The sequence below is a fragment of the Microplitis mediator genome, chromosome 11 (assembly GCF_029852145.1).
Source record: "Microplitis mediator isolate UGA2020A chromosome 11, iyMicMedi2.1, whole genome shotgun sequence".
NCBI classification, from domain to species: domain Eukaryota; kingdom Metazoa; phylum Arthropoda; class Insecta; order Hymenoptera; family Braconidae; genus Microplitis; species Microplitis mediator.
In genome coordinates, this window is record NC_079979.1 from 19615345 (window position 1) to 19759523 (window position 144179).

General features: G+C 31.7%; 6 protein-coding genes and 1 long non-coding RNA gene across 9 annotated transcripts; 3 read left to right on the top strand and 4 right to left on the bottom strand.

The window, feature by feature from the left end:
* Positions 1-9872: 9872 nt before the first annotated feature.
* Positions 9873-10607, bottom strand: LOC130677994 (uncharacterized). The gene is made up of 3 exons (XR_008991741.1): positions 10577-10607; positions 10063-10435; positions 9873-9995 (listed from the first exon to the last, which is right to left on the bottom strand). It is a non-coding gene; the product is annotated as an uncharacterized LOC130677994 (long non-coding RNA).
* Positions 10608-27942: 17335 nt separating this feature from the next.
* On the top strand, positions 27943-43152 carry LOC130677959 (homeobox protein Hmx-like). Its single transcript, XM_057484900.1, has 3 exons — positions 27943-30024; positions 39325-39641; positions 41976-43152. Exons 1-3 carry the CDS (start codon positions 29426-29428, stop codon positions 42791-42793), a joined length of 1734 nt encoding a protein of 577 aa, XP_057340883.1. The 5' UTR covers positions 27943-29425; the 3' UTR covers positions 42794-43152.
* Positions 43153-56560: 13408 nt separating this feature from the next.
* Positions 56561-58014, bottom strand: LOC130677984 (peroxiredoxin-2-like). The gene is made up of 3 exons (XM_057484927.1): positions 57723-58014; positions 57196-57419; positions 56561-57094 (listed from the first exon to the last, which is right to left on the bottom strand). Exons 1-3 carry the CDS (start codon positions 57765-57767, stop codon positions 56638-56640), a joined length of 726 nt encoding a protein of 241 aa, XP_057340910.1. The 5' UTR covers positions 57768-58014; the 3' UTR covers positions 56561-56637.
* A 2450-nt stretch (positions 58015-60464) lies between these two features.
* Positions 60465-65799, top strand: LOC130677955 (DNA-directed RNA polymerase II subunit RPB2). The gene is made up of 3 exons (XM_057484897.1): positions 60465-60623; positions 61437-64659; positions 65400-65799. The coding sequence occupies exons 1-3, from the start codon at positions 60608-60610 to the stop codon at positions 65683-65685; spliced, it is 3525 nt and encodes a 1174-aa protein (XP_057340880.1). The 5' UTR covers positions 60465-60607; the 3' UTR covers positions 65686-65799.
* Positions 65800-66514: 715 nt separating this feature from the next.
* Positions 66515-71883, bottom strand: LOC130677964 (probable serine/threonine-protein kinase DDB_G0277165). Its single transcript, XM_057484906.1, has 5 exons — positions 71593-71883; positions 70291-70365; positions 68675-69044; positions 68088-68593; positions 66515-67776 (listed from the first exon to the last, which is right to left on the bottom strand). Exons 3-5 carry the CDS (start codon positions 68877-68879, stop codon positions 67174-67176), a joined length of 1314 nt encoding a protein of 437 aa, XP_057340889.1. The 5' UTR covers positions 68880-69044; positions 70291-70365; positions 71593-71883; the 3' UTR covers positions 66515-67173.
* A 3475-nt stretch (positions 71884-75358) lies between these two features.
* LOC130677965 (octopamine receptor beta-2R-like) lies at positions 75359-114406 on the bottom strand. Of its 3 annotated transcripts, none has more exons than XM_057484909.1 (3): positions 113808-114406; positions 83677-85243; positions 75359-82595 (listed from the first exon to the last, which is right to left on the bottom strand). In XM_057484909.1, exons 2-3 carry the CDS (start codon positions 84916-84918, stop codon positions 82590-82592), a joined length of 1248 nt encoding a protein of 415 aa, XP_057340892.1. In that variant the 5' UTR covers positions 84919-85243; positions 113808-114406; the 3' UTR covers positions 75359-82589. The 3 variants fall into 3 exon arrangements, with proteins under 3 accessions (XP_057340892.1, XP_057340890.1, XP_057340891.1); XM_057484907.1 differs by having other exon boundaries at positions 83708-85243; positions 113808-114403; XM_057484908.1 differs by lacking the exon at positions 113808-114406 and adding an exon at positions 113650-113775 and having other exon boundaries at positions 83708-85243.
* Positions 114407-120085: 5679 nt separating this feature from the next.
* On the top strand, positions 120086-123164 carry LOC130677963 (facilitated trehalose transporter Tret1-like). Its single transcript, XM_057484905.1, has 5 exons — positions 120086-120548; positions 120733-120983; positions 121717-122115; positions 122177-122453; positions 122608-123164. The coding sequence occupies exons 1-5, from the start codon at positions 120464-120466 to the stop codon at positions 123012-123014; spliced, it is 1419 nt and encodes a 472-aa protein (XP_057340888.1). The 5' UTR covers positions 120086-120463; the 3' UTR covers positions 123015-123164.
* Positions 123165-144179: the final 21015 nt, after the last annotated feature.

Consider the following 144179-nt stretch of genomic DNA (forward strand, 5'->3'; position numbering starts at 1 on the left):
ATAATATCTTTTGAGTTTAATTTCCATGAATTTCAATAGAAATTAACGAGCAGTTAATTGATTAAAGTCAATCCATTGTGAATTTAATCCGAAACGTACACACAGCTCGGATTATCATTCTATCCTGCTATTCAATAAAAAAAAAAAAAATCCCAGGTCCAGCGCTTTCATGCTGTCAGTTTTTTATTATTTTATTTTTTTTTTTAAATTAATTAATACGTATATTGTTTTTATTCAAAATTAAATTCAATAAATTTTAATCATTTAATAATTCATCGCAAATTTATTCCTCCATTTTTATTCATTACGTCATAAAAAAATTTATTCTTTCGCGAATCCTATCACAGTAATAATTTTATATACACGAAGAAAAAAAATTTCATCAAATTTATTCGATCACGAAATAAAAAAAATTTCATACGGGGCAAAATGAGCCACCTAAAAAATCTTTTAAATTCCTCCTCATAGGAGAGGGTGGGGCAGAGCAGCCTCCCTAGGCCAATTATTACTTTTTGTGGCTTTCAACCATAATTTCCCTTTACTTTTGTCCTATTTCGAACAAATTTATGGACATTTTGCCAAAATTCAGAAAAAAAAATTTTTTTTTGTGGGGCAGAGAGGCCCCCCTTCAAAAAATGATAAAAAAATTTTTTTTTTCGTTTTTTTTTTTAAATTGTTTTCATCATTAAGAATGTATTTCTTTCTCTTGACAACTATTTTTGGTTTTATATTACTCGAAAAAAATTTTTTAAGGTGTAATAAATCGTTCACTCTCGATTACCTTAATTACTAACTGTTATTTAATAAAAAAAAAAACAATTCTGTAGTTTTACTTTATATATAAAAAATTTTATTTTTATATATTTTTAGTGACCAAATTTACCTCTTACATCGAGAAACTGCCGAAAAATATGAAAAAATAATTTTTTCGGAAGTTTCGGCTGGTCCATTTTGCCCCAGATGTTATGCGTAGGGCTAGAAATGTGGAATTATAATAATTTTTTTTTAATTTGACGATAAAAATATGAAAAAATCACTTTTTCGAAATTTTGGGCTTGTTCATTTTGCCCCAAATGTCATGCGTAGGGGTAAAAATGCGCAAACATATCGGATTTATAGTAATTAGTCAAAAAAAAAAATTTTTTTTGATAAAAATTTCAGGGGGGCCGCTCTGCCCCACCCTCTCCTATATAATTTTTTTTTATAACAAAGTATTTAGAAATCAAATTTTGTAGCACTCAAAATTTAAAAAATTTCACGTGGCACAAATTGCCCCTTGACGGGAATGTTGCCTCTACTAATCCATCAAATGACACCTAATACAGAGTAACACTTTCGCTAGTAATTGTAATTCTCCTCTAGAAATCAGCGAGGCGTTAGATGGCCAATTCCCTAGTTAACCAACACCATTATGTACTCAAGAGGTCTCGAGTACTGTTGGATTATATACAGTCTAGTATATATTTATGTTATATATCTATATATAATCGATGATAAATGCCGACGGATATCGAGAGGCACTCGTTCCTGGTCGGTGGGCCCGCTGGGAAACCACTTGGCGCTCGTTGGCTTCTATTAGGGTGCGACCGAACACCACCAGTATGGTCCATTTAGACTGATGCACATATATATCAAGAGAAAGTTGATAGCTTTTTTTTTGCCAGAGCTATCAACTAAGACTACTCTTATTAAACTCTTGTTTCCTCTCTCCATCAATCTATCAGGGGTATTTGTGTAAAGCTCGACATGTGGAATCACCCAGGCAAGACCACCGACCACGAAAAGTCGACAGACAACTCCATCTATCTATCTGTCTATCCAAACCTGCCAGCAATATTCCAACTGGGAGTACGACTTTTGTATAGGATAGTTTTTTTTTATTTCTAATGGGACATCCCCGAGGGTGTTACACACATATCCCAGTGTCTTTATGTCCGCTTCGTTTGAGCAATAATCACAGCATCTCTCTCTACGAAATAACGCATCGCACAAAGCCCCTATATTGGCGAGTATATAAAACAACCACTCCCACATCATCATCATCGTCAGCGGCTCTACTCCACTACTCTAGATCACGTTCAATCGATCAATTTTCTTGCCACCCTTTGAGTCTACTACATTTAAATGTCAAAACATTTTGTGACTTTAATCTACAGGGATAACACTCCCTTTTATTTCCAATTATACATTTAGACATATTTACATACATTTTTTTAAGAACCCGGGGCAATATGAGACAGCATATTTTTTAGATAAAAATTTTTTTTATTTTTTGGAAAAATATGCTTACGCTGTAAAAAATTGGGAGCGAATTCGAAGTAATGAGGATTTTATTTCAGTCGGAGTTTTAAAAAAAATTACTCTGCATTCGGAGTAAATAAGAAGATATTTTTTTTTCAGCGGAGCGATTTCAGAGTGATGTAGATTTTACTTCAATCCGCATTTCGATTTGGAGTTGTCATATTTAAATAAACAGCATTTACTCCACATTCACTCTACTAATTTTTTACAGTGTAGTCAATTTCTACACAGAAAAAACAGATATCTTGAGTCAAGAAAATATTTTTGAAGACAAACGTTTTCGGGAACCAAGTCAAGATTTTCTTGAGCCAAGAGAATTCGTCTTGGTTGGAGAAGATTTCTACTTTATCTGAGAAAATTTAGGTCTCCAAAAAAATTTTTTTGAATCAAGAATATTTACCTTCAGTCGAGAATTTTTTTTTTGTGTGTAGAAAAAAATGAGTCAAATTGATCAATGCGACAACGTAAAAATTTTTAATAACTTTTTTTGTTAATTAAAAAAAAAAAAATTAACTCGAAAATTTATTGGGCTGAATCAGCAACTGACAAATAGCTCAAATTATTAAATAATAACTCTATAAAAAAAATTTGTATCATTAAAAATTACAAACTTCGGCGGTTATAACTAAAGCGAAAAAAAAACTAATTGATTAAATTTGACAACAGCCAGAAAAGTTATTTCAATTTATTCGAAAGTTATTCCAATTTACGACACTTCCAAGTCCCCTCTGTCAAATGGGCTAAATATCAACTTCTATTATGTCCACATCGACATAAGTATACAACAATGCAGAATAAGACGATGAAAATAATAAAAAAAGTAAAACGTGATGGCTAGTAGAGGTGAGACGCGGAGTTTGCCTCGGGCGGTGGTCGTTTTCACGGGCAAGTAGCCGGTGGAGTGGATGGATAACTTGGGCATTGTGTGACGAGCGATGCCCTCAAGCAAGAGTAAATGATTGTCGTGGAAGCGGATACGGGATAGAATGGGAGGTAAGGGTGATGGGGGCTTTGTTGTTTAGAATAACCGAAGGGCTCATTGAGAGCTCTCTTACTTTTCCCCTTTCCCTTATTGCTCTTTCTCTTTTACTCTTTCATTGTGCCTGTAAATGTATACACATAGACTCGGTACTCTTGCATCACCAGTCGAGTATTCACAGTGAGCTTTAGACTCAACACTCAACACCAGAATCTAGAAATTTTCTGTAAACTATTACAACTGCTACTACTACTACTACTATTTTTACTATGAGTGAATACTACTCCAAGCTGCACATCTACTGCGTGTGCTGCCTGCTGACTCCAGTTCATTCCGGCTGACTGCCCATCACTCTCTTCACTTATTACCACTCTTCCTTTCTATTATACTTTTTATCTCTTACTTTACTTATTTTACTCCCACCGTATAAATAACTATTATCGATAATTACAAGTACCCCTGCCACGTGACTCTTCTCATTATCATAGCGTTTAATTTTTTTATTCTTTCAAGTGTCGAGTTACGAAGCGACTAATTTTCTTATTATCCACGGAAAAAAAGTATTTTCTATTGTAATATTTTACTTCCACCCCCTTCTCACATCTGGAAAATTGCGGAATATTTTCTGATTTAGTAAATAGAAAATTAACAAAAATCGTTTCAAAAAGTACTAATTTCGAAATTATTTAAAATGTCATAATTTTCTGGTTTTCTTTGATCCATAGGCTCAGAAAAGGGCTAGTGGATTGAAACCAGGCCCTCGAGTGATGCAATGGGACCTACTTCATGAGAATTCATGTCATATTTATTTTTCCTTTCTGATAAATTCAAATTCCTTTTCATAAATTTTGCCATTACTGGGTTTTGAAATTTCCCGGGCCGAAAAAATGAACTTTAACCTCTATGCTGCGCTTATTTCCGTTTTCGCACTATAGAGGTTTAAACAAGGTTCTATTTTTCGACTGGGGTTGTCAGCGGAAAGGATCAGAAGTGTCTTAAAAGTCCTATCAGTTTCAAAATTAAAAAAAAAATCAATAATTATTATTGTTTGAGTAATGTTGAATGTTGAATGAAATAAATATATATAATTGGATGTAATCGTAACTTTTTAGCATGTAAACTGAGATCGCAGTTGGTTTCGTCGATTCGCGAAGTCCCACAAGTCATCACCAGGTGTGCACTTTCAAGCGCACTAGTGAGATAAAGAAAAAAATAGTTTAAATAAAGTACATGCTACTTGAGAGCTAATGAGGGGTCCGAAACATCTGGTAAGTGAGTTTGTATATCATATATATAACATACACACTAATAAATATAATAAAAATTATTGTACGGTAATACAATAATCATCTGAACGAAAGCCAACGGGTGGCCATTAAATCATTTATTTTTTCCATCCATCCCCCAAAATATTTTTGTAATTAAAAAAAAATAAAGAGGTTTTAAATTCAAAGGATTCATTAAATAACGTTATTTATTTTATTTATTTAAATGCGTTATTTAATTTAATAATCCGGTGTATTAATGCAAGCCAATTAAAATAAATAATAGTAAATAAAAAAAATTTATTATCATTGAGAATTAGTTAAGCTGCCTGATGATGGGAAAAAATTTATGAATAATTATATAAAAAAAAAAATATATAAATTTATATTTTTGAATTTATAAACAAACGGGCAGGGAAGAGAAAAAAAATTACAAAGTAAAATGAAGGAAGAAAATAAAAAAAAATTTAATGGAAACTCATTGTAAAACATCACGTGATAAACCGTCTGTCTTGGTATACTTGTCATTCTATCGCTGTGATGGCTGGGCAAATGAAAGAAAGAAAAGCACGAGAGAATGAAAGAAAAAGACGTGAATAATCAGAGGTGTTAAACAAAACTAAAAAAGCAAAGATAATAATAACAGAAAAAAAGGAAGTGGTACTAAGATTTTTTTTAATATTTATATAGATATATATGTGTAGTATACATGTATATAAAAAAATATATACACATTATGGAGGAGACAAAACAGCGGTGGAGCTTTTTCTCGCCGGCGAAGAATCGAAACCCGAGACTTTGAGTTATACACTCGATAAAGCTATTAGCATTTAGACGAGCTGTCGACGTTCTCATCCAACTGCTCATTTTCTTTCTCACTCACTCGATCCCACATATATATATATATAGATGTATACCTATAGGTTATAGAGTAGGTACTTTGTTGTTTTTTCTCTTATTATCTGCACGTATACTAAAACTCATAGTAAATTCAACGCGTTACTTTTACTCCTTCCCCTTTGTTAGCTCGCGTACACTTTTGCCCTCTCGCAAAATGTATGTTGAGAAATTTCGCCTGAAATGCATACCGATGTATCACCATGCCGTTACGGAAAATTCCCACCCCTGTGATACCTATACGTGCGGTAAAACTCGGTACATATGACAATACTCTGTATATATATGTGTACATTTGCGAACGTGTCAGATGTATATGACGTTACATGTTTATCCTTTTTTCTTGCGGGAAATAAAAGCTTTCGCTAGTCAGAAATTTTTGCCATTTAATTTATTCATAAATTGCTATTAGCTCGAAAAATCTGCCAACCTCAAGAAGAGGTACTGCCATTTATTTATTTTTTCAGAATTTCTTCATTGGGAGGCGGAATTTTTTTCAAATGAAATTTCACGTGTAATTTTTTAAAAAATGTTTCAAGTAAAATTAGAAAACCGTAAATCGAAAACAGATAAAAAAAAAATTTGATTATTTTTAATATTTCGAGTAAAATATTTCTCATATTATTTATACCAGTAATTAAATAAATAAAATATCTTTTACATTTTATCAAAGCAAAAATACATTAAAAATGTTTTTTTCCATTTATGGTTGACAAAAAAATTTATATAAAAACGAGTGCAATTTAAAATCTATGGCATTTTACACACCTACAAATAAACTGACGTGCACACTCCCCGAAAACGGGTCCAACTGTACCTAGACATTCACACCAAAGAGATTCTATTCCTATTAAAGCCATCTCTTCAACACTCTGTCGAGTGGCGTGTACATACATATTTATATATATATATATATATGCTACAGAGACTAGCGTTGCCGTGGTAACCCACAGGGCACAACTCGTATCCTCTCATTCTCATTCTCCGAGTAGCATAAACGTATCTATCTCTGTGACACACACTCAGCGCACACCCATCAGCAGCAAACCCGAGAGTAGAGCACACACCTAGAGGATAGATAAAGAGGACGCTTATATCCGCATACTCATCCGTACAAGCTTCCCTCTTGGGTTGCGTGCCCACAGACAGCTCAAGCCCGAACCAAAATCTAGCTCGGTCTCTCTGTCTCTAGCTCTGTACGCTCTCATCGTTAGGTGCACACCAAGTAAAGAGAAATATACCCGGTATATCTATACAGCGACAGAGCAGACCGTAGTAAAAGTAGTGGGAGTTGAAACAACCCTCTATAATAGCCGGGGCGGCGCCTACCCCCACGCAAAAAATTTATAAAAAATATATAAAAAAATTTATAAAAAAATATATATACAAATATATAAAAATTATATATCAAAAATATAAATTTTATATATTCAGATTCGCCCGGTGGATATATATTGCAATTTATATATTTAGTTTATAAAAAATATATAATTATTAAGAAATAAAAAATAAATAAATCAAAATTTATAAAATTTTTATAAAATAAATTTATAAATTATAGGATATAAAAAATATATAAATGTAAATTTATAAAATTATTATAAAAATAAATTTATAAATTATAGGCTATAAAAAATATATAAACGTAAATCTATAAAATTGTTATAAAAATAAAGTTATAAATTAAAGGATATAAAAAATATATAAACGGAAATTTATGAAATTTTTATAAGCAAAAAGTTATATTATTGAAAATACAGAAAACATACTAATTAAAAGTTTATAAATTATTATAAAATAACATAGCTATAGTTTATAAATAATTATAGAATATAATAATTTTACTAATATATTTAATACATTTTCTTTTTTTCAAATACACATATTTCTAATTTCTAATAAACAAAAATGATATAAACTGAAAATTTTGACACTCTTTTTTATTTCTAATGTACACGAAAAGCAAAAACCTGTTGCAGTAACAGGACACAATCCTGCCGTAGCTACAGGTCAATCTTGTTGCAGTAAGATGGATTTTTCGATTGTAGCAACAAGACTAACTGTTCGTAAAAATAAGACTGTTTCGTAAATGCTGCATACTCTGCATGTCGATAAAATATAATTTAATGAAGCTGTTCGGGCTGAAGATGGAGTTTGATAATATTACAGCAAAATTAAAAGAAAATAACGAATGTTGTTTCATCAAATTTTTTATTTCTTTAAAAAACTCATCTGAACCAATAATATTGAAAATATGTGATTAAAATAATAAATTATTTTATTTAAATGCTTTAAATAAAATTTTAGTACAATAACTTAGTATTTTTATCACTTACTTTCGATATAATCGGCTTAGATAATTTAAAAAAAAAATTAAAACTTAATAAAACAACAGTAATCATAGTGTCTAAATTACATTAATTAAGAAGAAAATGATGAAAACCAAATTTTACACCGTTAAAACTTAATTTTTTTTTCTTGTTTTTCTATCTGTTGATTATTTTTAATTGCTCTGTCACATTATCAAATAACATCTTTAGCCCAAACAGCTCCATGTGACTCTGATCCACACGCAAAGTATGCAGCACTTACAAGACAATCTTCATTTTTCAAACGGACCGTCTCGTTGCTGCAATCGGAAAAGGCTTCTTACTGCAACAAGATTGCCCTTTGACTACAACAGGACTATCTTGTTGCTGTAACAGGACAATTTTATGAGAGCAACACGGCTTTTTTTGCTGTAACAACAGTTTTTTTTCGTGTATACCTATTAGTAAGCATTTAATAAAAAAAGATTTTTTTTTTTCCTACAGAAAATTATAGATAAAGTATTTTGTAAGAATACATAATGTAATATAATTATTAATATTAGCTTTCATCATCACAATCAGTATTGCTTTTATAATAGATATAAGATTGTTAAAAAATAGATCATTAATAAAATAATCAACACAAATAAAGTCGTCTAAAAATTTTGAACACAAAATTAAACGAAATTTATTCTCCTGGATTATTTTCTTGATTGTCGTCTTGGGCCGGAAGTAATGGATCCACTTCATGTTTTTTACGTAATTTGGATAGAGCTGTATTTATTGCAGAACCCAGAAGGCTTTCTTTATACGCATTAGGCCATTGCTTGCTCACAGTATCTAGGTAAAAATAAATGTATGGATCGTTAGATAACAACTCAACAACATTTTATAGGTGACTATCTTTGATTTTTTTTTGGTTTTTTATCTGTTATTTTATCTCCTTTGTCGATTTGGAAAAATGAATTAAAATACTAAAACATTTGTAGTTCTTATTATAATAAAGATATTCTACCATAAAGAAAGGCCATTTCTTGGTATTTTAATGTATTTTTTTAATAAAATTTGAAAATTAATAAAAAATATATTTCGATATTTTTTGTAATATGTTAAAATATTTCCATTCTTTTTGGCAAAATAAATAATATTTCAATCAATTGAGATAAATGCCTAAAAATTTCCAGAGATATTTTAAACATACAAACGATCATATCCAAAAGTTAAATAAAATCAGAAAAGCACCTACAAAATTTCGTTTAAAATTCCTATGGAATGAGCTATACGTTTAAGATTATATCACAGAGAAGAATAAATATTAATTAAAAAATGATTAGTTACTTTTTTGTAATAATTAATAACTACAATCTTTATGAGTAATAATTATTTTCAATCAATCATGATGAATGATAAGAATAATTTATCATTTTCAATTAGTAATGAGAAAAAAAACATTTCTTAATAAAAATAATAAATATTTACAAAATATATTAGCAATAAATTGAATACAATTAAAATGCAAATATATATTGAAATAATATTTTACTTAAATGATATTTTAATTATTATAAAGTTATGTAAAGGAACTGAGGAATAAAAAAATAACTCATTAGAGCTTGATATAAACAAATAAATGGAAGTAGTATAGGGCACAACTGGCGAGACATATCAAGTTTATAAATTATTTTCAAGTCTGAGTAATCATGTGTTCTGCTTATTATTTCAAAATTCGATATAAATCGATTGGTAAATTAAGAGTTAGAATAAATTATTATTGGTAAATTTGACCCTGTTATACTAGTGACATTTATATAATTACTTACATCTAATTGCGTCCATTATCTTGGGATCTAAACGCTGATAGCGAGGTAAATTAGCATTTGGTTTATTTTTTGCTACTCCTCCTTTATAATTACTTTGTAGTAATACTTCTTTTGAAAATAATTCGAAGACCAAAGCACATCCCATTACTTGAAAAGACTTTTTTTGCTTTATGCCTTGCCACATGTCTTTTCTAATCATAACTCCGCTACCTTCTATGCCTATTTCCATCTATAATAATACATAATTATTTTCAACGTCATCAAAAATTTAATCAATTAATAAAATATGTTACCATAGTGTCTTTTGATGATTTATTAGTAGCAGAACTGGCCCCTGAGCAACTTGGTTGGTTTCCACTTTGTCCGACTAGTACTTTAATTTGATTATTGCAACTTTGAAAAAAATCCATTACGTTTTTCATTGCTACAATTAACAAAGGTACATTTGATAATATATAAATTTATATTATAGTTTTATTTCATAATCGTACCTTCGGTGAAATCCTTTTTAGTTACATACTGTGTTGTATTAGTAGTGGGCTCATCTGTCAAATCAACTACTTTTGTTAGAGTCACATTAGAACCTGAAGTTTTTGATGGTGTTTTTGGAACCTAAAAAATTTTAATGAGCTTATTGTTTTTAGATCTTGAAATATAATAATTATTCACCAGAGTTAAAAATAATTCTCAATGTATTTTATAAAATATTAAATCATCACATACTTCAATCACTTCAGGAAAACCAGACCCAGTGTCTTTTTTTGAATTACTGGTCTCAGAGACATCACATTTCTTTTTTGTAAAATCCAATTTTCGTTTTTTAGGTTGATGTTTTTCAAAATCATCAATTTCAGTAGTCTTACCCTAAAAATTATTACATGTAATCATTAGTTGATTTTTAAAAAAAAAACATGGCTTGTTTGCTACAATCGAAATATGATTCTTCAATTTACTGACAACGTTCAAATTATTAGAATGACTAAGTGTTGAAGCTGAATCATGTACCTCAGGTCCATGATTGCCATCTGGGTTAATATTATCTGAAGAACTATTGTTGCTTGGAGTTGATGGTCTTTGCTCTTGTTGACTTTTTTGGCTATCGGAATCAGCGATTTCTACAAGAATATCCTATACGTAGCAAAAGTAAAAAAAATCAATGTATAATACAAGTTATTATTGAAAATAATTAAATACAAATAATCACAGATATGTGGACAATAATACTGGATAATAATATTCACTGGATGTTGAATTTTTTCATTCATTGTACCATGTTTCGTATATTTATTTAGACGACTGAGATTCTAAATAACGTAGTACTTACTGTGTCATTACCATCCGAATCCTCCGTACTACCCGTTAATGTAGCTGAATGAAGTACACGTTTTGGTGATGTTAAGCCACCAATTACTTGCAGCCGCTTATTTAGCACAATCATTGAACCTTATGGTTGAAAATATAATCAATTAATGAAGAAAGTTATTTAGTTAATATTCAACAAACATTTACACTCACTTGATACTGCCAAAACTCGTGCATTATAACAGTTCCAACCTCCAAGTGGTTCTTTCTTGGTGTCATGCCATTCCACTACATATACATGAGTTGGATCAACTTCATCAGCCATAAATTGATCATAATTAAAATCCTTAATGTGGTCAATATCAATTCCAAGAGTAACTTTTCCATCATCCGGACCACCTACCCATTTTACCAGTGCCAAAATCTTTGTTTGTTTTCTATACAAATGAAATAAACAATACCCATAACAGTTAAATAAATAATCTTATTTATATTTCTTAAAATATTTAAAGTTAAAAAAAATGTTGAAATAATAATTATGTACGTTATTTATTGTATCAAGCACGTGGACAATGCCTACTGAAATTTAAGTTTATGTTTTGTGATAAATAATTCGAAGGATTTTTGATCAAAAATTTTTATATTTTATAATTTTTATAAATAAACAATAGTAATAGTACTTACTTAGTTTTACTTGTCATTTTGTAATAATTACACTAAAATAAACTTTTTCTTTGTAATACTGCACGATATATAGTTCTGTAGTACGAACGGTTAAGTATTCGTAATGTATCCCGGCAACAAAGGCACCACCATGATATACTTTTTGGCGGGAAAATAAAAATATTTGATATTTTTTTTTTATTTTTTTCCACTGAGTACGAGATCATAAAATTAAAATGCCACATTTTATTGAGATTCGTTAAATTTTTTCATAAATTAATAAAAAAAATTTTATGTAAAATATATTAACACAATATATATAAATCATTAGTTTGAATGATATATACACTCTGTTGGTACGGTGTACCGACATGAAAACTCGCATATCTGTTATGATAGAAACAGAGTTTCCGTTTATACATTTTAGTTAAAGTATTCCAACCTCTTCTTCATATTTAGAACGCGATATTAGAACTTTTAAAATTATTATTATAAACTAATACTTTATTCATGTATTTATTTTCTTATAGCTGTAAAACTACATTTTTTTTATAAAAATTTTGTATTCAATATATTTCTTTTTTTTTTTATTATTTATTTTTAAAACTCAAATTAAACTAAAAAATGATGAGTCACAAAAAAAGGGGGCCGTATAAAACGTATATATTTGATAATAGCGCAAAAGTTCCAAAAAGAACACTAAATGGCTGGAAATCAAAAAATAAAACCTTGTTACCGTCTTCTAAGTAAGTATAATTTTATAAAGTATTTTTGGTGGAAAATCTTAATTAATAATAAATTACTTGTCACAGTAATTGCGACCAGTGTAACGAACACAATGCAGAGTCCTGTAATTTTCAATCAACTAACGTAATAAGTTATACGTTTTCGTAAATATTAAATTTGTCTAAATAGTTTTTAATAAATTAATATTAAGTATTTAAAACATTATAAGTGCATCTAAGATTCTATACTTTAAACAAATATATAAGTAATTTAAAAATATGTTTTTTATAGCCAGATAAATCAGTTGTAATATCAGAATCAAGTTCAAAAATTTCTGCTCAGCTGACATCGCCAATATCAGAACACAGTTACAATAATAATTCAGTTGATCATACACAGGAGTTAATTGTCGAAAGAGATAGTTGCAGTTTTGAACAATCTGTAAGACATTTTATGTCCGATAACAATAATTTTTTTAATGCCAATTCATAAACATTCAGCAAGTGAGATTTTTTAGTTTTTTTGATTTTCGAATATTTTATTATTTGTGATAAAAAAAGTATCCACTTATAATTTTAGCCATTTATTTTCTATAATACCGAAGTTAATGATTAAAAAACAAAAAAAAAAATACGACTTAACTATTCACTACTTTGACTACAATAAACATATTCTAACATTGAGGTGTTGATAAAAAAAATTTTTGTTTTGTAAAAAAAAAAATCAAAAATTAAAAAAAAATATTTTTTATTGATGTTTCGCCTTTTTTTTTGTCAAGAATTTAGATTTTGTTAAAATAGGACACCTTTGTTTTTTATAAAAAAAAAATCAAATAATTATACGTCTAAAATTAAATGATTCGAGCTTTTCGAAAAATGTAATATGAATAATTTTTCATTAAAATTCAGGAAATCGTGCAATTTTTGTATAACTATATGGTAATAATGGGCAGGAAAAAATTTATAGTCCAACCTGATTTTACAAAATTTAATTAAATTATTTTTAGAATAAAGTTCAATAGAAGTATATAAAAGTTTTTCCCGGGTATCATCTTAGATTATATCAGTACCAATAAAATTTATATGATTTCGAAACAAAAAAAATACTGCAAAAAAACAATATTTTTCAATTTGAAGTTATTTGAATTCCGTCTTTTTAACAGGCTTGAAAAATTAGTTTTCAGACGTAGAACTTTGCGAATTTTTTCGAAAAAGTCCCACTTATTCCATTGCAAGTAAATTCACATTTTTGGCAAAAAAAGGTTAAAATAATCTTACAATGTTTTTTTGAATTGAAAAAATTTTTTTCAAAAAGCAAATTCAAAAACAAAAAAATGACCCTTTTTGATGTTAGACTAATTTTGTGCAAGTCAAAGTTATGAATATTTTAATCTATTTTTTTTATAAATTGTCATCATTGCCATCAATCGACAAAAAGGGCTGAAATTTGGGAAGTGGATACTTATCTCCAGATTTATAATAATGTATCCGAAAATTTTAAATATCTTACAGGCTCACTTAGAATGCGTTGTTGAATTGACCTGGAATGAGCCATAATTTACTAATGTTTTTTATTTTAGTTAGATGACTCTAATGACGATTATTGTAAATATGAATCAACTGATAATGAACAAAGCGACGAGGCAGATGAAAGTGATGAGGAAGTCAACGCTGAAAAATGCATTGAGACGGATAATGTTAATCGAAACGCAAACGAGTCTGTCCATAATTCAAGTCCCAATAAACTTCAGATTCCACGAGAAGTCCTTATTCGAACACTTATGGTTCTTGCAATTAAACTACACCATAATCTTGATAATGTAGTAGCTAAGCATATGACAAGCTTAATTGATGCGATGTGCCAAACTTCACGAGGCTATGACTCATTACATTATTTCAAACGTATTATAAACGCCTATTCTTTTCCAATACAAATTCATCATTGTTGCCCCGTGTGTGGTATGTATGTAGGAATTGAGATACAATCAGATCAAAGTAACGATGTTCAAAACGCATGTGATAATGAAGAAGAAAGCCAATCACATCATATTGACAACAATATTTTACAATGTGATAATTGTAATGAGGTTATTAATGTCAAAAATAATAGAATGGCTGGTAACTTCTTCCTTTATTTATCATTAACTGATCAATTGAGGGTATTCTGCACGCAGCATCACGATGATTTATATTATCCTAGAAATAGAATAAAACAATGCTCTTACGCAATAGAAGATATATTCGATGGAAAGCTTTATAAGGCTAAATATTCTGAAGAAACTCTTGAAAATATGATGAGCATTAATTTCAGTGTTGATGGAACTCCTGTCTTTAAGTCTTCTCATACTTCTGTCACGCCGATTTTATGTACAGTTAACGAGCTTCATCCTCAACAGCGTACACAACATATTATGCTTGTTAGTGTTTTTATAGGATCATCGAAACCTAAAATGAATGAATATTTAAAACCGTTCGTCGAAGAGACTAAATCATTATACACGAATGGTTTTGAATATGAATTCAAAGGAAAAAAATATCATAAGCGGTGCAGAATTTTGCTAGGAGTGTGTGATTCAGTTGAGCGTCCAAATCTAAGATGTTCAACGTTATTTCGAGGTGCATATGGTTGTGGCTTATGCAAGCATGAAGGACAAGAAATCGCTAAAGGCCGTGGTCACGTTCGAGTATATCCAATTGATGAGGAAGGAAACGCATTCGGAGAAGGCTTGCGAAATCATAATGAAACATTATTACATGCTGAAAAAAAAGAAAAAGGTATTAAATGTTTATCAATATTATGCGACATTCCAGACTATGATATAATTGATAACTTGCAAGTCGATTGGATGCATTGTGTTGCTCTAGGAGTATGCAGACAGTTTCTAAAATTGTGGTTTGACTCAACTTTTCATGATAGAGACTTTTACTTAGGTCTTCATATCGATGAAATTGATGAGCTGTTGGTATCGTTCAAGCCGTCAATGGATATATCAAGGACACCAAGAAAAATATCCGATAGATTGCACTTCAAAGCTCATGAGCTTGTTATTTGGCTCCTTTTCTATAGTTTGCCAATTTTAAAAGCATTTTTACCGGGTAAATATGTAGACCATTGGAGCTTACTGGTTGAAGCTATCTCTATATTATGTAAAACTTCAATTTTCGAGACTGAAGTTTATTATGCTCGTCAATGCATATTCAAATTTGTGTATGATGTACCAAATTTGTACGGAATTGAGCATGTATCGTTTAATGTTCATTTATTAACGCATTTACCCGACAGCGTTCTAAAATGGGGCCCGCTATGGTCATACAGTGCGTTTTGTTATGAAAACTTTCATCAGCAAATTAAAAAATATATTAAAAGCTCGAACGCTGCAGATTTACAAATTTTTGAATTCTTTCGATCTAAATGCGCTATGGATGAACTATTCAAGTTATATGGCAATGATTTATCACCACAACAACGAAAATTACTAAATGAATTGATTAAAAATAAGGAACGTCCAAAACCGTCGACAATCGTTGGAAATGTGGGTTTATTGGGTAAAGTTTCGATAGAACGTAATTTACCTACAACTCAATTCCTAGCTCTTCAGCGTATTAATGTTAATATTGATGAAGGTAGTCCGGTACAATACTACCATCGTATAGTTATAAATAAAGAGATTATTCACAGTAAAGTTTACACAAAAGTTCGTAAACGCAATAGTTACACTGTACTTCTTTCAAATAATACAGTTTTTGAAATCGAAATTTTTATGCTAGTGAAAGTGCAAAATAATGAAGTTTGTTATGCGTTAGGACAATATTTTGAACGGACAACTAATACATACTACCGAAATGTACAACTGAACCACTTAATATTTACCAAACCCTGCCTGACATTGACAGCAGTTAAAGCCGAAATGATACAACAGAAAGTCACTATTTTTCCGATGCCACATGATGTAGTATTTGTTGCTTGTATACAACCAAATAAATTTGAAATGCTCACCTGATACTTAAATGCTATAATAACTAACTTTTCGAAATAAGTTATCATATTTTCATGTGAATCCATTTTTCAATGTATTAATAAACATTTTTTATTTTCAAAAAAGCTCTTCAAAATTTAATACATATCTTTTTTTCAAACAGAAAGCCAATAAAAACCGTTAATATATTTTTTATAAACTGTAATTTATAAATTTATTTTTACAATAATTTTATAAATTTACATTTATATATTTTTTATAAACTGCAATTTATAAATTTATTTTTATAATAATTTTATAAATTTACATTTATATATTTTTTATATCCTATAATTTATAAAAATTTTATAAATTTTGATTTATTTATTTTTTATTTCTTAATAATTATATATTTTTTATAAACTTTATATATAAATTGCAATATATATCCACCGGGCGAATCTGAATACATAAAATTTATATTTTTGATATATAATTTTTATATATTTGTATATATATTTTTTTATAAATTTTTTTATATATTTTTTATAAATTTTTTGCGTGGGGGTACACCCAACCCTAATAGCCCTATCTCACCCTCCACACTACTCGTTTTCTCTCATCCTCATTTCATATATATCCCTCCTTGACTACTGCTGCTGCCATCCTCCGCCGAAACTCGTTCCGTGTGCTCCCCCCTCTCCTTCCTCCCTTTCCCCTTGGAACTCCCAACCCCTCCGTCTTCTCGTTCATCGCCAAAACACCCATGCAATCTCATTTCCTACCCCTTCGTACCTCTTTAACCATCACCAAACGTTCCTCACCGCGGCCTCTGTTGTTTATTTGATGCCTTTTCACTCTCTATTAGTCTCTACCGCGCTTATACATTTTCTGATTAGCCGGATGTCGCGCTTTACCCACTCTACAGGCTATTTCTACCTCGCTATATATATGTGTATGTATATCCATTGTATTATATACAGAACCGAGGGATGAGCTTTTCCTCATAGTGTCGTCACGGGAGGTGATCATTCCTGGCGACATTAACTCTCATCGCGGATGCCAAAGAGGTGGCTGTAGTTACCAGAGGGAGCACTCAAAGTGGAGGGACATGATGGAATCGAAAGAGAAAAAGGGTGAGTGGTGGTGATGGAAAAAGGAGAGGCTCCACTATACCCATTTCCCAAGCAACCATTTTTCGCTCCTTTGAACCGAGGCGAGGATCGATCGAATTCTCTACAGTACCACTGTCACCGATTCCAGCCAACGGGTTTACGGTCCCCGATCTATACCGACGCGAAATAAAAAAAAGCCACTCGTATTGTCACCGTGCGGGTGTCTCGTCTACAATCTACGCTCCTCCTTGCCCGAATATACTGATATGTCTTTTGATTCACCCACGTACATACATATGTATATATACTTCTGCTCTTCCTCTTTTTCCAACAGGTTTATCTTTGTCTTTTGTACTCGACTCTCGACTCTCGACTCCTGTTGTGATGCTTATTTATCTCTCGCTTCTTTTCAGTTGCTTTTATAGGGTAGAATGGGTAGATCTATTTCTCTTTTAGTCTGTTATGTTGACACCCAACTACCAGGACGATAGTATAGAGCCAAGTACTGAGAGAAGAGTAGAGAGTTTTATGCCTGTGGGTTATATATATTTTCATTCTTTCTTTACTTTTTCTTTTTTTTTTTTCATACAATGCTAAAAGCGCTTCCGTTATAGTTGTATAGATATCGCGCTTATTAGCTGGCAACCTATTAAATTCATGTATAAAAAGTCCTAGAGTGCATTGTTGATCATGATACACACAAGTGTATGTGTGGATCAACTGAGTGTTAGCTATTCAAGTGATAGGGTAATAAATATGTGTATATATACCATAGAGATGCTGATCATAGCCTGGAGAGCTTAAGATTCAATGGATTATTAGTGTTTCGGTATAACTTGCAACATACAGAAAAAAATAATTTCTTAGCTCAAAAAATTTTTTTCACACCCCAAGAAAATTTTCCTTTCCAATTCATAAAATTTAATACGACAAATAAAAATATTCTTGAGGCGAAAAAATTTTTGTCGAGAAATTCCTTTTTTCTGAGTAAGAAAGTTTTTAATTTCCAATTAAAATGTAAAAAATTTCTTAGGGCAAGTAAAAATTTTTGCACCAAGAAATACTTTTTTTTTATGTACATATATATGAATACATGATCGTGATGACGATGATGATGGTTAGATTGTATACGATAATTATTTCCTCCCGCTTGAGTATACACGTTGAATGTCAAAATAGACAACGTGAAACCCTCTTCATGCTTGCTCGGGTGAGCATCAGCTGCATGCTGGCTTTTTATTTTATTTTATTTATTTTTTTTTTCTTGAGTTTATTAGGTTTTTTGCTTTTTATTTTTTTTTATTGTTGGGAGTAATGAAAGGAGGGAATAAAGAATTAATTAGCGAGTTTTGTTGAGGGGTAATTAGCATTGCGCTTTATTGTTGGTGTTTTGTTGATGATATTCACACATTCTTTTGTGTGATATCGTTTTTTTTTATTTTGTTTACTTTTACTTTTTTTTGTGGAGTTGCTGGGGGTGCTGTTTGGATACGTTGTAATGGAGCGCGGTTACAACCAATCAATGAAAAATTATTTATACTTTTCTGCGGGATTGGACGATGTTTTAATTTTTTGTAAATTGGAATTTTTATTTAATATTTGACAATTAATTATTTTTTAATTAAAAAATACAGGAGTGAGATAAGAAATTTTTGAAAATTTTAATTTTATTAATTTAAAAAAAATTAAAATTTTTTGCGACTGAATGAAAATAAAAATATTTTTTATTGCAAAATCTCTAAACGGTAAATTGTAACGAGTGAATTTTTAAAAATAATATTCGTATCAGATACAAATAAATTGGACCGCAAATTGGCTTCTGATAAGAATTTTAATGACAAAAATAAATTATTTTATTTTATTTTAAACTTTTAGTAAAATATATCATTCAATCTCTCGTTTGAAAAAAATAAAAATAAAATTTTTATATTAATAAATATAAAAAACATATGTCGCTTTTATTTTACTCTAGGGTAAATGACTAAAAATATCTAATGACCGATCAGTAGATTGTTGTAAGTTTTTAATATCGACCCGCAGTTAAAAAACAATTAAAAATTTTTAATTGCTTCCTAGTATATAAATAATTAAAAAAACTCCGATTCAAAAATAAAACAAATAAAAAATTTAATTTCACTAGAATCTCGATTATTAATTTCCGAAATTGTAAAATAAATTAATTAAAAATATGAAGCGAGTGATCTGCTCGAGTAGAGAGTCAGACATTTGTATTTTCACGTGCGGTTTAATTTCGCCGTAGGTATATAGTACTAGATAAAAAGCTATACTTTACTTCTTTCATCTTTACTGTTAAAATTTTTTCTCTAACCCACATATATATAGTTTCATATTTTAAATTCTCATATGTTGACACCAAGAAATCCCATCTTACATTTCTTTCATTTCTTCGCGCTCTTTCTTTATACCCACATGTTTATAAGTATATACCAACATACATAAATATATACGTGTATAAGCATAAAATTTTCCCGCTGTTGGTAGCCAGTAAACAGTAGCAGCATCAACAGTGGCAAGTAAACCAGAGGCTTTCTCACCGAGCAAGTAATGACTATGAGCTAGCGCGGCGGACTCCATTTTCAGCTAGCAAGGGATAGTCGTTCTCGTTACTCGCTCGGTTTGCTGGGAACAGACCCAAACGAAAATCCTACACGCAAGACAGGATAAGCTTAGGGAGAGCTGCCTACTATCTAGATGATGGAAATAAAAACTCTTACTAATAAAAGAAAACTAACAAATAGTTACATATATATAGTCCATACACATTAGGGTGGTCCTTATTTTGGACATTTTTGAATTTTTATGCTCCCAGAGGCTTATGTGGTTCGAAATAAATAAAAAAAAATATCCTCAAAGTTTCAGGTCTCTATCTCAATTTTAACCCGTGCCGCACAGCGATGTAAGTTTCCCATTTAAATAACACGGGGTTTTTGGCATTGAACGATTGAATTTTTATTCCGGCTAAAGTAATTGTTCGAAAAATTTGAAACTCTGTAGACTTTATCCTCATATTAGCAGCTACTCCTCAGAATTTTTACAGATTTTCAACTACTATAATTTTGGGGGTACAGCATGATGAAAAGAAACAAAAAAAAAATTTTTTTATTTCTATCTAAAATTTTTATTAAAAAACATATCAAATCACCCTGCATCCTTTTCATAAGTTCTTCCTTTTTTTCATTCTCACACCCAAGTGGGTGAACGGCATATCTTTGTTGCACTAATACAGTAATCAGGAGCATTTTTTTTCAATTACAACAGAAAAAATTCCCTTAAAGTTTAAGCTCTTAATTCTAACGGGAAGAGTTACCGCAAAATTTTTTTTGTGATTTTTTCAAGAAATATTTTTGTTTATGTTATTTGACAATGTGTCTTTTTCAAAAATACATAATGCATTCAATTGATATCTGAGATCGGTATATCAATGCCACTAATCATATTATGTCTCAGTTTAACAGTTGATAAATATTATCAATAAATTAAATTTCTTTCAATATTTGCTTAAATAAGTTGGTCACCTTCAAGTTTATTATTTGTTTTAAGCAATAAATAATAAACAAAAGGTGGATAGTTTTGTGCATTATAATATCAAAATAATTATTTGTTTAAAATTTCCTAACTATAATGAATTATTAATAAAATAGATTTCTTTTATAAATAAATATAATAAACTTAAAAAATCACAAAAACAAAATTTGCGACACGTGGTTCTGTTGGAATTAAGAGCTCAAACTTTAAGGGAATTTTTTTCTGCCGTCATTGAAACCGTTTGTGAGGTAATCGTAATAAATTTAAAAAATCCTTTTAACGAACACTTTACTGCACACTAATGCAAAGTTCCTGATTACTGTATTAGTGCAACAAAGATATACCGTTCACCCACTTAGGTGTGAGAATGAAAAAAAGTAAGAACTTCTGATAAGGATGCAGACTGATTTGATATGTTATTTGAAAAAAATTTTAGCTAAAAATAAAAAAAATAATTTTTTTCTTTTTTTTCATCATGCTGGACCCCCAAAATTATAGTAGCTGAAAATCTGTAAAAATTCTGAGGAGTAGCTGCTAATATGAGGATAAAGTCTACAGAGTTTCAAATTTTTCGAACAATTACTTTAGCCGGAATAAAAATTCAATCGTTCAATGCCAAAAACCCCGTGTTATTTAAATGGGAAACTTACATCGCTGTGCGGCACGGGTTAAAATTGAGATAGAAACCTGAAACTTTGAGGATATTTTTTTTTATTTATTTCGAACCACATAAGCCTCTGGGAGCATAAAAATTCAAAAATGTCCAAAATAAGGACCACCCTAATACACATGGAAAGAAAATTGTGGAAAATTACAGTTACAGTTTCAAATATCAGCAGAGTCCCTTTAGTTCAAAACTAATAATTTCATTATTTCTGAGACATTACAGTTTCATATGATATTTTTCAGTCCTTAATAGCAACCAGGTTTTCAATTTTCAAATTTTGTAGTAGAAATTCCCGAGTCAAAAAACAAATTCGGATTTAAGTCTCAAAGTTCTCAATGAAGTTTTCGAAAATTAATTTAGAAATTTAAGATTAACAACAGTATAGAAAGTTATCCTAGTTTAGACCTCAAAGTAGTACCCGAGTCGAAATATTAAACGTAAAGTGAACGTTTTTAACGTTTTGAAAGTAAGTTGAACGATTGTTTTGTATTTTGGTTCATAAAAAATTGGTAATTTCATAAGTTATGATTTTAGTTTAATGATAACATTAATTAATTTATTTCAATATTTGTAATCACAATTTTCATAACCTCGATATCATAATATATGAACAGGTATAAATATATAGTGTTAAAGATAGAAGTATGAAACTGAAAAAATTTTTTTTTCAAAATACGAATTTTTTATTTAAGAGCTAGAAAGGCGGACGACAAAATTTTAGGGAATTGACGTGATTATAATCCAAGAGTACAAAATCGATGAAAAAAATTTTTCGGTATGCTTATGTTTTCTTATTGTAAGTCTAAATAGGTTTTAGTTACGTTTTCGATTTATGATACTCCAATCTACGTTTTGAATAAGTTGAAAGCTGTCCAATTAAGTTTTTAATGTCCAAAACGTTCAATTTACGTCTAATATTTCGACTCGGGTAGTTACGACCCATTTTACCACTTTGAGGACTAAACTGGAGTAACATAATCTGGATTTAGAGCCTCAAAATACTCAAAACATACAGGAATAATTTTATCTACATTTGAGCCTCAAAAGTCTCATTCGACGTATTCTCTCCCCTTCTTTTTCTATCTAAAATTTTTCAAAGTCCAAAATATAACTTTTCATTCGTTGAGGATTTTGAGGCCTTAGTTATAATAAAAAATCGATAAATCATTTGCATTTAGACCTCGTTGTTTTCATTGAGAATTTTGAGTACTAAAGTAGAGTCACTTTCTAGGCGGCAAATAAAACATCAAAGGAATCGAGGCTTTTGAGGACTAAACTAGAATTTGTGTTTTTACTCGGGAACTGTAATATTTGGTATTTATAATTGTAATTACTTTATTACACGACGTAGACTATAATACTTAAAGTTTTTCATACGAGGGCCCTGTTTTTGCATTAAAAACTGTAGTTTTTTAATTTTTACTCCGAATTTTTGAATGAAATCGACCTCTATAAATTTTTTTAATCCACTCACGGGCAACATGGACCCCTAAAAATTCCTTAAAAAAATTTCGGAGACCCATTTTACCCTACACTTGTTTTTTTTATGACTAGTGAAAAAAATTCACACTGAATATATTTTCCCCCTCCCTTTCCTGATGCGGGAGATTTTTTTTGGTACTTATAAAATAATTAAAACATAATTTCTACAAGATAACACGATAATTTTGGAAAAGATATTGACAAATTGTTGGTACAATAAAGTATGAGGAGTGAAAGACAGTAGATCGTCAGCACGTTTAGACAACAAACGATTAACGACAGTGAAGCCTGAAGGAGGAGTGGAATACAATGGCGATGAGCTTGGGAAATTTAAGGGAGATGTTGATGCTAAAGATTACATATATATATATATATATATATGATAAGACAGAAGAGGAAGAATAGAACAGGAGGAAAGTAAAGGACGGAAGATAAAATATGTACAGTTGTTTTTAGTGCCGGTGTGTGTGAGAAATAAGTAGAGGGAGTAATAAAGAGGCTGCTATAATATCAAGAAGTAGAAAGCGGTAATACGGCTTTAATGCCTTACATTATAAGCTTCGTACCGAGCAACTAATTACTCGACGCCGTTGAGACTAAACGCGAATTAAAAAACGGCTGTCTGAGTTTGTCGCGGGAATGTTTCCTCCAATAGCCACAGGAGAAAAAAAAATAGTCAACTTTTTGTCATCTCTCTTTTATCCTCTTATATTTTATACCCGCAGTCGTTCTCCGTCACCTCGCGTAAATTTTCTCTCGACTCTTTTGGCGCATAAGCTCTGACGAAAATAAAATATAAAAAATTTTTTAACTCGAGAGAAGAAAAAAAAAGCAAACAGGAAAACAACAGGAAGAAAAAATAAAAATTTAATATGTATATGTATGAAGTAAAAATAATAAAAATATTAAAGTGAAACATTGGATCTTACGAGAGAGGAAAATAAGCCCTCGGCTCTACTCATTTCTCGTTAATTAAAATGTAAGCCAGCACTTATCTCGTGAAACGTCTCAATCTAGATTCACTTTAATGTATTTTTCTTATTAACGTAATTTTATAATTACTCGGGACTCGAGACAATATTCATTTAAGCTCTTATTTATTAAACAAACTATTTATTATCCAACATCTTTTTTAATTCATCATTTTAATTATTTTAAAATGTCGTATAATTTTAGTCCCACTGCAAATGTCAACTTTACGTTTTTTTATTCATTCCTTTATAAAATAATTATGAATCTACTGAATTCATCCCTTTGTTGCCTTATACAATAATATATTATGAATATTATATGAAAATAGAAAAAATTTGTAATTACATTACATTAATTATTAATATTAAATTCAAAACTTTAGTATCATAATTCAAAAAATTCTAATTTGTTAATTACTTAAAAATTTTTCTAATTCATTTATCTCACGAGTTAAAAATTTGACTGTGATTCGGAAATCTACGAATGATATAGACAACAATATGTTATCTATATAAAAATTTTTTTCAATTTTTTTTGGCTCAGTAGCTTTTGAAATTGATGCGGAAATTTACATTCAAGTTTTTTATGTCCGCCATTTTTATTTTATTGAATAAAAAAATTTTTTGAAAAATTTATATCAATAATATGTAAACCATAAGCTTTTATTTGATATCCCACACGTCATTTTTAAAAAAAAATTTTTCAAATAAATTCCACAGCAAAATTGATTTTTTCTTTTACGAAAATCCGATTGCAGCTAAATTTGGAAAACTAATACCCGTGTGCCAAATTTCAAAAATTGACCTGCACTAAAAACGCGTACATTTATCCCATAAAAAAAATTTCTTGTTACATAATTAAAAATAATTTAAAAATTGAAAACCGCTTTTCTCGTTACACCGGCGATTTAACGATTTCTGTTTATTTATCCTCATTCTTTTCGACCTATAATCGATTGTCGATTCTCAGTGGGCGTCCAGTCGGCATTTTTGAACTCACGCTCGAGAATAAGTCCCTATATATTTACATTACATCTATTATTAAATGAAAACAACAAAGTCTGCTTATAAAAAATAGGATCGGGCGCAAAGGAGAACAAAGTCCACGAAAGAATAAAATATAAATATTGCGCGTGGATCGGTCGTTTGTTCTGCACACGTAAGAATATATAACCGAGTGTAGTAATGTATACAGGGCAAAAAAACCAGAGGAGCCGAGTGGGTCCACTAATAAATGTATGTATGGGTAGTTTGGCTCTGGACGTTGCGGCATAATAGGGTACCCCCCGCGGTAGCTTACCTGCATCATCGACTAATCACATCGGATAATAGACAACAATACCAAAGCCCGTGAAAAGTGAAGCATACTCACCACTTACGTCTCAAGAGAGGAGAATATAATCCTCTTACGCACCGCGCGCCAGACACAAAGTAAAATCTTTTATCTTCTTTACTCTCTTTTTTAACCGATCTTCCGAAAATATATATATATATATATATATATATATATCGCTTCTATGCTGTTCTCTCATAGATTTCATAGACATATATGCATTATATGTATATGTTAAACTGTGGCACACACGGACGTAAAATATCGAGATAGCCGGCGATATAACAAAAAGAAAAGTAAAAAATAAAAAGGCCAGAGTGAGAAGAGAAGACGATGGTGAAAAGAAAAAAATAGTTTGCAGTAGCACGCCAAACGAAAACGATCGTCGAGCATTGTTATAAAATCCAGAAGCTCTTGAGCGGGTGCTAAATTGACCCAAATCTTGTGCAACGATCTCTGGCCGTCGGGCCTCACAAATAAAATTTAAAAACCTTAAATCGTTTTTCTTACATTACATTAGTTCCGTAAAATGTATTTTTAAAACTGCGCTTTATTGCATGTGCCGCTAAAAATTCCTCGCTAAAAGCTTCGCCCATAATTACCCGGTATTTTCTGCTCTGCATTAGTTTCTGTTGCCTCCAATTTCCCGTCATTATTGAGGGTCACGAATTTTTGGTTTTTCCTCAGAAAAATAATTTCTCAAAGTGAGAGCGTGTAACTGGAGGATCGATATGGAGGCTTAAAGGCGCGGCAGATTGCCCGGGTAGTTACTGATGCTCGTGTTCTAGTGTACTCAGTAGTATTAATATATATGTATATAAAGACGTTGATGTAGATGTCGGAAAATAAATGTGTAGGTGCGTAGTGGATCGAGGAAACCGCGTAAAAATCGACGCTTGGTTGCTCGAGAATTCCCAACACGGCTATTTAGAATGCCCGCGTGTAAGCATCTACTTAGCCCAATGGTTGCCTGGGCTGTTGATGGCGAGAGCGTGCCGGGGGATCACTATAAAATCGAGGGCCGGGCTTCTTGTTTGTGTCTGACGCTTTTGCATAGAGTATATATCTGTGTAGCTATAAAATAACTACCCCATTGTACAAAACACTCGCCCAGAATAGCATCAGAATAGTCATACTTATAAGTATACATATACACACATGAGACTCACACCGGCAAACATATGTATGGATTGCCAGCGGATAATGTGTGTCTCGGCGTGGTGCATAATGCATATCGAGAAAACGACACGATGCGACACAGTGGTGTGCTGGTAGAGCCACAGTAATATAGAGAATTTTAACTCTAGGAGTAGAGTATGAATTGGTGAGCAGATCGCTGCAGGCTGCCGTAAGTATCGGGGCGTTGAATATACACACAGTGGTATAGTGGCTGGCAATGCTGCTGAGGATGATGGTAATGGTGAGTGGCCTGCGGGAGAGCAGAGAAGAGAAGAGAAGAGAAGAGAACCGGTAGATTAGGTGGGTATATCGCGCGTCGGTAGAGCCACCAGTTAGAGATTGAAGGGGGTACGGTGGGACAAAGGGGCTGCTGGGCGGTAGGGCGGCAGGCAATGTAGAGTAAGAGAAGACTAGGCTATACCAGAAGCTGAATGTACGATGAGTTGAGACCATTGGTGGCGTATGATGGTGGAGTGCTAAGCCGAGAGGGACACTAAATGCCAGGAACTCGTGTAACGAGCCGACAGAGCGAGAGGGAGGAATAGTGCGGTGTGTATATAAAACGCGCATGTGGGGTGTGTGTATACGAGGGATGTTGGCGGCAGCATCAGCGGCAGCATCAGCATCAGCAGTACCAGTAGCTAACAGTAGCTAGTTGTAGTTGTTGTAAAGGTAGTTCTGGCTGTATAAGTAGTGGTAGTAGCAGTAATAGCCGAGCAGTAGTAGTGGTAGTGGCTGTAGAGACAGGGGATGCCGGCTATAAAGGCTAATTGGTTAAAAGCTCACCGCCGCTGCAGGCTTAAATCAAGATCTTGGAGTGTTATAATGGATAAGTAACACGGCGTGGCACGGGACGGGCCCGCGTACTCACTCGCTCGCTTACTCCCTGGGTTTCCGTTATTCTCTTCTCCATATTATCTATCCCTACCCACATTACCTACCGTATACGTACTGTGTATCTTTCGAGTTAAGGACCACGAGTAGTCACGCCGGATTGGTTGACGCTGAAAGCTACCCCTAACGTTTTGTAGCAAGTACAGGCCATCGATCGTGCCTCCACCCTATGAGAAATCGTGAGTGCCGTCCCCTTGGAGCCGAAACTCCGCCCTGTCACCCTCGAGGCAAACTTCCAAAGTCATTCCATTTCGCTCGCACACGTTGCTCTGAAGGGGATGATGTGCTGCTATCAGGGTGTCTTTGTTTCCCAGCTACTGTTGGCTCTTTCACCGCGCGACAGCCGTTAAAATCTACCCCCGCGAGTTTTAGTGGCTCTCGCTGTCTCTCTCGCCCCTTCGGTTTATTCCCGCTAGCGCTCACACGAATGTATAAGTGAGTGTGTATGCAAGTATACGAGGTTGATGCGCTGTGATGGTGTCTGTGAATTCGGAGGGATGACGGCAGTAGTCTCTCTGTTGCGGGAACCGCCGCCCCGTGACTCGCGCCACCGATGCCAGTAGATAAAACCGACGCCTGTATTAATGTATGTTGTGTTAGTTGGGTTGGTGGTTGGGTTATTCTTGTGTTGTTGATATGCTGAATATTTGTGTGTTGTGTGTGATGTGTTGAGCTCATCTCTCCTACACTCGGCTCTTGAATTGGTGTAGATTTAAATGTATTTGTGTGCGCCGCCCCGTGTGTGCCCGTGTGACCTGCGGTTTTCTCCGGTGTTTTCTGTCCTTAGTTTTAGTACAGTAACCATCCGCAGACCGTCACAATCAGCCCCCGCTCACCTCGCACTCACTACTGATACTCTCTACTAATTCATCGACTGTGTATCATCACATTGACTTCTGTTTGGGGTGTATCAATTAGATTCTGTGATTACTTAAATTATTTATAGATTACCCTGTGGTGCCGGTCGGCCAAATAAATTTTTGAAATCCCTATTTAATTTTGCCATTAAAGGTCCACTGAGTGATCTCCTTTGAGAAGTGCTTGTGGGTAAATCCGAGAGCTAATTACCGTTAGCGCCGATAATTGGGAGTTAAGCGAGCGGCTATTGAGGATTTTTGATTAATTCGGTGTTAGGTGGTGTCAATAACTACTGTGCCGGGACGACTAGAGTGGTTGTACACGGGGTGGATAACTGGAGGAAGGAAGGAAGATCGGTTTAAAGCTAGAAAGAGATGGAGATTAATTGATGGTGGGCACGAGTGGGGAGTGAGTACCACGGAGGGGTTGGCCCACCTCAAGTGTCTTGTCTCGTATCATCTTCTTGTTCGGGTATCGCTTACGAATGAACCGCGATCGAGTGATCGGGCGTTTGAATCGCGACGACTATCACCGTCGCCAACGTTCTCGTCGTCGTCGACGAATTGTCGTTCCTCTTATTAACGACCATTGTTGCCGGCTGTTGCATAATAGTGATAGAAATATGATTGTCAGATGTAGTTGTGTGACGAGACGGTGAAAACTGTTTTGTTGACAGTGACTCGAGTGTGCCTGGACTAAATTTTAATAATGGGTGGGTTGTTTATTACTGATGGTAGTAGAAAAAAAACACGGTGTTCGAAGTGCCGAGCTATTGAATGTGAATTAAACAAGTGTTAGCTTAAACTACAAGTCTAAATAAAATTGTGATTATTTTATAATTTTTTCAGCAAATGTTGCCTGGTTAAATGATTTTTTAAAATAAATATTGTGATCGTAAATGTGCATCTGTAGTCTAAACTATTTATAGTATAGTAAATATATATATATATATATACATATATGTATATTGACATATTTGTAGATTTTGTTAATAAGTAGCCACAAAAATTGTACGACGCGTGTTGTTCCCGTCGGCTTGTGCCGGGAGGAGGCTGAACGTCATTGAGACGAAGAAAGGTGAAGACGCAGGAGAGGAGACGGCTGCATCTGCAGCCGATAATTTGGAGGTGGCGGTTGAGACGACGGGGGAGGCGGAGGAGGACATGTCGGCAGAGACCGAAATAGAAGTATCGGTCGTCTCCGAGGAAGATTTGGAAGCCTCGCGTGGCAGCAGTTCGTCACCACAGCACTCCGAAATGTTGCTGCAGGATAAACAAACCCGCCATGGCTGCAACATTCCCAGTCATCCTTTCAGCTTCGACGTCGGCAAGGCTGCCTTGAGGCCGGCATGCAATGCTCACTACACGTCTTTCAGTATATCGAGTATTTTAGGCCGCTCGGAATCGCCGTCGGCCAACGCCACGGCTGCTGTTAGCATCGTCAACCGTTCGTCGTCCGACGCGGAACGCGGGTCTCCACCAGCAGCTACCACCTCGCAAAAACTAGTCACCTCGTGTGGTTCATCACCCACCGAAAGGATACTGTCACCCACTTCATTGATACTCACTGGCAGCGGTGGTTCTGGCAGCGCTAGATCAATAGTCAGCCAGAGCACCACCGAAACACGTAATAGTAATCCTGCCACTGGATTATCATGGAGTTCCGGTCCAACAACGAGTCCGCCGAGTTTTCCGGCTTCTGGAGATCACACTAATCCGCTAATGGGTCATCAGGCGTCTGCGAATCTCGCCATGTTGTCGAGGTAAGACTACTAGTTTTTTTTTTTATATTTGTTCATAATACTCTGTCATATTCATCCCATTATTATGCTGCTTAGAGACCAAATATTTGTAAATTGTTTAAAAGGGCATCCTTAGATAACGCACCCGCACTTAAGTAAAAATACAACTAATTCCCCGAGGAATGCCACGGAAATCTTAAAGGTTTACTTCCGCACCAGTAAACAAAATCCATCCGAGACCTATGATGGATTCCTTACCCAAAAAACCTCTCGCGAGAGAATTCTTTTCCTTTTTCAACAGAAAATGTACGTGTATAATGTAAAAGAAACTGTCATTAGGAATTTACTTTTTGTTGTTAATCTTTTGTCAAAAGGCCTAACAGAATTATCTTTCGTGTGATCAGAGTGGCTGCACGGTGTGTGGGCTTGCGCGCGTGCAAGATGGATAAAGATATACACCGTACGTCATATTATGGATAGTGTGTTATATTAGTGTGTGGTATATATAATATAATAATAATATAAAAGAGTAAAAGCGAGGGCGTGTGTCGGTTTTCAGGGGTTCCGAGGTTTATTCCAAGAGCAATATGATGACGCGTGCGGTAAGGATTATATGATATGTGGGAATGGACCCTCGAGGGTCCGAGAAGACGGGTAATGGCCCTATTAGGCTGTCTCATTTAATAACAACCGTAGTAACAACCACCCTCTTACTGTAGTTACTTGCTCTCTGATGCTCGGATGCTCTGATGCTCTGATGCCCGGAGTGTTGGGGGTGCCGTTGATGGAATGATATATATTTATAGATATAAAGGCGAAAATTAACGACAAAGACGGCGAGTCCTGAATTAAAATAACTATGATAGAGAACAAGTTTCCATGCCTGTTACAAAGGGGACACGGATGATTTCCAGAAGGGGCTCGAGATTTTATCTGATTTGACGCTCACTGAATATGCACCAGCAGAATCTAAACCTTTAGACCCCAATTTCGTGACGTAGGTGCCTCAAATTGCTTGTTTTCCACCCGTTTACCATTTTATTAAGTTATTACGGACTAGTGCCGTCTGTAGTGTGATTATAGGCCTCTTTTGCTTCACATAATGAAAATAAACGACGGGTAAAAGTACAAGGAGCCTTTTATTTTTCGACAATCCACTTTTTCACGCGTGAACTGGTTCTCAAGATGCCTCAAAAGAATACAGTGAATCCCGAGTCGAAATTTAGAGCCCATTTAGAGCCTTTTAAAGTCGGACCTATTTCGGACTTGGAGGCTCTAAATAGAGTCTGTTTCTATGTTAAATTAGGTCCGATTTTGGTCCCCGAGGTGCTACAAATTTCCGTTTTCGGCACTTACGGGCTCAATCTAGGACCTGATGAAAATTAAAATTAGGTCCGATTTAGGGCCTGTAGCCCTAGTTTATTGTAATAATAATAATATTAATAATAATCATCATAAATTATTCAATTATAATGAATCGAAATTTATTACGGGACTAATATTGTCGGACTTGAAGGCTCAAAATCGGAGCTCTCAGTGAATGTTAGGACCTCCGGGTTCAAAGTCGGAGCTACAGGACTACAGGGCTCTAAATCGGATCTATTTAAGGCTATAGGGACCTATATAGGCTCTAAATTTCGACTCGGGATACTATAAGCATGCTTGTAAAATTTTTTTGTCATCGCTACTGTGAGTGTAACGGCTTGATCTGATCACCGGTTTGGTTAATCAGCGAATGCAGATTAATCGGACGAGTTAAGAGCTTAAAGTTCGGTGGTTAAAAGGGCCGGCAGGTTAATGTGCAGGGCGTTGAAGAAATCAATTAGGAGTAAACGTGCATAATGGATAGCAGTGGAGTACTTAGAGTACAGTAAAGGTTAAGGAGTCTTAAGACTCCCCTGAGTAGACTGTACCCCATTTATCCCTCACTTTAACACATCCACCCACACATTTATAGATATATATATAAAGTAAAAGAACCTACCGGGGTTCTCTTATCCGGCAATCTGTTCATTTGTTTCGCCAGAGAGTCTTTACATCCTCTGCAAGGAAGGAACTTAGCAACTTTCTCGGCCTTATTTATTATTTAATCCAACGCTTCCAAGTTCCTTTGTACCCTACGTAAGCTATATAACTTTAGTAACTTAACTTTGGGTATATATAATTCGATGAAGAAATATATTTCAGCGTAAGTGCTTTCGGGTAATGTTTTATTCAAATTTACTATACATCATCATATAGTTTTTAAGAGGTTATTTATAGAAGTTATCAGTTATCGCATCACTGTTTAATATTGCGATTATTAATTTGAAGAAGCCTGATTGATGATAGTGATTAGTAATAGATTGAATAATAATTACTGGGCATTGAAATAAAATGACAAAGAGATTGTCGTCATGTGATAATGCAGCTCTATACTGATGGAGAGCCAATAACTTGGCTGAGCATTGAGAAGCCTATCAAATTCCGAATCGCGTTCCCATTCTGATAATCTCTGCTACAGTTTCTCTCACGTTAATTACAGCCATCAATGAGTGATTCGTTAATTAGTGACGAATCGTCCGGTTGTCGTACTCACAAAAGAAACTATATAACTGTATTGGTACTATATAACCTTATATATGTGCAGTTATCATATATGTACTATCAATACTTATTGTAAGAATTTCTATTGACGCGAATATATGTATGGTAACATATGTAATCTACGTTACATTGTCAGAAATTCTTTTCATTTTTTTAAATTCAATTTTAATAAAAAAAATTTTTTCGTATTGTAATTTTATTGAAAAGTAATTATTCATAGAAAAGTATTGAAAAAATTTTTGTCTGCAAAGACCTAAATCCCTTTTGTATTTAGTCTGTAAAAAAAATTCAAAAATCCATCCGCGGGAATTTTTGAATTCGAGACATTTCTGAAGTTTGACTTATGAAATATTTTTATTATTTGAAAAAAAAATATTTTTGAGCAAATGAAAAAAAAATCTCAAAACTTCCCGCTGTTTTCAAGCTCAAAAAACTTGGAAACTCTATTATTTGTAAATTTTTTACCTACAGAGACCTAAATCCCTTTTGTAGTTTGTCTGTGAAAAAAAAAATTCAAAAATGCATTCGCGGGAATTTTCAAACTTGAGACATTTCTGAAGTTTGACTTATGAAATATTTTTGAGCAAATGAAAAAAAAATCTCAAAACTTCCCGTTGTTTTCAAGCTCAAAAAATTTGGAAACTCTATTATTTGTAAATTTTTTAGCTTTTCGGGCTTAAAAAACGCTTCGACCAAAAGATATCAGATGACAAAAATTAGTTTACACACAAGCACACACACATGCACACAGACGTCGATTTGAAAATCGTCAGAACAGCTTCTTAGGACGTAAAAAAGTCGACATATAATGAATACTTTTTTGAAAATCGGACCGAAACCAATAAATTGGCTTTTTTTGAAAATTTACAATTTTCATAGCGAGAAATAAAAAATTTTGATTGGAGTAATTTCTGAAATTTTGATAATAAAAATATCAGAGGCCGTAACTTTTGCAAAATTGCTATGAGGAAAAAAAATAAATGAAATGTTAATCTGTATTAAATGAAGTGGTAGTAATATAACAAAAGTATGGAATAATAGTTTTTATAGAGAGTGAGTAATCAATTGGGTTGGTACCGGTCGTCGAAAGCACAAGAAATAAATAATCCCCTAACTTGGCCCTCAACAGTGATCGCACGAAGCCAACCAGTGGATTAATTCCTGCACTTCTAAAGCCAATAACTTATTGTTGAGTCATTCCAATAGCACTTTATTGTATACTCTTAGTAGCTCCTGAGAACACACATAAATCGGATCATAAATTAGCTACCGGGAACTACGCATTCTCAAAATTTATTTCGTCAATGACAGAGAGACCAATCGGAGCCCAAATGAACATTTTAATCATCATAAACAATTTTTTTAAAGTTTTTCTTACGAGTTAGAGTTTTTCCCCTCAACCAGTAGCTTAATGGCCATGGGAAGACCGCCGGACTTTACCAAGTACTCTCGCGATTGAAGAGAAAATAAAAATAAAAAGAAACAAATAAAAGAAAAAGACAAGAAAGCAAGACGAGATCAAAGCTCTTCGGTTCGCTGGGAAAAGATACTGACGACAAACGGCCTGGCTAATAATTGATCAAGCTTCTATAGCAAATTGTACAATAAATTTTCTTTTTTTTTCATCCTACTGACGATCGTTATCAGTAATAACAATAGATCAAAAGATTTATTTATCAAACAAACGAATAATTTTACGTTTATACATTTTCACAAATTATATACAATAGTCATTAAAAAATAACATTTTTTGTACAAACAAAATTTTTTTGGGTTTGAAAATGCTTAGTTACGATTTTTACATGAGGATGGGGCAAGTTAACCAGCCCCGGCAGCGCGGGGAATTTTGACCGGGTCAAAAAATTTTATCTGTTTTAAATCAAATAAAAGTTTTGTTATTTTTAGTAGTATTTAATTAAGAAGTTAAATTTGGTCGAGTTTGGACTGTACTGTTCCGTATTTAAACTATTTTCAGACTTCCCGTCTAAAAAAAATGTTGAAAAAAGGTCAAAAAAGTGTTGATGGTTCTAAACTTCAAAATGTAACACAATGACGACGTTTTTGTACGATTTTCAAACTTTTGAAAATTCACAGAAAAAGACAATTAACTTAATACTACAAATTAATATTTTTCAGTGCAAAATACGTTCAGAAAAAACGTATTTCAAACTATTTCTGAACGTTTTTCGTTTTAGTACATCTTAATAATATTAGAAAATTTATTGATTTTTCTCTTGAATTTTCAAAAGTTTAAAAAACGTTCAAATAAAGTTCTTTGTGTCACGTTTTGAAGTTCAGAATAGTCAACACTTTTTTAACAATTTTTTTTACACGGGTGGATTTCAATAATTTTTAGTCACCTCTAGATCAAAATAAGACTTTTTTCTCAAAATATTTTGCCTTCTTTTATTTTTATCCAGACCAAAATTAGACTTTTTCTGTCTATTATTTTTTTAGCCTGTTTTTGATCATCTCCAGATCAAAAACAGCTTAAAATTTTTATAAAATTTCAAAAACAGATCAATCAGACCAAATACAGTCTAGCCAGACTAAAATTAAATCAAATTTTAAAACCCGGGTAAATTGTCAGTAGAAATTTTTTCATTTTTAATCCGATAAAATAATCAGATCTATCAGACTCGCGTTGTAAATTCAAAAAAACAATAAAAAAAAAAGCGAGGGATTAATGCAGAAACAATGTCTGTATATCAGTAAGCGCTTGAGTGGTTTCGATAAATTAACGGGATCTTTTGTGTTAAAAATAATAATAAGAAATAGTAATATTTATATTTTTTTATTTACGTCGAGGCCTTGCGTTGATTACCAGCGTCTAGCCAGTGAAGCGTGCAAACACTAAAGTTCTTTGTCGTTTCTACTCTATATGGCTTCGATTATGTGTTCATTTTACTATTGCATTTTTATATGACTTACTTATTATTCTCCGTCGTTTAAAATAAGTTCACATATATAATACATATATATGCGAATGCACGTAAACAGTTTAATGCTATCAAAATAGTGTTCAACTCCTAGGTATATCGTTAACAGAGCAAGTATACTCTTTATCAATGCTATCGAGTAGCAATCGCTCGCGATGAGGATGAAATCGACTTCATATGTGTATATAAATATAAATATATGTATAGTTTGGTTGGGGATCGATCGAGCATCAGATATGTAAGAATAAAATGAACAATGTGGTCGGCAGCATGCGAAATTGTTCATCCATTGTCAGAAGTGAAGTTTTATACAGACGTTTGAGTGATGGCGCTGATGAAAAAATCACTTGAGCAAACCAAAGCAACCAACTGAGGCACGAAAATCCTCGACATGCTGGTGTACGCCTACCAGTAAATATAAAAGAGAGAGGATCGATTGAAGAAAATTTCTTGCCCTTTAACAAACCCTAAGAAGACGCTCTCAACTGTATTAAATCTTTTAAAATAGACTACATCTATTGCGCGAGTTACTTTTTGGTTCATAAAATATTTTTTCGCTTGGTATGACGTATGACAAATTATGGGTTACGATAAATAGTAATTGTTCAGAGAAAAAAAGGATGTTTTGGTGCAAGAAATATTTTGCATTATTTACGAATTGAAGGCGAAAACTTTCTTAGAGTGAGAGAAAATTTCTTTCGCCGAGAAATCCATTTTTTCTGTGCACTGTTCAGAATTGGGAAAAATGCTGGGAAATTTTCTAAGCCGAGTGTTTAAAGAATAAGATGTTTATTTTTGTGTAAAGAGGATTTTTTAAATAAAAATGTAATAACGACGATGATTGAACGATATAACGACGATTGCTAGGAAAATGTGGGTATTAGGTAAGTAGGTAGGATCACTTGCATGAGGTAGATAGGCTTCAGAAGCCGTACAACGATCCCCTTTTTTTTTCTCCTGGATATACTACCGACTTCGATTATCACTCTATGGATAGCCATAGCAAACTTTACAAGAGATCTCTTAATAGTTTAAGTATCCCATGATTACGTCATATTTAATGCTTCGGCTTATTAACCCATTTTACAGGCCCGGGTCAAAAATAAAACTTGATTTAGACTTGGTTTACCAAGTCGAAATTTGGAGCCGTTTTTCACAAGACAAACTCGACTTTTTTTACGGAGGTATGAAATATATTAAGTTTTCGCCTTGGTTTAGACTTAACTGGCTTACTTAGTCACGATTTAAGACGAAAAAGTTGAAATCAAGTCGAAATTTACTTGGTTTAGACTTATTCGACTTAAAATGTAAGGCGAAAAAGTCAGAACTAAGGTGAAATAATTTTTATATATTAAGGCGAAAGTAAGGCAAATAAATGACTTTTTTTCGACTTGGTTTAGCAAGTCGAAAGTAATGTGAATGACTATCGTGCTCAAAGTAAAGACGAATAAGTTGAAACTAAGATGAAAAGAGTTGAAAAAGTTGAAAAAAATTAAATTTAAGTCGAAAAAGTCGAGATCTTATCAAAAAATCGTCGGCAAATCGATAACTTCAAAAGAAAATAAGGCGAAGCGAGCCTGAATCAAGTTTTATTTTTGACCCGGGGGACGCTCTGATAAATTGAACATCAAATTGCTTTTATTTGGAGAAAAATTTGAAAAATTTAGATTTCTGAGTTCAAAAAATTCATTTCATTATACGTGAAATTTTGTGGCTTTGATATTTTCTAAAAATATGAGAGTCGTATAGCGATTTGATGTGTCTAAGATAGACACACCAAAAACCTGCTTTGCGTATAAAAAGTAAACGGAAAACTAATTTTTTCAAAGAATTTAAATTCATTTTCTAACAAAAAGTTAACAAGTGGCTCAATTGAATTGTGTGAGAGCAAATCAAATTCAGGTATACAATAAAACAGTTTTTCTGTTATTTGAATCTGGATGTAGTTTAGATTATTAGCTCTATTTCTAACAATGAGGTATGACAAATGACACCGTATTTTATTGTGCAGCAGAGTGATGGACAAACAGGAGAATGAGAATGGGAATTGGGTAAGATAAATTAAGAACTTTAGAGATTGTATTATTGGTGAGTGGAGATGAAGAGTGTGATGTTACGGGACTGGATAGTGTGATGTTGCAATGAGGGTGGCTCCTAAAAGATTTTAAAGTATAAAGAGGGTAGCTGTTAAGTGAGAGGACAAATAAGTTGGAAAACCGTTGAGGAAGAGAGACTGTGAGGTAAAAAGAGACGATAAACCCGAAGGCATGCGCTCCAGATTCCTCGCCGGAGATAAAGGAAATCTGACAAGCGTCTGTTTGTAAGCAGCCAAGAGTTTGCCAAGCAGGTACTGGTATACACAGGGAGGGCTTAAGACAGAAAGACAGAGGCTATGAGACTAGGGTGTCTTTTTTCAACTTTCTTATTCGTGTGTTCCTTTGCCAGCCCTAATATCCGAGCTACATTATCCTGTCGTGCTTTACTACGGCTTGAGTTGTTTCGTGGATTCTCTGGATTTTGTCACCAAATCCTTGTGGATCATCACGCGATATTCAATTTACATTTTTAAATTATATTATAATATTTTTATGGAATTATTTACACCTAGAATTCATTGAATTTTAATAAAAAATTTATTTATACTCTTTTTTATTTGAAAATTAAACGAAATTGAGTTCTTTTACCCCATAATTGAACACCACTTAGAAAAATAGAAGAGTAATTATTTATCCTGGCCCAGTTTTACTCACAATTATCGAGTTAAGTTTATTAGATATTTCTCTCTGTGTAGTTGACGAGATAATTTATGCCCGCTAACAAAATATTTAGTTTACGGTATCCAAATATAGGATTTATTTGCCGACTAAATATAACATCAGCCCGCTGGCTCATAGCATTCCAGTCGGTATAAAATTTCTCAATTCTACTGACGACACAATTCAAAATTTCTATGCAAGAATTTAAAAATAATAATTTTCTCTACAATTCAAAATTTAAAAGCATCAAAAACACATCGCGCTTTAGTTAATATGGTTCTGCTTTCTCATAACAGAGACACAAAACACAAAAAATAATCAGCAGCCTCCCGCTAAAATTATTTTCGATACAAACTTTTTATTCATCTCTTCAAATTTTATGAAATACAAAAGCCGTAAAAAAATTTTCGCGAATAAATTTTTGAACCTCCAAATTTTGGTACTGAAATTTTCAGTGATCCATTTTAAGCCCACTGTGTTATATATATATTTATATGTATGTATAGAGCACAGTAATAACGACGTTACGAGATAATAGCTTATGGTCGGGTCAATAGCGATACGCGATAGCGCGAAGCGCCCGATGTTGCGTTTTCGATCGATGCCACAGAGAATTTCAGCATTTACCTGAAATTGTACGCTAGTTTATCCCGCAAACGATGAGGAGGAACGCAATGCGCCAGAGGCAGCGGGGTGTTGCTGCCAGTGGTAGGCAGTAGCATCAGCCAGCAACAAACAGATTGTGTATAACTGGATACTGCGTGCTCGATTATAACGATTCGTTGATTCCGCTATTGGGCATTGGTCAGACATAAACGGCAACGAATATTTTATCGGGCGAATACAAATTAACTCTGATACAAATTTATGCATTTGTATATATCTGCTATACTGTGTACATCATTATTAAATCGCCATTTAAACCACATTAATACGATTGAGGATTACATTCTATCGATTTTTCCTCAATTGCCGTCATCCCCAATTCTGAACTTGCGAAAGATTAAAATGTTGATAATTTTACTGTGATATTTTTTCAGGCTGGGTCTGGTGTCCTCGCTGATCGAGAGGTATCCCATCGGGGTGGGTGGCGTTTTTTTCCCATCGACACTCCAACATCTCCAGCAGCAGCATCACTCGAGACTTGCGGCTGTTGCAAGCTCGGCGCTCAGCAATGCCGGCCAATCGGATGCCAGTGACGCTGATGGAATACGCGGAGTTTTACCGGGTAACGGAGGCTGGCCGTTTCCATGGAGGCCGACTCATGGATTGCAAGCTCTTGAGCATCCATCCCCGAGCGACCTTATTGGATCACACAGTCGCGTTAGTCCACCCTCTGGGTCTTATCTCAAACGAGGTGAGTTTTGGTTAAGTTTTTTTTACGATTTTTCATTTTCTATGATCACCCGGGTCAAAAATAAAACTTTATTTAGACTTGGTTTACTAAGTCGAAATTTGGAGCCGTTTTTCACAAGACAAACTCGACTTTTTTTACGGAGGTATGAAATATATTAAGTTTTCGCGTTGGTTTAGACTTAACTGGCTTACTTAGTCACGATTTAACACGAAAAAGTTTAAATCAAGTCGAAATCAACGTGGTTTAGACTTATTCGACTTAAAATGTAAGGCGAAAAAGTCTAAATCAAGTCGAAACTGACTTGATGTAGACTTATTCGATTTAAATTATAAGTCGAAAAAGTCAAAACTAAAGTGAAATAATTTTGATATATTAAGACGAAAGTAAGGCGAATAAATGACTTTTTTTTCGACTTGGTTTAGCAAGTCGAAAGTAATGTGAATGACTATCGTGCTCAAAGTAAAGACGGATAAGTTGAAACTAAGATGAAAAAAGTTAAAAAAGTTGAAAAAAATTAAATTTAAGTCGAAAAAGTCGAGACCTTATCAAAAAATCGTCGGCAAATCGATAACTTCAAAAGAAAATAAGGCGAAGCGAGCCTGAATCAAGTTTTATTTTTGACCCGGGCAAAGTCGTAGTTGGAGCATTGATCGAAATGATTAATCAATTGTTCTTTTTTTTTTGGAGTTCAAAATTGTTACTTTGGACCATTTTTGGGCATTTCTCGATTTAATGGGGAAATTTCTTTACTTTCCCTTCTTGATATTTGGAGTGAATAAAAAATTTATTGAATTAAAACTCAAAACCTTTGAGTTCTAAAAAAATATTTGAACCGCGGGATGTATTTGAATAGTTAGTTATCGAAAACTAGATTGTTACAAATGTTGGAAGAGAAGTAAAATTATAACAGCACATGTTTAAAGTAAATATTATGTCAACATATGTAACCGCCATAAACTCGATAACAATCAAAAGTTGGGCAGAGTTTACTGCCCGGGCGATTAGTAATTTGTTGAAACCACTCATATCATTAAAAAAATTTATCGGTATTTTTTTATCTAAACCATAAAGAATGTAGAGAAAAATAATAAAAAGTGTAGGCGCAATTAGGCGAATTGAAAAGCTCAAGCTCACAGCTAAATGTAATAGAGGTCAATTGAATTTTTATCATGAAATCGTAGTTGTCAAAAGTAATAAACCGCTAATTTAGGCGATAGCCCGTAGCCATCTGGTGTCCCCTTTTGAACGACCATCCCAAAAATTGACTCATCTTATTCACAATGAACACAATAACACACACACTCAGTCAATAGATAAGGATCAAATTAATACCATCAAACGACCAAAAAGTCTGTCTTTACTTACACCAAAATTAAATTCAACACACGTCAACCCTTTTACTTCAATAAACTGTAACCTCCGTGGAGTTTTTTAGGGGTGGGCTCTTGAAATATAAATCTGCGTTTTGTGAGCGCTGAAATATATACATATATATTGTGGCATTATAAAGATATACGAGTTCGCTCATCGTATCGTCAGTTTTCTCTGGTTTTCTAGACGAGCTGGCATTTCGCATGCTAAAGGGAACTCCGTTAACGCTCCGTGTGTGGTAGAATGAGGTTGGTTTCCTCACAAAACCACTACGTGGCCAACAGGAGGGTGTGATTAAAATTTTCGAATGGGGTGTGTTGCAGGGTATTCACCGTGGTTTGTTCTTTATCTCTCTTCAACTCATTCTATTCTATTTTATTCTACATTCTACTCTGCTTTATGTGTATCTCTGTATGTCCGTGTTGGTGGTTGTTGTGCGTGCGGGACCAAAACGCTCGGGATGGCGATGATAGAACGAGGGCGCCGATGGAAGAGGGTTTGCTGAGGGAAGCTATATGCAAGGGCTGAATTTAGTTCCGTAGTTTGTCAGATATATATATATATATATATCTCTTTATACATCGAATATTACTGTACGTATTTGTGTGCACGGATGAGAGACAGAATTGAGACGATATATACCAGGGAGTACAATGCTTTCGTGCAAGACTATAACTATATACAATAAATATACGGCTTCCATGGCTTCCGCTACGACAAACCAACGTCGATCGCCTTACACTCGTCGATCGTTTTGCTATTGCCACCTCTGCGAGTACACAGTACTTATAGCATCAAACTATCCCCAACGGTTTATCGCCATTTTGCCTTGTTAATGTTTGTAAAGTCCCACTATGTAGATACTTATATAAATATATATATTGACAATAGACACAAGTGATAAAAGACATTAAACGGATTCATTGTGATGTAACTCATAATTTCTAATCATTATTTTTACAGAAGATGACGATGACAATCCGTCGGACGACCGTTTGCATCGAGGCGGCCGCAGTCCTTCAAGCGGCGACGAAGTCCACGATGACCTGGGCGACGTTGATGACGGAATGGACGGCGATGACGGCGAGTCCCCCGGTTCCTCGGGTCACCATGGATCGATCAATGCCGGTGGTAACCAGGGCAGCCAATCCAACGTAAACGGCCAAGACTCGAACGTAAAACGGAAGAAAAAAACCCGTACCGTCTTCTCACGATCGCAAGTATTTCAATTAGAAACGACTTTTGAGATGAAACGGTATCTTTCGTCGTCGGAACGCGCGTCTTTGGCAGCGTCGTTACGGTTAACAGAAACCCAAGTTAAGATATGGTTTCAAAATCGTCGGAATAAGTGGAAACGTCAGTTAGCTGCGGAAATAGAAGCCTCGAGTATGGCACACGCGGCACAGCGGCTGGTACGCGTGCCAATTCTGTACCACGAAGCAACTGCTGGCAACAACACAGTAGTCGCGACCTCTTCTGTTGGCAGCGGCGGACAACCGTCGATCGTAACTGCCAATCCACTGACAGCAACCAGCGGACCTCACTCAGTTGGCGTCACTGTTGGCGTTGGTACTTCTTGTGTGCCGTGTACGACAACGCCGTCGATATTTTATTCCCCACACGGGGCAGTAGCGGCCCATCACCAGCATCATCATCATCACCATCATCCACCGCCGCCGCCGCACGTACAAGCCCACACGCTGCTACCTCATCAGGTGCATCCGCAACCACCACCGCCCCCACCCCCACCCCCCAACTCTCAAGTCCAATCGTCGCAATAACCTTACCTTAACTCGTCATCCTATCACTCTGGACTAATAATGGATGCCCATCATCATCAATATCCGAGGTTCCTCGCTGCACCGTGATAACCACTGAATATCATGGACAATGATACTTATATTGTAATTGTAATATTAATAATAATAATTGATAATTATGATAGTAATGATAATGATTTAATAATAACAAAATAATTATTGATATTAATAATAATTATAATAATGATAATGATATATTGTAAAAAAAATGAAGATTTTATGATGATAATTATGATGATAATATTATTATATGGCGGAACTAATTATTTATTAAAAATTGCACCGCTTTATGAATAACAACTGATTCGTACTCGCCCAGATTCTCCTATAATGTTATTATTATTATTTAATTTAAAATAAAAACACAAAAGAATAAATCTAAATGCTACATGTCTACACGCTGAAAAATTTTTTTACTCGACTGACAAATCGTTTTTCAAAAATTACACCCGAGTCAAAATATTAGACGTAAATTGAACGTTCTTAACGTTTTCAATGTATTGAACGTAAATTGAACGTTTTGGACATTAAAAACTCAATTTGACAGCTTTCAACTTATTCAAAACGTATATTGGTGTATCATAAATCGAAAACGTAACTAAAACCTATTTAGACTTACAATAAGAAAACGTAAGCATACCAAAAAATTTTTTTCATCGATTTTGTACTCCTGGATTATAATCCCGCCAATTCCCTAAAATTTTGTCGTCCACCTTTCTGGCTCTTAAATAAATAATTCGTATTTTGAAAAAAAAATTTTTTCAGTTTCATACTTCTATCTTTAACACTATTATATCTTTTCACATATTATGATATCGAGGTTATAAAAATTGTGATTACAAATATTTAAATAAATTAATTAATGTTATCATTAAACTAAAATCATAACTCATGAAATTACCAATTTTTTACGAATCAAAATACAAAAAAATCGTTCAATTTACTTTCAAAACGTTAAAAACGTTCAATTCACGTTTAAAACGTTAAGAACGTTCAACTTACGTCTAATATTTCGACTCGGGCAGTGTCAAAAAAATTTTTTGCACTTCGTCTTTTCGATTTTACCCCAAAAATCACTAGAATTTATTTCCGTAATGCCTAGAGATCATTTTTTACTGGAAAATTATTTTTCTGACGATAAATTACCGTCACATAGAAATTCGTTACCATAACAAATTAATTTGTCGACCCGCCGTTTCTTGGCCAAACGAATTTATTTTCCAGCGTGTGCACGAGCGGTGTTCAAAAATATTTATTTACTCATTAAACAAAAAAACCGACTCGAAACATAGAGTATTAAGTACAGAAAATCCTCCGTAATCTTAGGAAAATATCTTGCACACCCGACTGCATTCACGTAATGAAAAAAAGTTAAAAAAATGTAACTCTATTCAAGTAAAAAGATGTACAAGATGTGTCTAATGGGCGCCGTGAAAAATTATCTGCACGAGTGCACCGGCGGAAGCGGTTACGAGTGTTCATAAGTGAGTGAACGTCATCATCTCCATCTTCATATCCGTCTGAGCATCGGTGCATCGTTTTTGTTGTCGTCCGTATATTATATACAATGTCCTCTTGGGTTCTTTAACTCTACTCATATATATTTGTACTCTGCAAGCAAACGTGTACTGAGTAAGTAGAGAGCAAGAGAGAATTTATGAGTGCATGAGTTCGGATAAGAGTTTTTATGCACACCGCAGACCCTAGACCACAAGGGAACACATCCGGATGACAATACTTTGCTTGTACTCGACTCGTTGATGAGTGTGACGTATTACAAGAGTTAAGTGCACTTCAATCATCGTCGTGGTGTGCATAACATATACATGGATGAGTATATGTCAAGCATCATCACACCTTCGTTTGCTCTTTGGCCTATGATCTCAAATAAAACCTTTTATCCTTATTTTTAATTCATCCTCTTCATCTCTGTCACGACAAATCCAAACTTTTCTTTCACTTTACACACACCATCACACTCTCATATACTTTTATTTGCAGATGCACACCCTCGGTATCTTTAGAGGGCACGAAACTCTACTTGTCCTTTGGGATTCGCTGATGTTGTTTTTTGTTTGTAAAATTTTTTATTTTTTTATTTACTCGTGAATAAAAATTAATAAAAAATAAATCGAAATTTAGCCGCGAAAAAGTTGAATTGATCAAACGTACGTTTCATCCTTTACTCGCGTAATAAATATTTATTTGTAAGATAAAAAAATAAATTTCCATTGACTTGAAAAAAAAAAATAAATGAAAGTACATGGGATCGTATTAAAGAGTGTAGTAATAAAAAAATTTTCTAAAGAGGTACAAAGGAAAGCAGGGAGTGAAAAAAGGTCCTGGTGGTGGTGGATGACGACAGTAGGTATCGAGTTTGCAACGGATCGAAAGTTTGCCGGTGACATTATTGTTACCCCGGCAATCTGGAGTCGAATTGCGGGTCTTTAGTGCTCGTTGTCGTTCTGATGCCGTCGCTCGTCGCTTTACGTCCCGCCCTCTTTTCTTTCCTTCTCATTTTTATTATTTTACTTTAGTTTTTTTTATCCTTTTCATCCTAACACGCGTGTATATCGTATCGTACCCCAGAGTAATTTAACGCGTAAAGGGGATGACAATGGACGAGAGAGAGCACACCATGTGCCCCCGCAGTGTATTTAGCGCCCCCTTCATCCCCATGATTATCATCACCCTTAACACACATATATAAAAGTGTAATGATCGTGTTACGAGTGTGTTTGTCAAATCTCCCGGTCACAAAAAAACTGCTTAATAAAAACTTGACCGATCCTCCTTTTAAAAATTACCCTCCCGAAAATAAATAAAAATATATAAATAGATATTAAATATATCCCCTATTCTCTATTAAAAAAAAGTTATTTAATTTCCCCCGACAATAAAATTAATTATTTTTTTTATTTACTAAAATAATTCAAAAAATAAATTTTGTCTTATTTATTTTAAAAATTAAGGGAAATAGCCACTGTGAGGATCGAAAAAATAGGTGATTTTCGGGAATTTTTTTGACTGGAATAATAAAGGAATTTGGGGATCGGGTTTTTTTTGTTTTATAAAGTATACATTGAAGATAATTCTCCTAAATTTTCATTGAAAAATATCATTTTGTTACAAAGTTATAAGCATTTTTGTGGAGTAACAAAAAAATTTCCCCCACCACGGTGTCATCTCTAACTCAAAAACGTATTATCAGAAACAAAAAAACCAAACGGCGTTGTAATCTGTATGCATGTGACTATCGTTGCACATAGGGGATTTTGAAAATTTTGATTTGAAAAAAAATGGCGACATATTAAAAATTTTTTCGTTATTTTTTCTCATTTTTTTGGATTCAAACAGCCCTAAAAAATCTTAAAAATCAAAATTTTCAAAATCCCCTACGTGCGACTTTAGCTACTGAATAGACGAATACGGCAAAAAAAAAAGTTGCGAATCGGTTGATATTTATGCAAATTACAGATGCCACCAGTTCAAAAAAGTAGTTTCGAGAAAAATGCATTTAAAGTTTTTAATTGATGCAACAGTCAGTTGACGTGCTGTCACAAAAATGACTATAACTTGAAAAATATTCAGAATTTTCATATAAAACTTTAGATACATATTTTTGAACATACACTTTGATTTAATAAAAAAAAAAAATTTTTTTTTCGAAATTTCACAGTGGCTATCCCCCTTAAAATAATAAAACGGTGACTTAAATAAATATGTATATTATTATAATTTGAAACACTTATCAAACCCTAAAAATCAAACGACGATAGTAATCCTAAAGTAATTCGACCCGTGGACACAATTAATCGCTTAATTAGGTCGTTGGCTCGAACTAATCTACCAACAGCTGGCGCTTAACATCAAATCACCTGACAGATCATATGGGCAGATGACGCTTCATTTTAACCTTAGATATATATCACCCACGTCTATGGCAGTATACTAATTCCACTACTACTACTACTACTACTACTACTACTACTACTGCTGCTTTAGCCATTCAATGCTCACTACTCATCATTCTTTTTTCCCGTTTAATTTACTCTACACCCGACATACTAACATCTCTATTATCACGATCAGTCATAACATTAACCCGCCTCCTTCACTGTAATCAACACACAATTATCCTAATGGAATAAAATAATAACAAAAATATTATAAAATTAATAATATCAATAAAAAAAAAAAAAAAAAAATACATTGATCATGACCACGCACGTCAATTTGTCTCTAGATATGTGGAGCAGAAGTGGGAGCGATGCCGCCAAGGGATACTTGGGTTGTATAAATGGAAAAGTTATTAATTTATTAATAACAAAAGGGAAAATAAATATTTTTATGACATTAGTAAATTTAAAAAATAACGAATTTAGTCATCAGTAGATAAAAATATTTATTTCATAACAGGGGTGTGCAATTAGTATTTGAATTTCATAATTGTTATTTAAATTTTAAATTGAATCGAATTTCGACTGATGAAATTTAAATTTTCCGAAAAGTTTCAAACCAAATTTCGAATGGAGTATTAGTATTTTATTTTATACGAAGGCTTTTGGAAAATAGTAACAGTTCTGTCAACTGCAATCAATAAATATTAATTTTTCTAAAAAAGTGCATCCCTGTACTTTATCGAAGTCACAAAGACCGAATAAAATGAATCGAAGCCCGTATTGTATGAATAAAAACAAAGAAAAGAACATTGAAGTAAAACGGCGCCCACGTGTGGCGCCCACCCATCGCATCATATCTCCGGTCCCTCAACTCGTAAGCATTTCGTAGTCTGTTAAAACGGAAGCAATGAAGACGCGATGGAGAAAACAGTTCAACTAGACAGAGATCACACACAAAAGTTTTAAAAATAAAAAATAATAATAATAAAAGTAAATAAATAAAAAAAGGGAGAGATAAAGACGAGAGTCAATGGGTATAAGCACTAAGCACGTAACTATGAAAGGAGTCGGGGGTTACGAATCGTCGCTAGATTAAAAAGAGGCTCCCTTTTCACTTGCTCTTTTATCCTGTATACGTCATTCCATACACCAGATACAACTCTCTCTCAGTACCACCCAGTGCCTCTACTCTATACTCTCTATACCACTTTTAATACTCACTCGCACCCTGTATACATCATCATGCGAGTATCGAGCACATGTTGCAGAAAACACCAACAGCATCCACGCAGTTTTGTGCTTTAGCTTTTGCTTTTGCTTCTCTTCTCTTCTCTTCTCAATTCTTTTTCTCTTTTCTCTCTCCCTCGCTTCAGATATATACATATATATCTACACTTTATTGTATATGCTTTACCTCTATAGCTTACGATTTCCGTCTATACAATTTATATATATATATATATATTCATTGGATATCTCGCGACCGTCTGCTACTGAAAAGCAATTTGATATGGTACTACACTGGCACCCTTTGGTTCATCTCGCGAGATATTAAACCGAAAGCATATGAGTGGAGCACCAGAGATTCAAAACCAAAGCATATTGCACATAATAGGGTAGTAGGTTTTAGTACATTAATACATAATGTATACAGGTTTCATAAAATTATATAATTTTTTTTTTAAAAAATGAATATCAAGTCTATTCACAGCGTAACGATTTTTATTTTGGTCAGCTAATGGTTTTTCTTTTTTGTCTTTTTACTTTTATTTGCGAATAAATTTTTTATTTTTCCCATATTCGCGATTATTTCCAATATATTCATGGCTTACATATTTCTATGTAGTGTGCAACGCTGGATGTACGTCTATATGTCTTTATCTCTTTGTGTAGACAGTCCGCAGTCAGATTATTACGCAGAGTGCTCGCACAACCAGCGATGGAATAGTCTTTTTTTTTATTTATTTGTATATATATATATATATATATATAAGGTATATAGAGACGCGAGTTTTCCACATAGTGAGATTATATGTGAGCAATGGTTTGAGTTTTTTTCGCGAGCAGGTATGCTTCATATTTCTTGCGGCGGGAATTAATGTATGGAGGTGTGGATGCGGAAAATTTCATTTTCACAGATTTTGTTCGACTTGATGCAAATATGAATGGAGTTTATTTATTATTTACTGAAGTAATCAGTTATTTTTAATTTATTTAAAAATATAGATTTTATTTAAAACGAAAAATGCATTTGCCAGCCGATTGGAAGTGAAGTTCTTATCGAAATAACTTTGAACCTCAATGAAAATGGTGGAAATTATTACGAAAATGCATTAGCTCACTATTGAAAATTTATTTATTCATATTTTGAGGTGAAATTTTCACATAATTCATTTTATGTCAGTAAATTTTGCCATAGCAAGGAAAAAATTTATCCAAAAATACACTCGATTTTTTCTCTGCTTTTTGAGTTTCAAAATTTTTTTAATTTTTAAACTCAAAACTGCGATGATTTTTTTTCTACAGACTTGTCCAAGGGTGGGAGCAAAAAAATTGGAAAAAATTTCCTGAGTCTTTCTAATAAAATTTTTTGAACCTGTTGTATTTTTAGAACCTATTTATCAAATTCCGACATTTTGTAGCAAATTTTAACAAAAGTTGCACAATTATAACAAACACAATAATTAAATTTCTGTGAAACCAACAAAACTAAAAATCTCTATACATCTCTACAGTTAAAAAAAAAAATAACTCAAAGACTAAAGCTGAAAGTATGAAATAATATCAAAGCAATGAAATCTTTTTAAATTCCCCAGCGGGATTAAATCCACACAACAAATGTGGAAAAAATGTAAAAGTAAAAGGCGTATCGTGAAAAGTAAAGGGAGACAGTAGATACTTTAGTTCATCTCCCAGTGCTTCAACTGCTGTACAGTACTCAGTATATACTTTACTGGTGTAGTGTACCGTGTACTGTGTGGTGTGCATGTTACCACTGGGAATTCTCGATCCAATCGACGCTTATATTCCAGTACTCAGCACTCAGCTAAACGTCAGCCTCGTGCAAAACCCACGTATGTGCATTTACTACTGCGGTGCACTCATGTGAGCTACACGAAACGTTAACGCGACCGAGTAGACCGATTACAATAGTCGTTCGCCGGCCCCGTTATGCATTAGTTGCTCTCCGCCATCTATACATCAACATCATGATCATCATCTATACATCCAACACACCGAGCATCATGTCTTTGCCTTTTAATAGAGTCCAGTGGAGGCGAATTACTGGTCTGGGGCACACTCTTCATTGACCCCATGGTTCTAAGGATAATCGACTGAAAATAACCCCAAGAGACAAGAGAACACCCTCTCTCTCTGATTTTTTTTATCCCACTACATCTGTTCCCTTGAATCCACAGAAATATTTTTTTTTTAGTAAATGAAAATATCATATTGATAAATTTATTTATTTCATAAATAAATTAGGGGAAGGGGGGCAAAACGGGATACTTAACGAAAAATTTAGTTTTTAGGGACATACATATCGTAAATTGGCTTCATTTTGATTCTATTTGAAATAAATATAACGAATTTTAGACTGCCATCAGAAAAAAATTTTTATTTTCTGCGGTCAAAATGGGATACCCAAAAAAAAAGTAAATTTTTTTTTTTTTTTTTCAAGTGAATAAAATTGATGTAATAATGTCTTTCTAAATTGATGTAAGTAATAAAATTTACTCTCAACATATTTTTAAAGAAGTTTTTCCTTGTTATTTCTTTTCAAAATTTGAAATTGGCGCCAATATTATACTTTTCGCAACAAATATAAAAATGTTTTTTTTTAGCTTTTAATAGTGTAAAATGATACTAGATGTCATTTTTGACCATTTTCGAAAGTTTTTCGAGAAAAAAAAATTTTGACGAAATTTTGAGGGTATCCCATTTTGCCGGCCTATCCCGTTTTGCCCCTCCTTCCCCTAATGGTTGAAGAATTAAAACCCTTTTAAATTTTTGAGAAAATTTTCTATTGTTGAAGACGTATCCAGGAAACCAGAGTTTGTTCAGAAATTGAAATTAAACTTTTGACATCTTGATGACGTACAGTATAAGGTAAGAGACCCAGTACCCGATCAGGGAACTAGTACCCGATCACTCATGTATTTGTATATCGATATTTATCTAATTTTACTAAATATAAATATACAAATGCATGAAGTGATTGAGTACTAGTTCCCCGATCGGGTACTTGGTCTCTTACCTTATATAAAAAATTTCAATTCAACTTTTTGGCTCTCATATACGTAAAATAATTTGTAAATTTGACGTAAAATTGAGGCTGCTATCTTACATCAAATTCATATGTAATTCTACGTGTGGGAGAGAGCAAAAAATTTAAATGAATTTTTTATGTGTACTACACAGAAAAAAAGGATTTCTTGGCGCAAAAAATTTTTTCTTGTTCTAAGAAAATTTTTACTTGACCCAAGAAATTTTTTGTATTATAAAGTGAAAACAAAACTTTTCTTAGGATAAGAAAAAATTTTCTCGGAACAAGAAAAAAATTTTTCAGGCGAAAAAAAAATTCTTGAGCCAAGAAAAATTTTTGTCTTCAATTCATAATACAAAATATTTCTTGTGCCAAGAAATTCTTTTTTTCTACGTAGATGTCATCGAGATGTCAAATGTTTCATTTAAATTTTTGAGTTAAAATTTTGATCCTCTAGAAAGTTCTCATCGGTCAATTTTTGATACGTGAAATATCTGGTTTAATTTGACTGTTGGTTGAGCTCAACTGGCTATTTGGAGTAAGTAGTAAGTGGTAAAAAAAGAAATCAACTGTGAGCGACAAAAAAAAGTACCAGGAGCGCCACCGTAGCGGGATTCGAAGTAAACAAATTTTTATTGAGTGTGTGCAAGAGAGTGAAATTGAAATGAGCAGAAGCGCATAGAATAAGGCAAAAGGGGTGGATCGTACAATTACGTGTTTTGAGTGACAGATGCTCTACCACTAGTTGGAAGATTAAAACAAGTAATCAAAGTCCCGGGTCCCAGTAGCCGGCGACCCAGCGTCGAGACGGAAAAGTAGTAGTAGTAGTAGTCGGTGCATCCTCCCGCTATACTACTTTCTTTATTCTTTTATTCCACACTCAATACAGATTCACAGAGAAATTCTAAAGGACTTGGTCATTGATCGTCGTGTGCAATCACGAGTGTTCGATCAACGATAAAAACAATTTTTAAAATTAAATACTTGAGTTTTTTTTCGGCATGAAAAATTTATTTTTATACTTGACTTTATTTATATATTTTTTTATGCTTATACTTCTTGTCGTTTTAGCTGAAAAAGCGTCGTCACGGAGTTGCGAGCTTTCACATCAACGTGATATACCGCAAGCAAAACCCTACTTTTCTCGAATGGAAGGTGCGGACAGAAAGTACATTTTGAGACGGCTCCCACCGGCTTCCAAGAAAAAGTATGAGTTTATAAAAAAAATATATATATATACACATAAACTACACGTGAGACTTTGCTGTGGTTATAACACGAATATATTTTTTCATCGTAAGATGAGAAAAGTTTTATACATTTTTATACTAATACATAAATATAAAATCAATCTACTGATAAATTTATAACTCGATTATTTGAAAAAATTTTGAATAAAATAAAAATTTCGTGTTTCTCATTCCATCTACATCTAATCCGATCGGAAAATAGTAGTCGTGATCAAGGGCCAGTTCACGTTAATTAACAATACGTCATATATTTAAAAGTCCGTCAGAAAATGAGTTCAAATATCCCGCGGTCGCTCCAAAGTGCCCGTAAGCTACCGGGATAGTAAAAAAATTATTTATAAAATAACAAAGTATTATTAAATATATTTATTTTTCCATGATAAAAAGTATATATATATATATATATAAGTTTATGGTGGTTCGAATATGATTAGTCCTTCGAGACTCCCATTCTCGAGGACAGGATTGGATTTGGCGGGATATAAGAGAGGATGAGCCGTTTATCTCTGGCGTCGCTTTTCAGTTTTTTCCCATCCCCCATTTCTATTCCTCTTACTGCCATCGCTCATCTCCGGTTACTTTATCCCTTCCTTTGGGGCGTTACCAGCAGCCTCAGCCTCAGTAGTAATAGTAAAGCACACTCTCTTTCTCTCTCTCTCCCTCTCATTCGTACTCCTCGCAGCCCAAGTTCAAAAAGAGTGAAAGAGACGGAAGCAAAAAGAGTACGAGTACCTTGACTACTAATACTAACATCCGAAATAATAAGCTCCCTCATCTTCATCTCTCCCTCTCTAGTTCTTATTATATATAATATCTAACTCCTCGGAAAACCACCCCCTCTCTTCACAGACTCGCTTCTACTCGCGGAAATTTATCACGAGACCTTTGAAGACGTAAGTCTCTTTCAACATGATCTCTCGCTCCGCCGCTATACAACCGCTCTCTCTTTTACCATTTCCAATTGCATATATCCCCTTTGGCGAACTCTTATATATATATCTACTTCTATATCTATATATAAATCTCTCAAAAGGTGTAGCTTATCGATTTCAAGTAGCACTCATCACCCTTTTCCACTCACTCAACTCACTCCCAACTAACTCTCAACTCTACTGCCTACTTACTCGCCAATTTCAATCGACATTCAAATTTAAATTGGATACCACATGATATAAAACCGATTACGGCTTTGAATTACACATAGACAACAATAATTACTTGTTGGGAATTTAGGTATGGTAATCGTGAATCAAACAAATCAATTTATTAAACAAATGAAAATTATTTCCTTTTATTAAAATACGCGCTCTAGGGTATGTCTTCACTCGGAAGAGATTTAGCTTAGACTAACTTATTCTTTTAATATTATTTAATACTGAGGTCCAACAACCTCTCCTCTTTTTTTATAACAAAGATCTCTAAGTTCAAAATATATATGAGTGTAAATGAAGAAAAACATATTGCCTTGCATTTACTTGGAATCTCTCGTCGACCCAAGTACCTAAGGTCATTAAATTTGATCCATGCTAGCTTTCTTTTCCTTAAATAAACATATAGGGGAAGGGGGGCAAAACGGGATAGGCCGGCAAAATGGGATAGCCTCAAAATTTCGTCAAAATTTTTTTTTCTCGACAAACTTTTGAAAATGGTTAAAAATGACATCTAGTATCATTTTACACTATTAAAAGCTAAAAAAAAAACCTTTTTATATTTTTTGCGAAAAGTATATTATTGGCGCCAATTTCAAATTTTGAAAAGAAATAACAAGGAAAAACTTCTCTAAAAATATGTTGAGAGTAAATTTTATTACTTACATCAATTTAGAAAGACATTATTACATCAATTTTATTCACTTGAAAAAAAAAAAAAAAAAAATTTACTTTTTTTTGGGGTATCCCATTTTGCCCGCAGAAAATAAAAAATTTTTTTCTGATGGCAGTCTAAAATTCGTTATATTTATTTCAAATAGAATCAAAATGAAGCCAATTTACGATATTTATGTCCCTAAAAACTTAATTTTTCGTTAAGTATCCCGTTTTGCCCCCCCTTTCCCTAAAAAAAAATTTTATATTTTAAATGGTTTTTAAACATTCCAAAATCACTTCTGTAATTATAAATAAGCGTTACTTTGAATTTTTTTTGGTAAAATTTTTTAAAAACCAATTGTCAGTTGAAAAATATTAATGACGTTTGTTTTACGATAAAAACTATTAAAAATTTTTTTTCTTCATTTGTATCCAATAAACATGTAAAATATCATTTTTCTTCATGTAAATTACTTGCAAAAAAATTCAACTCAATCAAATTCGTTTAAAATCCAGAAATTTTTTTTTTTACCTTTTTTAGGGGGTACCCCACTTTGCCCGCAAAAATGAAAAATTTTTTTTTTCAACGGTAACTGAAAATTTCTTCTATTTACTTTAAATATCATTAAAAAAAAAAGATTTAGCGTATTTGAGTCCTCGAAAACTTGGTATTTCTTAAAGTACCCCCTTTTGCCCCTCCCTCCCCTACATATTTTGAACTCAACTTAAATATATACTACGACTTAAATGCAACACTGTTCGAAATATTATTTCGAACAGAATATTTAGTAAAGAGAAATATTAAATAAAATATATAAAAGAATAAAGATTGATTTTTGTACAGAGAATCCAACATTACTGATACTAATTATCTATCGAGGTTTAAATAAAATAAACTACTTATTCCGATCGTAGTATTTTTTATCAAGACAAATTCTGGTTATCAATAAAAATAAAAAAGTAAATCCTTGCACACTGAATGACTCCCTTGTACAATAATAATAAATCCGTAGGATTGGACACAAATTCACAGAAGCGAGAGATAAAGACGAGAGAAGGATAATCCGTCGACGAAGGAAACGTGCTCTTTCAGAGTGACTACTCGATCTGCTATTGCTCCCATCGCCACAAAGAATCAAATCAACCAGCACGAGATTGCTTGGTGTGCCTCTTTCTTTCCCCCCACCACCACCCTTATATATATATATATACAGTAGAACCTCGATAAGTTAAAATTCAAGGGAAACGTAAAAAAATTTGAGTTATCGAGTTTTTTACTTATCGAGAGTTTAAGTTAGAGAGGTTATTAAAGTAAAATTTTTAACTTAACGAGGTTTATTGATTGGAAACTTGAGTGTGAAAAAGATACATATAATTCAATAGAAATGATAGATTTTTATTTATTTATACATATATATTTACTCTTATATGAAAATTCCTACTGAGTAAAGGTCCTCCCCCTCCCCTTGATCCTTTATTTCCCCAGTTCCCAAATTTGTCGTTAATGACAAATTTAGCTATGATATATATGGCTTATATATGGTATTTATATATATATACGTATATTCCTTTGAGTAAATTTAATTCTTCGAGAAAAAGTCAGTAATTTTCTTTTGTTTCATACATTTTCGATTTTCTACATCAATTACTCTTTCAATGTTATGTAAAGAAGAGAAAATTTCGTCGTTAATGTCTTCACAACCCTCAATGAATGCTCGTTAATCGTTAAAGTGAAAATCGATTAAGCTTTTGGCGAAACCTTTTGTTTGCATACATACTTAATACGATGACTCAATGATATTACTTTAAGTTATGGAGGTCACCAAAATATTATTTTAAGTTATCAAGGGCAATGCTCAAAATAATTGTTTGAGTTATCGAGGTTTTGTACTTTAAGTAATAGAGGTTTTAAGCAGTGAAGGGAAGGGAATCAAAAAAATTTTCAAGTTACAGAGGTTTTGAACTTATCGAGGTTTGAGTTATCGAGGTTCTACTGTATATATATACTTGCTACACTTTCTTCCCACTAGACGGTGGTCTCTCTATTCAAAATCCGCGTGCCCTTGTGCCCTTTATGACTGATTGGTCTTGCTTACATCTTTATACTTGAGATAAAAATAATAATTATTATTATTGTTATTTTTTACGTGAAAATTACACCAATTGCACGTGCGTATACTCGAAACTGTAATGTATCAATCGCCGGGCAGCAAATTGCTGTTTTAAACACACGTCAGCACGCGCTGTCCGCAAAAACAATTCAACCCCAAAAATACTCGAATAAAAAAAAATAATAATTGTATTGTTAAATTTTTTTGTACGGGATCTCAAGTAATTTTTTTAATTATTTTGGGCCGGAGGGGCGAAATAGACCCCCGGGGAAAAATGGGCCATCGTAATTTTTTAATAAATAAAAAGGATGAGACAAAATGAACTTGGACAGTATTTAAATTTTTTCAACGGGCCCATTTTACCCCTTTGACTTGTAAATAATAATAATGGGATAATTTTTTAGATGATTTATATTTCCTATAATTTACCAAACATTTTTTAACATAAAAACTTAATGAATAAACAAAAATTAATTGACTGATTCAAAGTACTCCTTGCTGTCCTTGGGGTTGGGTTTAATTGTCTTGGAGTCTGGTTGCCAATTAGCGGGACAAACTTCCCCGTGTTTCTCAACAAACTGGAAGGCCTTGATAAGACGGAGTGTTTCCTCGACGCTGCGGCCAACCGGCAGATCATTGATACTCATCTGCCGCACGTATCCCTCCTTGTCGATGACAAAGAGACCACGTAGTGCGATACCCTGTTCTTCTATCAGCACGCCGTAGTTCCGGGATATTTGTTTGTGGAAGTCGCTCAGCAGTGGGTAATCCAAGCTCCCGAGACCGCCTTGCTTACGGGGAGTGTTTATCCAGGCCAAGTGACTGAACTGAGAGTCTGTTGATACCCCAATTACTTCGGCATTTAGGGACTTGAATTCTGATAGTTTTTCATTGAATGCTATCAGCTCAGTTGGGCAAACGAATGTGCTGGAAATATTATTTTAAAATTTAGTATTTTATTTAAAAAATTCAAATATTCAAAATTAAAAAGCGCGCGTAATTTAAAAATTGTTATAAGTGATACTTACAAATCAAGTGGATAAAAAAATAAAACGAGATATTTTCCACGATAATCGGATAATTTTATTTCTTTAAATTCACCATCGACGACAGCAGTACCGGAAAAATCCGGCGCACGTTTTTGTACCTGCGCGTAACCTGATAGCAGCCTCGATGTCATTGAAAAATTACGTTGGCTATTAATTAAATTGACTGATTTTATTTCAGCCAACGATCCAACAGATGATGAAATCTATTTTTCAAATAAAATAAAATTTAAAAAACAATTTATTTACCAACTAAAATTTAATTATTTTTCAGTAAAAAAAAAATGATAATGAAGTTAACAGGCAACTAATTTTCGGATTTTTTTTTCAACGAATCGATTACAAAAAAAATGAAAATAAAAAAATTCACATGTAGAAAATTTAAAAAACTACAAGTGCAATTTTTTAAAATAGTTTTTTTTTATAATTTATTGTTTAAAAAAAAACCAAAAAATTATTGGATGTCGGTTGACTAGAGTATCGTAAAAAAAAAAATTTGAAATACTTACCAAAGTTTTTAATTTGGGACAGAGATTTATCAATAATCGTGACATTTTTATGTGCAATATTAAATATTCACGAGTTAGGTTATATAATAAAATTTATGACAACAAGACACTTTATTAAAATTATCACTACTGCTTTTAAATTTCTGATAAATGCCAATAATATTTATCGATTATTATTATTATTATTTATTAAAAATAGGAATGTCAGCGAATTGGTTGTAGAAGAAAAACTTATACGGCTTTTTCACTCGAGTTTTATTTATTTGTCTCGAATGTTCACCCCGGGGTGGAAATTTCAAGATGCACCGCGTTGATAAATTTATCGCTTATGCTTGCAGTCGATAACTTGAGAAAACGTATTATCGACTCGCAGTAAGTCATTTTTGAAAATAATCCAAAATGGCGCCATAGAATTCAAAAAATTATTTGAATTCTCACGAGACATTTTAAATGTATTTAAAAAAAATTTGAAAATGTCAAAAAAAAATTTTATCACACCCAAAGTAATTAATTTATGAATTACTTTTATTACTTGCGCGGGAAATTTAAAAATTTGAAAAATAAATTACTAGAAATTGTGGAAAAATTGAAAATCGTACGTCAAAATGAAATGGCGGCAAAATATGATAGAAAAATAATTAAAATATTTAAAAAAAAACAGTTAAGTGTTTGAACAAACCTTGGCGGGGAAATAATATGCAGAAGGGTGTCCTAATACACTTGGAGATTTAATTTAAATTGCTCCAAGTGTATCGCAGCTAAACAAACGTCACTTAACTGCTATTCCCCCACCAGACGATGCCAGATGATTTTGCTCAGGAACTGGGAAGTTCTCAGCAATCAGCCATCAGCAACACTTTACACTAGCACTGAACACTTAACACTTAACTACACCACAATACTTTGCATTTCCGAATGTACTTTTATTTTTAATGATCCTGAAGTTAACAGACAATTAATAATTTTCGGATTTTCATTTTTCAATAAATCAATTGCGAAAAAATAATATAAAAATATGCACATGTAGAAAATTTTAAAAACTACAGGTGCAATTTTTTTTTTAATATTTTATCGTCTAAAAAAAAATCCATAAATTATTAGACGTATGCTAAATTCAGTATCATTATTTTTAATGATCCTGAAGTTAACAGACAATTAATAATTTTCGGATTTTTATTTTCAACAAATGAATTAAAAAAAAAAAAATTTGAAAAATTGCACATGTATATAATTTAAAAAACTAGAGGTGCAATTATTTAAATATTTTTTTTTTGTAATTTATTCTTTTAAAAAAAATCCATAAATTATTAGACGTCGGCTAACTTCGGTGAAATTATTTTTAATCGATTATTTAAACATAATTATATTCATTTAATGTAAATTTTTGAATAGACATCAGGTATCAGTTCTAAAACTTTAGAATCATCACCACAAATCACTAGACACTACAAATCACACAACAAATTGAACCACTTTCACTAAAACTTGAACACAATTAATTATTTAAATAAGAAAGACTAATTTTAATGAATGTGAATGTAGCAGACATCAGACAAATTTAAAATTATAAATTAATAGAGTAAGTAATTAGAAAAAAAATATTTTGAAAAAATGCACTTATTAATTTTTTAATTTTGTAAATGCGCCTTTTTTTTAATTTCATTTTATTAATTATTTACTCCATTTATTTATAATTTTAAATTTGTCTGATGTCTGCTACATTCACATTCATTAATTTTAAATTAATTACTCATAAATATTATAAAAAATTCACATTAATGTAATAACAGTCACCAATTACTTGCACTCACTCTCACTTAGTCTTTTGTTTCAACGACTGACTAAATAAACCTACAGCGCCGTCAGCCCACGCGCGGACGATCCTCAAGTTAACAGAAACTGAGCAATGTTCGGATTTTTTTTTCAACAAGTCAATAACAAAAAAAAAAAACAAAAATAAAAATATGCACATGTAGAAAATAAAAAAAAATATAAGTGCAATTTTCCAAATATTTTTTTTTTTTAATTTATCATTTTTAAAAGAAATCAAAAAATTAGACGCTGACCAACTTCAGATGCTACTGGAATTAGCCGGCGTCTCATAATGTTTTGATATTTTTCAAAATGATGGACTTAAAAAAAAAAAATATTTAAACAAATACACTTATAGTTTTTTAAATTTTCTACACATGCATATTTTTATTTTTTTTTTTCTTGTAAATGATTCGTTGAAAAAAAAATTCAAAAACTGACACTGTCTGCTAACTTGAGTATCATAAATAAAAATTCGAAATTAATTCCATTTATTTTTAATTAATTATTTAAATATTCACTTTGCGTAAATTTTTGAATAGACATCAGGTATCAGCTCTAGAACTTTAGAATCATCACCACAAATCACTAGACACTACAAATCACACAACAAATTGAACCACTTTCACTAAAACTTCAACACAATTAATTATTTAAATAAAAAAACACTAATTTTAAATTAATTACTCATAAATATTATAAAAGCTTCACATTAACGTAACAACAATCACTAATCCCTTGCACTCACTCTCACTTAGTCTTTTGTTTCAACGACTGACCGAATAAACCTGCAGCGCAGTCCGCCCGCGCGCGCTCAGACGCCGCCATTTTTAAACTAAAGATGGCGGTAGTGTGAAAAATAATTTTTCCCTGCAAGTTTCATCTCTGATTATGATTCTGATTTTGATGCTGTTGTGCTATATAGCCTAGTAATTAGAGGAAAAGAAACTATTCGTCAAACAACCGCTTGGCTGCTCACTTAACCGCATGGGCACTGATATATTTTATTAATATAAATAACAATATTTTAGTTTTTATTTTAATTTGTAAGAAAGTTTAAAAATAAAATAATCATGTACGCTGACGAAGGTAATTATTTTACATATAAAATATATACGTATATTTTTTAATTACCCGATTCCAAAACTTGTTTTATTTACTGATTTATAAGTGACGCTTATTTAATTACTTTTTTTTTAATTAATTAATTTGAATATTTTTAACTTCAATTTTAATAAATCCAATATTTTTAGAATAAATGATTGTTGTTTTTTTTTTAATTAAATTGTAGGTAACCTCAAAAACTCATAATACAAAAACTTTAATTAATAATCATCACTGATTAATTATTAATTATTTTCCTCGAAATCAACAAAAATTTTTTTTTGATTCATTTGTTTTAATGAAAACTTTCATTTTATTAAAAAATTTTTTTTTTTCATTGAAAAAAAACATTGATTGCAATTTTTCGAAAATATACAAAATTCAGTGGTAATAAAATGGACGTGTACTTATTTTATAAACTGAAAATACGAGGGTCAAAATACCCCAATAATTTTTTTTAAAAACTCAAAAAAAAAAATCCTGAAGTTAACAGACAATTTAAAATTTTAGAATTTATTTTGAACAATTAAATTTAAAGAAAAAAAAAACTGAAAAAATGCACATGTAGAAAATTAAAAAAACTATAAGAGCAATTTTGTAAAATATTTTTTTTTTATAATTTATCGTCTTTTAAAAAATCCAAAAATTATTAGACGTCGGCTAACTTTAGTATCACAGAAAAAAAAATAAATAAATTCTGTAATTTTCTAAAATTTGTGTCGAGTCCATTTTTCCTCCTGCCTTGTACTCAATTTTATTTAATTATTAAAAAATAATAAAATAAATTAAAAAATTTAGATCAGTACGAGAGCGAAGACGCTGAGGAGATTTCATCAAAATTATGGCAGGAGGCCTGCTGGATCGTCATAAACGCCTACTTCGACGAGAAAGGTCTCGTCCGTCAGCAGCTGGACAGTTTCGACGAGTTCATAGAAATGTCGGTCCAGAGGATAGTCGAGGAGTCGCCACAAATCGACCTGCAGGCAGAGGCTCAGCACACATCTGGTGAGATCGAGAACCCGACCAGACACTTGCTCAAGTTCGAGCAAATTTATTTATCCAAACCGACACATTGGGAGAAAGACGGAGCTCCATCCCCCATGATGCCCAACGAAGCGCGTCTGCGAAACCTCACATACTCGGCGCCTCTGTACGTCGACATCGCCAAGACCATCGTCAAAGACCAGGAAGAGGCGATCGAGACTCAGCATCAAAAGACATTCATCGGTAAAATTCCAATCATGCTGCGTTCAAAGTATTGCCTGCTAGCAGGTCTATCCGATCGTGATTTGACGGAACTGAACGAGTGTCCGTTAGATCCTGGCGGTTACTTCATAATAAACGGCTCCGAGAAAGTTCTCATAGCACAGGAAAAAATGGCGACGAATACTGTCTACGTCTTTGCTATGAAAGACGGTAAATACGCGTACAAAGCTGAGATACGTTCGTGTCTCGAGCACAGCTCGCGTCCAACATCGACACTCTGGATCAACATGATGGCGCGAAGTGGCGCGAGTTTAAAAAAGTCAGCAATCGGCCAGCACATAATTGCCATCCTACCATATGTCAAACAAGAAATCCCCATAATGATCGTCTTCCGTGCCCTAGGTTTCGTCGCGGACCGTGACATCCTCGAGCACATAATTTATGACTTCGACGACCCGGAGATGATGGAAATGGTCAAGCCCTCACTGGACGAGGCTTTTGTCGTTCAGGAACAGAACGTCGCTTTGAATTTCATCGGTACTCGTGGTGCGCGTCCAGGTGTCACGAAAGACAAGCGTATTAAGTACGCGCGAGAAATTTTACAGAAGGAAATGCTGCCTCACGTGGGTATCAGTGACTTCTGTGAGACAAAGAAAGCTTATTTTCTCGGCTACATGGTCCATCGTTTACTTTCTGCCGCGTTGGGTCGTCGCGAACTTGATGACCGTGATCACTACGGCAACAAACGTCTAGATCTGGCCGGACCACTTCTGGCTTTTCTATTCCGTGGTTTATTTAAGAATCTTATGAAAGAAGTCCGCATGTATGCGCAGAAGTTTATTGATCGTGGGAAAGATTTTAATTTAGAGCTGGCCATCAAAACCAAGATCATCACTGACGGATTGAGATATTCTCTGGCCACTGGCAACTGGGGTGATCAAAAGAAGGCTCATCAAGCCCGTGCTGGTGTCTCTCAGGTACTGAACCGCCTGACCTTCGCCTCCACGTTGTCTCACTTGCGGCGCGTCAACTCACCCATCGGACGTGACGGTAAGCTGGCGAAGCCACGTCAGTTGCACAATACCCTCTGGGGAATGCTTTGTCCTGCAGAAACTCCTGAAGGCGCTGCCGTAGGTCTAGTAAAAAACCTTGCCCTGATGGCTTACATCAGTGTCGGCTCCCAGCCCTCGCCGATTCTCGAGTTCTTGGAGGAATGGTCGATGGAAAACCTCGAAGAAATCGCACCCAGTGCTATTGCAGATGCTACTAAAATATTCGTAAACGGGTGCTGGGTAGGAATCCATCGTGACCCGGATCAATTGATGGCCACTCTGCGTAAATTGCGTCGTCAGATGGACATCATTGTGTCCGAAGTGTCCATGATTCGGGACATTCGTGATCGAGAAATACGAATTTACACAGACGCTGGTCGGATCAGTAGGCCGCTGCTGATTGTCGAGAACCAGCAGTTGCTGCTGAAGAAAAGACATATCAACATGTTAAAGGAACGCGATTACAACAACGACGGCTGGCAGGAACTGGTCGGAAGTGGAGTCGTAGAGTACATTGACACTCTCGAGGAAGAGACGGTCATGATCGCCATGTCTCCAGACGATTTGCGACAGGACAAAGAGTACGCGTACTGTACCACGTACACGCATTGCGAAATCCACCCGGCGATGATACTGGGAGTCTGCGCCTCGATCATTCCATTCCCTGATCACAACCAGAGTCCCAGGAACACGTACCAGAGTGCTATGGGTAAGCAAGCTATGGGTGTCTACATCACAAATTTCCACGTGAGAATGGACACCCTTGCCCACGTGCTCTACTACCCCCACAAGCCGCTCGTCACTACCCGATCCATGGAGTACTTGAGGTTCAGAGAATTGCCTGCCGGTATAAACAGCATTGTCGCCATTCTTTGCTACACTGGTTACAACCAAGAGGACAGTGTCATCTTGAATGCCAGCGCAGTCGAGCGCGGGTTCTTCCGCTCTGTTTTCTACCGGTCGTACAAAGACGCCGAGAGCAAGAGAATCGGAGACCAGGAGGAACAGTTTGAGAAACCAACGAGACAAACTTGCCAGGGAATGCGTCACGCGATTTACGATAAGCTGGACGATGACGGCATCATCGCACCAGGAATTCGTGTTTCCGGTGACGATGTTGTCATCGGCAAGACCATTACGTTGCCCGAGACCGACGACGAGCTTGAAGGAACCACTAAAAGATTTACTAAAAGAGATGCCTCGACTTTCCTACGTAACAGCGAAACGGGAATTGTCGACCAGGTGATGCTGACTCTCAACAGCGAGGGATACAAATTCTGTAAGATAAGAGTGCGGAGTGTGAGGATACCGCAGATTGGCGACAAGTTCGCCTCCAGACACGGGCAGAAAGGAACTTGCGGTATCCAGTACCGGCAGGAGGACATGCCGTTCTCTTGCGAAGGCTTGACGCCTGATATTATCATCAACCCTCACGCCATTCCGTCCCGTATGACAATTGGTCACTTGATCGAGTGCATCCAGGGGAAGGTTTCCGCTAACAAGGGGGAAATCGGTGACGCGACTCCATTCAATGACGCAGTCAATGTACAGAAAATTTCTACCCTCCTCCAGGAGTACGGGTACCATCTGAGAGGCAACGAGGTCATGTATAACGGACACACTGGCAGGAAAATAAATGCTCAGGTCTTCTTGGGCCCTACTTACTATCAGAGGTTGAAGCACATGGTGGATGACAAGATCCACAGTCGAGCGCGTGGTCCAGTACAGATTTTAGTGAGACAGCCTATGGAAGGTCGTGCTAGGTGAGTTAGATAATTAATTTACTAAAGTTGGGGTAAAATGGGTCGTCAAAAAAATTTTAAATGTTCAAATTCAGTTTTTTTTTATGATACTGAATTTAGCCGAGGTCTAATAATTTTTGGTTTTGATTTTAAACAATAAATTATAAAAAAAAAATATTTGAAAAAATTGCACTTGTAGTTTTTTAAATTTTCTACATGTGCATATTTTTATTTTTTGTTTTTTGTAATTCATTTGGCGAAAAAAAAATCCGAAAATTATTAATTGTCTGGTAACTTGAGTTTGCTGTAATAATTATGATACTGAAGTTAGCAGACGTCTAATAATTTTTGGATTTTTTTTAGACGATAAAATATAAAAAAAAAATATTTGAAAAAATTGCACCTGTAGTTTTTTGAATTTTCTACATGTGCATATTTTTATTTTATTTTTTCGCAATTGATTTGTTGAAATACGAAAATTCAAAAATTTTTAAATGTCTGCTAATTTCAGGATCATTAATAATTATGATACTGAAGTCAGCTGACGTCTAATAATTTTTGGATTTGGTTTTAGTGGATAAATTATAAGAAAAAAAATATTTGAAAAAATTGCACTTGTAGTTTTTTAAATTTTCTACATGTGCATATTTTTTTTTTTTTTTTTTTTTGTACTTTATTTGGTGAAAAAAAAAAATTTGAAAATTTTAAATTGTCTGGTAACTTGATTTTACTGTAATAATTAATTAAATTTTTTTAATCAGGGACGGAGGACTGCGTTTCGGTGAAATGGAACGTGATTGCCAGATCTCCCACGGAGCAGCGCAATTTTTACGAGAGCGTCTATTCGAAGTTTCTGATCCCTACCGCATCCACATCTGCAACTTCTGCGGGTTGATTGCGATCGCTAATTTACGTAACAACACTTTTGAATGCAAGGGATGCAAAAATAAAACCCAAATATCCCAGATACGGCTGCCGTATGCGGCCAAGTTGCTATTCCAAGAACTGATGGCAATGAATATCGCGCCGCGGCTTATGGTTACATAATAATTTATATTTAAATTTATTAATTTTAATTAATTATATAACTTAATTGTACGTGTATTATTATATGAGGTTAATATTTCTATGAGAAAATAAAAAATGTATTAATTTTTAAAATATCATATTTATTTTTAACTTTCAATAACTAGGCTCACATTTTTATCAAGTTTTAAAATAAATTTTTTGCGGCTTAGAGGCTGGCGGATGAAAAAATAATTTTTATTATCAGCAAATGCTGTTGTGTGTAGATCGGTACTAATTAACTATAACATGTGAATATATATATTTATATAAATCTATCTGTTGCATTTGTCCTCATGCCGGAACGCATTTTGATAGCGACCACAATTATCACTTTTTTTTTTCTTATCAATTATCAATTCAAAATTTTAAATAATTTCTATGATCAGAGCAGGAGGAATCGGCTGACAATTGACGTCAAAAATAATTCAGTCAACTCTGCGGTAAATTTTTTACAAAATAAATTTCTAGGCAAAATAAAGTTGGCGGGAACTGGCGTTAAATTCAAAAAATTATTGGTTAATTTTTTGCTGGTCAATTGACGTCAATTGTCAGGCAATTTCTCTGCCCTAGATCACTAGTGTCAAGTGAAAATGGAAACTAAACTTTTATTTTTAAAATTCTCTCTATTATTTTTTGAAAATAAACTGATAAATAAAACTGATACTTTTATTTTATAAAAATATTTACCAACAGAATCTCTACAAGCATTTTAACAATTTGTCATATATTTATATCAATTGTCGCGCTATTAATTATCTATTTGCTTTGCTCAGCAATTGGCTTTTAAACATATATCGCCATTGGTCTGTTAATTATCAATTAATTAATTAAAATAATATATTTATTTACTGTCGGCGTAAAACATATAAAATGCCGACTAAAAATATATAAATATTTCTTTTACATATTTTTTTAGTAACCATCAATTGCATCAATAATTTTTTATTTCTTTATTAGATCATTTAAAATTTAATTACTAATCAATAATTAACTTAAATCATGCAGTTCCCCTTTTATATATAAAATATAATATATAACCATCAACCAACATAAAAATAATAACAATTACAATTGCTAATTAAAATTGCAGCATAAGTATTTTTTTTATAATTTATGAATCATTTTTATAATTCGCTAAAATTTTAAAACTTTTTTTTTTTTTTTTTTTTAAATTATAATTCATATAATTATAAAAAATATTAATATATATCTTTCAGATATAATAAAGCATTTAAATTAAATATATAATTTATATCAAAGATTTGTCTTTATAAATATTAAATCTTTGTTTATTTTGCATAGTAAAATTAACGCCATTTAATTATTTTCCTCGTTATTTATAAAAATAAAAATAACGATAACGAGAAAATAAAAAAAAAAAATTAAAAAAAAAAAAAAATATAGACTTTAAATGGCGTAGAAATATATAAGAATAATATTAAAAATAAAAATATTGGTTCTGTAAAATTAAACATTTCTTCTTAGCGCAGATTGAAGAATCGCATTGCGCATGGTCACGACCATTTTTTCGAGCTGCTCAACTTTACTCTTCAGAACCCGATTATTTTTTTCTAAGCCCACAGCTTTGCTCATCATCTCTCTCTCCTTGGCCTTTTTGTTCATACGGGACTTACGCGAGGCCTCGTTATTCTTCTCCCTGGACTCGCGGTAGCTGAAGTCCGAAGACGCGTCATCCGAGTCGCTGTCGTACTGCCTTTTGCGGCCTCTCTTGCTCTCATCGCTTGATATTTCTTCTTTTTTCATACGCGTCTTAATCGTCTTGGCTGTCCTGGTCCTAGTCCTCGCGGTTTTTAGTCTGTCCCCCGATGATGATGATGCCGATGGCGATGGCGGTGCTACCAATGACTTGAGAAGTGACTTCGATGGTTTAACGTCATGTAGATCTGATGAGTTTTTAGTTAACGGAGTTTCTGATTTGTAACTTCTTCGGCTCTTTCTTGTGTTGTGTAATCGTAATATTTTATCATTATTTTGTGTGCCATAGCTTGTTGATGCCTGATAAATGTCTACTGAATCCGTTGATATACTATCTGGTGACCGGATGTTGTCCTGAAATCAAATTTAAAAAAAAATAAATATTTTAATTAACAAATGAAAGGGAGAGATTGAGCTTCTGACAAAAAAATTTCAATTTTTTTTACAACTAAACTTTTTTGGGCCCTAATAATTCCACGTAAAAATGCCCGCCTGACCCAGCCCCCAAAAAAATATTTATTAGCGTGAGACAAAATGAAGACTTTCCAAAAAATATTGATACCTTTGACTAAATTTTTAAAAAAATTTACTGGCCCAAATTACCCCTTGCTACTAAAAATCTAAGGCCCATTTTACCCCTTGTTTATTAAAAAAAAAATACTTACATCACATAAATAGGACAGCAAATCGAAGTTATCTTTCTCATTGTTATCAAAAGTACTGATGATGTCCCAATTAACCGTCGGTTCGACGGGACTGCTGCTGTCGAAATTAACGTTGTCATTAACTCCGGCAATTTCGATTCGCTGAAGCGGTTCATCAACTTTTTCATTGTCAACAAGCCGAATCCACTCGTCGGTACGTAAGGCTATGGAAGATTTTGGTAAATCCAACCATTCATCAGGTACATCGATGCTCCCCCCAATAATTTCCGGTTTCTCATCATCAATCGGCGGTAATATTGTAACGATTTGATTGTTATTTATATTATTATTATGATTATTTATACTATTATTGATATTATTACTGTCATTATTATTATTATTGTTATTGTTATTATTATAACTTTGCTGCTTAAACTCATCGAAGGCGACTGTCGATGCAGAAGTGACCCCCACGTCAATAACAACCCCCACGTTTGTCGAGTAAGTCTTATCGTCAATTTTCATGCCTGAAAAATAATAATGGAAAATTAATTAATTAATTATACATCAAAAATAAATTTTAATAAATGAATTCGAGAGAGATTTACCTGAATGTCCGCGGTTAAGAGATTCACCTACAGGAAAACTGTAACTGCTGTGATCCATGGGGATCCTGGAGCACCAACCACTTAGATCCTGATAATTTTCCTCCCAAGTCGGTGAAAATATTGTCGTGTTGTCCTCGTCCCTTTGATTCGGGGATGAATTTATCGAGTCCGTGGTGCTCGAGGATGGCGCAGATCCAATCCACATTATATCCTTCAGCAGTTCCTTTTCCGTTGTCGGACTTATAAGCGGTGTTAGTATCTTTGCATCCTGCACCACCGCATTTGATGGTGGGACCGACACTTGCGGCCGCGATTTCACGCCATGAAAAGCAGATGACTGCTTTTTCGTATTGTTGCATTGTTCTTGTACCTGAAATAAATACAATTACAAGTTAATCAACAAATACTTTTTACTGTTCAAACCCAAACAAAATCTTTATCATTTAAGTCCATATATGAATCATATACAGATCACACATGGTCGACTTCCATATATACTCATATTTGAAGTACATTTGAAAATTCACCATATGATTCATATATCGACATATATGAATCATATACGGACCACATATGGACAATTTTCACATATAACCATATATGAAGCACATAAGAAAATCGATCATATGTGATCCATATATGATTCGTATATGTCCATAAATGAATCACATACGGATCACATACGGCCAATTTTCATATACACCCATATATATAGAACATCTGAAAATTGACCATATGTGCGATCCATATATGATTCATATATGGACATATATGAATCATATATTGATCGCACATATGGACAATTTGCATACATAGCCATATATGAAGCACATTAGAAAATCGATCATATGTGATCCATATATGATTCGTATATGTCCATAAATGAATCACATATGGATCACATAGGAAAATTTTCATGTATACCCACATATATAGAACATCTGAAAATTGACCGTATGTGCAATCCATATATGATTCATATATGAATCATATGCAAATCACACATGGCTAATTTTCGTATGTAACCATATGTGATCTACATATGAGAGCATATATGATTCATAAATAAAAAATTGATCATATATGCTCTTTATACAAAGTATATATAGTTCATATATGAAAATTGGCCTTATATGTATCATATATGCTTCATGTGTAATGATATATGCTCCATATATGAATCATATACAAATCACATATGGCCAATTTTCGTATGTAGTCATATGTGATCCACATTTGAGAGCATATATGGTTCATAAATAAACAATTAATCATATATGCTCTTTACATGAAGCATATATAGATCATATATGAAAATTGGCCTTATATGTATCATATATGCTTCATGTGTAAATGATATATGCTCCATATATGAAGTGTATGGGCATATATGAAGCATATATGTATCATATATGACGAATTTTCATATATGCTGCTATATAATTCATTTTGTACGGGCACCCACACTCGAACTGTGAACTCTGACCTACCGGGTTCGATTCCCGGCGGTTGATATTTTTTAATAACTCATTAAAAAAAAATATCAACGTCACTATTTAAAATGTAAACAAGAATCTCATGATTATGAGTAATAAAATAAATAAAAACATATTTACTTTGAATTCCCCGCCCTTATCAAATGTAATGTTGCTGGCCGTTGAACGCTTTGAAATAGGAGGGATTTTGAAAACCTATTAACAGTTTAAAAAAAACATTATCAATAAAAGACTTCCATTAGCTCTAGTACCAATAAAAAATTAATTGTCCCATTAACGAGACCGAAAATATTTTTTATGATAAAAAAAAACATTAACGCTCTTTAAAAAATGATATCAAGGCTGTATTTAGGAAACGGTACCTTATCTTATCACATACATGACATCAATTATTTATATAAATCGATCCATGACTCACGAGCATTAACAATCATTAAATATATTACCATTTATTTCCCTGGCTCAGGAAATATCTATCTATTATATAAATCATCTTATTATTTTAAAAAAAAAAATCATTAATTTGAGTTGGCAAGTGATCTAGGAGGTTGTATAATATTTTTATGAGTCAACACTTCAAAGGGATAATTAAAAATTATATCAATAAATTTCAGCTAATAATTATCTAGATTTAGATCTAGATCTACATTGATTATATGTAACAGCTAGATCATTATCTCCAGACAGAAAAACTATTTTTGGCGCCTCCGATCATGTGCCTGCCGCATGTCATTACTTGATTACTTTACCAGGAAAATAGATAACAATAAGCATACATACAATTTTTTTTTTACAATCAAGATAAAAAAAAATCAATTTTTTACTCAATAATTTATTTTTAAAAAAATTCCATATATTTATTCAATCTAATTAAATATTTAATTGCAAATGCCAATTACTTCAATTTACCCGAACGTATTTTACCCATTACGTAACAGATTCCCATAAGCAATTTTCTGAGCAATTTGCGTCATCTTCTTCAGAACTAATCACTCACAATATATATATATATATTTTTTTTTTATTATTTTATTCAATAGAATGACAATTGGTGGCAATAAAAAAATTGTATATGGAAGGGGTAAAAATGTGTTGATAAATAAAGATAATAACAAACATTCAACAGTTACATGACATGTATGTATAGATACTGATGTGAATGTTGCTACGGAATGAAATAGCATTTTTTTTATTTTTTATTTTTTATTATTAGTATGAAATAAAAAAAGAAATGATAAGAGAATTAATTGATTAAATTTTTTTAGTCAAAAAATAATATTCTAATTTCGACGAATAAAAAATTGAGGTTTATGTAACAATATGTTAGTAGAAGAGGTACGAGTTTGGTTGGACTGCTGGAAAAATTTGTTACGTAAACTTCGTAAGTAGAAAAAGACCTTTGGTATTTAGTGGTTTACTTACCCTCCCTAAATCGATGGGTGATTGGACTGTTTCCACTTGAGTGGTTTAGCGGCGATCGACGATCGATCTGTTAATTAAGCCCGCGGAAAATTAATAATTACTATTTTAAAAAATTAAAGCTCTGATTCTTGGAAATAACAAAAAAATTATGTAACTGCCGCGCACTTTGGTACTTGGATCACTTTTTGACAACAAAGACTGTTGTGCACTTGAATCACGAGCTGGCAAGTGTGAAACTCTCAGACCGCGGAGGTAGTATGCGATGAGAATGAAAACTCGAGATCGGCTTGGGCCGCGCATCAAGATACGTCATAACTCACGGGCATGAGACAGTAAATTTGTGTGCCAGTGATACAAAAATGTGTGTGTGCTTCCGGCAAATGAAAGCAGCCTGACGTCACCACCCACCAATCGACGGTGAACTGACGTCACTGAGAACCAATGGGAGAGATGGGTTAGACAAAATGGTGGTAATGGGACACGTATCGTTAAATAGAACGGCCAACAACCCAGATGGTTGGGGAATTCCTGGTACTGTTGTGTAACGTCGATAAAATTTTCATTCTTTTGCTTTTATGTTCTACGACTATGCCGCCTTTTGTCGGCGCCGACTTTTGTATTGAGGCGACCAGTTTAAACTAGACCTTGAATCCGGTCACATGTTTTCGATTTTTATGTTGACATTACGGTGATTGATATTAATCACTTTTCAGATTACTGCAAGGACAGACAATTTTACTCGCGTAATTTTCGCGATCGTTGCGTCAGATTTTTTTTTTGGCGCAAAAAATTTATTTTGGGCGCGAATGCAGTATAATTTTTAATTACTAACTTATTTAATATATATGAAATTTATGAAAATAAAAAAATTATGCATGAAAATAGAGGGGGTTAGTTTAGCGAAATTAGGTAACGTCGAAATTTTGATATCCCGCCGCGGTCTTCTGGGAAAACGCGTTTATCGCGAGTAAGCAAAGTAGGAACTAAAAAGCTTGAGCTTTAGCATGCGAGTGATCTATAAATATATATATAACATAAATCGTATCTCCGGAGTGGGTTTTAAATAAAACTTTACTTCCAACAATCGCTGTCGAGTGAATAATAGAGGAATGATATCGACATAATCACGTAATAATAATTAACTATAAGTGTGCTGGCACACTCTCAGATCCGTTTATTCTCAAGGTTCACACGATATATAATACCATCATACTAGCATTTAATCCATATATTCTTATCATGAAACTACGATATCAACTCCTCGGGGATCGCATGTACCCAATCTAAGTTTAAAATCAACCCTGGCCAAGGTCACATCTTTGACTTGGTATAAAAAACATTTTTACTTACCACTCGCAAAAAATAATGTCCGAGAAATATAAAAGAAATACTTCCCGTCCTTCGCACGAGAAAGACCCACGAATAAAGAAAGTCAATTCAAATGGGATTTTTAATTTAAATTGAATCTCGAATTCTTTAGATTTTTTAAATAATTGCGGCTGATTTACTTCCATTATTTTTTTTAATTAAAATTTTTTTTTATTATTATTAGTCTGTAAAAAAAAAAATTATGAAGGTGACATAAAGCAGTGTAACTTAAACTGCAGTCTCGTCACACTTGACTCTGCTCGACTTCTCAGTCAGGGCCAGTTTTCTAGTGCGCCTTACAACTGCATTACCCCGTGCTCTAGTACTTTACTCATCTATACATACATTCACATTCACATTCACATCCACACATATGTATATATATATTACTAGTATGTACTAGTAGTCTAGCTGTGTACTATCGGGGTAGTACGGAATGTGCATGAGTGAAGAATAAGGACGAAACAGTGGATGTGAATAAAGGGAGGCGTGAGTGGGTGTTTGTATTGGGGTTGCTGCAATGCGCAACCACCGCACTAACATTCTCCCAACTTTAATATAAACTCATACACTCATCGGCTTCACTGCTACTGCTACTGCTTCAGCTTCAGCTTCAGCTTCTGCTTCTGCTACTGCTTCAGCTTCCGTACTCTTCTCTTTAGGACCAGGTCATTCGACTGAGCTTATAAATAAAAACACAGTTCAAATTTTTTTTTATATTTATTTATTTTTTTTTTTAAATAAAAACAATTTATAATCTCTTAAAATTAATAACAAATAAAATGACAATACATTTATACAATAATTGCATTATTATTTATTTAATTTATACTATTGTACAGTGATTTATTTTTTAAATTTATTATTATATATATTTTTTAGTAATTATTATACATTTATTATTTACAAGACATCGAAATTTAATTATTAGTCTTTTCTTATTGCATAGTATGCGTTAATTGATTTCCCCATTTATTTTTAGTTCATTTTATATATTTATTATTATTATTAAGTATTTAGTAGATTAGGTTCAGATTTAATGCGGCAATAAAATGTTGAGTAAAATTGTTTCGACTTTAGTTTGTTTACTTTTTTTTATTTTGATTGTCGGTAATATTTTTAATTTTTTTGAGTTTTAAATAAATGGCTGCCATTAGTTTTTTATTTTTTCTCGTGTGGTGTAATGGTGGTATTCATTTTGGGGTGGGGGCTTATATATATGTATATTGTATAATTTATTTTGATGGCGTTTTATTTTTGGTTTTAAAAACATGCACGATCCCTTGACAAATACTTATTTACATAAATTTACTTTTTAACTCGGTCGTCATTATCCAATTTGTGGGAGAAGCCTTGCAACTGAATGCCATTTTTTTTATTGAGTATATATGTAATGATATATATGTAATAATCATATATATATGTAATAATAATAAGAAGAAAATTTATTTCAATCGAAATTTGGTCTAAAACAAAAATAATAAATTTCCAATTACTTTGAATCTCAATTGTGTCTAAACTACTGGATATACAAAAAAAATTAATGAATACTTTTTTGTAGGAAATTAAATTTCCTACAAAATTATATAGAGTCATATTTGTCATATTTTCAATAGTTTAGCCGGAATTCGTATTTTAAAGAGACTGTCTCATTAATGGGATGAGATTTTTAATGAAATTAGAAGCTGAGCCTTTGAAATCGAAATTACGAACAATCTATCAAAGATACGATGAAAATGTATATTAACAAATTTATAGAAAATTAAATTTCCTACAGAAAATGACTCTTTAATTTTTTTTGTAGACCCAGTATTTCGTGAGTTATTTAACTTTGAACATTAATCAAAATTTTAGTAAAAAAAAATATATGAATAATAACAATAAATATAAAAAATGAGTGTAAATTTTTAGTAAATAAATAAAAAAAAAAGATTTAAAAATCTCGGTAATTTGATTGGTTGGTGACATTGAAAATCATATAATAATATATAATAATACGCGCGTGTGTGTTACGTGCAGTAAAAGGTCAGCTTTAAACATAGTAATTGCCAGCAGTTAATTCTTGCCACTCACGACAATGTCACGTACAAAAATACAATTACTTATCTATTGTTTTATCAAACATTTGACTTTTTAATACCGATATTATTTTTAAACAAAATTCTAAGCCGGACACTCCGCCATTATCTTCCCGCGCTAATCCGTCGCTATTTTAATTTAAATAATTTAAAAAATACTCGTGAGTTTACTGTACACTGAATGATTTCATGCGCAGGCATACATATATATACATATAGACATATATAGTGAAAGCTAGGGAAATAGAGAGAATAGTCAACGTGCCAATGTTTTGCATGACCACACTTATGACGAATATTTGCCTGATTCAAGATTCTCGTTATAGTATTTCGTAATTAAAATAATATTCATAAAAATTTATCAAAATTTTCCATTGTGATTCGTAAGTACGCGGTCTGTAATTCTTTTAATTTTCATTACATTGATCACCAATTTTATTGTCATAGTTAGTGATCAATAATTGATAAATTTACCCGGAAAAAGTAATTTAGATCTATAAAGATCTACGGAGATCTTAAATTTCTAAAAAAGATTTCCAATTATCTCGAATTTTCGATGATTTCAGATCTATGATCTCACGAGATCTTGCAAGATTCCACAATTATATCAATAGATCGACAAGTTGTAAAGATCAATTTTTTTTATTTAGAATAATAACGACATCGCCGGAGATCTCCAACGATTACCGTGAATTTCAACGAATCTTCTTATAGATCATTTAGAAAAAATGCCCTGGCAACTATGAGATCTAACTAGATCGTAGATCTGTCAGGAGTAATGTAGAATTTTTTTTTTCAAAAATCAGATCTCCGTAGATCTACTGTAGATCTCAAACTTGGTATAGATATCAAATCCCTGACGATTTTGCAGATCGGCAATGATTTGAGATCTACGGCAATTTTAAATAATCTCTGATCTGACTAGATCATTCAAGATTTCACAACAACATCAATGAAGATCTATTTAGATTTCGCAGATCGGCGTTATAAAGATCATTTTTTTTCAGGGCTAAAGATGTCACCGAAAATCTCCGACGATTTCCGTTTTCCACAAATCTTCTTACAGATCTTTCGAAAAAAGATCCTGGGAACTATGAGATCTATCTAGATCTCCATAGATCTGTTAGAAGTAACCTAGATCTGATTTTTCGATGAATCAGATCTCCACAGGCCTAGTGGATCTCAATTATTTTTTCCGGTAGTCCATCAATTAATCGAACGTCAGGTTACCGATTTAACTTAATTTATTTTTTTTACAAAAAATATATAAAAAAAAAGATTTCATTTTTTATTTTTTGTAATAAATCATTACGATTGATATTTATTATTATATATAAGAAGGCTTCCGTGCGCGCTGCTAATTCGCGTGCTCGGCAAGCATGCGGGCAAAAGTTCTTACCAGCTGGTACCTTCTCTGGTACGGGTGTTTTTAGAGGGTGGAGAAAATTAACGAGAACTTGTAACTAATCTTTATTGATAGCCCGATACAATAGTATGGATTTCAATGAGATTAAACAACTTGTTTCATTTATTTTTTTCTTTTCTCAATTTATTGGCTCGGGAAATAATAAATCTTGGTCGTTTTTAATTAAATTAATTAATTAAAGTTCACAGGTTTAATTTTTCGATTTCATAGGAATATTATTTAAAGGTTTTTCTAAAATTTCTTATATATTTTTGTCATAAGATTCGATTTTGAATTGAAAAAAAAGGAAAATTCCGTTTTTTGTAAAAATTAGCATAATTTTTTGAATTTTTCAAATTTTTAACTTAATCTTGCGGTAAATTATTAGAAAATAGATTTACTTTGACCGCTTAATATTAAAAAACTTCGAAATTTCAAAAATTATATTTTTCCAATCAAAATTCAAAATTATTCATCGAAAATTCAAATCTATGAAAGTGTGATTTGTTTTTTGTAAATATCTCTATAAATATTGAGTTATTCAAAAAATATAAAGAAACCTTTTTTGTAGCCCTTTAAATTCTCCACAAAAAAGGTATCTTGTAATTTTTCAAAAAACTGAATATATATCAAGATATTTGGATTTTAATATCCCAAGAGTGATCTAGTAATTCAGAGTTCCCAATTCCCTAGATTTTGGATCTCAGTGGCCGCCAAGAAAAGTACAAAATAAATTTTTCTTGTCTTCCAAATAATTCCAAAAATCCATAATGAATAAAAAAAAAACCACCGAATTGCCGTCAATTTTTTTCACTCGCGAAAAAATTCCAAAAAATTTAATTAAACAATTCAAAGAAATCTGTTATATTAATGGATATTTGCGTAGATAAAGTTTCTTAGCGAGGCATAACATAAATTATGCATAATAATTTTTGACTAAAACACATATATATATAAGGTTCACCTCAAGCACATTAATTACGGCCCATATTTAGCGTTAAGATGAGACGGTAATGGGGAATGTAACTTAAATGAGATTAAAAGACCGTCGCAATATTTAACGGTGTCATTTAGTCAAGCAATTATTTTCTCATTAACGTGTCATCTTCATTAATTCAATTATTTAATTAAAATAACTCATTATTTCCTTTACTGTGCTTACTATTTTAATTTATAATAATAATAAAATTTTAAAAGAAAAGGTAATGCGAGTAAATCTACAGGAATAAGACACTAGTACTTGTAATTACTTTGAGTTAAATTATAACCACTGAAATCATAAAACACTCGTGGGTTATTGCAGTGGTAGCAAGTAAGGAAGACTGGCTTTTTAAGTTAATGACTTGAACCTTGAGCTCTTAAAATTGCAGAATTACTGTGCCCTTGTATTTGCTCACTTTTTTTTTTAATCCCGTTCTCAAATTTTTTTTTATTTTTCTCTTTACTCATCTCATGTTTGCCGGAAGATTTTCATGAGCTAATATTATTTTAGTCAGTCCTACAACCATGAATATTAATGACCCTTAATTATTACCTCAAATAAAATTCAGTTTTTTTCTCTGGAAAAAAAAAAAAAATTCTTTCAAATTGCAAAGCTTCGTATAAAATTTTTTTTTATTTGATGATAAATAAATTATGTCAAGGGTATGATATTTTAAATTATTATTATTATGAACTTATACTCATCTATACTTTTAATTTTTTTATCAAGCACAATTACCCGCTATCTATTAATTATTAACACTCATTTAAATATTACATAGTAGAAGTACACGCAAAAAAAGTCGCACATAACCAGCGGCAATTCCTGAAAGAATAAAAATAATAAATAATACAATAAAAAACAACATTGTTTATTTTAAACAAATTAACTTCACTAAACAATTATTTATTAATTCATTATTAATTAATTAATTTATTTATTTACAACGAATATTTACAAGCACCAATTTATTACTCCTAACATAATTATCATAATAATATCTCTCTTCTGAGCCATTATTTATTTTATTTATCACTTCAACACGAATATAATTTTTTAACGATAATATATACACATATATTTATATACATATATATAGACAGAAATTCGAGGCATGAGTTAAAATTTTTTTATTCAAAAATGATTGGTCACCACTTCTATAAAAATCTAAGGCAAGTTGGTCGACCGATTTTGTAAACCATAAAAAAAAAAATTTTTTTAGGGCCCATTTTACCCTAGACTCCATTTTTTACAAAAAAAATTCAAAACCAAATTCTTACAAAAATTTTTTTTTTAATTCTGACCCATTTTACCCCAGAGTAAATTTTTTGATTTTTCAAACAAAAGTTTCAGAAATTCCTTAGAAAAAAAATTTGAAGTGACCTGCAAACTCACCAACTTACCCCACTTTTTTATTTTACCGACAATTCGTTTTTTAAAAAAAAAAAATTCGTCCAAAAAAAAATGGTGACCCATTTTACCCCAGCGTAAATTTTTTGATTTTCCAATGAAAAATTTCCGAAAACGAATCCTCAGAAAAAAAATTTTAAGTGACCTGCAAGCTGACCATCTTACCCCACTTTTTTTATTTTACCGACAATTCTTTTTTAAAAAAAAAAAAATTCGTCTAAAAAAAATGGTGACCCATTTTACCCCAGAGTAAATTTTTTGATTTTCCAAGAAAAAATTTCCGAAAACGAATCTTTAGAAAAAAATTTTTGAGTGACCTACAAACTGACCATCTTACCCCACTTTTTTTTTACCGACAATTCGTTTTTAGAAAAAAAAAATTCGTCTAAAAAAAATGGTGACCTATTTTACCCCAGAGTAAATTTTTTGATTTTTCAATGAAAAATTTCCGAAACGAATCCTTAAAAAAAAAAATTTAAGTGACCTGCAAACTGACCAACTTACCCCACTTTTTTTTACCGACATTTCATTTGTCTAAAAAAAATGGTGTCCATTTTGGCCCACCCTCTCTGATATATATAATATATATGCATATAAATATATGATTATTATCATTATTATATTATATTATATGAGTTGAAGGTGTATTGGTTTGGCACCTCGACAATTTGAAATATTTTTTGGCAACATACATATGTAATAATCAGTTGTCAAGACAAAGTCATATACAAATACTGAAACCCAACAAACCATTACTATTAACAAGAACTGCAGTGTAACTTAAGTTACACTGCACTTGTTGTTATTAGTTAAATTTTTGGCTTGGACGAGACAGACAGACGCACATGTATTATTTTTATACTCATGTCTGGGTAAATGGTGTGCGTGTTGCGTATGACGAAAAGTTAATTAGCTACAACTGACGGGTTTTAAACTCATAACTCGCTGAATAGAACAGAGGAATTCATCATGTCACCAAATAAACGTCTTCCCACGTAAATATATTATTGCATCATATATATAATATACAATATACTCAGTACGGCCAGTAACAGCAATATATATTTATAATATATTATCGCAAAACTAACATCCATTAACATCCATACGCACCTAATTATACTCAACAATATATTTTATATATTGCACTGTCTCCCTAATTAAATGTATAACTATTATTATTATTATTAGTATTGTAATTATTATGATAATTATCAATATTAGAATTAATTATACAGCGTTCATATTTTCCTTCACGAGTTGGTTTCGTATAAATATGTCAGGCCAGTCTCGTTCCCGTGGAACTTATTTATATATTTTACTCTATTTATTTATTTATTTATAGCTATTATTTACAGGTTTTAGTTATTTATATATGTATATATATATATATTTATTATTTATTTGTAATAAAGTTCGTTTGGTGAACGATGATGATTTGGCTCTTGAGCATACGTTACATATTGCCTCTTAATTCATTTAAATTAACTGATTTTTTTCTCTAATGTAATGAAACCCTGAGAATGATCCGGAAAAAAATATTCAGATATGATCAGATATGAAAAATGATTCGATCTGATCATTTATCGTTTTATATTAAATATCCTATGCTACTATAGCTTCATATATGACTATTTTGATCATATATGATGATATCTGATCCTATATGTTAATGCCTGATCAGGCTTAAATTCTTCTATGACCATATATGAATATCTATTAATATGGGTGATCAGGCCCAAAGTCATATATGATCATATATACCCATGTATGAGCCATAAATGATCATATGAATTTTTGTGTTCATATATACACATAAATAATCATATATGATCATGCTTTAATATATATGACCAGGCCCTAAATCATGTATGAAAAACCATATATATTCATATATATGCTTATATATGCCCTATGAACTGATATATGTCCATATGTATTCATATATATGCTTATATATGCCCGTATGTGCTCATATATGTTCATATATGCTCATATATGTTCATATATGCTCATATATGTTCATATATGCTCATATATGTTCATGTATGCTCATATATGTTCATATATGCTCATATATGTTTGTATTTGCTCATATATGCTCATATATGTTCATATATGCTCATATATGTTCATATTTGCTCATATATGATCATATTTTAATATATATAAACAGGCCCTAAATCATTTATGATGAACCATATATATCATATATGCTTATATATGTCCATATGTGCTCATATATGTTCAGATGTATTCATATATATGCTTATATATGCCCGTATGTGCTTATATATGTTCATATATGCTCGTATATGTTCATATTTGCTCATATATGCCCATATGTGCTCATATATGTTCATATTTTCTCATATATAATCATATTTTAATATATGTAAACAGGTCCTAAATCATTTATGATGAACCATATATATCATATATGCTTATATATGTCCATATGTGCTCATATATGTCCATATGTATTCATATATATGCTTATATATGCCCGTATGTGCTCATATATGTTCATATATGCTCATATATGTTCATATTTGCTCATATATGTTCATGTATGCTCATATATGTATATATGTGCTCATATATGTTCATATAAATCCATATATGATCATATTTTAATATATATAAACAGGCCCTAAATCATTTATGATGAACCATATATTTCATATATGCTTATATATGTCCATATGTACTCATATATGTTCAGATGTGCTCATATATGCCCATATGTATTCATATATGTCCATATAAACTCATATATTATCATGAATGATCATATATAGTCATATCTGCCCGTATCTACGTATTTTTTTCCAGGCGAGGTAAATAAAAAAAAAAATATTTAAAAAATTGATTCTTTAAAAATTAAATTAAAGGATGACGACGCTGAGTTGATATTTTTAATTAATTTTATGTAGAGAGCATTTAAATAATATTCTATACAATCATTGTTTAGCTACAAAGGTTTTAATTATTAAAAGTGATAAATTTATAGCGTACGAGGCGACTTTTATTTTCAGTGGCGATTAAATCGATTACTTTTATAATAAATAACTCTTTGGTTTTATTTTTAGAGATAGTTAATGGTATAATTAAACTTTGGTATCGTGATTCGGTGATTCTATGATAAGTATCGCGAAGAAAAAAAAATTTTTTTTTCGTTTTCTCGGTTTTAGCTCTTCAGCCTTTTAATTCCTAAGACAACATTAAAAAATAAAAAAAAAAGGCCGTTGAGTATCAGCTCGACGCGAAATAAAATCGTATTGAGGAAAATGATTATGATAATAAATAATAAATAAAAATACAAGTATAAGCTCAGTGATTGATTAATTCTAAACTTTTTTTGTAAGTTTGTGTTCGTAACAACACGAGCGAGAGTATAAATAAACGAGCAAACTTTGGCGATGTATTAAATAAATAGTTCCTATTAATGAAATAATTACATGATATGAAGTAGACGTTTACGGTAATATTTATATGACAAGTATTCAGCATTATAAAATATCTTTTATGCGGTAATATAAAAAAAATATATGACAATATTTAATTTATAATTTAATTCAATATTGATTATTATGACAATTGCATTTAATTGCTTGTATTTATTTATTAATTTTTTTTTTTTATTTAAAATCTAAACTTCGTTTCGTCTCAGAGGCTGCTCCCGTACTCGCTCGATCTTCTTCGATCGTTGTGTTTGATGTAGGTCGCTGTGTACATACTTTTTGTACGGTCATCATACCTAGAATGCCAACAACAACAAAAAAAATTTGAGCTCGTATTTTACTGCAAAATTATATGAATAATTTCTAGGGGCGTGCGAATAATCTGTGATTCTGAAGTTAGCAGACAATTAGTAATTTTCGGATTTTTTTTTCAACAAATTGATTACAAAAAAATAAAAACTAAAAATATGCACGTATAGAAAATTTAAAAAACTACAGGTGCAATTTTTTCAAATATTTTTTTTTTATAGTTTATCGTCTAAAAAAAAATCCAAAAATTATTAGACGTCGGCTTACTTTAGTATCGTGAATAATCTTCGAATTTAATCGTTCGAAAAATTTTAAGTATTCAAAATTTTTGGGATTTTTCTAATGAACTTATTTTGAAATTTTGAAATTTTTGAATTATTGAAATTTTCATAATTTTTGGAATTCATAATTTGTCAAATTCTTTAATTTTTGAATTACTGAGAAAATTTGAAATTTTAATAATTTTTGAAATTCATAATTTGTCAAATTATTTGAAATTTTAGAAATTCTTTAATTTTTGATTTACACAAAAAAATTGAAGTATTCATAATTTTTGGAATTCATAATTTGTCAAATTTTTCAAATTCTTTAATTTTTGAATTACTGAAAAAATTTGAAATTTTAATAATTTTGGGAATTCATAATTTGTCAAATTATTTGAAATTTTAGAAATCAATTTTTGATTTATACAAAAAAATTGAAGTATTCATAATTTTTGGAATTCATAATTTGTCAAATTATTTGAAATTTTAGAAATCAATTTTTGATTTATACAAAAAAATTGAAGTATTCATAATTTTTGGAATTCATAATTTGTCAAATTACTTGAAATTTTTCGACTACTCTAAAAATTCGAAATATTCACAAACAATACGAATTATTCGATCAGAATTCAAATATTAAATTTAAAATCAAAATTTCAAATTTCGAATAAAAAAAAAAAAACCAATAATTCCACATATTCTATTACAATTTCCTATAAATACCAGCGTCGAATTCCTTCGAATAATTCTCAAGTTCAGTAAATTCACCCGCCCCTATTAAATTCTCTAAAAAAAACTAACTCACTATAAAATTTAATTTATTGAAATGCACCAACCTCAAAGACGGTCTTCGTATATCAAGAGTCTCAAGATCAAAAGGCTCTCTTCTGCAGAGCGAGCAGAATGCACACTGAAGTGTGTTTTTGAAAGCCTCCCGAAAGTCGCGATTGAAGTAAGCGTAAATAAGTGGATTTAGGGCGGAATTGGTGTAGCCGATCCAGAAGACAATGCTGACGACTATTTCCGGACAGTGGCATTTTGAGCCGCACAGACTTATCGTGACATACCAGAGGAAGAATGGCAGCCAGCACAAAATAAATGTGCCCATTATTATTCCCAGTGTGCGCGCAGCCTTGTGTTCTCTCTTCATTTTAATCAAACTTTTGTCCTTGGTCGGCGTGTGCAGATGATCCGTATTTATTTCGTTGAGCGTAAGCGTTTTAGATGAACCCCCGCTGTTCAGTTCGCCATTGAGGTTGTTGAGTTCGCGACTCGGCCGGTGGCTCAGAAGCATCGCGTTCCCCATCCTGCTGTGCATTTGCTTCTCTTGTTTGTTGGCCTCCTTGAATATCGCGAAGTACGTGATCGTCATAATGGTACAAGGTATCCAAAATGAGATACACGAGGACAAAATGGCGTAGCCCTCGTTGACTTTGAACTCGCATACGTCAGGATGCAAGTGACGAAAATGGTCATTGTCGCTGGTCGTGTACCAGCCGTTGAAAATCGGTACAAATGATATGATCGCCGGCGATACCCAGCAGGCTAGCAGCATATACGCGACAACACGTTTCGTCATATTGCTCGGATACTTTAGTGGCATTACGATCGCGTAGTAACGATCTACTGATATACACATCAGGTGAAGTATTGAACTAGTGCTGAAGTACACGTCCAATGAATTCCATACGTCGCACATAAAATAACCGAAGAGCCAACGACCCGTCACCTGGACACTTAAATTAAATGTCATTGCGAACATCGCCACCAGCATATCAGCCAGAGCAAGTGATACCACAAAGTAATTTGTTATTATCCGCAATTTACGATGACGCATGACCGACACTATCACTAGTAGATTTCCAAAGACCGCGGCTATTATTATGAACCCGAGAATGCAGCCTTTGGGAACTGACACCGATAAGTCCGGCCATGGCGGCGGAGTCGTGTAATTCAAATTACTATCATCCGACGAAGAGTTCGTTAGATTAGAAGCTGACGGATCCAGTGACGTGTCCGAGGGATTTGGATCCGTCGTCGTCGCCATCCTCAGTTTGAAGACGACGACGACTTGATAAGCTTCTTCTCCTTGTTCTTGTTCTTGTTTGTTTTTTGTTATTTTATTGTTGGCTAAGAGGGGACTCGTATTTAGATTTTTATGTTTAGCTTGTGATTTTTTTAGTTCCGACCGATCGAGTGATAGGATTAAGTTACTGATGACGACGCTAATAGATGGAGGATTGAAATGGCGGCCTTCATCCTCGTCGACGAGCCGCCGCTCGACGAATCGATGACACGGCCAATCTCTGACACTTGCCAGATTTCACGGGCTCAACGGACCTTGGATGTCACATTGGCTTCTGTTCTTTGATCTGAAATTATAAAATATAAATATTGCTTTAAATATATCATAAAATATATATATATACATATATAGTCCAGAGGTTATTAATATCATGATAAATAAAAATTAACTTTTGGGTTAACTTTTAATGAGGGCATACATTTTAACCTTGCAACCGGCTATTGTTAGAACATAGATCGTATATATATATATGTAAATATATGTATGTTTACATAAACATGTTGTTTATCCGTAAATAAAATGGCTACAGAGTAATATTTGTTGTGTTAAATAATAATCGCCGGGACAAGCGAGATAATTATTTACGAATCTTTATTTATTTGTTTATTATTTTTTTTTGGTTTTATATTTGGGTCAATTATCCTATAGGTATAGCATTGAGCTGCACTGGCTGACGTGGTGGAATGTGTAGAGGTAGAGTGTCGTTGAGCCGGAGGCACCCAACAACAAGAATGCAATATGGAATTTTTACATTTGACCTCGTTCATGTATTTGTGAACGTAAATTAAATTATATATATGTAATATATATATGTATATATAAATACTGAGTTGAGGAAAAAAAATCCATTGCAGATTACATTTTTTGTGGGGATAAATAACAAGATAAAATTATGGAGAGATTCTCCATTAAATGAGTGAAATAAAATATAAGTGCACCCGAGGCAAAATGGGAGACAAGTTTTTGGTGACCAATTTTTTTTTTTTTGTTTATAAGTGGAAACATCAGCCGATCAGAATTTTTTATTTTTACAACTGTGACCCATTTTACCGTAAAATTTTTTTCAGCTCTCAGACAACGAAAATTTGAAAAAAAAATTCTTTTAATAAGAACTGAAATTGATCGACTTTCCCAATTTTTTTTGCATGAAAGTGTCCCATTTTACCCCGAGTTTTTTTAAAAATTATTTTAATTAACCCTCGGATTTTAAGATATTTTTGTCTCATTCAGTCTAGTAATTAAAATAAAATAGAGAGAGGGAGAGGGTCGCAAAAAATTTTTTATAAAATGGACCCAGTGAGCAAAAGTAAAAATATATTTTTCATAAGTCAGTAAGAGTATTTTTAAAACTCATTGCAGCTCAAGGACGTGGTTTTTGTGTCCAAGATCAGTGTCAAGGCTAAACTGAGCCTTTTGATTAAAATTTCAGCCATTTAAATCACCCGCGCTAAGTAATGAGAGTGTAATGAGATAACTCGCGAAATGGAGAACAAAAGCCGATTATTTATATTTATAAAAAATTTTATTTCCAAAAATAAAGAGTGAAAAGTATTTTCTGCCCAAATGTAACCTCGTCATAAATTTAAAAAAAATAATTACGAGACCCCGCTTAATATTCCAAGGGCCAGAGATAAAAATGAAAATAATTTTAATTATTTTCAGGGCGAGACAAAGTATGAATTTAAATTACGAGTGCCTACCAAGACATTTATACTTTCACGTCTAACTTATTTATTAACGCTCTAGATCGTCCGTAATATCCTAATAAATAATGTACTTTCGTGACTTGTTCCCGGTGGGCTAAATCGCGCATCATCTAGGAACACTCACACTAAAAAAAATCTAAAAATAAATAAAGGCGCCCAGGACGAGTCGCATTGGCGTTAACTAACAGCAAAAGAGAGGGAGGGTTAAAGATAATACGGAGGGTGTCTCGTCCGCCAACAGCTTCTCTTCTCACGGTTCAACTCTTAAGATTAATAGTCTTCGAGGTTTCTCATTCCCCTGGCAAGATCTCCCTGTAAGTCTATAATAAGCTCTTCATCATAACTCCAGCTATACTAGTCTTCAAAACTTTCAACAGCTAGATTTTTTTCTCATTATTATTTAATATTATTTACAATATTCAACAAACTTCATATTTAATTTTTATCTAAACTCTTTTTACTTGTCTATTTATTTTTTTTTTCTCCATCATTCCCTGATACTTTTTTATTTTTACAATAAAAAATTTATTATCGGCAACTTTTTTTTACGCTGATTAAAAGCACTTTGACGTTGACAAAAAAAAACGACGATAACTTTAAGTTCACTATGTGTGTGTATATATATGTACAGCATACTTATATTTTATACTACTTCCGTTAAAATTTTTTCAGAGTTTCTCTCTTTATTACAGCGTTTTTGCATTTATCTGGAAATAACTAAAGAACTTACCGGGAGAATTGTAAAATTACTCATGTACATTTAATAATTTAAATGCACACAGTATATTCGTTCTTTAGAACAATCAGCTTATTGTTTCAGAGTTTTTTTAATTAAAAAATTTTTAATTTATTTTAATGCACTTGTAAATTATAATTGCGTTTAGAATTATCGGTATTAAAAATTTAAAAAAAAAATAATTTAATTATTTCATAGATTAATGTACCATACAAATCATTTCTACGCTTTTTTTCTATTGAAGAACTGCATTATTCTTTTTTCAAGCGGCTTATTTTGCCCCACTAATCCTCTTTGTATCTAGACCACATCTAATTAATTCGTTTTCGACTTTCAGAAGTAAAAGTACGAATAATTTTTTAAAATTTTTCTAGTAGTTCATTTTGCCCCACATTAATTTTTCTACCAGCCAATAATTTTTACTCCGTACAAAAAATATGTATATATGACAAATACAATATATATGCGTGTAAAAAATAAATAAGTTTTGGGTGTATGTTGATATATATATATAAAATATATATAAGTATATGTTTGCTCGAAAAACCAATATATCACATATACGTTACATATATTTTTCGCATATAAAGGAGGAGGGGGCAAAGTGGGCCCTGTTAAATTTTCTGTACGTTAATAAATTCGGACGGATAATAAGCTTATCGAAATTTGTTATATAATGAGGGCTAAAATGGACCACCAAAACTGTTCATTAAATATAATTTATTACACGGAAAAAAATGAACTATATAAATTGAGAATGACAAGTAATATAATGATAAAATGATCAGTAAATACCATCATTCTAAATAGTAATTTTTTCGTTTATGATTCAAACGTGAATAATTACAGGATAAGTATGAAAATTTATTGTCTATGTAAGAAATATTACAATTTGAACTTTAAAAATCGTAACTGATACTTAGAAAATAGATGACACGTATGATAAAATTTGCTATTTGAATGTTAAAATTCCCCATATTGACCACCGGGTTCCGGGTTATAATTTCAAATAGTAATTTTTAAAGTTTTTTTTTTCCGTGTAAGAAAGTTACACGGAAAAAAATGAACTATATAAATTGAGAATGACAAGTAATATAATGTTAGCTCATTGGTAGAGCTCAACTGGTAGAGCACTCGGCGCGATACCGAATTGGTCTGGGTTCGATTCCCAGTTCGGGCTATATATATTTTTCTCAATTTATCTATAAATTGTCTTATTGAGAAGGTTATTTGCATGTTTGCATGTTTAGGTTTCCACTATATTTAAATGGTGTATTACCGTACGATGGACGGTGTGTAAAGTGATCAGTAAATGCTATCATTCTAAATAGTAATTTTTTCGTTTATGATTCAAACGTGAATAATTACAGGATAAGTATGAAAATTTATTATCTATAGAAGAAAAATTACTATTTGAACTTCAAAAATCGTAACTGATACTTAGAAAATAGACGACACGATTATAAAATTTACTATTTGAATGTTAAAATTCCCCATATTGACAACCGGGTTCCGGGTTATAATTTCAAATATTAATTTTTAGAATTTTTTTTTTTCCGTGTGAAGATGACAAAATTACGTTTTAAAATATCGCAGCAGACTATTAATATGACTTCAATATTATAAAAATACTATTGTTTTATAGTTATTTGCAAATATCACACGTGTAAAGAATAAAAATTTTTTGGATGGCCCACTTTGACCCTAATTTTAGATTTTTAAATTTTGATGGACGCAGCATAATGAAGTGAAAATAAATATCAAGGGTCTAAAAAGAAGGAAATGCGTAAAAAAAATGATATTATAATTATTTTCCTTTCCTCCTAACAATTATTATTTCTAAAAAAATGTATTTATATAAAAAAATTTAAATAACTATTATTATTATTATTATGGAATTAATATATAAAATCTCAGAAAAATTAATGATAATCCCGGAGATTCACGTATCTACAAAAGCCGGATATTGTGTTGGTTATTATGGTAAGTCACCGAGAAAAAAAATACTTATGCACATATATATAAGTAGGTATATATCGGTGATACAAAGCGTAGTATAAATGTATGATAAAATTCATCTATTTATATGTTTATGTACTTGTTTATAGTAATATATAGATGTGAAGTTTTATTCTATCACGTGAATAGTATACATTTATAATAATCCAAGTAATCCTAGCATTCCTATAAATAAACAGTAATTCATGATTGCCCAACCGGAACCTCGGACAATCACCGCAGTATCAACAAATCACAGTCGCGTTTTATTTTTTTATTTTTCATATTTTTTCAATGATGATGAACTCAAAGTCCTGGCCATTTACGTCATTATTTTTGTTTGTTTGGCGATTTGAATGAGCCATTAAATTTAAATATCAGTTGGCGGAAATATTTATTCTTTGAACGAACGAAAATATTTATTATTACTTTTTTATAAATGTCGGGTTTTATGTAAGTCGTATTTGTCGTGTGAAAAATATTTAGATAGAGAGGCTAAGGACAGAAAAACCCCATGGCTATTTTCCTAGATTAGCTCTCTAACAGTTAGTGAGATAACTAACTGACAGAGTGAGAAGTAATAAAAATGAAAGAAAAAAATAAAATAGAAGAGAGGATGAAAGAGTGAAAATTAAAGTGGAAAAGCGGGATAGAAAAAGTTTAAATAAAGGAACAAGACAGAGTTAAAGAGGAAAAGCAGGAAAATATTTTTAGATAAAAAAAAAACAAAAAAAAATGTCATGTTGACTTAAAAATAAGTGCAAGCCGAAGAGCTTTTTCAAATGGAATTTTTTTACAAACTAGAATCTGATTTTTTTTTACCATTAAATAGAAAAAAAAGTTACTAAGATTTTTTTTTACCTACAATTTTTTTTCCTTCGGTTTATTGGCCAAATTTAAGGAAAAAATTTGAACTTAAAAATTAATCAGTAGTTTATTTATTCAAATAATCGATTTGAAATGTGCATTCTTCGATTTGAACAGTAATTACACTGTAAAAAATTCGCGGAGTGAATGCGGATTAAATCCGGAGTGAATGCGGAGTGAATGAATTTTTAATTATTCACTCCCCTCGGAGTGAAATTCACTCCGCAGGGGAGTTTTCGCGGAGTAAATAATTTTTTATTAATTTAATCCCTCCGGAGTGAAATTCACTCAATAAAATCGAAGTAAAAATTCGCGTAATACATTATTGATCAGCTGATATGCACACATATACGCACATACATATTTAGGCACACACGCGCACTCGCACACACATGCACGCACACAATTGCACACAAACACACAATCAAACACACACACGCACACATTTGTACACACACGCACACATTTGCACACACGCACAAATTTGCACACACGCACACATTTGCACACACGCACACACACATTGCTAGCAGTTTAATATAAATTAGTATAAATTTATTTAAGTATTAAAACTCCGGACCGGAGTGAATTGGGAGTAAAATAAAATCCGCGTCACTCCGAGATCACTCCGCTAAAAACAAACTCCCAATTCACTCCGCATGCGGAGTGATTTTTTTCAAAACTCCGGAACTCCGAGTGGCGGAGTGAATGCGGAGTGAATTCGGATTTAATTTCACTCCGAATTCACTCCGGATTTTTTACAGTGTAAGACCCTCATTAATATTATTATTATTAAAATTTTTTTTTTAAGGAAGTTCATGTAATTGTAACTTTTTCGCAAGAGTTGGCGGGTAAATTTAAAAAAAATGTCCTGACTTAACCAGCGGCGGTGCTTTAACACTTTTTTAAAATGTCTTAAAATCCCTTACAATGCAGTATAAGCACTAGTAGAACGAAAAGAGGACAAGGATATATAGTAGGGTAAAGAGCGGAGCTTGCTCTCATTCGTAAAGTAAAAAAAGAAAGAAGAAAAAAGAGACTTGAAGTAACGTAAAATTAAGAGAATGCAGAGTTGCCTATCTTATGAAATTCTCAAGAGGTTTTAATAATATCAAGTACGATATTACAACTAATATATTATAAAAAGTACTTATCATTCCAATACACAGAAATTTTTTACTGGAATTTTTATTTTTCTCTGAATTATAATTCTTTAAAATAAAAATTCGCTATTTAATTTATTGCACTAAAAAAATTATTTTAAAAATTTAATTTACTGCTTTCATAATCACAATTTTATCTCATTTTCCTTACAACGTTTTTAACAAAACTAATTTTTTTTTTTACTCCAATTAAAAAATTCTCTGCTCCAGTTATAGAAATAAATGACTTGTTTACTCAAAAATATTGATTTCGTTTTAAAACAAAAAATTTTTAGATTTTTCAGAAAAATTTCAGTGGCCATATTGCCGGGATGCCCAAATAAAAAAAAATTTCGCCCACTTGACCCCCGGATCTATTTTATTTACTCAGAAATTTAAATATAAAAATTAATGAATTTTTTTCCAAATTGAATATTCATAAGCTCATGAAATTTAAAATCCTCGATCAAGTATTTTATTTATAATTCCTTTTAGTATATTTTATAAGCTCTTTACTTACTCAGTTAGTTTATAAAAAGCAATAGCAAAGTGCACAAGTCACGAGTATGGAGCCGAGCGATAGGAGAATTTACGAGTGACCAGAGTCGTAAGATCGATTTAACACCAGGTAAACTTGTACCCGACTGTATTTTATCTACTCGACTATTGTCTTCAAAAAAAATCTGGGCGTCGGTTGACCCTGCGGGCCAGCCCCGAAACTTCCCGCTGTTTTCGAGCTCAAGGAGCTTGAAAACATCACTGTGAATATATTTTCGAGCTCTCCGAGCTCGAAAATGCTATTACATGGAATCATTTTTTTATGAGCTTTTCAAGCTCTAACAAGTTACGTTTTATGCTAGAATTTAAAAAGTTAAGAATCGAAAATCATTAATGAAGAAGCGGCTTTTAAATTTTTATTCTCGATTATGTTCTCTGAAATAAATGTATTGAGGCAGAAATCAATGTCAGTGATCAAAATCAAGATTTGAATGAGTTTTGACTTAGGTCAGAGCAATAATATACGGAATATCCGAGAAAAACATTAAAGACCGGGTTTTTTCGGTTTTTTGCTGACAGTATGTTTAAAACTAAGGAACAAGTTACATGACACTATCTGATGATCGAAAGAGACAATATTGAGAAAGAGTTGGTATGACTTCAGACACATTTTAACACATTATATTTTGATTTATCCGGAAAAAATAACATAAAATGTTATTTTTTTAACTTTTCAGCGCCGATATCTTTTGAACTAATCAACCGATTTTGACGTTTGAGGTGGCAATCGGCGCGTTTTCTTGAATTCTAGAGCTGATTGAATTTTGAAATTGATCGGATAAGTCACTTCAAAGATAATCGAAAAAAACCGTTTTTTATCATTTCTTTCGCCATCGATATCTCTCGAACAAATTAACCGATTGAGATGGTTGAGGTGGCATTCGACGCGGCTTATAAAGTTCTAGAGCTGATTAGATTTTGAAATCGATCGTTCAAGTCGTTTCTGAGAAATCACTAAAAAACTAAAAAAAAAAATTATTTTTTTTTCGTAATTCGCCAATATTTTCGAGTCTACTTGATCAAATGATCTGAAATTTTCAGGAAAGTTGAGGGCCAACAAGCTCTTTCGATTGCCACCTCAACCATCCAAATCGATTCATTAAATAAAAAGTTACAAAGAGTTTACACACACAGACACACACACACACACACACATACATACATACACTCGGACATCATTCTGAAAATAGTCAGAATAGCTTCCTAGGACCTCAAAACGTCGACATCTGATGAAAACTCGACTTTCGAAAATCGGGGTGAAAACAATAACTTCCCAATTTTTCGAAAATCGTCGATTTTCTTAGCGGGAAGTTAAAAAAATCTGTCTATCGGTTGACCCTGCGGGCCAGCCCCAAAACTTCCCGCTGCTCGAAAACATTGTTGTGGATACATTTTCGAAAATACGTTTGTATTCCATTGTTTTCGAAAAAAACCGATTTTAGCATTTCTTTCTCCCACGATATCTCAGGAACGAATTGACCGATTTTGATGGTTGAGATGGCAATCGACGCGTTTTAACGAAATCTAAAACTGATCAAATTTCGGGATTGTTGAGTTTAGCTGTTTCAAAGATATTCACAAAAAACCGTTTTTTACCATTTCTTTTGCTCGCGATAACTCTCGAACGAATTATTCGATTGAGATGGCTAAGGCAGCAATCGACGCGTTTTAGTGAGTTCTAGAGTTGATTAGATTTTGAAGTCGATCGTATGAGTCGTTTCTAAGAAATCAATAAAAAACTAAAAAAAAAAATATTTTTTTTTCCGTAATTCGCCAATATTTTCGAGTCTACTTGATCAAATGATCTGAAATTTTCAGAAAAGTTGATGGCCAACATTCTCTTTCGATTGCCGCCTTAACCATCCAAATCGGTTCATTAGTAAAAAAGTTATAGACCGGTCACACACACACACACACACACACACACACACACACACACACACACACACACATACATACATACATACATACAGACACACACACATCATCTTGAAATTAGTCAGAATAGCTTCCTAGGACCTCAAAACGTCGACATCTGATGAAATTTCGATTTTCGCAAATCGGGGTGAAAACAATAACTTCCCAATTTTTCGAAAATCGTCGATTTTCTTAGCGGGAAGTTAAAAAAAAATTTCACACTTAAGCCCAAATATAATTACTTTAAAATTACTAATTACTCATCAAATCACCAGAACTTAAAGTAAATGATAAACTAAAAATATCAGACAGAAGTAGTTTCAGTTTTAATTTCATGCTCGAAAAGGTCCAGCTATCAACGGACTTGTTAAACTTTATTCTGAGAGTCCATATTTTAATTACGTTACTCTCCTGAACTACAACCTCTACATCAACTACAGGATTTTCAAGGGAGCCCTGGGTTTAAATACGACATGGCAACTTGTTCGTATTCATTCGCTCGTTCTCTTTAATACAACAAATGTACCAGCTATTATTAAATGCGTACAGACAGGGAACCTGCTCACTGGTTTGTTCCTTCTTAAAAAACAATGAGTTAATTTTTTTGAGTAATTAATATATATAATAATAATAGTAAGTAGTAAATAGAGTGAGCTCGGGTACTTAAAATTAGTCGAGTATTTTTAAAACGATAAAATACGGAGATAATTTATATTAGACTTTGCGTGGCCTGGCCTCAATCCGCTCCAGGATTACTTGACATAATCCATTTAATGGACCGTTTGAGAATATATATGTATGTATATCTAGCTCGATGCTATTCAAAACTACTCATTTATCTATTGTAAACGTTTATGTTCACTCTTACTCATTCCTCGCGTTCATTCTGCACCACTTAAGTAATCCTTTAACTCCGACTGAAAATCTTATGTGTGCTGTTATAATACAACATTTATGGCTTACATTTACATTCATAACTTATCTATTATGTGACATTTATTTAACCTGATACTATTTGCTTACTATTATTGTCATTATTATTTATATTTATGCTAAAATTCAATAATTGGAGTTTGAATCCAAATAACTCGGGAAATACTGGGTCTATGGAAAAAATGAAAGAATCACTTTTTGTAGGAAATTTTATTCTCTACAAGTTTGATCCTTTGCATTTTCATCGTATCTTTGATAGATAGTTCGTAATTTTGATTTTAAAAAATCGGTTTCTAATTTTATTAATAATCTTCTCCCACTAGTGAAACAGTTTCTTTAAAATAGGAATTCTGGCTAAACTATTGAAAATATGACAAATATGAACCTGTACAATTTTGTAGGAAATTAAATTTCCTACAAATAAGTATTCATTGACTTTTTCTGTATATCCAGTAGTTTAGACACAATTTGAATTCAAAGTAAAGATGGAAAAAAATTTTGAAAATTCGTACATTGAATTTTTTCTGACAAAATTTTTAGCTGCAATTAATTAGCAGTGATTCATATTTGCGATATTTAAATTCATTAAATTAAAAATTTATACATATTGTAAAAATATTAGATCAGTTTGAAATAAAAATAGATATCAGCATTTAAATAAAATTGAAACAGTGACTACTTTTTATGTCATTATTGTGAAGGTTCACTGTCACAGTTCAAGGTGTCGGTATTTCTGTTTTGCAGTTGAGTATAAGCAACTCGGTAAATTGTCTTTTTTTATGCACGTATCTGCTTATAGTTCACAGTCAATGTATATATATATTTCCTCACTCAAGTGTAATGTGCAAAGGCTGATTATATTTTTAGTACATCGATTTATAAAACAGTACTTTAGTATTCATGTTTATTTTATTACAATATCGAATTTTCATTTGAAAATTTCAACACAACGAGCTTCATATTCTAATTCATTTTAAATTATATATCAATACTTTAATTCTAATATTCATTGACCTTTCTTATATATTTATATATTTCTTATATACTTATATATTTATATATTTATATAATCTTATATATTGACCTTTCTTATATATTTATTTATGTTCGCGTGTTTTTTTATTATTTTCGTATTTCTATGATTTATTTTCCTAATTTACCTACATATATATTTTTATTATATTAAATACATTCTTTTCGTGCCATTAAATGATATATATAAAACCCAGATATATATATAGCTCACGAAATAAAATGTAATTTTGCCGTAACAGCAAATGACATTTTTATTACAACATTGATATCTTTTATTATTTCCTATTACTTAAACCAATGGGCAAATGAACCATTTATTATTCAATTTAAGTTATGAACAACTTCCTAAACTTGTTAATTATTTCCCAGCAAAAATAATTTCGATCTACCGAACTTCGATTTTATCAAAATAAATATTTTCTTGTTCCTCTTATGTTCCATATTAATAACTATCAATTTATTTATACCGAACTTCTATTGCCACCGAAAACTTCTTCGAAATTCCATATTTCCAATCCTAGAATTCTTTCACATCAGGACTTTTTGTCGTATGGATTTTCACGAAAACCCTTGGAAATTTTTTTTATGTAAGAAATCCTACTAGACTCTTCTAGGGATTTTTAAAAAAATGGCGGCAATTTAAAAAAAATACAAATTTAAAAAAAACGGAAACAAAATTAAATCAGAAATAAAAATTTGTTTTTTCTGGAAATAAATTCCAGTATTTGAGATTCTTGAAGACTTAGGTCTCTCTTCAGTATAAAATCTCCGCGCAGAAATATAAAAATAAAAAAATTTCATAAATTTATTTCTTATACGTTTCATTTGTTTCCACCCCAAGTGTATCTAGGGAGACTAGCAGATGGAATTTATCTTCATTCCTGTGTTAAAAAAAAAAAAAAAAAAAAAAAGGCAATAAAGTTGTCCTCCGTACGAAACAAGAAAAGAAAATTCAAACTTTGTAGATAAGTTTACGAGAATAATAAATAAAATGAATGCCTCGGAAGAATGAAATAACAAAAAAAAAAAAAAAAAAAAGCAAAAGGCATATCATTGATAATAAGTAATTATTATAGATAAAAGCCGTAACACCCGGGGATTTATCTCAGATCCATATCCGTCGTGGCTTAAAAACCAGTGAATTAAACTTTCGTTTTTTTTCCGATATATATTTGTACATATATATTTTTTTCCCTCAATATCCATATTTTCCGTATATTGAAAAAGACCCTCGCTTCCTTTTTTTTTGTAGTTCACGCCCCGAATTTCGACGTAAAATGCTGATAAAAAATATGTTAAGTAAGAATATAGTTATGAGATAAAAATATTACTTTTCCTTACGATTGTAAACTATTGTCGGTTCCGGTGCGACGTATTGCGTAATTGCATAATTCAATTACTTGCCTCAAGGTTTTTTATATTAGACATTTATACGACTGATGAGAATTACGGAAACCATTAATAGCATGTTTATACAAATCATTTATTTATTTATTTTTTTTATTTTTTACGAATAAAAAGAAAAAAAATATTGATTATTTTTAGATTGAATGATAATGACGGTATTAGATTTGATGAAACAGCAATTGTTGGAGGAATAGTTGAAAGGTCATGCCCGGTGTTTAGTACATCAGTATATTGTTGTGTGGAGAATTATGTGCGTGCGAAAATTGCCGGTGATGAAAATCGATCAGCTGTCATAAGTTTTAATTGCTTGGACGATGCATCTCACGTTCTACTACCGAGAGTGATGGAATGTTAATGTAATTATGATAATTAGACAAATTACACCGAGGTCGTTGGATCAAAACGAGATTGCCGTTCAATTTAACCGATCAATTTTAATTGTATTCAATTATTAGAGATTTGTTTTTTAAAATTAATAGAAAAGGTGGAAAATTTATATGGATGACTTTGAATTTAAATTGTGTCCAAACTAATGGATTTCTCGAGAAAGTCATTGAATACTTTTTTGTAGGAAATTTGATTCCCTATAAAATTGTATAGGGACATATTGGTCATATTTTCAATAGCTTAGCCAGAATTCGTATTTTAAAGAGACTGTCTCTTTAATGGGATAAGATATTTAATAAAATTAGAAGCTGAGCCTTTAAAATCAAAATTACGGAGTATCTATCAAAGGTACGACAAAAATGTATATAAACAAATTTATAGAAGATTAAATTTCCTACAAATAATGATTCTTTTATTTTTTTTATACACCCAGTATTTCCCGAGTTATTTGAATTGAAACTCCAATTATTGAATTTTTGTAAGAATGAAAATTAAAAAAAAAAAAAATAACAATAAATTAATTAATAATTAAATTTGATTTGAATAATTACTTATTTAGCGACTCGCGCAATTAAAAAAAATTCAGGGCCAGTTTGATAAAATTTAATTTAACAATTAATGTCTTGACACTTGAGACGTGTGCACTGACGTGTATACATAAATAGACTAGATAAATCGACCAGAGATGAAAATAATTTTCATAATAACAACAATACTCTTTACTGCTATTAATAAATTTATTTTAAAAAATAAAAATGTAATTAATATTTCCCGATTTAAAAAAAATGTTTCACGCGTTTTTTGTGAATCATTTGATGAAAAATATTGTTTAATCTGTAAATGGAAATAAATAGATCGCGTGTCGTCAAAAAGTTGCATTATCATGACATGTATTTATATTTAACGATCTATATGATCTCTTAATAAACTCTTATTATTTTTCATCGATAGGAATAATAAATTACGCTTGAATTTTTATTGTCAATCTCTGTTTTCAATTGACAACATTGTTTGCATTAAAATCCTCGTTAATAAAAACATCAATTGAATTGTTTACATATTTTTATATGTATAAATATATATAGAGTAATTAATACTCATGAAAATTCGAAAATTCTAGAGTAAATAAATTCAGCTTACGAAAAGATCGAGTTCAAAAATTTCTGGAGTATCTCAGGTATTTTTGATAAAAATCTTAGGGTCCAAAAATTTTTGAAAACATGATTTTAGTTAAGAAATAAGCGAAAACATGAAAAAAATTCAGTAAAAAATTCTTCTATAAAACTACAACGGTTAAAAAAAAATTCAAATTTTGAAAAAATGACGTCATAAATTATTGGTAAAAAAAATGGGAAACTCCTTTTGATAAGCGATCACTTTTATCAAAAAATGTACTTATATATTTAAAAAAATCGGTCTGTCAATTGACCCTGCGGGCCAGCCCCAAAACTTCCCGCTGTTTTCGACCTCAAGAATCTCGAAAACATTATTGTGAATACTCTTCGAGCTCGAAAATACGTTTGTATGCTGTTGTTTTCGAAAAAAAACGTTTTTCACCATTTTTTCTCCAACCATATCTCTCAAATAAATAAACCGATTGAGACGGTTGAGGTGGCAATCGACGCGTTTTATCAAGTTCTAAAGCTGATCAAATTTTGAATTCGATTTATCGAGTCGTTTTTGAGATATTTCAGAAAAAATAAAAACAATTTTTTTTTTTAATTCTTTCGACAACGGTTTCTCTTGAACGAATGAACCGATTTTGATGGTTGAGGTGGCATTCGACGCGGCTTATAAAGCTCTAGAGCCCAGTCCATTTTGGAATGAATCCATCGGGCACATTAAAAGTTATCAAAAAAAAACATTTTTGAAAAAACTTTATTTTTGGAATATCTCTGAACGAGCCCTACCGATCAAGGTCAATTTTCTCTCGGCTTCAAGATATTGACAATCCGCGTCGAATGGCACCTTAAAGTTCAAAATCGGTTCATCCGTTCAAAAGATACAGGTATTTACATACGTACGTACATACATACATACATACACTCGGACATCATCTTGAAATTAGTCAGAATAGCTTCCTAGGACCTCAAAACGTCGACATCTGATGGAAATTCGATTTTCGTAAATCGGACCGAAACCAATAACTTCCCGAATTTTTGAAAATTTACAATTTTCTTAGCGGGAAGTTAAAAAAAAGATAGAAAAATTTTAATGACTGAATTGTTTCTTAAATTTCCGTTAAAAACCAAATTTTGAATTTTTGAAAAATCTATACCTCATAAATTATGAGTCAAAAAAAACTTTCAGAAAACTGACAAGCTCCCTACGGTTTATACAATCAATACTAATTCTATGTCATTACTACGTATCAATAATAATAATAATAATAAAGTACAAGCTATTGTATTAAAATAAATCGTTGATTCATGAATATGCGTCCATAGAATAATTAATAATTTTGTAAAGGATTAATTTGATAATTATGTGAAATAAACGCCGCGTACGCTGATGACGCTCGGCATAGCACATTGACATTCACACATATCCGCATGTATATAAATATATATAATATGTATCTATAAACTGCGTTAGACTAAATCCGTACAAAATAAGTATGTAGAAATTCTGCGCATATATTGTTCAGAAAATGAATGAATATAAATATATAAATACTGTTCAAAATTTCCACGTACTCGAGCAGATTCAGCCGTCGATGTATTATCATAAAATCATTAAATTTAAACCACTACTACGATAATCAAACCTTTAAATATCTGCGCGTATATACAGAGTGTACACAATTATTATTTGTAATTCGTATAATCTGGGATATAAAATATTTTCGTGCTATTTAATATATTTAAATAATGTAATTATCTTTGGAATAATTTACATTATTGAATTTCTGTAATAATTATTATTATTGTTTTAAATATATGATTTTAGTTCGCTTGCATGAAATCGTAAAATGCCGCGTTAATTAAATGTAATTTTATTTTATTTTTAATTTTCGCGGGAAAATTAATTTTGAAAAGTCAGTTTTATTCAGAAATGAAGATTGATTTTAATGAAATTTCATCTCGATGTTAAATTTATTAATTAAATTTTTTTTTTCATTGTAATTCACTTGTCATGTGGTTCTTTAGTTTTTAATGAGGTCAACTGGGTATTTTAAGCTGTAACTTGAAACTAAAGTACCGAGTTGTGAAAGCAAACGTCAATTATCGAAAAAAAATAATAATAATTAATAAGTCATATTGATCAATTAAGTAATTGAAATTAGAGCTGAGTCATTATTGAATCATCATTAAGGATAAAGAATAATTAGTTTTTTTAAATTAATGAATTCAGGTGAAGTATGATAGTAATTTAATTTATTCAAAGGAAAATTTCGTCGGAAATAAAAAAAAAAATTTTTTCAACTTGACTTTGAATCAAAATTGTGTCCAAACTACTGGGTTTACATAAAAAGTCATTGAGTACTTTTTTGTAGAAAATTTAATTTCCTACAAAATTGTGTAGAATCATATTTGTCATATCTTCAATATTTTAGCCAAAATTCGCATTTTAAAGAGACTGCCTCATGAATGGGATAAGATTTTTAATGAAATTAGAAGTTGAGCCTGTAAAATCGAAATTATGAACTATCTATCAAAGATATGATAAAAATGTATATAAACTAATTTATAGAGAATTAAATTTGCTATAAAAAATAATTCTTTAATTTTTTTTGTAGACCCAGTATTTCATGAGTTATTTGAATAAAAACTTTAATTTAAGTTTTTGTAAAAATAAAAATATAAAAAACAATAATAATAAGGTTTAATAGTAATGGTTTTTACTTTATAAGGATTGCCCGATGTAAGAGTTCTATTTCAACTTAATGAGAGAACAGAAAGAAAATTTATCTTTACAATTGAAGTCAGCTAAGCTTTTTTTCCTCCATCGCTAACGATCCTATTCTATTAGATTTCTTGTACCACTCGTTTTTTTTTCTTTATATTAGTCTACCTATACTTTTTTTTACTTTTTAATTTTTTTATACATCTTAAGAACACAAAAAAATGCATCCTCTTGAAATCCCCAGGAAAATACCGGAAACCCGGGTGAAATCGATCGAACGAGCCCCGGGATATAATTGAAATTTATCGCTTCCGGGCGCTAGCTGAGGTTCCTTCACAACTTCCATGATGTGCTCGAGAACATTTTGAGACTTTCAACTTTTTTTTCGCAATAAGCACGGAAAAACCCGAGCTGAAATATATAGGCCACATTTTTTTTTTTATGATTACATTTTTTACTTTGAGCTTTTTATTTCCTTGTCTGCTTTTACGTCTGTTTGCCCGTTTCGATGTCAAGTGCGCGCATTTTCGTACCTAACCTCAATATTTCACTTCGTAGTTTGTTGTATTTTATTTATCATAGCCGAAGAAAGTTTATTTAATTAAGAAAATTGTTTCCAAAGTATCTTTAGATTCCGTAAATGGTATTAAGTGAAAAAGATCTTTCAAGATGATTGAATGACCAATTTTTTACATGACCAGTTTCCAAAAGTTTGTTGCCGCCATCTCCAATTAAGCTCCAAGAGCTACAACTACTATTCCAAGTTTTCCTGAATTTAGACAGATCAAACTAAGACATTAATCAGCGATACCAAACTTTGCTAAACCGTAATACACGAGCGTTAAATTGCCAACGGTTTCGGTAAACTCGAAAATAAAATTTCAAAATAAAACTTTTTTTCTTTCAATCAAGAAACTTAAGTTACAAATTGAAAACGTATAAATTAATTAGAAATTTATATAGGAGAGCATGAGTTATAATGGCCGCTCAGAAATTGATCATCCAAATTTCATTAAAAAAAAAAAAAAAAAAACAAACAAATGCTGTTTTTTTCTGTGAAAAAAAAATTAGATCTGACTAAAATTTGGTCCTGCCTGAAAAATGGTAATTCCGACTTACGTAGATCTAATTTTTTTATGATCCTGAAGTTAGCAGACAATTCAAAATTTTTGGATTTTTTTTTGAACAATTGAATTTGAAGAAAAAAAAAACTAAAAATATGCACATGTAGAAAATTTAAAAAATTACAGGTCCAATTTTTTCAAATATTTTTTTTCTTCTGGTTTATCGTCTAAAAAAAAATCAAAAAATTATTAGACGTTTGCTAACTTCAGTATCATATTTTTTTACTTTAGATCTAATTTTCGAACTATCAAAATTTTTAATTTCGATTTCTACAGAAATTTTTGAAATCGTCGTAGAAAAAAAAAATTAGATTTTAAATTCTAGATCTCTTTGAATCTGAGTAGATCTAAAAAGATCAATTGGTCAAAAATTTTAAGTACCAAATTATCAAATTTAAATGATTGAAAAAAATTAAGATGACAATTTTGCCCGACTTTCCCTTGAAATAAACCAAGAACTAGTTTCTAAAAATATATGGTATAGATTTAAAAATAAAATCCTCGAAATAATAATAAAAAAAAATTTTGATGATAGCAAAATTAAGTGGTTGCTAAAAATAGGATTTAATAATAACACTATTTTAAATAATTGATTTGTCTTATTCATGTGACACATTGAGAGCTAAACGGAAGTTATTAATTTATAAAAACTACTACAAGAGTATTACAACTCATCGTCTTGAGTTAGCTGTCAGTATTGGCTCGTAGGCGTTTGTCAGTAAAGAATAAGCCCAAGAAGAAGGTCGAGCCGATGATAAGAACCAAAGAGCCAATACAAACTCATGTCAACCAAATAATCATTATATATCATCTTCAACACTTCAACATATTTATACATATACTCGATACTTATTTTGCTACCATTGACTTAACGTATAAATAAACATCACGCGGTTCGAAGTGAGTCTTCAAATTTTGATTGCCCTAATTAAATCATGACGTCGGTCAGGCGTTTAAAAGCTCAACTTTTATTTGATGCTTTTAGTTGCAACTCAAGTGGACGTGTGTGTATGTGTGTGCATTGAACAACGTCGATCAAACGCACTTGTGTACACAAATATACTTATATAGTTCATTCTATATATGTACGTGTTGTATTACAAAACAGGGTTTTATCAAACAACATAACCTGTTGCCATTTCGAAATAGCTTCCGGGTCTGATGCAATTTCAAAAATATTTAGCTTTGTATCTATACTCTACTCTACGTCCACATTTTTTACTTTAACCTTTCAATTAACTTTTTTTACAAATAAATAAAAATACTGCGGGCGTAAATATTTTGAATCTACGATTTTTTTTACTTTTTGTTTAGACATTTTTTAAATGTTATGAAAAAGTCACGAGATTTTTTTTTGAAAGAGGGACTACACAAATATGGGGTAATATCCCTGATTAAACAACTGAATTTGATCGAATTAAACAGAATTAAATTTTTAATTCTATTTAATTCAGACAAATTCTGTTAATTCGGTACCTAATTTAAAAACGAATTCTGTCTAATTCGGCAGGAAAACCAGAATTTGTCCAAATTAAAATGAATTTAAATAATTCTATTCGATTTAATTCTGATTAATTCGAAAATAATTCTCCAATTTCTGGTTCTGAATCCGAATTAAACTGAATTAAAAGGAATTTGAAATTTTTAAATCGGTTTTATTCTGTTTAATTGAAATTCAAATTTTCAATTCAGTTGAATTCTGTTTTGCAGAATTTGTCAGAATATAACAGAATTAAAATTTTTAATTCGGTCGAATTCAGTTGTTTAATCAGGGATGGGCTACCAGAAATTAGAAAAAGTTTTCAAATATTAGATAAATACCCAATACTAATTTGGTTACAAAAAAACGAGGACCCCCCCCCCCCTTCTGTAGAGAAAACTACGACTCAGCTCAAAAAAAAAAATTTAATGATTTCAGAGGACAGTAATTACTAAAATTAATAATTTCTCAGCCAATTCTTCTTTTACTGTCACATATCGTACAGGATACAGATAAATGTTAAAAAAATTCGTAAAAATAATAATCATATATCATTATATGAATAATTTCCTCGCTCTCTTGTGATAAATGAACCCGATAATTATAAGCCAAGTTCCATTATCGGCTGTCACCATTGAGAGTTAAATATATATCGATTTCTCGGTACTTAACACAAGGAACTGTACAGCCGAGAGTGCAAGAAAAGATCGATAGCTCAATTATAAATCCTTTGATTAGTGCCGAGTATGTCAGACTCATTTGCAGTCTTTGAGAAAAATTATATAAAATTTAAAAATCAAACTACTAAATAAGTAGGATGTACATATTAATTATAAAATAAGATAATGACGTCAACTTTATAAAATGTATGATAATTTAAAATTGAAAAGATTTAGCTTATGGATTGCATTATATCAAGTGTTGAATTTACCGTTTGTACGTTGAATTTTTAACCGTAAAATTAAGTTACCGGTGCTTTAATATTATTATCAGACTAAAAGCCGGTGCAGTGAATGCTTTAAATTTTATGGCGTCGATAATTTTCAGTGGCATGTCCCAGAGGGTAACATATACTGATGATGGTCCATGTGAATTCCCATCGTGTCCAATCAGAGCGAATTCATAAGAGACAGATAGTCAATATTCTGTTATCTATTTACGTCGGTAGGACATGCGTCCATACGACATATTGATAATTTTATTTATATAATAAAAAGTGACTAATTTATTTTATGAATATTTTTAAATACCCGAAATTTGTTAGTGATACTTATTTATTTAGTCTATAAAAATCTCCCTGATTAAACAACTGAATTCGATCGAATTAAACAGAATTAAATTTTTAATCCTATTTAATTCAGATAAATTCTGTTAATTCGGTACCTAACGTAAAAATGAATTCTGTCTAATTAGGCAGGAAAACCAGAATTTGTCCAAATTAAAACGAATTAAAATAATTCTATTCGGCTTAATTCTGATTAATTCGAAAATAATTCTCCAATTTCTGGTTCTGAATCCGAATTAAACTGAATTAAAACGAATTTGAAATTTTAAAATCGGTTTTATTCTGTTTAATTCAAATTCAAAATTTCAATTCAGTTGAATTCTGTTTTGCAGAATTCGACAGAATATAACAGAATTAAAATTTTTAATTCGGTCTAATTCAGTTGTTTAATCAGGGCTGGCGACAAGATTCTGGTGTCAATAAATAAATAATAGTAATTAGTCATAGGATATAATTGATTTTTAGTTGAATTGGACGATAATTATAATTTTGAGATTTAAATCGAGTGACCGAGTAGATAAAAGTAAACCAGTGATAGATATTTTAAGGTCCTGCTTGAACTTGACTGTCCTGGCTTTGAGCCATGTATCATTTTAACGACTGTACATCGGTCAACAGTGTCACTCTTGTATTTTAATAGTAATTCTTTGGCAGACCTATTTTTTTTTTTTTTTTTTCGCTACACAATAATTGTAATATTTTTATTATTATTATTATTATTATTATTATTATTATTATTATTATTATTATTATTATTATTATTATTATTATTATTATTATTATTATTATTATTATTATTATTATTATTATTATTATTATTATTATTATTATTATTATTATTATTATTATTATTATTATTATTATTATTATTATTATTATTATTATTATTATTATTATTATTATTATTATTATTATTATTATTATTATTATTATTATTATTATTATTATTATTATTATTATTATTATTATTATTATTTTTTAATAGTAGACTATGAGCGCGAAAGTTAAACCCATTTTACTTCCGCTTAAAAACTTAAAACTTTTACACTCACGTTAAATCGATTATTAAGTTTTTATAGTGAACTAAAATGAGATAAAATGTTTACGTTCAAAGCGAAAATTATAATGAACAATTCTAAAGTTATTTTACATACAAAGTATAGTTTTATGTTCAAAAAATTACTTAAACTTAAAATTTTTAGTGACGGCTGCCCGAACAGATATTTGTAGTCACGATAACTCTCGAAAGAAAAATTTAATCCAACTAAGTCTTGTTCCATTGGCCCTGGATTTCCAAAAAATATAACCCTAGAAAAAATCACCGCTGAAATCCTTCGTGTTTTAATAGAATTAACAAAAAAAGACCAAAACCGATACTGTCCAAGTGCCGACATTTTTATTTTTGTTTTCGCGTTCTGCCGACTGGTTAGTGGTCCCAATGGTGCGCCAGTAAATTAGAAGATGGCGCCATAAATAAAAGCGGCTTATTCAAAAAAAAAATATCAATGATCGTAAATTAACAATGAATTTTTTCACTCCCATGTAAAAAGTTAAAAAAAACAGAAATTATATATAATAAAATAAATCAAAGGAGAAATATGCTAGTGTAAATATAAGAAATAATTCGTATTTGATTTTGTTTTCTCATGATTTTAACGTCTTACTATATTGGAGTTTCTTTGAAAGACTCGATAACTCTGTACTAATAGCCTCAGGGGATGTAAAACTCTACTGCAACCCCCACAGGAATCGTAAGCCTCTCACAAATATATAAATACATATATAGATAAATATTAAGTAAAATTGAGTTTTCATGGAGTATAAGTTTTAACAATGTCTATAACTCACTTTTATAATTTGTCTTTTTTTTTTTTTATTATCTGCGGCTATTAATATTAATATTATCATTGACTCGAATTAATTTTATTTGACTCCTTCGGCCTTGGGAGAGGCTAAGCCACAGTATTAAGATCATTTTTTATATTTAACCTTTGGTTGCATTATCGAATTTACTTTTTTTCTTCCGAATAAAAATTTATCATTTGCATGCATCGAGTGTACGGAAAAAATTAATGACTTTATGTAACATAAAAAAAATTCTAAGAGCTTTATATTGATAGTAATTGTCATATTTATTTAATAACATGCATGTGATTATTTTATAAAGTTAATTTATGTCGGTTGTAAAATGAATTTTTTTATTTTTCATTTGTGTCAGGACTTTTTTTTTTAATAAAAAAAAAAAATTGCGGAAGAGGAAGAGGTAAAAAGAGACAAGACAATGCAAATGAGAAATTTTCAGTCGTGTTTTATTCTCGTCACTGGCTCTGGCGAATTTATAAATAATAATGAGAATAAATTGGCGCGGCTAGTTTATCTGACGAGTACCTTGGTCGTCATTTTGGTACAGACGATTTTATTACATTTTTTAAAATTAAGTTAACAAGTTCGGTATTAAAATTTTTTTTTCCGACTTGATGAATTTATTTTACCATTTTTTTATGCTAATTTTTAAGAGACATTTTACATTTTTTTTTTTTTTATATTCAATTTATGGAAGCTCTTAAAAAATTTTTTATTTAATTAAAACTAAAATTAGTTGTCGTTTTTTAATTTATTCCAAGCCTATAAAACGCAGAATTCCTGATTGCGATCTCTGTGGGTCTGAATTTTTTTTCTAAGAAACTTTGAAAATTCAAAATTTCAAATTTAAAAAAATTTCGCGGGCTTTTAAATAAAATAAAATTGAGAGCTAGAATCTAAATAATTCTAGTGAAATCGATGACGATCTAATCAGATTTGAATAATTTCCCGCGGATGTCATTTGCAGAAGTAGAAAATTGAGGATTTCATTTTCCAGCATAATGATTATATGTAAAATATTAATTATATAAATTATTCAAAATAAATTATTGGGTGATGAATTTGGCATCGTAGGATATGTTGTAGTGGTTGTGGCTGTGAAGACGTCAGTCTTGCCAAAATAAAACGGGATTGCTATCAATAAACATTATGTACACTGGGGTATATATATATAATATATGATATATGAGTGTAAGCAAGTAAGTGAGTGAGTAAGTGAGAGTGAGGGTGAATAAAATCGGTTGACGGAGGTTCAGTCCCTGAGGATTTTTTCGATGACTCATTTATCTTGATGGAACGTTTTTTTATTTTTTAAATTAGATTGTTTGTTTCACTGGTTTTATATTTTTTTGTAAAGTCGTTTATTTAAAAAGTTTTTTTATTTTTGGGTTGAGTAAAAATAGTTTTTTTTTTAAATCGAGAAAGTGAACTACGCGACTCGGACGATGAAGGTTAGAATACAAATATGTAGATATATATAATTTTTCGGATATTTTTTTACGGGTATTTAATTTTAATTAGCTGATTTGTAATTTAAAAAAATGCTAATTTGAATAAACAAATAAAAGATTTACATGAGTATGCATTTTCTGCAGACAAAAGGTCTCGAAACGGAGACGAAATTTAATTTTTACCGTATTCAAGATGATTGCAAGAAGTTGATGGACATTGATCGAGTCTGACAGTTCGATGAGTTCAACGATAAGAGAAGAATAATAGCCAAGAGTGTGTACTCTTCATTCTACGTCATTTCGTCTCTACTCAGAAAATTAATAATTCTGCTTAATATTTAGTCACCTCCTCGTCTCACTATCTCGCACTATTTAATTTAATATAAATTTATTTAAAAAAAAAATGACTTGATCTCCAGGTCCTCAGACTGTACTTAGATCCTACACCTAATTTTTTTATGTATCAACCCCGGGTCAAAAATAAAACTTGATTCAGGCTTGCTTAACCTTATTTTCTTTTGAAGTTATCGATTTGCCGACGATTTCTTGATAAGATCTCGACTTTTTCGACTTAAATTTAATTTTTTTCAACTTTTTGAACTTTTTTCATCTCAGTTTCAACTTATTTCAACTTATTCGTATTTTTTGATCTTAGTTTAAACTTATTCGTCTTTACTTCGAGCGCGATAGTCATTCACCTTACTTTTGACTTGCTGAATCAAGTCGAAAAAAAGTTATTTATTCGTCTTACTTTCGCCTTAATATATCAAAATTATGTCACCTTACCCGAGTCGAAATTTAGAGCCCACTTAGAGCCTTCTAAAATCGGACCTATTTCGGACTTGGAGGCTCTAAATAGAGTCTGTTTCTATGTTAAATTAGGTCCGATTTTGGTCCCTGAGGTGCTTCAAATTTCCGTTTTCGGCACTTGCGGGCTCAATCTAGGACCTGATGAAAATTAAAATTAGGTCCGATTTAGGGCCTGTAGCTCTAGTTTATTGTAATAATAATAATATTCATAATAATCATCATAAATTATTCAATCATAATGAATCGAAATTTATTACGGGACTAATATGGTCGGACTTGAAGGCTCAAAATCGGACCTCTCAGTGAATGTTAGGACCTCTGGGTTCAAAGTCGGAGCTACAAGGCTACAGGGCTCTAAATCGGATCTATTTAGGGCTATAGGGACCTATATAGGCTCTAAATTTCGACTCGGGTAGTTTTGACTTTTTCGCCTTATTATTTAAGTCGAATAAGTCTAAATCAAATCAATTTCGACTTGATTTAAACTTTTTCGTCTTAAATCATGACTAAGTAAGCCAGTTAAGTCAAAAACAAGGCTCAAACTCAATGTATTTCATATCTCGGTAAAAAAAGTCCAATTTGTTCTGTGAAAACCGGCTCCAAATTTCGACTTGGTAAACCAAGTCTAAATCAAGTTTTATTTTTGACCCGGGAAGGCACGAACCGCAAATGAATAATTTAAAAATTCAAATTTTGACTTCCAAAATATTTCAACCCTCACTGACTTGAACCTTAAAATATATTGAAGGCGAATGAATGTTTGTCTGCAGTAGATGAGGTGCTGTCATGTGCAGACTGTGTCACCAATCATCAACAACAACAAGAACAACAATAACAACATACCACATACTACACACGTATTTAATTATTACATGAAACTACAGTTTCGTAAATTTATTAGAGACTTGACTCGGAGCTAAACTCCCTACGGACTTAACTAACTCATCAACAATATATTGAGCAAAACTTTTGTCAATGTTATGAATGAGGTAACGGTAACGATAATTTAATTTAACTTGCCATTAATTTATCTTAACTTGTACACGTGTAGTTCGTATGCTTCAATCAGTTATCTCTATATAAATCATATATGTGCTCGTATATTTATATATATAAATAGAGTCAAACAAAAAGTGTGAAGTTGGTCTTGTGTATAAATTTGTGGGAATTTAACAGATATATTTACTAAGGTGATATTTGATTCAAGTTCGAGAGAGTTGACAATAAAGTTTAAGTGACCTCGAATCGAGGCAAGTGTCGCGATTAATACGCTGACAAGTTGGTGACGGTGAGCACGGGGTTGGATATCGTAATAATAGTAATACTACCACCACTACCACTACTACTACTACTGGTACGTGATTGCAAGTAGTGATGCTGGTTTATTTATAAATCTTAAAACCGGCTTGCATGCTCTTGGCTCTCAGCATCATCGACTTTTCCGAGGTACACGTGGGGATACATTGTTCGGCTAATTGCACCAGTACAGGTAAGAGCTGAGAAATTTATCCAACACTGGCAACTCTGTACTCTCGTTACAAGTGTCATGGTTACATGTCACTTTACTTTACAACAACTCGGGCACTGCTTGTTGCAGGTGACAGCTAGCCATTGTATTTATTTATAGTTTATTCAGATATATTTACTGTCTTTTGAATTCATACAATCACTGATAATCTATTATATATATATATATATATATATATATATATATATATATATATATATATATATATATATATATATATATATATATATATATATATATAAGTATAATAAAGGTCAGCCGTTAAATGTTTCCTATAAAAATTAAATTTCGGGAAATCTGGAGCGAAATTAGACCCGGAATAAAATGGACATAATTTTGATACGATACTTAAAGAAAGTGGGGCAAGTTGGTCAGTTTTTATTTATTTTTACTACACCCGAGTCAAAATATTAGACGTAAGTTGAACGTTCTTAACGTTTTAAACGTAAATTGAACGTTCTTAACGTTTTAAACGTGAATTGAAAATTTTTAACGTTTTGAAAGTAAATTGAACGATTTTTTTGTATTTTAGTTCGTAAAAAATTGGTAATTTCACGAGTTATGATTTTAGTTTAATGATAACATTAATTAATTTATTTCAATATTTGCGATCAAAATTTTCATAACCTTGATATCATAATATATGATCAGGTATAAATTTATAGTGTTAAGATAGAAGTATGAAACTGAAAAAATTTTTTTTCAAAATACGAATTTTTTATTTAAGAGCCAGAAAGGCGGACGACAAAATTTTAGGGAATTGACGTGATTATAATCCAGGAGTACAAAATCGATGAGAAAAATTTTTTGATATGCTTATGTTTTCTTATTGTAAATCTAAATAGGTTTTAGTTACGTTTTCGATTTATGATACTCCAGTCTACGTTTTGAATAAGTTGAAAGCTGTCAAATTGAGTTTTTAATGTCCAAAACGTTCAATTTACGTTCAAAACGTTAAAAACATTCAATTTACGTTTGAAACGTTGAAAAAGGTCAATTTGCGTTTAAAACGTTAAGAACGTTCAATTTACGTCTAATATTTTGACTCGGGCAGTCACTAGAACAATAAAATAAAAAATTTAAAAGCTTCAGCTTCAAAAAGCTCTCAAGCAAATAAATAAAATTACGAATCAAATTAGATGATTGTCGAAGATAAAGTACATGATAAGACATTGATGAAGATAAGTTAAGGGATTATTCACAAGCTTAAAGCCCGCAGCACTACAAGTGTTGCAAGTTGATGGGATAATTGATCACTCAACTACTTAACCAAAGTTATAAATAAAAAGTCTCAGTTTTAATTATCAATTTTTTTATCTCCTTTTTTTCCTTTAGTTCTATTGTCAGTTTAATGCATGTTTGATGTTGAGTCAATGAACATTCACAAACAATAGCTGACCGTATCTACTTCTATTGCAATTGAATACGACTAGTTCTCTGAGACGATGACGGTATCGGTTCTCGTTATCGCATGTCTGTGATTGTACGCTCGGCTCATAACTTCATGTGTTGTGTGATTATATATATATATATATATATATATATATATATATCTACATATATATAGTATGAGCAGGCCTTTATAGAATGGCTTTTGACAAGGCCGTACACGTTTGTTTGGACAAGTTAGCACGCGACTACCAGCTATTGTATTATATATATATATATTCTATTGTCATTTGTATACATATATATACATATATAGATTTATATACATATCATAATGTGTACACTTTGATGAGGGAATATCTCAGACCCATAACTATCGGATACACGTGATTAAATATTTATCGAAGCTAACGTTTGCTGTAATTATCACGATACCTAGTGAAAGTCATTAAATATCATATGATATATACATTGATAATCATAACAATAACGACAACAAACTAACGATAGCCGATGAATATTTTTTTTATGTATGCAATTTTGTTATCACCAATTTAGTCATATATTTTTAAAAACCCAGTTAGCAATAAAATATTTAAAAATATATATACTGTGTTTAATTATTCATATATTAATTTTAAATGAATTATTAATACAAATTATTGGATTGAAAAAAAACGAATAAGTTAATTTAATAAATCACTTATTGTGCGTGGAAATAATTTTAAATCAATAAACGTTCGTTTTTTTTGAATAAATATTTAAATGTATTATGCGAAAATAATATTTTAGCTGTGATATTATTTTTATATTTCAAATGCGTACAAAAAATGACAACTGGTAATGAATAAAAAGTTTGTATGAAAAAAATTGAATCGGAAAATTAATAAAAAATAAAAAAAATTTTTTCTGTGTACGATAAATTATTTCAGGTACTAGATAACTTTTGAACTCAAATTTATGACTTGGTAGTGAAAGACAATTAATTTATGACCCATTAATCAAATAAATTTTACTCATTAATTAAAATCTATCAAATTATAAATTAATTTCAAATTTTGGTCCCGGTTCAAAAGTAATTAATAATAAAAATTCAAAATCAAGTCAAAATTTAGTTATCATTTTTATTCCCCTTCCCAGGGAAATCAACCGAAAAATCACCTATCATATTTATATATAAGAAATTACAAGATAAATGACGTATGTCCTAGACGCTCCGTTAATACTTACAACTGTTAAAGTCAAAGCATTTCCGTGCTTTAACGAGCTAACTAAAAATCCCAAAATCCAGCTAAAGCCCCACAAGTACCAAAGTCGGGAGTCACATGACTCGAAATTACCCCAGTAATTTATTTAAAAGTTTGCTCGAATAATAAATCAAAACTTACATTTTAATAAAGTCCTTTTAGATTAGCTGATGCCAAATGTATATTTATACATCAATATATACAATATGAACTAGTATAATAAATTTTATTCACTTTTACGTCAAACACAAGGCTAATAAGCTCAATCGAAGCATTATGCACTATTCACTTGAATTAAAACTGACGTTTTGATACTTTGTTTAATCTAACGGTGTTCTATACACAATCCTCGTTTATAATAATTATTATAATAATAATAATAACTGTATTAACAAAATATATATGAGGAATAATAGCAACTAGTAGGTAAAATTAAATATTATTGCTTGGAAAAAAATTGCACACTTTATTTAATGAAGTAAACACGAAAGTAAATTCGCTTGATTACCGATCACTTGTTTTGAATTTTAAAATGGAGCACAAAACTGGGCAAGAAAAAAATTAATCACTGGAGAGAAAAATTTGTCTGAGAAATTGTGAGTTTAAAAAAAAGTGTGTAGAGAAAATAAGGAGTAAAGAGTGTTAAATAACGAGAATAATAACAACACACACTGGATGGCGGGTCGACCGCGACTGAATCGAATTCTCGAGTCGAGTCGACTCGGATCGGAGTCGGCGGTGGCTTGAATGAGAGCCTTGCCAGAGGGAGGTGATAGAGACAAAGAGAAGGAGAGAGAGTGAACGAGGGTGTCCGTCTATACCCGAGTAGGTCGGGGTGAGAGCGAAAATAAACAGGGTAAGAAAGAAGAGAGGAATTGGAGGTTGATAAGAGAAGAGAAGAGGAACAAGAGGAACGAGAGGAGAAACTGAGTGTGGAGGAGAGTAAGGGTAAAGGGTAAAAGGTTAAAGAGGGATGGAAAGTGGCACATTCAGAATTGCCTGACATCAAGACACGATTCGTCTGATATCGTTAACGAACAACCAAAACTGTCACATGGATTTTTTTTTTTTATTTGTTTTTTCGTATTTTCATTCAGACGTATTTTAGTTTTTTTTTTTTTATTTTTTGCGTTATCGTCTTGACGTCCACCCAGACGATTTGTGAGGGTCTTGTGAGACGGAGCTCACGATTTATTCCTGTGGCAAACGTCCAAGTAACTTTTTTTTTTATTTTCAGTAAATCCTTGAGTAATTGTTTAATATTTTATTTATTTATTCGTCCTGATTAATTAAATTATTATAATTATTTATTCTACAAAAAAAAATTATAATTAAAAATTTTTTTTTCAATTATTGAGATCTATGGAGATCAAATTTTAAAAAGTTCAAAATGTGAATTCGTGAAAATTAGAAATTTTGACGTTTAAAAAAATTGGGTTTTGTTTTTAATTTAATTAAAATATGAAAAATAATTTAAAAGATTTGACATAACGCATTAACACATTAGTGACGCAATGCGGAGATTTAAATGTATGTTTTTTTTTTAAACCATTTTTATTTCAACTAAAAAAATTTAAATTTATTCAATGGCGCAGAGTAAAACCAAATAATGAGTAAATTAAAAAAAATATTATTTTTCAACGTCCCCATTAGTGATATTTAAAAGTTACATAACCATATCCAGAGCTCCGTCCATGAGGGATTGAAAAAGGACACGAGTTTTAAAAAAAGTTTCCAAAGCACTGTCGATAACATTGCCGCTCATATCATGAATTTTTATAGCTCCCAATTGAGAGTCTGTATTACCCTCGAAAACCCATATTTCGATTGGTTCGCCAGCCATAGAAAACAGCCGAGCTATTTTACAAAAAAAAAAAAATTTTTATTCCATTGGAATTTATGCTAAAAATCAAACGAATATTAAACGCTGGAGTTTTTTTAAAATTATTTCGTATTTGACAAGTCCTTTGTCTGGATTTTAATTACGCGCCTTTCTCTCTTAACTTTTAATTAAAATATACCCTATCAAAATAAAAATACTGTTTATGAACGGTTTTTTTTCAGTTTAAGTGTTTTACTGTTCATTTTCAGTTTTTCAACAGTAAAATAATTACAATTTTATGGTTACAATGTGCGCAAAACAAACTTATCTTATACCCACTAAAAGCTGTTAGTTTGCAGAGATTTTTCAGTCATTATCTGAAATTTTGACTGTAAAAAGACATATAAAAATACCAAAACTTATAACTAAATACTCCTTGAGTGAACTATTTATAAACTGTCATACAACTACCTTAGAATCGTATGTCTATGGTAATACAGCTCAAGTTCTGATCTTACCAACCAAGTTAAAACCACAAAAAAATGGCCGAAAAACTGATATTTGATAGCTTGAACTCAGTAAAATCGAAAATTCGATAATATTTTTTAAATGATTATCAAAAAATAATTTTTTGATTATTTTTCAGTAAGACTGAATTTTTTATCAAATTATCTTAATTAAATTTAATTTTAATCAAAGATTTTATATTAATAACAATTATTCATTTTTATTATTCCTTTATATATAATTAACATGAAATCGTTTTGAAAAACATAATATATAAATATAACACTAAAAAATTTTCATAGAGAAGCAAATTAAATTTTTTCACTATACGTAAGTATTAATAAAATTAGAAAAAAAAACTAAATATTATTTTCTTGCAACAAATGCTTTTATCATATTTTTTTTAATTAGCAAATTCAGCAAGTAAAAACTATATAAAATTATCGTAGTTTTGTCTCATTTTTCTCATAAACCGCTAATAAGAGCCAAAAAGAAAACCTGCGTAACATTATACAGCTTTCACTGTACTTTAAACTGAGTCTTAAAAAAAATAAGTAGATAACAGATCAACACCTTTTTCTATCGATGAAAGTGATGGTATTTTTATAGTTCTAATGACAATTTTTGTACAGTTTATTTACAGTTTACTTGTCATAAGTTGGAAAACCGTTATAAAACCATTTAGTAAGCGCACATTGTAACCACTAAACAACTATCAATTTATAGTTATTAAACAAGTTTTCATTTTTGATAGGGTATATATAGTCCATGTAGTCCGCTGATAATTACATGTCAGTAATGACAAATTATTATAATTATCGTCAACAGTCTGCTTTTTTTTTTACTCAAGTCCTTATAAGGATCCAATATATTTTAACGTCACCCAGTTTTTAATTTAAATCGCCTTTTTTAATTTAAATAAGGGCGGGAAAAGAGAACTTTCAAAAATTTGTAATGCTGGTCCACTTTTGCCGACAAAAAAACTTTTGATTCCTGACAACAGTAAATTTGGTTTGAAACATAATTCGAAAAATAAAAATTCCGCGTTTATTTGAATGCGCGAAATTCCGTTATTTCCTTCGCGGTTTCTCTTTGCCCCCTCCCTATTTAAAAATTATTACCGATGAATATGTGTCGATATCGCGTGAATGCTGATTGCAGTTTAGTCACGGACATGTTGTGAGATATTAGCTTGAGAATCCTGGAGTGTAAATATATATATCTATGCATATTGTATGAGAAACAAGAGTGAATAAACTAATCAAGTATGAGCAAGATGAAGAATAAATAATACGATGAGTACGCAAGCTATTGCCAGTGATTACACAATGGCATTGCCTCGCAAACCGCAGGAAATTGTTGAGATCTTTTATTTTATTTTATTATTTATCTACATTATCATTATCGTTTTTTTTTTTTTTCAAATTTTTTCTATCGCGTTCGTTAAATTTTCCGATAACTCATTTATTAATCTCATGTTCCTTAAATATTTGAAGAATTTTTTAATAAATAAATTAGTGATTTATTGGGTCGCTAAAAAAAGGGCGGCAATGTTTCAATATTCAATTTTCGCAGCCATGATTACTGAGACTAGCCAACTATTTTTTTTTATCGTGAAAAATTATTGTATTTATCGATTGAGGTTAATTAGTTTAGTGTGCAGTAGCGAGAGCTGATAATTTTTCGTGGTCGAGTAATCTTCTTCGGATATGCAATTTGAAATTACTGAGCCTACTCTACTTTTATTATCATTATTATTATTATTTTTTTAATGTTTATTTTAACATGACCTTAGGACAGAGAATGCTGTTGATTGCCAATGTAATGGCATCATAAAAAACAGTATTACGTGTCACTGCAACGGTTAATGTCATAAAATGTAAACTGATATTTAAACATAATGAGCTGATGGAAAAAAAAAAGTTTAGCGGAAAATTTTATACGGGAGAGTGAACTTTTATTATTTTTTAATTTTGTCGTTAATCGCTCTCAGAAAAAGCTGAAAATATTTTCGGATCTGATAATTTTTTCTTCGCCTTTTTAGGGGGTACCCCATTTTACCCGCAGAAAATGAAATTTTGTTTTTAACGCCAACTGAAAATTTTTTCCATTCACTTTTGTATCAAAAAAAAAAAATCCAACGTTTTGAGTCCCTTTCATATTTCCTTAAGTACCCGGTTGTGCCCCCCTCCCCTCTCTAGATATAAATTATAAAATTTTGAACGAAATTAGTGATAAAAATTTTTATGAGGCAAGATGGGCCGTCTCAAAAATTTTCCGTGAAAACATTAATCAGTAATTTAATTTATTCCGGATTTTGCCGAAATTTTGTCAATTTTTTTTTTAAATAAAATCTCTTATCAGAAAACACTACCGAGGTTCGATAAACTACTCAGTAATTTAGCGATCCTCTGTCTAATTTATTGGAAGCTTCCATTCGGTGGAAAAAAATTTTGACAGCCTCTGGTTACTGTACGAGTGCAACAAAGACCGTTCGTCCGCTTGTGCAAAAGGAAAAAAGGGTAAGCCCTTTTCGAGGTAAAAAATAAAAGTCATGAATTGTTAAAATGGTTTAAAAAATGTTGATTGGACATTTATGAGCAGCGATGTGTCAACTCGTCACAATAAAATTTCATTAGCTCAGCTAAGTGTAAATAGCCTCCGTAAAATATCTCTTAGAAAGCTTTCTCTGATAATGTACGTAACTCTTTGTCCAAGGGTACAGTGATAGAACTAGTAGTTCTAGTAGTTTTAGTAGTTGTAGTAGTAGTAGTAGTTGCGGTCGTGGAGCTCCGTATGGCGGTATTATAAATTAGAGCTCGTAGGAGAATGAGCCAGAACATAAGAGCAACCGAGTATATATCCAGAGAGGATAATAAATTTCTCTGCTCGATTGAGAATGTTTCTCATGTGGTAGGGTTATCTAGCAAAGGACCTCCTATCGACCTATTCCGCAAATATCACATCTGATGTTCGCTACCCACTATTCTACAATATCATTATATTATACATATACATAATGTATCACTCAGGATCATCAGAACAAAAATTAGCCACGACACTGAAGTCAGCCGAGGTCTAATAATTTTTAAATTTTTTTCGAAGCGGTAAATTATAGAGAAAAAATTGCACTTATAGATTTTTTAATTTTTTGTATGTGCATATTTTTAGTTTTTTAAATTTCCCGCTATGAAAACTGAAAATTTTCAAGCAAAGGGAAGTTTTGGTTTCGATACGATTTTCGAAAATCGAGTTATAGGTGGCCGCCCGTGTGCATGGGTGTGTATTAGACAAGTCTTTTGGAAAAACTCTAGCACATATAAGGGAATGAAAATACATTTTCTTCTCAATACCAAGCCCTGGGTCTAGATTTTGGTTCCATGCGTTTTGAGCACCTGACAAAATATCTCTGGACAAAATATCCCCAGTTTTGTGTCAGTTTTTTTGGCTTTTTTCACTATTTTTGCTTTCTTTTCCTGGGGATATTTTGTCTACCACAAAATATACCCAGTTTTGAGTCAGTGTTTTTGGCTTTTTTCACTATTTTTGCTTTCTTTTCATGGGGATATTTTGTCCGGAGATATTTTGTCGGGGATATTTTGTCAGGTGCTCAAAACGCCTGATACCCTAGATTTTCTATCGAATTTCTTAGATGGTGATTCTGACCAAAATTAAGGCGTCCGTTGGATGTTTGGAGGCCTCGGAGTATCAGAGAAATCTTTTGGAAGAACTCTAGCACTAGCGCAGGAAGCTCAAAAACAGCGGGAAGTTTTGGAGTTTTCTCGCAGGTTCAACCGTTTCTCAGACTTTTTTTTGTAACTGTGTTGAAAAAAAAATCCGAAAGTTTTTAATTTTCTACTAACTTCAGGATCATAATTCAGCCATGTCATCGTAATTAAAACATTCAGCCGTCACAAAAAAATCACCTTTCAATCTACATTTAATTCATATATTTATTTATATATTTATCTGATTTTTATTTCCCATAAAAAATTTTTTTCCGACATTCATTTGTTTTTGAATTATTTATTTACTTCAATGAAGTTTGCCTCGAGCGATTTTATTTCTAATCTCGGTAGTGAAAATATGAGTATGTAACATATATACAAATACATATGTATGCTGACATTAATTCTCATTGTGGTTGTAATTGCGTTGGGGCTGATGTTGTTTGACAAAATAGTACTCAGATTGGTGATTAAATCGGTGGGCTTTGATAATATCCGCGTATACATAACACACATATATTTAACTTGCGCGTATACTTTTGTGAATGCGTAGGCAAGAGCCTTGACGTTCTGTTACTAGTGTGTCAGTTATGTGAGGTAAATTCTCAACTTTAATACGCGAAAGTAAGTCTGCTCGAATTATTTATCGCTCGCATCGTCTCTGTTGTTGTTGTTGTTGTTATTGTTTTTGTTGTTCTTGTTATTATTATACTTGGAATAAAATATATGTAAGTGCTACAATGGCCTCGGTACCGGAGATCAATGTTTTTAATGAAGAGAATGTCAAGCCAAAGAGGTTAAATCAACATATTTCAGCGATCATCAGTAAATAAAAATAAATTTATATTATTTTTATTATATATATATAAAAAATTTTATTTAATTACTTGTTTTGTTTAGCCGAGAGATTAGATCTAGAGATCTATTGGTTTTTTTATCGAACAAAAGAAGGCAATTACTGATAGTAAATTAAAATATTTTAATTACCCATGGGTATTTTTATTTTTAGTATCGTTTAGCGGGCTGGCACTTGGAGTTACGATAGGATGGAATTCCAGTGCAGGTGATACATTGAGGAATGTTTTAAATGCCACAACCACTGAGATAGGGATTGTGGGTGGTGTTGTAAATGCCGGTGCGTGTACCGGTATTGTGATGTTGCCATGCATTCTCAAATATCTCAGTTATACCTCCAGCATACTCTCCACCGTCCCTGTTTATTTGATTGGATGGACTTTTATATGTCTAGCCGATCAAAAGGTTCCATTCATTTTTTTTAATATCAATAATAACAGAGGGGAACCCGGAGCAAAATTCCACTCTCTTAAATTTGAAACAGTGAAAATAGTGACTATTCAATGTTTACTAGTGAAAAGTATGTCACTAATTCAAACAGTGGTATACTTTTCACTAGCAATAAGTGACTACACTGTAAAAAATCCGGAGTGAATCCGGATTGAAATTAAATCCGAATTCACTCCGCCACTCGGAGTTCCGGAGTTTTAAAAAAAATCACTCCGCATGCAAAAATTGAAATGAAATTCACTCCGGAGGGATTAATTTAATAAAAAATTATTCACTCCGCGAAAACTCCCCTGCGGGGTGAATTTCACTCTGAGGGGAGTGAATAATTAAAAATTCATTCACTCCGCATTCACTCCGGATTTAATCCGCGAATTTTTTACAGTGTATTCACTGCCAAATAGTGATTGTCACGTGATTTTCACTAATTCTTTTTTAGAGAGGCATGAAAAAAAGTTTTGCCTAAAAATATTTATCCGCGGTCTTGAAGAAATGGGGCAAGTTCGACACTCGAGTAAGGGGTCAAGTAACTAAGTGACCGTATTGTCCAGATGTTCAACTCACCCCATATTTTTCCAGACCCTATAAGTTCAAGTACAAGAAATTTTTTTCAATGGATGGAACTTCAGCCCCGAGGTCTCCGATTTAAAAAAAAAAATAAGTGAACAAAATTTTGATGATTTATTTACAGGTTTGGTGTCTTATTTTAGGCAGATTCTTATGTGGACTTGCCGGCGGTACTTGTTGCGTTGTATCGCCTATTTTTATATCCGAAATATCGGACAAAAATACCCGAGTGCGACTGCTGGTTTATTTTCAACTTCTGATAAACTTTGGAATATTTTATGCCTTTTTAGTGGCGTACTTTTACGACAAGCAAGACAATATTTGGCGTTACAGTTTGATTTGTGCCGTCAGCTGTGCCCCCATTATTTGGATTACATTTTTACCCGAAAGCCCGCTTTATTATTTATCAATAAATGACGAGCACTCGGCCGCTAAATCGATCAAGTGGTATCGCGGTGACGGGTTCAATCACGAGCTCGATCAATTTAAAAAAATTATAAAAACCGAGTCACCCAAATGCAAGGTATCACTTCTTTTGCTGAATATTTTATCAGGATTTAAAAAACATTTTTTGCATTTTAAAGGTATTAAAAAATTATCGAGTAATCCGGGCAATAATCGTGTGTCACAGCGTGATAATAATCCAACAATTAAGCGGCATAAATACGCTAACATTCAACGCGACTGTGGTATTCAACAATGGCGGCTCCGGAGAATTAACAGGATCCGAGCAGACTCTAGTAATCGGAGGGCTCCAGATAATATCAACCATTTTGTGCATGCTGACGATCGATTATTTGGGCCGCAGAATACTTCTGGCAGTGTCTGGAATGTTAATGGGCGTATTCATGATACTATTTGGTAAGCAAACTTGCCTTGAAATAAAATGACATTTTATTAACTTCTCTCCGAAGACATATTACTTTTATCTCACCCTTCCCTGCTGTATACTAACGCAACCTCCCGCGGCTAGAGCCCGTGATTTATGATAAAATACGTTTGATATTACTTGTAGGTTGGTATATAAACGTCCGAGATGAAGATCCGCAATATTACGAGGAAATTTATGGGTGGATACCACCAACATGTTTGGGAATTTATTTCAGTGCATTCAATCTCGGTTTAGGTCCAATATCATGGTCCATTTTGGGCGATACATTTCCCAACGAGATCAAGACCTACGGCGCCTCAAGTGGTGCTTTTCTCAGCTGGTCCATATCACTGATAGCCACATTGACCTTCGGGGAACTTGCTCAGTCACTCGGGGTTTCAAAGACGATGTGGCTATTCGGTGGTTTCTCCTGTCTCGGAGCGATATTCTGCGGTGCTTTTGTACGTGAAACGAGAGGCGCGAGTTTGCCCGATATCCAGGACAAGTTTCAAATTGATCCGATTCCACTCGACAGTAATTTCCAACCGTAAAAAATAACCGCACATTATTATTATCATCATCTTTTGTATTTTATTTTGTTCGAGTAGCAGTCAATAAAAAATTATTTCACCGATTGTTTGCATTGAGTATCATGTGATACTCAACTTATATTTGGAAACTGCCTCGATGATTTCGAACATGAATTTTAAAACCCGATAAATAAACTGTCTGTTGTTATAAATCACTGAGTAAAATTATAACAGACTTAGGCGGACGTTTCTTGTGCCAGTGGAAGAACAAGAGAAGGGGAAGGGGAAGGGGAAGGGGATGGGGGACTGGGGAGGCTATAGATGAAGGTGGTGGGTGTAGAAGAAATGAGGCAAGTTGCAAGTATCGTGACTTTTAGAAGATCGAGATAGTCAGCGGTTTGGCATCGTGCCAACGCCACTGAAAAGCTCTCCGCGTATTTTGTTCTGGAATGAGATATTGCTAACAGATGTCAGTTAGACCTCATATATATATAGATAGATATACATCTTGTGTTAATATATATAATAGAAGACTATAAGCCCGGTTGTAGGTGTGGGAGAAAAAAAGTCCACTAATAATCCTGGCTGAGACGATGAAATTAATCTACTTGCCATTGTTCCAGCCAATTCTACCTACTCACTCTATTCATGCTTCTTCTAACATTATTACGTATTTTTAAATTTAAAAGGTCACTGCTATATATTTTTTTCACGATAAAATTATTTATAAAATAATAAAATATCAAAAGCTCTATAACCAAATATCACTTTTAGAAGCTACAAATTTATATAGGGGAGGGTGGGGCAGAGCGGCCCCCCTGAAATTTTGTTCAAAAAAATTTTTTCGACTAATTACTATAAATCCGATATGTTTGCGCATTTTTACCCCTACGCATGACATTTGGGGCAAAATGAACAAGCCCAAAATTTCGAAAAAGTGATTTTTTCATATTTTTATCGTCAAATTAAAAAAAAATTATTATAATTACACATTTCTAGCCCTACGCATAACACCTGGGGCAAAATGGACCAGCCGAAACTTCCGAAAAAATTATCTTTTCATATTTTTCGGCCGTTTCTCTATGTAAGAGGCAAATTTGGTCACTAGAAATTTATAAAAATAAAATTTTTTTTTTTAGTTGATAAATTTTTGATATAAAGTAAAACTATAGAATTGTTTTTTTTTTTTTTATTAAAGAACAATTAGTAATTAAGTTAATCGAGAGTGAACGATTTATTACACCTTAAAAAATTTTTTTCGAGTAATATAAAACCAAAAATAGTTGTCAAAAGAAATAAATAGGGGAGGGTGGGGCAGAGCGGCCCCCCTAAGCCAATTATTATTTTTTGTGGCTTTCAACCATAAGATCACTTTACTTATGTCCTATTTCGAACAAATTTATGGACATTTTGCCAAAATTCTGAAAAAAAAAATTTTTTTTTTGTGGGGCAGAGCGGCCCCCCTTCAAAAAGTGATAAAAAAAATTTTTTTTTCGTTTTTTTTTTTTTTTAATTGTTTTCATCATTAAGAATGTATTTCTTTCTCTTGACAACTATTTTTGGTTTTATATTACTCGAAAAAAATTTTTTAAAGTGTAATAAATCGTTCACTCTCGATTACCTTAATTACTAATTGTTATTTAATAAAAAAAAAAAATCAATTCTATAATTTTACTTTATTTCAAAAATTTATCAACTAAAAAAAAAATTTAATTTTTATAAATTTTTAGTGACCAAATTTGCCTCTTACATAGAGAAACAACCGAAAAATATGAAAAAATAATTTTTTCGGAAGTTTCGGCTGGTCCATTTTGCCCCAGGTGTTATGCGTAGGGCTAGAAATGTGGAATTATAATAATTTTTCTTTAATTTGACGATAAAAATATGAAAAAATCACTTTTTCAAAATTTTGGGCTTGTCCATTTTGCCCCAAATGTCATGCGTAGGGGTAAAAATGCGCAAACATATCGGATTTATAGTAATTAGTCGAAAAAAAAAAAATTTTTTTTTTGATCAAAATTTCAGGGGGGCCGCTCTGCCCCACCCTCCCCTACATTCTTAATGATGAAAACAATTTAAAAAAAAAAAAAAACGAAAAAAAAAATTTTTTTATCATTTTTTGGAGGGGGGCCGCTCTGCCCCACAAAAAAAATTTTTTTTTTTCAGAATTTTGGCAAAATGTCCATAAATTTGTTCGAAATAGGGCAAAAGTAAAGTGATCTTTTGGTTGAAAGCCACAAAAAGTAATAATTGGCTTAGGGGGGCCGCTTTGCCCCACCCTCCCCTACATAAATTTATATTGTCTATTTAAATTTTTCAAATAATTTTCGACATAAAATTTCTCTTCAAGGTTTTGCCGAATCACGTATGCTCATTTATCATCAGCATAAAATAATAAAAAATCCCATAAATGTTTTTTCTGATCCATAGTAATTTGATATTTGTGTTAAAAAAAAAAAAGATGCTATATATGTATGGATATATAGATAATGCTCATATTAAAAAGATCTTTCAAGCTGTTCCTTCGCCTTACGGAGGATAAAAATTGTTTCACGCTCGATGGGTGTGAGAAAACGGATCGCAGGCTTCGAAATCTCATTTTCCTTCGACGGAACGGTGATTCTCAGATGCATACAAATGTGTCTATTCCTTCGCTTTGATTATAATGGATTACTTGTTAGAACTTATTGTTTTTGTATGAAACTAGTATCCATAAAAAAATATAAAAATGAAAAATTTGAAACGGCTCATTGTGCGCCCCCTTCTTTCCATCCCCTATAAAATACAACGCACATATATATGCAAAAACGGAGATGAAAAAATAAGTAGGATCAGCGAATTCTATAATTTACAGTTCCATCATTCAGACCGAACGTTTTTCTCACGATCGACGGTCGACGTCGAGCAAACATCCTCTTTTGAATTTGAAATGGATATAAGCCTGTATAGATGACTGATATTTACAGGAGGGCAATCGTCAAACAGAATAAATGGCTAAAATTTATTTTACTTTTCCTTGGGATAAAAAATTTCCTTCGTTTCTATTCTTTATAAATATTTATTTACAATATTGATATTTTTTATTATTATTATTTTATTGTTTTGCAATAACAGAAAAAAAATCTACAACCGGAAATTAAACTCCAGAAACTCACGATGGGAAAACCGGATCTTTAGCAATCGTACATTAAAAAAAAAAGTAATGATATGAAATAGTATAGTCTGAAATAAAAAGTGCAGCTGCAAGTTAAAAATTATTAGGTTATATTTTATATCTTCAACGACAGCTGTGAGTGGAAGAAAAATTCAAAAAATATAAAACATTTAAAATCGATACAGCAATATCTCTTTTTGTTAATATTTTATATTTTTTATCTGTATTGTACTAGTTTATTTTATTTATGTTTTTTTTTTTTTTTTTTCCATCGCTTTAACGCTGGCTGACCGCCATCTAGTTGAGTATATGCACTCTCGGAACTCTCGTGGGCAACATTAAAGTCAATACACAGTGTTTATAGTAAAATAAGTTTTAGTATTGAAAAATATTCAGTTAACAAACACAATAAAAAATATAAAAAATTTACGTTAAAAATAAAAACATCAACAGACAAATGGGTATTAATAGCTGACCAGTTGATCAACAGCGTAGCAAAAATGATTAAAAAAAATATTACTGTTGTTAGTTTTTATTTTTTATTTTATTTTTTATTTATTACCATGAATTTATTATGTCCGTACACACATTGAAAACTTTTTACAAGAGATTACGCTACTAGCTTATATAGGACATAATGGAAAGCCTGGGCAACAATTTCTACGTGAAAGCTTCGATGGTCACTAATCCATGATTTTATATAAAAGCTCGCACACACGAGAAATTGTGCATTGATAAAAATATAAATGATAAAAATATAACCAAGCTGATGCAGGTATATATATATATATATATATATGTACATACAATGTCAGACAAAAAATTGTTACATTATCACGGAGCCTGTGGACGTCCACCGATGGGTGAAGAAATAATAAATTGTATAAAAAAAGTTGAGGAATTATTTTTAGCCGATGATTATTGGCGCTGGACGTACGTGTGTTACAAGTTGGATAATCTGGGGATGTCAACAATATTGGATATCAGTTGTGGAAGACAAACAATTGCACCAAGACGTGGGCAAAAAATATTTAAAAAAAGTAATGATAATAATAACAACAGTAAATAGGGGAAGAAAAGGTAGAAGAAGAAGAAGAAGAAAAAATAAAAGTCTATAAACAGCTTTATCGTGAGCTTTTGTGAAGCTGAGTATGACAGGAGAAAATAACGCCCTTTGCACACACAAACACATGTAGACGTAAAATTTTATATGGTTATAATTGGACCGTAAATTTTGACGTTGCTATATCGCTTTTTCTGTCAAAACTTTTGAGAACAGCCTAGGCTACAGCTGTATATATGTGTGCTGTGTATGTATATGTATGGGTGGGTGGGTGGGCTAGGATCTATGGCTGCGTGACTGGGAGAAATGTCGGGTGTTTGAACGAGCTTCATATCCTATTCGAATATAGAACGAACGTGTGAGTTTTTAAAGTGTAGAATTAAAGTCTCGAGTAATTCCCTCAATCTACGGCGCTTTTCAGTTAATGTCGACTCGTAAGTATTTCAGAGGGAATACCTATGAAAGTATAATTCCACCTTTCACGATATTTTATCGATAATAAATTGTGTTTAAGTGTAAATTATACTCCCGGTATTCAATTATTTTTATTGCGATTTTGATTCGTTTGAGAGATTTCGCGGGAATCGGCGATCTTGATTATGGGGTTTTGAAAGGTTTATTGGCTTGAAAGGTTATTCCACTTGAGATTAAAAATTTCTTGGACAGTACACGGAAAAAAGAGTTTCGTCCTCATAACAAAAGATGGGATAGCAAAAAATTTTGTTATACTGACAAACATGATTAGCTTACGGTAACAAATCAATTTGTTATAATAACAAATGGAATTGTGTCATAATTAAGAAGACTATTCGTTATGAGAACAACCCGAGTCGAAATTTAGAGCCCACTGAGAGCCTTCTAAAGTCGGACCTATTTCGGACTTGGAGGCTCTAAATAGAGTCTGTTTCTATGTTAAATTAGGTCCGATTTTGGTCCCTGAGGTGCTTCAAATTTCCGTTTTCGGCACTTGCGGGCTCAATCTAGGACCTGATGAAAATTAAAATTAGGTCCGATTTAGGGCCTGTAGCCCTAGTTTATTGTAATTATAATAATATTAATAATAATCATCATAAATTATTCAATTATAATGAATCGAAATTTATTACGGGACTAATATTGTCGGACTTGAAGGCTCAAAATCGGACCTCTCAGTGAATGTTAGGACCTTTGGGTTCAAAGTCGGAGCTACAGGACTACGGGGCTCTAAATCGGATCTATTTAGGGCTATAGGGACCTATATAGGCTCTAAATTTCGACTCGGGAAATGATATTCATTATATCAATATCATCGTATTTCAAAGCAAGCATTTGTTATTCTAAGTAATCTTACACGGAAAAAACAAATTTTTTCCTGATAACAAAAGACGGGATAACGAAAAATTTTGTTATAATGACAAACATGATTAGCTTACGGTAACAAATCAATTTATTATAGTAACAAATAAATTTGTGTCGTAATTAAGAAGTCATTTTATTATGAGAACACATGATGTTTATTATAATAATATCGTCGTATTTTAAAGCCGGCATTTGCTACCGTAAGTAATCTTAGCTTATGATTACAAAATTTATTGTTAATGCTACAAATTCATTCTGTCACTTTAACAAATCAGTTTTTTTATAGGAACTCAACAGTTTTGTTACAGTTACAAACCATTATTTGGCCCAATGAAGAGTTCGCGAGCATTACAAAAACATTGTAATCCCAACGAATGCTTCGTTATCCGTATGTTAAGGCAGAATTTTGTTACCGTAAGTTATCTTATCTTGTGGTCACAAAAAAAAATTTTCCGTGTACTTGTGGAGACAAAAATTTTGTCAGTGCTACAAATTCATTTTGTTATTTTAACAAATCACTTTTTTTACTGCAACACAACAGTTCTGCTGCAGTTACAAACCATTGCTAGGCGCAACAAACGCCTTGCTAGCGTTACAAAAACATTGTAATCATAACGAATGCTTCGTCATCCGTATATTAAGGCATAAATTTGTTACTGTAAGTTGTCTTATCTTGTGGTTACAGAAAATTTTTTTCCGTGTAGAAGCCAATTTTTGTTTAATGGAATAGAGATTTTTATTAAAATTAAATGAAAAAATTTTCCATGGCTCAACACTGGAAAGTAAATTAAAAAACTTTCAAAGAACAGTAATCCCGTCCGGATAATTAGTGGACCGAATAAAAGTATCATTAGCCAAATTTCTTAATTACTCTTTCCTTCAATAATAAATAAAATAATTTGTTAATCTTGGTTAAAACTCTTTCAGCATGTCTAAATAATAAAATACAAAAGTTCTCCAAGCGAATTATAAAATTCACCGCATTTTATTTATCTCGCCAAGGATCCAACCATCCGCGATTCAGTTCCCTGGGGAAATTCTCATCTATCTGACTCTAAGTAACATCTGATTTCCAGTTCATTAAATATAATTAAAATCACGAAGAAAAAAGAAAAAGAAAAAGAAAAAGAAAAGCACTTAAATAATTCCCATTTTATTTTTCCCTCATTCTCTGAGCTTCTCTTCAGAGACAAGTACACCCGACATTAATTAATTGTCAGGTGGATTTTCAGCGACAATGAATTAACTATAATTGTCTACGAGTTTCGAGTATCGGATTTTAGCAATTTTAGGGTAACGAGCGATCGTTAAATATTGTCAAGAGATATCAGAGAGCACTGTGATAACCTGTGTAAAGTGAGACAAAGACAGAGACAGAAAGATAAAGAGAAATAATAAGAGTAAGAGTAAATGGGGGAATGAGGGATGGAAGCTTTTGAAGGGCTTTGTAAACCTCTTGACTTGTGGCCTCTCTAATGGCCTGACTATCTATCTCTTTAGAACTTTGGTACGATTGTTACGCTTCAGCTGATCGATATTATCTTCCTCCAAGGATATATATATACATATATACCATAATCTAGGATTTTGATCCAGTTAAATGTTATTTTAAGTCCAAAGTTAGATAGTTCAGCAAGATAAGTATTTTTACAATGTTATCATTATCGCAAGCTACATTCTTCACTCATATATGTGCCATCCCCACAAATAGGGCTCATATCATCTACTCTACACACAAGTATGTATATACAAGCTATATATATTCACCACATATGCACTATGTACAGTGTACACATATTGTCAAATCGATCAATCGAGTCTTAACTCAAACAATGCATGTTGCAAGTTACATCATTACCCTGTTTAATGCTGATTCAATATCTTCATGGTTGCATTGATTCGCCTTCAATTCAACCCAATTACCGGCAGATGCGTAATCTGTCGTTGATTTTCCCGGATTTGTTCCTTTGAACATTAATTCGACTCCGATGAGAGGTTGGAGGTGAAGGAATGGGAGACAAAACAAGTCTCTAGTAATTTTTGATCCAGATTTGGGCTCCATTTTTAATCAGCTAATGAACAGAAATTTGGAAAATTTGGACCGAAATATCTTTCACGTCGATCACGGACTCTATTTTATAAATTTGGCGGTAAAGAATCGAGTTTTATTTGAGTTTACAAGTTTTGTTTTCCATGTCAAGGGACACGTGACATGGGAATCAGATGTTGGAATAAGAGACCGAAAATTCAGATGGATCTACACGAACTATTCTACAGAATCAGAGTTTTTAAAAAGTTTTGAAATTTTAAAACTTTTTTGAATTGAGTGCCGTGGAACAGCAGATTGCTTGTAAAAGTTGAATGCATTGAAGCGAAGAAATCCCACTGAGTAAAGTGCTAGTTTATATATATATATATATTTTTCAAAGCACTTAACAATAGATATCACTCATTTCTTTCATCGATTCCCTAGGCAATAGCAGATGCCATAAATAAATTAAAAATTTGAAATTAGTGAGTTTACATTAATAATTTTTTAGTTACGCAAAATTGCTTCTATTGGATTTTCTTTTTTTTTGGAAATGACGCTGATAATTTGTCTTTTTTATTTCAATCAACTGTAAAAACTCACGGGCTTTTAATTTATATGTATATAGTGTAAAATAAAATGGAAGTAATTTCAACGTTGGCATTTACAAAAGACTTTCATCCTGAGTTTTAATCATTAGACCATAGCAGTACAGTCTTTGTCGTAGATTCCTTCATTTACTGGATTCTTTTTACTCAAAAAAACGTCAAAGAAAATGAAGATAAAAATAAAAAATCTGGCGTGATATATATCTGTGAGACAGAGCAAGTGTCGTCTGATTGTAACGAAAAAAGTTTCATTCCCGATCTTCGAGTGGAATCAAAAGTTTCCTTCGGCGTGGATTATCTCGGGGATAGTGTCTCTTTTTTCTTTCTTCATCTGAAAGATCTTTTTCATTTTATTTTAGTTTTTTCAGTCAGTTTACAAAACTCACTCCACTATTTTACTTGATCATATCCACACAATCTAGTTCACCTAGACTTCCTCCACGTCATTGGCTAAAGTTTTACTTCTATATAAAATTTTAAAGATTTACTTATTTTACAATGACAATGCGCTAAAAGTTTGATCATACGTAATAAAGAAGTATTTCTGTGCGAAAAAAATTTTTACTCACCCCAAGAAAATTTTTGCATTATGAATTAAAATCAAAAGTTTTCTTGCGCGAAGAAATATTTTTTTTCCGTGGACGCTTTAGGCTCCGGTATTTAAATTTTAATTACTTTCAAATAATTTAGTTAACAACAAACTTGTAAATTAAACTCATCATATTGTATATAAATTTACTGGGTATTAGCATTCAAAATATCTTGTAATGGGAGATGATAATAATAATGGCAATTTAAAGTTATATCTACTTTACTAACTCATTACTGCCATTAATAAAATTATTATCGAGGGTATAATTACCCGTGATTACAAATCTGTCTAATAAACAGTAGCTCATATATGGTATAATGAGCATCCATTAAATTATTTTGTGTAAAGTTATATTAACTTCCAAACAACAATATTGATGTAGTTTCCCTATTTATCGATAGTTTGTAACTCGATACCCGAATCTTTGAAGTTTAAATTATCTAGGGCAGAAACTCGAGGGGGACGAGTAATTTTGGAAAAATTTTTTTATATTGCACAGTCGAGTTAACTAAGACAACGAAACCTGTCACGAGGTTTTGATTTCTTATTAAATTCATTTTTTTCTCAACGGACTAGAAATTTAAATCAGTGAATGCCCGCCGTGACAGTGCGGCAGAGGCTTCAACTGCTAACAGAAGGTCTAGGGTTCGAGTCCGAGACTCGGCGCTTGGCTGTGACCGGATCCATAAAGTATAGAGACAGTTTTATTTAATGATACTGAAGTTAGCCGACGTCCAATAATTTTTGGATTTTTTTTAAACAATAAATTATTAAAAATAAAAAATTTGAAAAAATTGAACCTATAGTTTATTAAATTTTCTACATGTGCATATTTTTATTTTTATTTTTTTTTTTAAATTAAGTCTATGAAACAAAAATTCGAAAATTTTTTAACTGTCTGCTAACTTCAGGATCATTTTATTTAATCATTTAGATAAAAAAAAAGATTTATGATTATTGAATTACGAATATTTAGTTAAATTCACTCACCAAATAGACGTTATTGACACAAATACGTTCCGATACTTTCTTAAGAAGTCGATAATCTGAAAAAAAAATAAATTTTAATTAATTTGAAGTATAGATATGGTAAAATAGTAAATTATAAAAGGCCTAGGGAAAATTTATAGAAAGTCTATGGAAGGTCTATGAAAACTCTCAGTATTCTGATGGAATTAGACCTGCATTCAGACTTTATCGAATATCTTCGACCAGATAAATGTCGAAAACTTGTCAGTGACACTAATTTTACATAATAAAAAATTTAAATTAATGTTTATATAATTTTTTTGTTGTGATGTAGCGTAGAAATTAATAGACTAAATATAAGCTCGGTAATTAAATCACATATTTAAACTTTCTGTATTTAAATATTTATTTACCATTAGTTATTGTTATTATAATAATGGTAGTAACAGCTACTGTAATTGAGTTTAAAATAACAGTCATGTTAATTGTAAAATTGTTTAATTATTCTTGTTGATTTAGTTCCGCTACATGTTTTATAAATTACTGAAAATACTGTTTGCGTAATTTGATTTAAAGGTCAAGTTAATTTTATACGCTTGCCTTAATTTTCCTGGAATATTTATGGCAACCATAGAAGTACAAAAAGAAGCAGGTAAAATGGGCCATTAAAATTTTAATTATAAGAGAAAAAGTGCCACCCAAAATTTATCAAAAATTTTTTTATCAGAAATTGACTACAGAATTTTTTTACAGTAATTTAATAAAAATTGTTTTCTTTTTGAAGTTCTAGTGAAACATTTTAGCCGTTTGATTACAATATGAACTGAATTGCCTTTTAGATAAATATATTATTGGCAATATAGTAGACGTCAATCTAAATTACGAAGCGATTAAAATTAGAGCTAATAATTATTCATTGGTTAATTTTGAAAAACATTCATTTGTATTTTCCATATATATGAATACAAATGATGGATTGAACTATTTCTCAAATAACATCAACGTCATAAATTCTAAATATGATACGTATATTTGATGGGTCTAAATGCGCAGTAAAACATTCATAAAATGTCAATGAGTATTACATCAATTACATCAATGGTTTAACATTTCTCACTTGAAATATATATCAATGTGTATATTTATGCGCGTAAATATAGTTATGCTCTATGAGTCAGTTATGTCGACGGTATCTATTTCATGTTCTGTGGTAAAGTACGATTGAACATGGTACTATTAGGGCTCAAAAGGTCCACTGGAATTGCGATTTACTCAAGGCTACAAAATCCTATATAAATCCCCTTAAATTGGCTACAGACTTTTGGAAAACAGTATAAACTACAAATTGTTTATTGATTCGATATTTTTGAATCGGATAGATTTGTACAGCCCACAATTTTAGTGAAATAAAGTTCTGATCTCTGATCTTCACTAGACTTCTTCCGTCGAAATTTTGGGCCTCATCTCGACCTCAAACAACTTTTTTGAGGTTGTATGAAGTCAATTGAAAACGAAATTCTACTTAATTAGCTCCTAATTTAATCCTCAATGCAGTCGTTATCAGACAAAATATCAGTTAGGGTGAAATGAGATCAAAATTCAGAGCCTCATATGACTCTCTTTACCCTCATTCCACTTTGTTTACTTTTGTGTATGAGCAGCAATGCAAATATATATAGAGACCGATTCCTACTGTTATTTATCCTTTTGATTACTTGATCATTTTCAGCTGCCAATTACTGTTTAAAAAAAATTCAAAGTTGAATTATGAAATGACTTAATAAGCAATTTCGACTGTCGAAAAGTTATCCTTTATGACACTAACAGAAGGACGGAGAGCATGTTTATGGATGGAAACTAACGAAAATTATTATCCATAGGCATGTCACGGGCATGCGTATGTATATTTCAGGCTTTGCAGCAGATTAATTATCCACACTGAAGCAACACACAGGCCCTTAGTCAATGCAAGCACACATCATGTTTCTCTTAGGCTCTGATTATTTTATGCATTGATTAATCCCGACTATTAATCATACCCAGCATCAAATACTCGCACACTTGACTTAAATTAAACTCGATTAAATAAAACAGAGTTACTTCGCGCCAAAGGCTGCATAATCTACGATAGTTGGATTAAGCTCTGTTAATTATCATTAAAATAAGCGAAATATAAATTTAAATATATGAGTATCCTAGGCTAACAACTTTAACGGAAATTAAACATTTATTATTCATGGTAAGAGTTATGAATTCAACGCTGCTCGTTTTTCATAAAATTCTCTACTGATCTATCACCGTCTGAAGTAAAAGTTCACTTCACACTGTACTTAATTTGATATACTTTTTTTTTTTATTTCTTTATATTTTTGAATCCATTATTATTATTATTATTATTATTATTATTATTATTATTATTATTCATTTTAAATATTTTTTAAGTCTCCAAAGTTTTCTCTTTATGAATTTTTTTTTATTTTTCATTTTAAATTTTCATTTGTATTCCTAAAGTGTTTATTTCTTTTGAAAATAATGTCTTTTGTCAGAAAAAAAAATTATATATTTGCAATGTAAAATAAATTATTATATTGTTGAGACAAAGTAAAACCACAAGTTCATACCTCAAAGTTCAAGTTGTGGTTTTACAACTCAGCTCTATATATATATGAATAAATTTATTTTGCAAAGAGAACTTCCTGACTATAGCTGCATATATATATATATGATATAATAAAGAGGAATGTAAATCTACGAATAATAGGAATTAACGATTGTGAATTTCAATCATTAATTAATCTATTGAAAATTTCACTTGATCACCAGAAATTATAATCGAAAGAAAATGTTTTTTTTATTTTTTCAATTTAATTATCTCTTGTAATTGTAATGAGTATTTTTATAACTTTTACTATTTCAGGAAATTAAAATAAAAAAAAAGTTGAATAATTGGATATTGCAGAGTAGAAATTAAAATGAGTGAAAAAAAAAAACGTTAAATGTAAAGGTCATTGCAGAAAAGGTAAAAAATGTAAACTTATACCGTGTAAATGTATTTATGAAGTTGTAAAAGACATAAAAATGTAAAAAACTGTGGAAAGACACATGTGTGAGTGTGTAAAATGGATATGAGCAGGGGACATGAGAGCACTTTCCTTTGCCATGCAAAGTATACATTAAGTTGGTCGATGCACGAGTTTGATAATAAATCGCAGTAACCTTCGAACTCCCGACTAGTGCCGACATCAATCGATCCTGTCAATGTAAATGTAACTTTATTAATATTTAAACCTTATTGAACCTTTTATTTTGTTTAAAACACACGAAATTGCGATTTTCAAAGGCATGGCCAAGTAACTGACTTCATTTTTACTCAATTTATTTTCAAATTGTTTATTTATTATTTTTTTTTTATTTTATACTGGAAGCAAAGTCGATGGTCCAGAGGATTTTTGACAAATCCACGCCCAAAAAACATGAAATCATTTTTTTTCTCAAGAAAATTTTCATTGAAAAAATAAATTTTTCAGTTTCTAAAAAAAAATTTAAAAGAAAACGGAAATAATTTTATGATACTGAAGTTAGCCGACGTCTGATAACTTTTGGATTTTTTTAAAAACGATAAATCATTAAAAAAAAAATATTCAAAAAAATTCCACCTAGAGTTTTTTCAATTTTCTACATGTGCATATTTTTATTTTTTTTTTCATTTTTGTAATACATTCGGTAAAAAAAAAAACCAAAAATTTTTGGTTCTCTTTCAACTTCCGGATCATAATAATTTTAACATAAAAAAAGATGATGGTCCATTTTGTCCACCCTGGCCTAAATAATTAGTCATAAAAATCAGTACTTTTTTTTCTCGAAGCCAAAAAAATTAAACTAAATTACAATTTATTATTTTAGTCACTTGTTCCTCAAATAATCAAAATTAAAATAAAATAATTAAGTTCCTTAGAGTAGAAAGTTTGTAATTTGGATTAAGAGGAAGAATAAGAAATTTTAAAAGAAGATTAGTCACTAATATAAGAGGCGGTGAATGACTAAAATATTTTATCAGTTCAAACTTTTATAAAAAAACTTTTTTTATTTTTCTATAAAATGGAACTGCAAGTCCTTCATTACTTTGTACTAAACGAAGTTATCGTTATTGTTATCTGACAACTGTAAAGTTTATACAAGAGTTCTGTTATTCGAAGATACAGAGATCCATAAAAATAAAAAAAATATCATTTTAAATTTAAAAAAAAATATCTTACGACCGTAAAGTTTATTAAGATTTGCTTGTTCTAAAGATAATCAAACAAATAAATATTTTCCCAACTTCCTATAGAAAGTATTCTGGAAGTATCAACCAGTTTTCCAAGAGATTCCGACAATTGTAAGCTGTTATTCTCTAGTAACTGTATTTAAACATCAAATCCAAAAGCAAATATTTGTTCTGGTTCCATTATTGATCTTAAATTCTGTTGATATGAGCTCAAGAGCTCAATTATTTGTTTTTATTCCATGTTGTCGGGAATTAAAGTCTTGAGAACCCAACGGCTTTTCATTTCTTAAAAATATATATAATCGTATACCTCAGACTGCTCAATTATATCTTCTGGGAAGTAAACGGGATCGTAATACAATTTGGTAATCAGAAGCTAGACTGACCAGGTATCCTGTCAAGCTGACGGTGTGATTGACGCTAATTAATTAATTAACAACCCACACGCAGATATTTGACAGTCTAAAATATACAAGAAAAAGGGGAGGCATAATGGCCTGAAGAAAAAAATTTCATGCCCACGTGGCTCATTGTACCCCAGTGTTTTAATTTTTTAAATCCCCAGGTGTCAGATTTGTCGCTTAAATCAGCATTAAATTTTTTCAAAAATATAAAAAAAAAATTTTTCTACGTTTCAAAACGTCAGAATTTTAATTAAAAAATAGATCATTAAAATATTAAAGACCAAGGATCTAATTATAAAATCAATTATAAAAATATCTTGGAAAAGTTTAATATTAATGAGACGAATTAAAAATTCATTTAAAAGTTTTTTATAAATTTTTTGATGACACTCAGTTGGGCTTTGGCTTCGCGTCACGTATCCAGTGAAAAAGACCGTATAAATTGATACGGACGGTAGTTAAGTATGTATGAATGTCAAGGTACTGTAGTAGTGTTAGTGCCGAGTCGTGAGAGAGTAGTAGTCGATGAACGGTAGATGCACGTCCCCCGGGTAAATCGATGGAGCGGCTTCTCTCAGCTACCCTTATTCTGCCCTCTCTCTCTCTCCCACGCGGTCGGACCAGACCCTATGCCCTGTTTTCCCGATTCGCTTTCTCTATTATAACTTTTGCTATCTCTATTCCGACTTACACTTGTGTCCTCTTGCCTTATATATTTTTTACACACACACACACACATATTGAGGTGTCTATACACACGTCTATATTTATATAAATATGGTGTCTGCATTTTCTAGGCGATCTTACAATCATTTGGATTTTTTTATTTGCTCATCAATGCGGAAATCTTTATATACAGAGACTCTTTATTTTTACTATTGTAGCAACTCAAACATCACATTCACTGCTTCAATATTCACTTTATTCATGTGCAATCAGTTCACTTTGTCAGCAACTTTAATTTTTTTTTTTCTACTTCAACTTCTTGACGTATTTTCATTTTACCTCTCGTTATTTTCTGACTTACTTCTTTTCTCATAGAAGATTATTATAATATTTTTGTCTTGTAAAAAAATATATAAGTAAATGTATGTGCGGATATATTATTAAAAAAATTTGAATTTAATTTATGAAGATGTTGAAATTTATTTTTTAAAATCGGACAAAAAAAAATTTCTATATGAAATTTTGTACTTTCGTTATATAAAGAAAAAAAAATGAAAATAGTATGGGTAGTTTTTTGTATCGACTGTTGACTAAATAAAGTTTATTTAAATTTAAAAAATTTTATCTGGTCTGCTGAGCGGAAGGTAGATTGAAAAAAATAATATTCTGTCGTCGAGCTCTTTGAGCTCTAGGACATTGAAAATAAATAAATAAAAAAAAGATCAAAGAAATGAAAAATCGGAGTCATTACAATTTAATTAAGATTTTTTTTTTACTTTTATTTTTCAGTCAGCAGCCATAGCGTCAATATGCCCGATTGATTCGAATTCTAATCAGATACGGGTCGCGATAAATCTTCCAATAGTCGGAAGAGCCATTTAAATAGGTCGATTCATTTAGTATAAATCTTGTATTTCTCAGACTTTTAAACGAGGGTAGAAGTAACTTTTTTTTTCTTCTTTCACTAAATTTTAATTCTCTAAGTATCAAATTTCAATTCGTTATTTTTTCCATTCGCTTACAAGAAATTTCCGATAATATCCATTATTTTTTCAATTTTTCAAAATTTTTTTTATCAAATGTCAGAACTACATTTACACCATTCGACCCATCTTACCCCACTCGCCTACATATGTATATCTACAACCAGGTAAAAAAATTTCAAGCCAAAAAAATAATAAAATTTTTTCTCTGCCGAAAAAAAGGTCAGGTACCGAACACAAGGTCGGAAATTAGTTAGACTGAAATTTAGCGGACGACTAGATCTAAAAATGCCCAAATACTTAAAAATTTCTGTGTTTTACCATTTTTCCAAGTTCTATGGCCGGCTTAATTTATTAGCCAATTTTCGGCCTGGTTATTGAGAATAATAAAATTTCGGCGGGTTTCCGGTCAATTTTCGAGCTTTTTCAATAAAATTCTACTGCTTCGGCGTGATCTCGGCCAAATCCAGGCCTCTGTGAATAAAATTGTATGGTTTCAGTGTGATTTCGGCCAGGCTTAGCGTTTTCGGCTAAATATTTTGACTCGGGTAGACGAAATATAACAGAACCGTTTCTTTTGATTTAATTCGCGTATTTTGTGCTGTTAAATGCACAAGAAAATTTTAAATATCTTTTGCTGAAAAATATAAACTTAATACATCCGTGTATTTTTTCCTGGATCTTTATCTTATCATACATAAGTATATAAATTTATCTCATTCCCATATTTCTTTTAGATTATATGTATAAAAAAATTCCCCGTTTGTATGGATGCAAAATAGGTCGTAAAGAATTTAAAAAGCTTCAACAACAGAAAAACTAAAACCATTGACTCGCTGATAAACTCCACTGTCTTTTTTACTCCTCTCGGTCTTATCAATTGACAATATTTCATTTTGATATATTGATATTGCAGGATACTATCTACTTGTAATATACTTTATTACATTACTAACCAACTTTTTTTTCATTTTTTTTTTAATACTTTTTATTTACAAAACCACGTAAATAATCGTAAATATAAATTTTATATACGTTTTTAAAAATAAAAATTTCAATTTAAAAATATTTACCGTTATTTTTATTGAAGATAAAACAAATATTACATTTGTAAATATGATACAAAATTCTCATTTCGTCAGATGTTTTCTCTAAACAAATAATCTCGCAAGTAAAAAATTTATATATTTAAATAAATAACATTTTATAAGATTTTCAGTAAAGAAATTTCCATGAAAATTTATATAAATCACGTGATTACATTTGAAATATGCGTCTCTATACAAATTTATCACAATTACCATTTTTTTACGGACTGAAAAAATTTGACCCTAAGGTAAAATGAGCCCTAGCCAAAAAATTTTTTACCAAAATTAAAAATCGTCCGACAAATTATTTTTTGTCAAAATTTTGTTCCCTTCCACTCCAGGTTCTTCTACCCCTCGATGATTAATTTAATTAGGACTCGACTGTCAAATAAATAAGGCCAGGAAATAAATTTTTGACAGTAAATTTATTATGCGGGAATTATTAGATTAGAAAAGAGATTTTCAGTATGAATGAGAATGCTGATAAAATTAGTCGTCAACGGAGTAAATTCCGTGGGTGAAATAATCCAGAGTCCTCTTGAGGTTGGTTGTAAATCTCGGCGATAACCCATTACAAGACTGGCCTAGCCAGTAGTAGTAGAGCAGTAGGATCGTCCAACAAGCGCAGTAGTGGAGGTTGTCGACTCACGAGTGAATTATTGTTACAGTGTCGCATTATATCGTGTGTGGGTGAACGTGAATACCCTGTGCGATTCCGTATCAAGGCGAGATGAGAGGTGGCGAGACGTGGAGTGTAGGTCAGACACTGAGGGTCGGTAAGCTCTGTATAGAATTTAGCGGTTCTAGTCATAGTTAAGACGACGAACGAGGGCCTGCAACCAACCAGTGACTATACGACACTGGATAAGGTATTAAGCCTGACACATTAGTAAATCTTTAGACGACAGACCGTTTTTGCATTCCCTTTACTCGCTCGTACTTGGGAATAATTATCTAACACTGCAGGACGGAATGAGAAGGGTAATTTAAATTCGTTCAAGTTATAACGAGCAATGTTGATGTATACATAATTGTATCAACAATCGCTTTGTGTATATAAATACATTGAGGACATGATTACTACCTGGATGGCTATAAAGACGCCGCTATATTATCTTTTGGTATAAGAGAGAGACGAAATTTGATTTCGCTCCACTTCCATTGATTCCTATCCTAGATAGTACAGCTCTTTGCTGCACTGTATCATACGAACAATGTAGACATTACTGGCTGCTAATTTACATACGACCACAAACACCAAGGCTACTTTCTACTATAAATTCTCTTGATATTTGATTGTCTACCCTCTACTTCAATGTTGTCTTTGATAAATATTAACATTTATAATCAACATAATCACTTTTCATGCTCATATTTATGTAAATATGTAGGGGAGGGTGGGGCAGAGCGGCCCCCCTAGGCCAATTATTACTTTTTGTGGCTTTCAACCATAAGATCACTTTACTTTTGTCCTATTTCGAACGAATTTATGGACATTTTGCCAAAATTCTGAAAAAAAAAATTTTTTTTGTGGGGCAGAGCGGCCCCCCTCCAAAAAATGATGAAAATTTTTTTTTTTCGTTTTTTTTTTTTTTTTTTAAATTGTTTTCATTATTAAGAATGTATTTCTTTCTCTTGACAACTATTTTTGGTTTTATATTACTCGAAAAAAATTTTTTAAGGTGTAATAAATCGTTCACTCTCGATTACCTTAATTACTAATTGTTATTTAATAAAAAAAAAAAACAATTCTATAGTTTTACTTTATTTCAAAAATTTATCAACTAAAAAAAAAATTTTATTTTTATAAATTTTTAGTGACCAAATTTGCCTCTTACATCGAGAAACGGCCGAAAAATATGAAAAAATAATTTTTTCGGAAGTTTCGGCTGGTCCATTTTGCCCCAGGTGTTATGCGTAGGACTAGAAATGTGGAATTATAATAATTTTTTTTTAATTTGACGATAAAAATATGAAAAAATCACTTTTTCAAAATTTTGGGCTTGTCCATTTTGCCCCAAATGTCATGCGTAGGGGTAAAAATGCGCAAACATATCGAATTTATAGTAATTAGTCGAAAAAAAAAATTTTTTTTTTGATCAAAATTTCAGGGGGGCCGCTCTGCCCCACCCTCCCCTACTTGTTTTATTATCATACATAATCACAGAAAACTAGAATTTACATTTTTTTTTAGACTAAAAATTTAAATATTTGAAATGAGACCGCGCTCTCTTGAAACGAATCAGTGAATTTTCACTGATTGGAATACTTTTCACTGATTCGTTTTAAGAGAGCAGGCTGAAAGTAACGTAGTCAATTTTTTTAATGATGATTGCAATGATTGCCATCAGATTGTACAGCAATCCCGTGCCGTTGGAAAATAATTATTTGAATATAAACATAAAAAAAAGTAATCCGAGATGAAAGTACGCCTGCGGTGGATTTCGATCGTTACGAGACTCGCGGTCCCCTTAACGTTAACCTGAGGTTCAATAAAATTTGAATATTTTTTATTAAAATAATAAAAAAATACTGGCTCATTTCCGAAACTTTGTTACATCAACAAAAAAAAAATAATGTAAACCCTTATTATTGTTAATATAAAAAAAAAAACTAATTCTTAGTTACACAAAGAACAAAGTTGATAATTGTTTGTACATAATATCTCGCCCCAAGCTTCTTCTCACCTTATGTACACAAAAAAAAATAAAACATAATATAAGAAAACAAAAAAAAATGTTGACGATGACGAATATGAAAAAGACCGAGGAAAATTTAAAAGTATAACCCAAGAGTAAGAATAAGAAGAGTACAATTGTCGTTTAATAATGCTCGAGAAATAGTGGAAATATATATACATATATATATCTATATACATATATTTCGAGGTAAATTTCTAGAGGGTCGTGATAATACGAAGCGTCTGCGTAAAAGCCAGCGAGAAATACACTTCTACCCAGAAGAGTAAAGAGAGAAACTACATATATATATAAATATGTATATATATATATATATATATAAAGTTAAACTGAGTCGTGAGATAAGGACAAACAACAGTTACCCTGAGGGACATGCTTACGACGTTTTATTGCCTAATGGTTTCAGAAACCTTCGTATACAAGAGTTTTGCATGTACATATATATACAGATGTATATAAATGTAGATGTATAATAATAATATAGGTACGAGGAAGGTAAATACAAGTATATACAAGGCGCCCTTTGTGTTTGTGTTTGTGAAAGGTAAATTCTAATTGCCGAGACCTCGATTATTTTTCGAAAACAAGTAAAAAAGAACAAGAAGAGAATAATGGCTCGTCTTTCAAATAAATGCTAATGGACCAGTTGTTTATAAAAATATCTTTACCGCTCGGTTTAAACTCTCGAGCCTGAAAAATAACTGAATTTATTTTCCGTCAGATTTTATTTTGAAGCCTTTGGTTATTTTTAGTATCAGGAAAATGATAACAGTAACTATCGGGATTAAAATGAGATGCATGATTATGAGGAATAATATTTTGAGTAATGAAACCGGTGCGGACATTTCGAGCACTTCAATTTGAATCGAGACGGCGAGATGAAATGTAGGGTTTAATGTGGCTTGAAGACATGCTGAGGAAACCTCAAACCTCGTTCGGTTCGGTTTAGTGAGAGCTGAGTTACCAGAGAACCAAATATCATCATGCATTGTCATATTGCTCTAGGACATTTTGGATTCTATATATATATATATATATATATATACATTTCAATTCAGATGAGAGATCGTTTTTAGATATAGTGAATCACAGCTGAGCTCAACAACGTCTAGTAATTAAAGTTTACGCTGTTAAATTAAATCCAGCGAATTGAATTGTTTAATTGAAAATTATAAAATAATAAAAGACAATTGCAATAGTTTACATTTTTCTATAAATTTAAAAGTCACGACTTTTATTATTTTTTAAAAATTTTCCTGGATGTCTGTAAATTAACTCGCACGGAGAAAATTAAATGATTGCAGTTACTATCTATTTATGGTAAAA

What these genes read in the sequence shown, in the direction of transcription:
- LOC130677959 (XM_057484900.1), top strand. Translation starts at nt 29,426, where the DNA reads ATGTCGGCAGAGACCGAAATAGAAGTATCGGTCGTCTCCGAGGAAGAT. An exon ending in AATCTCGCCATGTTGTCGAG is followed by an intron (nt 30,025 to 39,324) that starts GTAAGACTACTA and finishes ATATTTTTTCAG; the next exon opens with GCTGGGTCTGGTGTCCTCGC. An exon ending in TGGGTCTTATCTCAAACGAG is followed by an intron (nt 39,642 to 41,975) that starts GTGAGTTTTGGT and finishes TTATTTTTACAG; the next exon opens with AAGATGACGATGACAATCCG.
- LOC130677984 (XM_057484927.1), bottom strand. Translation starts at nt 57,767, where the DNA reads ATGTCACGATTATTGATAAATCTCTGTCCCAAATTAAAAACTTTG. An exon ending in GTCCCAAATTAAAAACTTTG is followed by an intron (nt 57,420 to 57,722) that starts GTAAGTATTTCA and finishes TTTGAAAAATAG; the next exon opens with ATTTCATCATCTGTTGGATC. An exon ending in TTTTTTTATCCACTTGATTT is followed by an intron (nt 57,095 to 57,195) that starts GTAAGTATCACT and finishes TAATATTTCCAG; the next exon opens with CACATTCGTTTGCCCAACTG.
- LOC130677955 (XM_057484897.1), top strand. An exon ending in CCTATGGAAGGTCGTGCTAG is followed by an intron (nt 64,660 to 65,399) that starts GTGAGTTAGATA and finishes TTTTTTAATCAG; the next exon opens with GGACGGAGGACTGCGTTTCG.
- LOC130677964 (XM_057484906.1), bottom strand. Translation starts at nt 68,879, where the DNA reads ATGTGGATTGGATCTGCGCCATCCTCGAGCACCACGGACTCGATAAAT. An exon ending in TCTTAACCGCGGACATTCAG is followed by an intron (nt 68,594 to 68,674) that starts GTAAATCTCTCT and finishes ATTATTTTTCAG; the next exon opens with GCATGAAAATTGACGATAAG. An exon ending in TGCTGTCCTATTTATGTGAT is followed by an intron (nt 67,777 to 68,087) that starts GTAAGTATTTTT and finishes ATTTGATTTCAG; the next exon opens with GACAACATCCGGTCACCAGA.
- LOC130677963 (XM_057484905.1), top strand. Translation starts at nt 120,464, where the DNA reads ATGGCCTCGGTACCGGAGATCAATGTTTTTAATGAAGAGAATGTCAAG. An exon ending in ACATATTTCAGCGATCATCA is followed by an intron (nt 120,549 to 120,732) that starts GTAAATAAAAAT and finishes TTTTATTTTTAG; the next exon opens with TATCGTTTAGCGGGCTGGCA. An exon ending in TATGTCTAGCCGATCAAAAG is followed by an intron (nt 120,984 to 121,716) that starts GTTCCATTCATT and finishes ATTTATTTACAG; the next exon opens with GTTTGGTGTCTTATTTTAGG.
- LOC130677965 (XM_057484907.1), bottom strand. Translation starts at nt 84,918, where the DNA reads ATGGCGACGACGACGGATCCAAATCCCTCGGACACGTCACTGGATCCG. An exon ending in ATACGAAGACCGTCTTTGAG is followed by an intron (nt 82,596 to 83,707) that starts GTTGGTGCATTT and finishes TTGGCATTCTAG; the next exon opens with GTATGATGACCGTACAAAAA.